The 144,179-nt window shown below is 44.9% G+C and overlaps 2 protein-coding genes across 5 annotated transcripts; one reads left to right on the top strand and one right to left on the bottom strand.

Moving 5' to 3' along the window:
- The first annotated feature begins 17,992 nt into the window (after nt 1–17,992).
- LOC142583162 (3-hydroxyisobutyrate dehydrogenase, mitochondrial) lies at nt 17,993–28,615 on the top strand. Its single transcript, XM_075693515.1, has 6 exons — nt 17,993–18,114; nt 19,811–20,072; nt 21,961–22,082; nt 24,735–24,945; nt 26,513–26,669; nt 28,315–28,615. Exons 1-6 carry the CDS (start codon nt 18,027–18,029, stop codon nt 28,477–28,479), a joined length of 1,005 nt encoding a protein of 334 aa, XP_075549630.1. The 5' UTR covers nt 17,993–18,026; the 3' UTR covers nt 28,480–28,615.
- Nucleotides 28,616–36,634: 8,019 nt separating this feature from the next.
- On the bottom strand, nt 36,635–118,116 carry Lnpk (zinc-ribbon metal-binding protein lunapark). Of its 4 annotated transcripts, none has more exons than XM_075693513.1 (10): nt 117,925–118,116; nt 94,582–94,623; nt 92,005–92,192; nt 82,277–82,463; nt 77,805–77,850; nt 73,277–73,453; nt 70,528–70,701; nt 59,769–59,942; nt 49,659–49,852; nt 38,208–38,346 (listed from the first exon to the last, which is right to left on the bottom strand). In XM_075693513.1, exons 1-9 carry the CDS (start codon nt 117,949–117,951, stop codon nt 49,671–49,673), a joined length of 1,197 nt encoding a protein of 398 aa, XP_075549628.1. In that variant the 5' UTR covers nt 117,952–118,116; the 3' UTR covers nt 38,208–38,346; nt 49,659–49,670. The 4 variants fall into 4 exon arrangements, with proteins under 4 accessions (XP_075549626.1, XP_075549629.1, XP_075549628.1 ...); XM_075693512.1 differs by having other exon boundaries at nt 38,210–38,346; nt 49,631–49,852; XM_075693511.1 differs by lacking the exon at nt 49,659–49,852 and having other exon boundaries at nt 36,635–38,346.
- Nucleotides 118,117–144,179: the final 26,063 nt, after the last annotated feature.

Below are 144,179 nucleotides of genomic sequence, written 5' to 3'. Positions count from 1 at the left end.
TTCTTTGGTGTCCGCTTAAATATGTGTTATGTTATTGCAAGAGCTTATTAACACACCTACATGTCTGGCCTATATAATCTTGGCCACAAGCCAACGGAATGGTGTAAACGACACCAGTCTTGCACTCGACGAAGCGTGTCACATGTTTAGTTGTACAGGCCCTTCTCTTTGTCCCCTCGTTTCCAATACTCGCGCACAGGCTAGCCAGTTTGCAAGACGCGGAAAATACAACGCTTACACCTTCCCTTTCAGACACCTTCTTAAACATGTTCCTATGGGTGGGCAGCGCAACCCGGACGAAGAACGAGAGGAAGTACACAATACGAGCGCAGACTAAGAACTGGTTTATTGTTTCAAGCAACGGACTATAATATACAGAAAATGTACACACGTGTAAAGTGACGTTTACAAGGGTGTTAGCCTATCTTGCCATTCAAAAAATCAGTTTCTTTATCCTGCAGAGTGATAGAAGTCTGGCTGACGCATGCGCCTGAGTTCACATGCATGAAGTAGGCCTCGACAATCTCGCGGTTAATTTGATGCATATTTTTATACATATTTTATACCTTCTTAAAGTTGTGGGAGATTTTACAAATGGTATGGCATTACTTCTAGTTCCTTCCTTCGCTCTGATGTCGGCGACTTCTGGCCTGCGAGACCCTCCAGTTTCCGTAGTCCGGCTTCAGCAACAACCCTCATGGCCGAGAGAGGGAAACCTGCTGCGAGCGACCTCTCAAACTGCTGTTTCACGCTAAACGCCATGCGGTGGCAGCAAATCTGCACTACGTCCAGAAGGCGTCCAACCGCTGACATTGGTTTACGGCTCTTGGGAGGAGTTGAAGATGCCCATGAGTCGTAGGTATGATGTGCGGCAATGTGAATTCAACTAGAGTACAGTTGAAAGTCCAGCGTCCGTCCATGTCTAACACCTTTTCCTTGTGCCCACGTGCTTTGGGTTCCGCTGGTAGCCCCTTGCTACTACGGTAACGTGGTACTGTTTTATCATGATGTTCCGCATATAGCCGACGGAACAGGGGTGCAGTGAAGTATTCTATTGCCGAGAGTTTTGCCAAGCGGAGAAAGTCCACGGTGCAGGACATATTAGGCATAGTTATTAGGCATAGAGTCCGGCAATGACGGCACAGGGCCCGCATAAACAGCTTCGCTGTAAAAAATTCCTGGGGGTTTTACATGAAAAAACTACCACATTGTCAGGTTGTAGTGGCGGTGAAGAACACGGCAGCAGAACCGTGAATTACGAAACTAACTTTTTATTGGGAGAACCACTGCCTACAAAGGCTAGTGGCACTCGAAGCACAGCGATATAGTGGCGAGAGCAGTCGGCGATCGTCGAAATCTTATCAGCAGATCAGACACGTCGGCTATATATACATGGCTCAATGAACCTTTAAGCGTAATCGCTAGTGTTCGCGTAAGTTCTATAATGTACACAGAATTTGATCTCACAACTATCGGCGACAACATGTGCAACATATAGAACCATCGGCAACGTTCGATAAACTTCCGATACAGAAAGGAAAGCGCGTCTTGCACTGAGCGATAACATTTAACATTTGTTAGCCGGTGAAATGTGATCACCAAATAAAGAAGCATGCGTGTCAATATGATTACGCGGCACACCGTAGCGAGGACTGAGATTTAGTTTTGACCATCTGCGGTTCTGTAACGTACACTCAATGCTCGATACACGAACGTCTTTTGCATTTCGCCCCCCCCCCCTCCCCATCGAAATGCGGCCCTCGCGGCCGGGGTTGCATCCCGCGCCTTCGGGCTTAGCAGTGCAACGCCAAAGCCAATACACGACCAGGACGGGTTGACTCATAATAAAACACGTGGTCATGGCCGGCGGGTAAAATGACGAACTAGTATGTCTCCTATTTGTGCAGCGTAATGAAGATGACACTCACTACGCGTTGTATAACTGTCTAGGGAGGCCAAATAAAGACCGTAAGCCTGTTCATCAAATCTGCGTACAGGGCACTCGAGGGTTACGGATGTGTATTTGAAACCGCATCCTGCTTTCTCCTTTAAAATGAATCGAGCGTGACCGCATTCTACCTCCTCGACTACTAACACCGCGTGACACACACAAAGTAGTTCTTTTGTTTGCGTAGGTTATTATGCAAAATTACTTTTAGGGCGCACTACGTCGCCAAATGAGCCACCCTTCAAACGTATACGTGTGCCATTCTTCATAAACGAACACTTCTTCGAAGCCTTATAACCTAGCTGACTGCAACAAGTTTACTGGCAACCACCGCTACGCTCTTCACTGTACAAATACCTTTGATTAGAGACAGAAACTACAGCTCCAGACTACGCGCTCTGATTACATAATAAATTATTGAGCATAATCCTGTCGTTATAACTGTACCAACAAAGGGGCTTTCCTCGCACCTGTCAAACTTTCGCACTCCTGAGAGACGTGAGTGTGTAGACGCCAACGTTCAACAGTATATAGTCGATCGAAAGGTATAGAAAGCCGAGCCGCATCTTAGTCGGGGCGGTCTCCTTGTCGAGACTTTGGCGCCAGCGACCATACACCTACCACTCTTAATCACCTCAAGTCTGCAGCTTCCCGCTGCGAACATCAGCCGACAGCGTGCACGATGGAACGCATATGTGCTTTCAACGCATCAAGACGTCCAGCCCTCTCCCTTTCACATATCACCGTACAATGTAACCCGCTCCAAATGTGATGATATCAAACGAAGTTAGCGAACTGCGCCCGCCGTCACCGACAGTGCGCGTACAAGTGAGCCAGCAGTTAAAACTGTCGCCAGCGAGGTTACTTTTTTTTTTTCGCGCTCGAGTATTGAGGCACTGTGTTTCAACGACATAAAAAAAAAGGAAAGAAAGAAAGAAATTAAGGATAAGATCGACGAACAGCCAGAAAGGGCGCTGACAAAAGTATCGGACTGCAGAAAGGATCTTACCTTCCTTTAGCGACGTATAGGCACGACATTGCACCGCGACGAATGGAGCGGGTCCGTATACGTCCCGAGTGTTCCCACATTTCGGATATGAAACTACTTGTACCTTCTTCTTCAGCTGGTGATTTCCAAGAAACGCACGGGCATTCTTGCCATCGATAACATGTTATAAGAGCTATGATGGAAAACGATTTTAAGATCGAACACAAAGCAAGCGAAAGGAGCTCGAATCACTGGCGGCTTGCTACCGCGAACTGCCCGACGGACAGGAAGTGACGTCAAAATGGTCTAAAGGGTGTCTGACTTGGCTTGCCGACTTAAAGGACGAAGCAAATGCGGTGAACCGGCGGCGGCAAGGAGACGCCGCTTGCTGTTTCAGCACGACACTAAACATTGCCGATGCCATGCGCGCTGGGGATTCGCCGAAAACAACACGACATAATAAACTGACGTGTCCCTCTAAATTAACACTTGCTCCAGCACGATGCAACAAGCCGGGCTCACGCAGTCCATGGAGATCCTCAAAGTTCATCGCAGCGTGCGCTTTCATGCTAATTAAAACAACGCTTCCGTCGCTTGAAACTGTTTTCTCGAGACATATATAAACCGTTCTAAATTAATTATTTAAATTCTGTGATTTCACGTGCCAAAACCATGAACCGATCATGAAGCGCGTCGTACTAGATGAATCCGGAATAATTTTGACCACGTGGAGATCTTTAACGTGCCCTCACTGCACGGGACACAGGAATTTTTGCATTTCGCCCCATAGATATGCGTCCGCCGCTATTGGGAATTGATCCCGCTACCTTGAGATTACTAAGCGCAACGCCCATGGCGAGTGGCACACCGTTCCGTCATGTGACTTTTATGAGAAAGATGTTGTCTCATTTGACCGTTTGTCTTCAATAGAATGTAATTCTGCAGGCTGCTTTTGTTTAGCCGCACAATAAAACTGAAACCTTACTTAGACGTCCTTGCCAGGCAGCACATGCTTCAACGAAACCACGTGAACCGCGTGAATATTTGACGGTTGTCTGTGTGCCGCCATCTTCACGCACTATAGATTTAGTTTTCGTTCTTTTTGAGGAAAACGTTTCTTACTTTATGCCTCATAAAACTTTATTTGCTGCATCTGGCAGTCACTTATATATATATATATATATATATATATATATATATATATATATATATATATATATATATATATATATATATATATATATATATATATATATATATATATATATATATATATATATATACGCAAAGTACGGAAACTATATCAGTAGTATGAAAATTGCATCAATCCCATGGATGGCTTTGATGATCCGTCTATTGATATTAGCTATTGCGAATGTACTGACATGGTGGAAAGCTTACCAGACGCGGATCTAAGAAAAAGTTCAATATCTCTTGAGCCTGGACATGCAGCCTGTATTTAAAATTTGCTACGTGTACTACTGTGCGTGACCAACATAGTGTTCTCCTGTTTTAATGGCTGCAAGCTAAAGCCGGGTCAACTTATTCGACTTCTCGCAGAACGCGCGTCCCGCAATCTTTTGACCTGGCCTGTATATTATAGTATACCGCTTGGATCAAGGTGGCTGCATGCAAAGCGGTGTGGACGGCTGTGTTAGTCATGATGTATAAAAAGCAAGTTATTTTTTTACCTTTTTATCTTTATTACCTCTAATAACAGAGCAAACATAATCATATACGAAATTTAGGCAGTTATAGTGTGGAGTATTGTGCGAAAAACCTTATGTCACGTGATATCACCCGTGAGTTTGTAGTTATTTAGGTCAAACTGCGCGATGTCTTGCAGTGCCCACTAATAACTGCAACACTCATATACGATAGAACGAACCATAATAGGGCACATCAGTGACTCTATTGTTATCGCTCCCGAAAGAGCGGGTAAAGGTGAGAAAGGGGTGCGAAAGTTTGACAGGTGCGAGGAAAGCCCCTTTGTTGGTACAGTTATAACGACAGGATTATGCTCAATAATTTATTATGAGCGAGTGACGGCGAAACAAGAAACCTGATGAGAGTGAAGATTAACGACGGGTTTAAAACGAAAAAGTAGGGAAACTGAAAGTGAGGTTGTCCGATAATCTCTGCCTGCAGCGAGCAAACAGATAAGACAAACCTCACAACAATTGTTTGGATCATCATCATCATCTTCTTCTTCTTCTTCTTCTTCTTCTTCGTCGTCGTCGTCGTAGTCATCACCATCATCATCATATTTCATGTCCACTGCAGGACGAAGGCCTCTCCCTGCGATCTCCAATTACCCCTGCCCTGCACCGACCGATTCCGACTAGCGCCTGCGAATTTCCTAATTTCATCGCCCCACCTAGTCTTCAGCAGTCCTCGACTGCACTTCCCTTATCTTGGCACCCGTTCTGTAACCTTAATAATCCACCGAAATAACAATTATTTTCAATGATAATGGTAAGCTTCCAGTCAGGAGCTGACAATGCCTTCCGCATGCGCTCCAACCCGTTTTTATTCTTCTGCAGATTTCCTTCTCATGATCAGGGTTCCCTGTGAGTAACTTACCTAGGTAAACGTACTCCTTGACAGACTCTAGAGGCTGACTGGCGACCCTGTACTCTTGTTCCCTCGCCCGGCTATTCATCATTGTCTTTGTCTTCTGCATATTATTCTTCAACCTCTCTCTTTTACTCTCTCTGTTAAGGTCCTCATTCATTTGTTGTAACTCGTCTCCAGTCTTGCTGAACAGGACAATGTCATCTGCAAACCGAAGGTTGCTGCAATATTCGCCGTTGATCCTTACTCCTAAGCCTTTCCATTTTAATAGCTTGAATACTTCCAAGCAAGCAGTGAATAGCATTGGAGAGATTGTTTCTCCTTGTCTTGCTTTGTTCTTTATAGGTATCTTCCTACTTTTCTTGTGGAGAATTAAGGTGGCTGTGGAATATCTGTAGAGATTTTCCAAGATATTTACTTAAGCGGTCTGTACTCCTTGATTGCGTAATGCCTCTATGACTGTTGGTATCTCAACTGAATCAAATGCCTTTTTGAAATCTATGAAAGCCATATAGAGAGGCTTATTGTACTCTGCGGATTTCTTGATTGCCTGATTAATGACATGGATGTGATCCGTCGTAGAGTATTCCTTCCTCAAACCTGCCTGTTCCCTTGATTAACTAAAGTCCAGTGTTGCCCTTAGTCTATAGAAGATTATCTTGGTGAATATCTTATAAAATACTCGCTGGCGCCTGTTCCCCTGGTTTACTAAAGTCCAGTGCTGCCTTTATTCTATTGGAGATTATTTTGGTGAATATTTTGTATAATACTGGGAGTAAGCTAATGGGCATATAATTTTTCAATTCTTTAACGTCTCCCTTTTGGTGGATTAGTATATTGCTTGCATTCTTCCAGTTTTCTGGGACCCTTGCAGTCAAGAGACACCTCGTATGAAGAGCCGCCAGTTTTCCAAGCATTATGTCTCCTCCATCTTAGATTAAATCGACTGTTATTCTATCTTCTCCTGCCGCTATTCCTCGTTTAATGTCTAGCAAGACCCTTCTGACCTCATCGCTAGTTATAGGAAGAGTTTCTGTATCCTGTTCATGACTGTTTCTAATGGAGCTATCTGGCTCCTCTGGGTACTTACTGTACAGGTCAGTATAGAATTCTTCCGCTGCTTTTACTATACCTTACAAATTGCTGATGATATTACCCTGCTTATCATTCAGTGTATATATATACATCTTGGTTTGTCCTACGCCAAGTTTCCTTCACACTGATTTCAGGCTGCGTCCATTTCTTACTGCTTCTTCAGTTGTTCTTACGGTACAGTTTCGAATATCACTTATCTTCGCCTTGTAGACCAGTTTTGACAGTTTCGTGAATTCTATGTTATCTCTTGAGTTGGACACTTCATTCTTTGTCGTTTCTTTATTAGGTCCTTTGTTACTTGAGAGAGCTTGCCTACTGGTTGCCTTGGTGCCTTACCTCCCACTTTCATTGCTGCCTCTGAAGACAGCCTAGTTACGGTTTCATTCATTACCTCTATGTAATCTTCATCTCTCTGTTCTAAGGCTGCATATTTGTTTGCAAGTAGTAGCCTGAATTGGTCTGCTTGTACCCTTACCGCGTCTAGGTTGACCCATTTCTTCTTGACCAATTTTGCTCTTCCTAGATCTGTTCAAATTGAGGTGAATCCTAGACCTCACCAACCTATGATCGCTGCACTTTACTCTACCTAACACTTCAACATCCTTCACTATGCTGGGATCGGCAGAAAGGATGAAATCTATTTCATTTCTTGTTTCACCATTAGGGCTTTTCCAGGTCCACTTTCTGGTGCTACGCTTCCTGAAGAAAGTGTTCATTATTCGCAGCTCATTCCTTTCCGGGAATTCTGCCAGCATTTCTCCTCTAGCGTATTATTATCCATGCCGTAGTTGCCAACTGCTCGTTCAGCAGCCTGCTTTTCCCCCACTTTCGCGTTGAAGTCACCCATAACTACAGTATAGTGCGTTTGCGCTTTTCTCATCGCTAATTCAACATCTTCATAAAGCTAATCTTTTCACCATCATCATGACTGGATGTTGGAGCGTAGGTTTGTACTACCTCTAATCTATACCTCTCATTAAGTTTGTTTTACAGGACATCTCTAGATAACACTTAGCAACATTCGTGCTTTTAATGCAACAGCGACGAACGTAGAATACAATGCTTTCTTCGACAACGAGAATGTGCATCAGCACGCGCGAAATTTTAAAGAAGCAGGCACATGGCTTTTGTAGCGTTTATGGGTTGCTTATCGCGAGCCACTCTGAAAGGACGCCGCTGTTTCATCCACCAACGGGCGAGCTCTTGCGTACGCGTGCCTGTTATCGCCAACCACATGTGAATGCAAGCACATAGTGCTTGCGCCGTTTCTCACCGAACCGAAGGTGTCAGGTGCCACGGATCGTATATAAGCGCGATGTTTCATTCAAACCACTCCAGGTTCCAGCACTGCGCATTTTCGCAGAGCTATTCTCCAAATGATGGTGAGTGATTTTACGTATGTGTTAAGGTAATAAATTTCAAAATCTATAATATTGATGAATAAACTAAAGCGAGGAAAGTTCAAAAGCGATTCAGTAGACAGTCACTAAAAGAAAGCATATATATTATAAATGAGGCAATAAAGGAGGAATGAAATCAATAATATAGTCAACAATGAAATCGGTTTGATTCAATAATGAATTTCTCTATGGCGATGCATACATTCCTGCGTGAGTGCCAAAGCATAGACGCTCTGATAGACAGCAGTACCGGAGTGTTCAATGGCAGGCCGAGCTGTCGCGCAGTAATTTCCGATGTCCTTTTTCTCAGGGAGGAGAAACGCCGGCCTTCCAGTAAATAGTGTTCAATCGTTTCTAATGAGTTGCAAAAATGGCATAAAGGGGAAATTGCCAGACCAGATCGGTGCATGTATAAATTTAGCGATGGGACTCGGCAACGCAGTCTCATTAATGACACATCCGTCTGTCTGGTTTGCAAAATTTCCTGCTCCAAGGGAATTGTAAGTGGTGTAGTTCCGAGGATGATGTTAGATTTGATTTTGATAAAAGGGTGTATCTTCTAAACCTGACAGACGTGATAAAACCTGTCGTTGGAATAATTAATGGTAAGCACAGGGTCACTGATAGAAGCCTTGGCCAAGCTGTCTGCCGCTTCATTCATAAATACGCTTTTGTGCCCAGGTACCTATATTAATCGTAAACTCCGCAACTGACTTGGAGCCATTGAATACAAAGTTTTTAATATATGCGACTCGCCAGGAGCAGTAAATGAAGTGCACAGCGATAAAGAGTATGTGGTTATTACCGCGGTTGTCCTGGAAGCTTGTAGCTTACGCAAAGCTATAGGACAACAGCTAGGAATTCCGCTAAGAATAGTAAAGTGAAGTGGTGAAGCCAAACAGAAAAGAACCAATCCAATGATGATGAAACGATTCCAACTCCGGCCTTTTCCACACTCTGCGAAGCATCTGTTGCTATAGTTACGTTTGCATAGAGCTGATTCAAGTGATCCTGGAGTAAGCCGTTAAGAATATGCGAAGGAAGCTGCTTTGCATTGTTTGGGCATATGTCATCATAAGTAATAACCAATGAATTTAAGATACTGTTTACCGTGACTACATCATCTATGTGTACATCTAACGGACTCAATAGCGATTGTGTTATAGTCACTTGTGGCGTATGAAACCGAGGCCATGGGGTTCCAGAAAATTGGGCTGGTTGATTGATAAAGATTTACTGGCACTTTCTTAGTGGGGATTCATAGAGCCTTATGAATGTTTGAACGGTGAATATTTTAAATCTTATTTCAAGGGAAGGTATTCGTGATTCCTTGTAGAGCACAGTGTTTGCTACAAGCTTTGTTAGCCCCAGACAAAAGTGAGGCGCTTTCCGTTCCAGCAAAACTAGTGGACGTAGTTTACAAAAAGAGGCACCAGAGAATAACACACAGCCGAACTCTAGTATAGGTCGGATATACACGCGGTGAATCATTATGAGTGTGTGTCTGCGCATGCCCCATCGATTATTGCTTATCCTTCTTAATATCCCCATTGCACGGGAAGCTTTTTTCAGTTATATGTTCAATATGATGACGCCAGTTAAGATTTCCATCACAAATAATTCAAAGGTACTTGACTTTTTCCACTTGTGGAATAGTAGAATAGCGGTATGAAAGAGATATAATAACTGGGTTTTGTAGAGGAAATACAAGAACGGCACTCTTATTTACAGTAAGGGACAAGTGGATACTGTACAGCCATGCTTCTAGCTCGCATAGGTATTCCTGTAAACACTCGTACAGTGACTGAATGTCACTTGCCGAAGCAAAAAATGGTATATCATCAGCGTAAACGTACGTGCTTGCATTCTGATGATAAGGAATGGAGCTGAGTAAGATGTTAAACAACAGCGGGGATAAAACTGCGCCTTGAGGAAACCAGCGCGTTAGTCTGAATTTTCCCGATGAAATTTCACTTTCACTCCCTGCCCTGCAAGAACTCAGCAGTCCATGTTACGAAGTAATCAGGTAATCTAATGCCCTGCACCTTCTTTATTAATATAGGGTATTCCACACTATCGTATGCTTTAGAAATGTCTAGTGTAATTAGAGCTGAACATGTTTTTGGTAACGAGCCAATTAAACTCGGCTCTCCAGGTCGACGTGGGCGCACCGAATTGACATCCTTGGTCTAAATCCAATCTGGCAGGGGATCGATAATTCTCGTGTGGTCCCAAACTTAATCATAAGTGCGTGTAATAATCTTTCTATTAATTTTACAACGTTTGATGTTAGAGAAATAGGCCGAAAATTGTCTAGAAAATGCCCTTTGGTTTGGTCTTTCAGTAGTGGAATCACCTTCGCGATTCTCCACGCAGGAGCGATTCATGCATATTGTATAGAGTAATTTACGGCATCTAATAAGCCGTTAGGCGTAACATCAAAGAGAAGTTTAATCATCTTAATAGCGAGTCCACCGGGACATCTGGTGCTGCAGCTAGTAAACATTAAACAGCTTGAGACAATTCTGACAGAAATCTCTTCGAAAGCTTCTGTTGTGCCCTGTCTCTGAGGAGAGGAGGGAAGAGAGGCAGCGAATCGGGTCTCCAAGCCTCTCGCAATTATATCTAGAGAGTCAGCTTTTTCACTGGCGGTTAAATCATTTTTTTATCTTAAAAGCCGTAGTAATGCACGCTTATTATTTAATTTCGAAAGAAATTTCAAATGGCGGACATCGTAATAATCTTTTGCCTTAGATACCATTCTTTTCATTGTTCCAGCAATAAATTTATAGTTGCTCTAGTTTTTCGGAGACTGGTTGTGGATGAGTTATTTCCGTGCAGCGTTACGTCGCTTGCAGTCCCGCGAGCAATCGTCATTCCATCAATTTGTAGAAGTAGTGTCTTTGCGTGTCTTTAACTGGAATTCTGACCTTTCGCGCTGAGTATCTATGATTGAGCAAATATCCTCAGCGTTCAATGGAGAATTTTCGATTGATTTTAAAGTGGCCTGCAAGCATTTTTCAAATGTACGGTAATCCACAAAAGAGTGGATTCGAGCCTCCACGGTGGATTGCAGACCTACCACTTGAAACACAACTGTAAAATGATCGCTGCTTGTCCCAACATTCACCGTTTCCCATGCGTATGTGGACAGACCTGGACCCGAAAGTGTAAGATCCAGCACACATCTAAACTGTCCGCGAAGAAATGTAACTGAACCCGAATTTTGACACGAAACGTTATTAGTTGTTGCCCAGTCCCATAGACGCTTTCCACACTGGTCTGATCTGGATCCCCATGATACATGATATGAGATTAAGTCACCAGCCAGTATTATCTCTTTACCGCATTTTGCCAAAACTGAGTCTAGTGGGCGTGTATCCTGCACACCCGAAGGAAAGTACGTACTGACCTACGAGAAAGGCCTACTGCCAGGGAGAATAATTTCTACTGCTACACTGCTACAATTTTACATTCTGAAGACATCAGCTGGAATGATATATTTGCCCTCTGGCAAAACTTGCTTGATACCATAATTAACAAGCCCCCCCCCCCTCCCCCCGCCCCCCCTACTAGACGGGCGATCTAGGTGAAAGGACCTAAGATTGCGCAAACAAAATAGTTTTTCAGGGGATAACCAAGTTTCTTGCAGTAAAATTACATGTGGAGAAATTGGAGCAGATGTAACATTTAAATCAGTAGAAGACAGCGAATATTGATCCGCATTTCCACTGCAGCACCCTTATCTACCTTACGGTGATGAGGGCACCGCATAGGCTTTGCAACAGCCTCCTCCAAAATATTACATTTGGGGTCGACTTCAGATAGGATTTTCTTATATTTACTAACTATAAGTGTGAAGTGGTAGCCTCCAGGGGACAACACCTCCTTTTCTGTGCCCTCAGGTCACTTTCCATTGTTTGAGGTATCCTGATAATCAGAGTTGTCTGGGCTAGTAGCGACCTTGTTTGAGGAACCTGGAACAGGCCTTACTTGCTTTATGGGAGTTGTGGACGCGACTCCCCCTTCTTCCTGAAGGTGCGGTGAACTAGCATTTATGTCAGAGTTTATTGGCTGAGCAGTAGCAGTAGGTAATAATTGTACTAACTGTCGATTAAAACCTATTGGGACGCTTTCTACAATACGCTACATAATTTTAGCCATAGACTTTTCAATAGCTTGTGCGATTATCTCTGACAGGCTTCCGTCAACGACAGCCTGGTGTCATGCTGTCAAACTCGCATAACCATGGGCTCTTTTCTTCACCGCCGCGATGGCATCTCGGCGTGAGCAACGCCTTTTGACCCTAACTTCCAGTATTTTGACTTCTCGAGTTCTAGCAGGGCAGTTTGAGCAATCAGCCTTGTGGGCTCCACCGCAGGGGCAGCACGAGTGCGACTGAGCCGAGCAATCACTTGCGGAATGGCTCCCGCCGCAGGCGCAACAACGAAGGCTTAATTTACAACCACCCATGCTATGACCATAGCGCCAACAATTGCGGCATTGTAATGGCCGCGAGGCAAGCGGGTCGGCCCTGAAGATTAGAGGCAGAACTTTTAGTTCAGCAGGGCAAGATGTACCTGCCAACGTGGCAATTAATGACTCAGTAGGGACACGTGTATTGCCCACCATTCTGCTGCACCGGTAAACAGCAATCACGTCAGCCGAGGAGAGCTTTTCTAGAGTGTCTGTCGGAATTAAATTGAAGTCCACATCACGAACTATTCCCTTAGTGCAGGCAAGATGCGGGGGGATGAGGGCACTCACTTGCATCGATCCAAATGATGAGCCCTTAAATAGGTCATACACGCACGCCTGGTCTGGCGAACGGCAAACAATCCCACCTCTGCCAAACTGTCGTACATCAGTGATGTGCAAAGAGCGATGCGTGGCCGCCTGAAGTTCCGCCTGCACTGCCTTCCGGTTGTTGAGCCGGATGCCTCCTACATGCAAAGGCACCCGCGCCACAGGAATGCTGCACACCCCACTACTAATGAAAGCTTCAAAAGGCATTTCGTCAGGTGCATAGTACGGAGGCCGACCAAGGCGGAAATCGCCCCGGACCGTCCCCTGGAGAATTTTTGGACATTTGCGGCACCATCTCCGTATCAACCAATTAACTTTCTCTCAAAACATTACTCGGCACCTACAAAACTGGGTTAAATCCGCCCGACACTTAGCCAAAACTCCGAGAGCTGACTGTTGTGACCCGAGCCACGATCCGAACCACACGGATAGTCTTCGTCGTCTTCAATCTGCCACCGAAATAACGAGGCGCGTCTGCTTCTTTACACTAGCTGGAATAGAAAGCTAAAGAGAAAAGGCGGTGTGCACAAGACCCCAGATGAATTACAGCACTGTGCACACCTTGAAGCATCATGGGGCCGGTGAGGAAGTCGAGGAGAGCACTCAGAAGTTGGCGAGCTGTGGACTCGTACGAACAACATGCTGGTTAAATAAGGTACAGTAAGGTGGGATAAACCTGAAATTAAAGGAAAATATATTTTAATTGAAGTCATCGTCATCATCATAATCGGCCTATTTATGTCCACATCAGGACGAAGGTTTCCTCCAGCAGTTTCCAGTTACCCCTGTATCAATGCAAGAGTTGGCACCGTCCTACACGTGCAAACTTAATTTCATCACGCCAACCAATTTCCTGCTGTCCTCAACTGCGCTTCCCTTCCCTTGGTACCCATTCTGCACCAATAAACCACCGGTTGATTAACTGCCCCACGTATTACATATGACCGGTTCAACTTCTATTATTCTTGATGCCACGCACGTTCGGCCTTTCGATACGAATCGTTCTATATAGCTGTTCGTAAATGCTGAAGGTTCGATAAATTGGCATAGCATGTACTTGCTTATAGATAACGCTAATTGAAAGTTAACTCTCTCGGCATGTGTTTGGGTGTGTACCTGTTATTTTGTGTTCTATGAATTAATGAGTTATCTTTCATCAGTATAGCTATTCGGCTGACATAGGTTCTGAGAAACATAACATTCAATAATTTTCATGGCTTAGTATGATCAAATATTCGGCGCCATACCGTTACCAAAGCGCTCCTGAAACGAGCAATTATGCATATAACGCTTACTGCAAGGTTCGCATGTGAAAGCAATTGCATTACTACTACTATAAACTTAAACTGCTGCTCATTTACGAGTGCACCTATAGCGCGTACACGAATTTGCACTCACTTTTATTGTATAGTACGTGCTTTGCAATATATATTACGCTATAATTTCATCTTTATTTCATGCCTTCTTTGCCCTATCATATTCCTACATAGAAAAAAAAATCCGTTATTCAAACAATACTCTGTCAAAAATGTTCTTTTCCCCCCAAATATTTGTATCCGACTAGAAAATGATAGTATTCCAACACACTTAACACTAACTTTATTTTTTCTGAGCAGGCAGTTAACGGAGCAGGCAATCGGATAGACCCAGTTTACTTCCATGTTACGTGGAGACACGTAACATGGAAGTAAACTGGGTCTATCCGATTGTCATTGAAGTGAAATTATGAGTTAATTGTCAATAATTTGTAACCATGGCAGTGATTGAACTCGAACATATGAAGTCGCATCGATTGATGTCGCTGGTGGTGGGCTAAGATGTCAACGCTATCCGTGGGAAAAAATAGGAGGGAAAAATGAATGTAGCAATGGCGGTGCGTGGTTCCATGGCGTCTTCGTGCTAACAAAAGAGAATGACCAAAGCAACATTGACAACTACAGCCTCCAAAATTCCAGCATCTACTGTTGCAAAAGCGCGGCAATAAAGTACCATTCAAAAGGTGCAGTGCGACTGGGGCGGAGAGAAATAAACATAAACCACATGACAAGCGCTCAATAACAACTGTTTTTATTCAAGTAGCACCGAAACCGGCCTATTTATGAGCAAAAGGCTTGCCATGTAACACCGCAGTTAACATAGATGTGGTCACACATGAACAACCAAAAACAAGATACCGCAAACGATTAAGAACATATTGCTAGATTCACAGAAACAGTAAGAACAAGATTTGTTCATTGAACATAGTTTCCTATCGCCACGTCTCAATGCTTAGGGCTAAGGCGATGTCACTATGCAGAAAAAGTAATAATGAAAAAAAGGAACATGGCGCACAGAACAATGTATCCGCACACTTGGCTTGAGCAGGCTTCTGTGACAAAAACAAGGAGAAAAAAAAGAAACCTTTACAAGGAGGTGAAACATTTAAGAGCTAAACAAAACCTTCAAGAAACTCGATCTCAGCGTCATTCAAGAATATGGGTGGCTTGCTCGCGCAGTTGTCCGCTGATATTTTAATAAAAAAAAATCTACGATTTCTCGCTTGGGTTTGTCTCTTGATTTCCTCAGACTCTTAGTGTCATGAAATCTTGGCTTGCAGCCGCATAGCTTGCAATGTTCAGCCAGAAAGCCACCTGCCTTATTACGTACATTACGATTATGCTACCTAGCCCGCTCGTTGAAACAACTCCCCGTTTGGCCTATATACCGGCGACCGCAACTCAAAGGAATTTAACAAACGACATCAGGTTCCGATTGTGTTTTCTGCGCCGAGTAAGTTGTCAAAAATTTGTTCAATGACAAAGAGAAGTTGCTGCAATGCACCACTCAGCTCAGAAATAAATTCACAGGCTATATGGCAAATCTAGTTGATGAAATTCCTTTGGGTTGCGGTCGCCGGTATATAGGCCAAACGAGGAGACGTTTCAACGAGCAGGACAGGCAGCATAATCTTAATGTATATAATAATATAGGTGGCTTTCTGGCTGCATGGTTGCAAGATATACGGCAGCAAGCCAAGATTTCACGACACAAAGGTTTTGAGAAAAGCAAGAGACAAGACCGAGCGAGGGATCGTAGAAGCCTTTTTGATTAAAATATTGGCGGACAACTGCGTGAGCAAGCCGTCCGTATTTTTGAATAACGCTGAGATTGAGTTTCTTGAAGGTCTTGTTTAGCTCTTAAATGTGTCACTTCCTTGTAAAGGTTTCTTTTTTTTTTCTCCCCGTTTTTGTCGCAGAAGCCTGCTCAAGGCAAGTGTGCGGATACTTTGTTCTGTGCGCCATGTACCTTTTTTTTTTCATTATTACTTTTTCTGCATAGTGACATCGCCTTAGCCCTAAGCATTAAGACATGTGGCGATAGTAAACTGTGTTCGATGAACATATATTGTTCTTAGCGTTTCTGTGGATCTAGCAATATGTTCTTAATCGTTCGCAGTATCTTGTTTTTGGTTGATCATGTGTGACCATATCTATGTTAAAGGGACGGACAACCACTCAGAACATGAATCGAGATAACCCCGCTGATGGAATGATTCGCTATCGTAGTGGCTAAAACGAGCCATGTTTTTCTCGCTAAACATGAATTTATATTTTTATTTCATCAGTAAAAGTCGCAAAAGATGACCTTTGGCGCCCCACGCGGCAAAAACATGAAGCTGAATAAGTGGTTCACCGCGTGACCTTCTACTATGTGCACGATCTGAGCGGCTGCTCAGATGGACAAATTCTGCTTACTAAATATCCACGCACTTCTGGAGGTAACCGATGCAGATGTAGACACTACCGAGGGTGAACTGTGCGTTGCGCCACACAAAAACTATAGTCAGGTACAACTTTAGAAAAAAGGGGCGTTTACTCCTCCAAGGCGGATGCACACGAGCCTCCAACAATGGGCGCGCACTCTAGACTGACGTCACGAGCCGGACGATCGGTGACTTCGCCGATGGAGAAGCTGGCCGCTCGCGCGCTTCGAACTGGGCCGAAACGCGTCAGTCGTGTGCGTCTTCCTCTCGTTAGAATGAATTCACAAATTGTTTGTGGTGGTCTACCATGCCGCAGATATTATTGCTAGCTTACAATGCACCATTTGTGCCGCGTGCGTTTATTCTAAGACGTGATTCAGCGACGAAAAATTGCAGCGAGCATCGCTGGCGCTACGCTACGCGAATTGGCGAGACTGCAGGCTTGCAAAGAAAAAAAAGAAAAAAAAAGTAAAGGAACGAAAAGAAAACCTGTGACATTCTTGCAAATAAGTTTGTGAGTAGTAAATGTGCCGTGTAAACCAGTAACCAGCGCAAAAGCCATGCAGAGCTGCTCTTTCTTCTTCATTCCGTTGCAATGAAGCTATAAAAGCAGACGACGCGCAGCATTGTAGAAGGCACGGGGTTATTTTTCTCTGGCGATCCGTTATGTGCTGTAGCATTCCAATGGCGAGAGCTTTACCAAACCAGTCATCAAAATACAAAAGTATTTATTTATACTGATGATTACGCGTTTTCTAAACATGGTTCTTTCAGCGGTACTATTTTAGACGCGGAGGCAATCGGCTGTCGCGCTTCGCTCATCTGGGCAGGGCCTCCCCCTTTTTTCTAAATTTATAATTCCTTAAAAATCTGTTGTCAGTCCCTTGTTACGTGGAAAGCTTTTTGCGCATAAATAGGCCGGTTTTGGTGCAAATAAAGCCAGTTGTTAGTCAGCGCTTGTGATGTGGTTTGTTTCTTTGTCTCCGTCTCAGTCGCGCCGCGCCTCTTGAATAGCTGTGAACCAACTCGCCCAAATCAAAGTTTTACTACAATAAATTACTGTCGAAATCGTGCGGCTTTACGTATGTATCGCACAGACCGCGCAGACACCACCTCTGATCTCACATGCAGGTGTTTCGACAGCTCGCAGCTTCTGCTACATTTATTTCTAATGGTTTTAGTCATAATTATGTGTCATAAGCTCACATTGTGCGAGAGAGCCGGAGGCCTCTTAATGCGTTTGAAACATTTCAACATCCGAGGTTGAAAACATTTTAAAAAAATGCCCAGCATGATTTTACCTCGTTAACTTCAAAACACTATTATGTTTACGGTGTGTTTCAAAAGGCTATGCGTTTAACGTATGCATAAGAGATGAAACTGACCTTCTTACCTGTTGGTTTCGTTTTCGTATTTCATGAACTTGGCTATGACCTGGCCATTGGATTTCGTCTTCTTTCGTCGACGCTGAAGATGGCGCCTTCCATGTTGTTTGCGTGTGGTCGTACATTCTCAAAAGTTTTAAACCATGGCCACCTTAACCTGGCAGCTTCATTGTCAAGTGAGCATTTTATTATATTTGCATAATACTTTTGTCACACGGCCACTTTCGATCGCGATTGAGCTCGATCCGGATTCAAATTCTCCACCGTGATTGGCTCCCTTCCGCAGATTGAGCAAGGCGGCCAATCATGACCGAGAAATTCAATCCGGATCGGGCTTGATCGCGATCAAAAGAGCGCCGTGTGACACCCGCATAAGCTTCGTGCTTCTGTACGACTATCTTATGGTCGGCGCTTCATTGGCATGTTTCGCTGTGCCGATATCTCTCTGCGCCTCTACATATCTGTCACTCTTCACAACTTTCGCCTTCCATAAAATAACGGGGTTAGACCGGCAAGGTGTGTGTTCGAGTAAAACTGGTATTACCCTAACTACTGGGTTATTATTCTTAATTTAAGCTTTCATCATAGCTAGAATTGCTGTCTAGCATCTTTAGGAACTTGCACTGTTTTGCTTGTTTTCATGCTTTATTATTCTTAATTTAAGCTCTCATCATAGCTAGAATTGCTGTCTAACATCTTTAGGAACTTGCACTGTTTTCCTTGTTTTCATGCTTGCCTAAGTGCGCCCGCTTGCGTGTCAATGTTTTTATGGACGCTAAGGACGCTAATTCGTCCGTCATGCGTTGGTTATGTTCCAATTTGGTTATGTGTCTTGCGCACTATAAATGAATGAAATAATGAACGTGGCAGAACAGGCACAAATATTATGCATTCCTCCCATATGGAGCTGCGAATTGCGTCGGGTGAAGTCTTTGTTAGGGTTGGTTCATGGATGTTTACGTGTCGAAGCTACACCTTGGTTATCCCCATTAAAGACGCTGTGGTGAGGGAGATGTCCATTGATTAGTACACAACAGAATGAAGCGGCTGGGGATCAGATCCGCGACGTCGTGCTCAGCAGCAGAACGCCGTAGACGCTGTGCCACCCCCTTCATATTTCTCACACACATGGTGCACACATAAAACATCCACTCCAATGAAATGAAGGATGTCTAGCCAAGATGCAGAGAGCTGTGCAACAAGCCTTGGTTTGGTAAACCCGTTGCAATGTTTACTGGCCGAAAACAGCAACGTTTCGTGAGCGCTCTTCAGTGACAATTTCATGAGTTTCTGTTGCGCATAATTAACATTTCGCGAACCTCAAAAGGAGCAGCCAGCCATAATGTGGCAGGGTGTCGCATTTATTGTGAAGTGTGCTCTTATGTGCTTTGATCTGCACAAGCCAAAACGCCTCTAGCAGTGAGTTCTATCACAGAGCAACTCGTCATGGATGCAGGTTCTGTGAGCCCAGATAAACCAGCAGGAAAATTTTGTAGTGCCTTTCTTTGAAGTCCTCTCTATATTAATTATGAATTTACAAAGCTTGCACGCCTGCAACAGTGACGCCGTGCTTTTAAGATGAGCTGTAAGTGGTGCTTGTAACCACCAACCGCAGTAGCTCGGTGGCTACGGTCTGTTGCTGTGCACGAGGTCGCGGCTTGGATCCCAGCCGCAGTAGTTGCATTACAATGGGGTTGAAATGCAAAGACGTTGATGTACCGTGCATTTGGCATGCGTTAAAAAAAACCAGTTGCTCAAGATTAATCCAGAGCCATCCACACAATGGCATCCCTCATGACCCAGTGTGCAGTTTTGGGACATTAAAACCCTGCAATTTAATTTACTACTGCTAACCATACACTCTCATTTCAGAACGGGCAGTATCACAAGTGCCACTAGGTTTTGTTGGTCTGGGCAACATGGGGAAGAACATGGCAAGTAACCTTCTCTCTAAGGGGCACCGGCTAGTCGTGTATGACGTGTACCCAGAAGCCATGGAAGCAATGGCAAGTCAAGGTGCCATTACTGCTCAGAGTCCAGCTGAACTGGGTGAACAGTGTGACCGCATCATCACTATGCTTCCATCGAGCCCTCATGTGAGAGAAGTGTATGCCGGCAAAAAGGGGATTCTTTCGTGAGTGTACCATTTCGTCTGAATTTTTCAAGACCACCTTGTATCAGTGCTGCACTAGCTTGCACAACTTTCTAATAAGAATAGCTTCGGTAAGGAGTCTGCACTCATGTGTCTCAGCCTTTTCTTTTATCCTCGTCGTGTGTGCAAGAAGCTGCATTCATGTCCTACCAACATGCCCAAACAGTCACCTTACTGTTCCGACTGTTCATTTACCCCTTCTAAAGGCACATGGCATGATTTTTGCAGCATGTAGCACTGAAGTGCAGAAAGAAAAGAAAAAGAACTAAGGGTTAGCAAAAGAAAGATGAACACGAGCGACGACTATCAGCTGGATTCATTGGTCAAGAACACACGAATATATACAAAAGGTGAAAAGTTATCAAACACTGTATCGGAGACATTACTCACATTGTTGGGTCGAAACGAGCAGTAAAAGTTCGTAAAAATTCATTGCGTGGCAAGAATTTTCGATAGATTAACAACCACTTCGTCCACATAGCTATTCTTATCCTCCTAAAAGCCCTTGCAATGTTTGTATGATGCCAAAAAATAGCTGAATCGCAGCGAGAATTGAGACTAACTATTCGGAACTTCACATTGCCTGCCTGCTTTGCAGAGCTATATTGCTTACGTAAAATCCTGCACTGCGCTGGCTCTCTTGGGCACCACACCGTTTGGCGCTGCTGCTTGCTTTAAGTCGCAAGGCCATACAGAAAGGGTGCCACTCTCTCATATGTAGCTAAAACAGACTAGTGTGAAGAGTCAGCAAAGCTGAGTTCTGTGAGAAAACCAAATGAAATTGTCCGGACTAAGTATGATTTGCTCTCATATTGAAATGCAATGTAATAATTTCTTTTTTATCAGTGGTTGACTACAATTTACAATTATAAGCAGGACTTGCTATGTCAAGGAACTTGGTAATGCACTTGCACTTTGATGGTGCCAATTCCCTGCTTCGTTTGCATCATTTTCTCGCTTGCAAAGCTCAGTTATTGATAAAATTGATGGTTTGAACACCTCAAAGCAGCAGTCACCCTGGCTTGACTTAATAGTTGTCTTTCTAAGCTCTCTGCTGTGGCTAAAATATGAAGAGCTCTTGTGGCGGTGTTATGATCTTAACTGCCAATTTTACACTCCACATTGGTCCTCTGCCAATCATATCCGTGTGCTATGGCGGTCAATGTGAGATGTGGATTTGTGAAGCATGATAAAATCTGGAAACACTGATCTTAGCTCTGTCTTAAGAGTTAAACTGTTTTCAAGTCATATCTTATGTAAACAGCGAGTAAAACAAGCTTAATCTGTGTTGCAGGATCCCTTTTTATGTCGTAATAAAGAAAAGGAGGCTCACTATATTATTGTGGACGAATGAAACCCAAGTGAAAACGTATAAAGTATAATGCCTCTTACGAGTATGAACTGAAGAGTGCTATTTCGAACTGTGTATTCGAGAGTTCGACAGACTGTCATCTGATCAGGTAAAATCATTGTTAAGAAGGAAGTAAGTCACTGACCATTTTCAAAGCAAATTGACTTTTCAAGAGATCTCAAAATGTCATTTTGTTTTGACTATGGCCAGTGTCCTGCTTCTAGCAATATTTTGCATTATACATTGATTGCCAAGAATGGTGCTGGCAGTAAACCAGGCATAAAGACCAGATCATGCCTACAATATAGAGTGTCAAAACAAGTAAAAGAAAGCATTTTAGCTCATCCTAACTAGTTTGTGTTTAATTTGCCAGCAGTAGTAAATATTCCTGCAATAGTGTGCTGTGTGTTTACTAGTCACCACTGACTGGTTTTATTGACGCAGGCTTACGCCAGCACTTGTCCCATATGTTGGGGCTTCTTATCAGTTCATCCTTTATCTTTTGTGTGTTGTTTTCAGGACAGTGAAGACTGGTTCTCTTCTAATAGATAGCAGCACCATTGATCCATCTGTCTCCCAAGAGATGGCGAAACTGGCTGAAGCAAAAGGAGCTTTGTTTATCGATGCTCCAGTGTCTGGAGGTGAGCATACTAATAATCTTGGCAGTTGAAATTTGTTTCTGGTCAAAATAAAAGAAAAGCACTAATGCAAAATACAGTAGAATGCTTGAACAAAAAAACCAGTCAAAAACACAAAGGAAAAGAGGAGAGGTTCACACCACAACGACTGGCAGTATAATGCATTGATAGGTATTATAGGAGGCCTTGAAAACACAGTGTATGATCCATGAAAACAATTGCAGCAGCTTTACTGATGAGACAAACAACTACTCTCACACAAAAAAAACAATATTAAGTTGAATGAGAAGCCAGTAAACTAAAGCCCACTCAGTAAAGCTCATTGGTATTTATGTGGTAGTTATGTTGAATGTTACATACTTTTTTGGAGTGGTCATAGCCATGAATCACAGTAAATGGAGCTTGTAAGTTCCACATAGTGCTTGGGTTGAATATTTGGTAATAACAGCCTCTTTCAGAACACTTGCAGCCTTTGTTAAGTTTCTGTGCTGCCCTGTATATTGAAGTAAACGCACAAGGTATTGGAAGCTCATGAGACTGCCTCTGCAAATGTGTGTGTGTGGCTACCCCTTGTGACTTCATCCACCTCCGCTTGACTTTCAACTTTGTGAGCTGTGTTAAGATCGGTAACAATCTGAACACGACGAGGACAATTCTCTTGCACTGAACGGTAGTTTCTGTGAAGTGACCATTTCCATCAACAAACAATGTTGTGCCAGTGATATGCTGTAATAGCTTTTGTACCTAACAACCAGAGGAAGAAATGTAACAAATGGAAAGCTAGTTAGTACCCATGACTGGAAACTAAATGGTTCCGGTGCTTCTATGCATAAGAGCTGGCACAACGCAACAAACAAAAATGTGTCAAGGAGCCTTTATTGTTTTAAATTGGGCTTGGTTTTTAGGACTCTGAGCCAGTGTTGGTACAACGGTGAAGTATGTTCGAAGCAACTTTCCTAACTTCGAAGTTGCTAAAATGCCACCAAATGTTGTCATACCCCTAAAAAAGAGTTGCTGGTCACTAAATAGAAATGTCTGTCGCTAAGCAGACAACAAAGTTGCTAAGTCTACCAACAAAATCGTTAAAGTTGCTACACTGTAGACAACATGTTTCATCAGTCACTGTTGCAGGATCTACATGAAATGGTCTTCTGTGCTTACATGTTATTTCATTCCGATATGCTGCACGGCAGCCCAGGTGAAGAAATAAATAAAACAAATCACTCTGGCCTTTTTGTTAATTGCAGCGAAGTAATAACTTGAATGCTAACTTATCATTTGTGAAAGGGTTCCCTTGTAGATCAATTGCCTCCTCACACTTCCTTTTGCACTCAAACCTCAGTACTAAAGGCCAGACCACGTGTATGCTTGCAGACATGTGCAATCTCATGTTTATGCACCTTGCACCTGCAGTGCCTCACAAGGAATGCTGGTTTGCCCTCTCAAAACGTGCACCCCCAGTTGCACGCCTACTTGGCTTACTTGTGCCACATTCTAGCATGTGCAGCTTGTGCCACACTGTCTGCACAGGCGCGGGCACACAAGTGCAAGCTTGTATGTGTCGGCATGTGTACGCACGGTCTGTGCTTAATGTCATCATTGTGTGGAATTACTTCATTGTCATTTCACATATTTTGCAGTGAAGCTTTCATTGTGGAGTTAGATGGGTTTTGATGCTGTGGTGGTGGTTGGATTGCGGAAATTAAGAGTGTGGGTAATGAGAAGGGAAAAGAGGGTGGTGCCTGGAGAAGGAAGGCATGCTGATTGGAATTAACACTTAGCTCTGCTTAGCTGGGTAGTGTTGCGTGGGATGGTAAAAGAACAAGTGCACCACAACACAACATAGATGCTATGCTCGTCTGTCTGCTGTTTCTCTGTGTTATGAACAGTGAACACCTTTACCAAACATGCACCAGCAAGCCTAAGAAGGTGTTGAACGATATGTTGAGATTATTGATGAAAAACATTCTTTGGCCCATCCCCGGTACTTTGCAGTAACTAGATAGGTTTTTGTCTTGCCTCGATAAAATGACAATTTAGGTGTTTTAACTGTTATACCACAATCACACCATTTCTTTCATGCCAACGCCCACTGAGCTCCAAGACAACTGGCGCCTGCATCACGCCGCATATCACAAGCGAGGGCACATGCGCACGCACCAGTTTCTTTTTTGGTCACAGACTTACCACTATCTTCCTTATGCGTAACAAGCGGGAGCATGCCAGTTTCTCCCAATCTTGCCTCATGGCAGCTAATGTATTAAGACGCTATGTTATACTGCACGCATTTGTGATCAGCCCACATTTCCCGGTCCTTTCCTTGTAGCAGATAACACTGTGAAGAAGCTGCGCACCATTGTACCACCTTCGGAATTGGCCTAGGTCACAACATAACGGGCTGTAATGTTTCTTTGGCAAAGTAAAAACAAAAACTGTCATCATGTCATTGCCGTCATACTATTGTTGTCACTGTCGCTGTGCTTTTTTATTACGTGCAGACTTATGTCGTGAGCACAATTGCTTGTTTACACAGTCGTGTTAGTCCATCAAAGAACCCTGTAGGACACTGGATAGCCAGGTACCTGCAAGATTCTTTGCATAACATTGATTGCCACAGTGCATGGGATATGCTTAATTATTTTCATTCTGTTATAGGGGTACCTGCAGCGAAGGCAGGAACACTAACATTTATGGTTGGAGGAAACGAGTCCGAAGTGAGTGCCGTACAAGAGATCCTGCTCTGCATGGGCAAGAATGTCATCTACTGTGGTGGAATTGGTTGTGGTGAGGCTGCAAAAATCTGCAACAACATGATGCTGGCCATATCAATGATCGGAACAGCTGAAACGATGATCCTTGGAAAGAAGTGAGGGTGCCCTCCTCTTGTTCTTATGAGGAGTTTGTTTCACTTTTGTAGTAGGAATGCTTAACGGCAACTTAATTCAGACCTGCCATGGTTGCTTAGTGGCTTTTGCATTCAACTGCTATGCATGTCTTAGCAGGATTGAATCCCGGCTGCCGTGGCAGTTCTTCAATGGGGGTGATATGCAAGAACGCCTGTGTACCATGCATTGGGTGCACACTAAAGAACCCTACGTGGTCGAAATTAATCTGGAGCCCCCCAGTATAGGCTTGCCTCATAATCAGATCGTGGTTTTGGCACATGAAATCCTAGAATTTAATTTGAATCTAATTCACTACAAGCTCTACCCGCAAAATGACACTGCAGCACATGACTTCTGCGAGGATGTCAACGGTTTGTCGTCTGCTGCAGTGTGCTTGGCTGTGGCGGCACTGCACCTCCTAACTTTGCATAGCGACCTGTTTGCTATCTCTTCTCCCCATTCAGTCACTTGCGATAGCGAAGCTTTAAGAAAGTGCATCATTCGCATCACGTTTTTTTTTTAACCCCTACCTAAACCAGTGAAGCCTCACACGTCATAACTGTGTGCTTCAATGTGCTCCAGCAGGTACAGTTTGTAAAATTACGATAGCTATTCTCTTTGAAAGGTTATGGGGCTTTCACATCGTGGCTCATAGCTGGGCTAGTTGGTGCGATTCCATAATGCGAACAAACAGCACTTGTCCATGTTTTTTGCACTGTTCATTCACATTATTGAACCCCCAGTGTAAAAACTAAGATAGTGCAATATTTTAAAACATTTATAAACTATTTCAGCATTGAAACTGAAATTCTGGCATCATTATTATTAGTTGCTAAAATCTGACCTTTTCTTTAGAATTGAACAAATTTCATTGAAATTGGTTCAGAAGATGTTCATCAAGAGCATTTCTGTGTTTCACATGTACTTGAATAAAGGAATCAGCGTCAGGGTCAAGTTAAACCTTCATCTTGGGCTTTTTCTTAACCCCTTAACTGCTGTGACAAATCCAGAAAAAAGTTCAGGAATGCAAAAAGAAACTGGTGAAAGTAATCGTGTATTATATTCTTGTCAAAATTACAAGAAACTGAACACATTCACATGTGCAACACTTTATGAGTTAACTCATCGTCGGCACCAGAGGACGCTCATTGCGATGGCAAGTTATCTCGTCATTGGCAGTTAAGGCATTAATCTTGCACGTATGACCTGCACTGCAGCATTAACATAGACATTGCTTGCAAATGCCCCTACTGCACAATTTCACAAACTGCTCATCTGCTAAATACAGCCAAGGACAGAAGATTAACATGTTGGAAGCGTTCGTGTTGCAATGACTGTGTGTCACCGACGAGAATTTCAAGTGCAGGGTTCAGACTAGTTGGCAAGAAGGCCAAAAGATAGCGCAAAGGGTCACAAAGGACCTGGTGAGAGCTGCAAGGGATGGGGCGGAGGGAACAATAGATAAACGAGTGTTAACAAGACATGCCATGGACATGCTTCCTTCCTCACTCTGTTTTTAACCAAATGGATACAACATTCTCATTCCAGGCTCGGGCTGGACCCCAAGGTGCTCAATCAGATTCTTAATGTGAGCTCTGGGAAAACGTGGCCCAGCGAAGTCTATAGCCCTGTTCCAGGATTAATGCCCAACGTTCCTTCTAGCAACGATTATGAAGGTGGATTTGGGGCTGCGCTGATGGCAAAGGCAAGTGACTTAATAAATGCTCAACACGTGCTCATGTTGTTCTGAAAGCTTGTTTAATTATTCACCTTATCAAACGTTTTAAGTTATTCTAATGTTTGGAAAAGATTGAAGCTAAGGATGCCCTCCTTGTACATTGCAGTTTTTATTAATGTTAGTCACATCACGCTTCCAACACAATACACCTGAAACCATGTTTGTTCATAAAACAAGACAGATTACGGCGAACACAGATAAATGATGTCCTGGCTTGAAGTAAATGTAATTACTTATTTTATTTATTTACCAACATGGCAGAAAGCTGTGCTGTCCAAGCAGATTTCGTAAAGTGCAACAACAAAGCATCTTCAATTGCAGATACATTAGGACATTCAAAACAACATCAGGTAGCCAATTTTATTGCTTAGATGTATTAGGAAAAAAAAATTTCGGAACTAGCTTTGTCTCAACAAGATACGGGTACACCTCAGTGTGCTTTATGCATGACATCCTTTTTGATAGAAGAAGCACATCCTTTTATGTGACAGATCAATTTTACCGTTGTAGAGCAGATAAAAAAATATGTTTGCCGTGAACTACGCTGCAATACTTGTCAAGCTTAACATGTGAAGAAGAACAGTTCTGTTTTCTTTGCAAGAATCAAATTTTCTTATATGCTTTTGTGCATGCATTATTATGGTGCAAGCTACAGTTTAGTTTATTATTGATTGTTAGACCCAGGTGTGCTTAACAGGAGAGGCCACCTGAATGCATCAGTCCCTAGCAGTATATGCAAAGAGCTGAGGATTTCGTGTCCTTTGCAATGTCACTCATGTAAATCAGGAACATTAACAACACCAACTCTGAGTCTTGTCAAACATCAGGTAAAGCTGTCATAATTTGCTAGACCTTACCCTTTCTATTTCATCATACTATTTATGGTTGTGTAGGTAAGCCTGTAGCCAATTAGTGAGTTTGTCAGGAAGCCCAGCATTTTCTAGGCTGTCTATTAATATGTTGCATGGAACACGGTTAAACACTTTGAACAGATAAAAAGAATTGCAGATATTTGTAGCTGCTTATCAATTGCTGATTCGAAATTGTCAATCACAGTTGCTAATTGTCACAGTAGACATTTCTGTGGAAGCCATGTTGCTAAGTAACAAAAAAGTTGTTTGTTTCGGGGAAGTTATGTGTGTGTGGCTGTTATTGTGTGTTAAAATACCTTACACCCTATACATGCTTACTAATGAAATGATTGTATAATTTGTGGCAATTAATTTATCACCGCATTTATGGATTGGTACTGTCTTAGCAGTTAACCAGTCTGAAGGTAATGAGCATTGATTAAAAGAAGCGATAAACAAAGCGAGAAGGTAGTGAGAGGCTAACTGGACAAACCGACAAAGAAAGGCATTGGGTACAGGTGTGCTGGCACTGAGGTTTCAGTACACAATTTTAAAGATCAAACTTTCACCTTCATTTTGTTTTCTGACAGTAAGCCTGCTACCACAAAATGGAAATGAAATCTTGAAAGGCTTTATCGGCCTAAACTGATTCAGTTTTTCTCTTTAGTGTCGCTTCAAATGAATACACAGTCATGATTTGCAGTGAAGTGGGTTTTGCCTGCAATAATTTTATGAAAATCTTTTTTTTTTTCCCTCTTCAGGACCTTGGTTTGGCTCAGAATGCTGCAACGCAGACTGGTTCCACAACTCCTTTGGGATCACTGGCCCATCAAATCTACAGACTACTACTCAACCACGGCCTTGGACATAAAGACTTTTCAATAGTATACAAGCTTCTACAAGGAAAAGTGACTAAGTCAAAGTAATTGTGTGCACAGACTGAAGAGCCAGAGCATGGCTGTCTTGAAAACGATGAGCATTCCAGTGCAGCAATTGCCTGCTACAAATGGCATGAGCACCGCAGTGGCTGCACGGCATTAAAATAAAATGTTTTGTTACCTATGTCAGCCTTACCATGTTAACTTTGTTGAAAAATGCGTGTGGTAGTAGAGGGAATTTGGTGCGAACAAAAACAGCGAAGTCCTGCTCACTGTTTTAAGATTTTGGCCAGCAATAGCTAAAAACCAAGGCCAGGCTCTCTAGTGCACTCAGTGCAAGTTTGAAAGAACGTGAAGTGAAAAGTGCCAATACACATTGTCAAAAGAATCGCAGTTATGTGATTTACTTTCCTCAGGTACATCTGTCAACTAAAACATACACAAGAGGAGCCTTGCAAGGCGTCTCCTTCTGCTATAATCTATCTACATGTCTATCACTGGGGCTCCACGGGCACACGACATATACCAACACCAATACGCGACCATGCTGTTCTGCTCTGCTTGAGGTTGTGGGTTTGATTCGCAACCATGGTGGCTGCATTCTGATGGAGGCAGAATGCAAAAAACGTTTGTGTAGTACACACTTTGATTTACAGGCAGGTTCAAAAAAAAAAAAAATCGAGCATCCATAATAGTCACTTGCTTTTGGTAAGTTAGGGAAACATGTGGCCCCGAGATCCATTTTTAACCCCTTAGTAAAGGTACTGACGAAATTTATAGAAAATATACACTTTAAGGTCCAATTTTCAAGTACGCTTTGTTTCTCAATGTCATATCCGGTGAGGTAAGGTGCTTCACACCAGGCCTAGGAGTGTCTTATAAAACAGGCTATACTGCTCTTCATAGATAACCTACTGAAAATTAGTGCACAGATTTAATTTCTTATAGCTTTATCAATTAAGGCATAAATTTTTAATCTCAACTATCATAATTTAAACATTGACAAGCGTCTCTCTAAAATTTACATGACTAAAATTCCTGTAAATTACAGCAAGGCCTAGATATCGACATTATACACATCCTCGTGCACGTAAAAGATGGCTGAGAGCAAGAATTTTAGAGCACAAGCAGTGAAAAGACCCTAAAAGAAAACAAAGAGAAAAACTATATTGAAAGTTGTGAAACATTATTGTTACTATGGGCAAAACGAGAACAAGGTAAAAGCATAAGCCAACATTTCAACAAGTGGGCTTGTCTTTTTCAAGGCGAAGTGTGCTTTCCTCGACACAGTATATATATGTAGGGTTCTTCTAAAGGGAAGAGGGGGTAAGGCGGGTGGGTGCGGCAACAAGCGAATGTGTGTTAGCGGCGAGGGTGTAGAATTAAGAAAAAAGGAGTGCTGTGCACAAGGCTAGTGACACGGCCGTGTCTCAGCGGGCCGTGTTTTTCGTTTAACGAGCCTGGACGATAGGGGGGATTAGCTGCTCCGTTGGACGTCAGTGAGCTATTATCTCTCTGAAAGCGAGAATGAAAGAAGCAGCAGAAAATAGTGGTCATGGAAAAGAAATGATTAAAATGGAATAAATATATAAATAAAAAATAATGAGCAGGAGAATAAAGAAATAAAAAAAAAACACTAATCAACCCAATAAAAAATAATCGAGTGCTGTTGCCTATAGCTTGAAATTTAGCACCGTGAATAGATTCTAAAGCTCCCTTTGAAACGTTTATGCCTATTTGGTCTTGAACTTATGGATGAGGTATGATTTTCTGTTGTGAGCAGAACAGAAATTTGACTGCAGGATGTTGAGTTTAAGTTCATCAAAGTTATGACCTGGTTGGTTGAAATTGCTGCATGACTGGCTGCTCGAGGCACTTTGTGTGTATTCGCGGGTGTCTTTCATGCTCGGAAAAACACTTATGTAGCATGTATCGAGAAATAGAAAGCCGTATCAGGAGTTTCTCATGTCGCTCTACAATTTCCTTATTGAAACTTTTCATCTAATTATAATATTTGAGAAGCTGATTAACACTAATTATCGAATTAGGCGGAATGAAAAAATAGTCTGAATATCTTCAAGTGATGGTAAACAGCATTTACCTTTGTTCGGTCCAGCTACGTGGCATTTGCATATCTTTAAACTCTGACTAAAGTTAGCTATGGAAAGAAGAATGATGGGTGTAACGTTTAGGGATAAGAGCAGATTGGGTGAGGGAACAAACGCGACTTAATGACATCTTAGTTAAAATCAAGAAAAAGAAATGGGCATGGGCCGGACATGTAATGAGGAGGGAAGATAACCGATGGTCATTAAGGGTTACGGACTGGATTCCAAGGGAAGGGAAGTGTAGCTGGGGGCGGCAGAAAGTTAGGCGGGCAGATGAAATTAAGAAGTTCGCTGGGACAACATGGCCACAATTAATACATGACCAGGGTAGTTGGAGAAGTATGGGAGAGGCCTTTGCCCTGCAGTAGGCGTAACCAGGCTGATGATGATGATTAAAGTTAGCTGGGACACCCGGTATATATATTAGCCTATTTATGTCCACTGCAGGACGAAGGCCTCTCCCTGCAATCTCAGCCGATTTCAACTTACGCCTGCAAACTTCCCACTTTCAACACCCCACCTAATTTCCTGCCGTCCTCGACTGCTTTCCTTCCCTTGGCACCCATTATGTAACTCTAACCGTCCATTCGTCATCTACCCTACGCATTAAATATGGCCTGCCCAGCTCCATTTTTTAGAGCGCAGCTCTTTGGCGTCCGTTCCTGGGTTTCGCGTCGTCGTCGGCGTCGTCGTCGGCGTCGGCCTCGTAACCAGCTCCGCCCCCCTTTCATCCCCCCAGCGCTAGCAGCGACCGACTGATACCGCTGGATGCCGCTGACGCCGCTAGAGAGTCAAGATAACGTGACTGCATAGAACACCGTCGCCGCCATGCAGAAAGAGTATCAGTCAAAGGCATCAGTCAGTCGCTGCTATCTCTTCCCTCCTCCCTTTATCGTGTTGTCCGCTTGCTGCGCGCGCTTCTGCCCCCATCGTTTGCCGCTGGGTGTACACGCCGCCCCCCTCCGCTTCCGCTTACTGCTGGTTGCTCTCGACGGCGGCGATGAGCCTCCGCTTCGGCGGCGCGAACTGCAGGGTCTTCTCGGCGGCGGCGATGAGCTTCTGCTTCAGCCTCGCTTACTGCTGGTTGCTCTCGACGGCGGCAATGAGCCTCCGCTTCGGCGGCGCGAACGGCAGGGTCTTCTCGGCGGCGGCGCTTAGCCTCTGCTTCCCCCACGGCTGTGACAACCTCGCGAGGCACTTGTATAGATCTCGTCTTTGAGAATCAAGCATTGGTGTACCAAGTCGAACATATATCAGTCTATTTCTCCGACCACAAAGCTTCCTTCATGACTGTCAAGAACTGTTAGTGGAGTCTTTGTTAAAGGAATACGTGTGAAAAATAAAAAAAAAAATTCTGTGATAGCGCATACATGTGTTGCTCGATTTCTTTGCCTCAATCTATCCAAAAGGTGAAACAGCTTATTTGCTGCGCTCAAATTTCGCATTAGGAAGTAACGTAATCGTCGGTAATTTTTTTGTGTTAGTGTCAACAAGAACATTGGCTAACCCTCTTTGCTCTCAGATTCACACCACTCTCTTAACATTACACATAACATTTTTTGTTCAATAGCTCTTTGCACGGTCTTTAACTTGTTCTGGAGCTTCACTGTTAACCTCCAAGTTCCTGCCCCATATGTTAGCACTGGTAGAATGCAATGATTGCTCACTTTTCTTTTCAACAACAGCGGTAAGCTGCCAGTCAGGATTTGTTAATGCCTGCCGTATGCACTCCAGCCCATTTTTTTTCTGTAAATTTCCTTCTCATGATCAGTGTCTCCTACGAGTAATTAATTGACCTAGGTACACATACTCCTGCAAACTATATATACCACTGTATTGAACGAGGCTCAGAAATGCGTCGTTGAGAGATCTGGTTATCAATCACACCTAATGGACCATTAGAGTCCTGTGTTGCCACAAGTTTGAGTGTGTCGCTGAAGTGAGACAAAAACTTCGCGAAAATTGTCACTAAGACTATCAACTGGATTTTAAATAGTGTAGGTGTTTTGGAACACTAGAGTATTAGTTAACGTGAAGTAAATAATTTATCTAGATGTTCTATGTTTGTCTAATGTCCGTGCAGGTACGGATGGTGAATTTGTCAGCAGAATGTAGAAGGCTTTTATTTTATCGATATATTATGCGAAGCATATTAACGTAGGTTTCGGGCCTTCGCGCGACGCCCGGCGGTGGCCACCATTGACCCTGAAGTGGGATCACGTGACATGACGTCACGTGATGACGTCACACAGGCTGCAGATGGGGCCTCATATCGCGCCGTCGGTCGCCTCCCGGCGGTGGCCACCATTGACCTTCAAGTGACGTTCAAGTAGGTCACGTGACATGACGTCACGGGATGACGTCACACCGGCTGCAGATGGGGCCTCATATCGCGCCATCGGTCGCCTCCCGGCGGTGGCCACCATTGACCCTGAAGTGAGATCACATGATGTGACGTCACGTGATGACGTCACACCGGCTGCAGATGGGGCCTCATATCGCGCCGTCGGACGTTGCCCGGCGGAGGCCTCCTCGCTTCGGTTTGCGCCGTCGCGCGCGACGCGGTGGCGGCGCCACCATCGCTGCATCACGTGATATGTGACATCACGCCAGGGATGAAGCGGCGCGCGCCCGCCGTCGCGTCAGTCTCTGTGCCCGCAACCGCGCCAGCGTCTTTGCGCCGGGCGTGTATGCGGTCAAGATGCCTCCAAACGCTAAGGATACGCTAAGGTTAAGCCCAGTGGATGCTTCACATCCACTGGGCTTAGCCTTGATAAGCCTCCAATTTTTTTACATAACTGATAATACAGCTTAAATTCTGCATTTACTTTCAGATTTTAAGGTTACAAACACGATTCAAAAGAACACAAATAATATACTTAGCATAAAAAGGTGCTTAGTCTACATTATTCCCCAATTTTGCTGGTTGTCGACGTTCGTAATAAAAGAACTAGATTCTGTGGAATGTACTTAGCAGCATGTTGTTAATACGGCGACAATTGCCAGAAGAGGTCGAATACAGGTCGAATACTCTGTTTCTGCCCTTGGTCTTCTTGAAACTTGCCGTGAGATATTGATTGGTCCAAAAGCCGTGAGAAACGGAAATAATGAGTTCATATTTGCCTCAACGAGCGTAGCTTCTTCAATATATATGCCTTTCTATACAGTTGGTCAGTCTTATTCACCTGCTGTGTTCAAGATCTGAACATGGAATTCATTTCTATTGGCTTTGGTGGATTAATTTACTGCTATGCTTGCAAACGTCCACAAGCCGAACCATTTAGTGATACCACAGAACCTTCAGCATATAAGCGCAATCAAATCGCCTTTCTTAATAAAATGAAAGTCAATTTTGTTAGCCCAATGATGGCCACTGTGCTGTGAAGCACAATCACGGTGTGAACACTATCAATATGATGCCAACCATTTCTTTATCATGGTCATGTCGGCTATGCGTCGTGGGTTTCTGGCACTTACATGTAACTTTTGAATAATAAACTGCATTCTAAAAGGTCATTTTTGGCGCAACTTTCCCAACTTCGACGTGGCTGGAATTTCACTAGTTATTCATTGAAGTCGCTAAAAAGTCCCTGGTTGCTAAATAGAAAACTTTGTTTCGAAGCGCACAAGAAGTCACTATAACGCAGCGAAAAAACGCTAAAGAGACTACATTGATTACAAACCAGTAAAGTTTTAAAAGCAAAGTCGATTGTGTGTTTTCAAGATGGTTAGGTTAGACGGCCCCGAAGCAGTGTAGGGTGAAACTTGTTTTGGACTTCTCGGTAATAGCCTCAAGGTGAGTGCAAGGCGCGTCACACAGATGGCCCGCACTGCAATGAACCATATACACTTAGCTGCTTCGTGAAGCCAGCCGAGTGTCGTCTGCTACAGTGCATGGCAGTGAGGACCAAAAGGCAATCCTACCTGCCAAAGCAAGATATATTCAACGAGAAAAGCATACTAATGCAGGCGCTATTATGAAAGAAAACTTGGCCTCAGCTGCTGTTTTGTTGGATTTACCAGTGTGCAGCCAATAGTGCCCTCCTACAGACGTGGGGGAGCAAATAGCCTAATTTGCCCTCCCATAGCTTCACGGATAGTCCTTGTCTTTGGATGAGTGTCCAAACCCACACTCTGTTGCCAGTTTCGTAGGTTACTGGTCTAGGGGGAGCATTGTAGCGGCCTGCATCATATTCTTGCTGTTGTGTTGCCATTTCCGTATGCGTGCAAGCTGTCTAGATTCCTTGGCGTATTGCATAAACACATCTGCATTCGTATCAGCGCCATTGCATGCATACGGGAGTATTGCATCCAACATCGTCCGCACTTCTCATCTGTGAACAAGGCTAAACGGAGTCACGGTGTTATTTTTTGCTTAGCGATGTTGTAAGCAAGTTATATAAGGCAGGACCTCATCCCAATTTTTGTGTCCGACATCCACATACATTAAAAGCATGTCATCAAACATTTTGTTTAGGTGCTCTGCGAGTCGGTTGGTTTGTGGATGGTAGGCTGTCGTTTTGCGGCAAGTCGTTCCACTGAGCTTCAGGACATTGTCTAAAAGCACTGCCGTGAATGCGGTTTCTGTCTGTGATTACTATGGTTGGTGCACCATGTCTCAGCACATTCTCTTATAAAAAAATCGTGCCACCTGTGCCTCTTGGGAGAGCCTTCGTTTCGGCGTAGCGAGTCAGATAACCAGGCGCAACAATAACCCGGCGATTTCCTGCACTAGACGCAGCAAGTTGGCCCAAAATGTTCGTTCTAATCTGGTCAAATGATGTCCGTGGGACCTGAACGGGTTGTAGCAGGCCAGCTGGTCTTGCTGGGGATGACTTGGGCCTCTGGCAATCGAGGCAAGTCTGTACGCGATATCTGACGGCCATGGCGAGTCTTGGCCAGTAGTACCTTTGTCATACTCTGTTCAGTATCACCATGTAGCCTAAGTGGTCATAAATGACCTTGTTGTGACATGCTTGGAGTACTTTACTTCGAAGAGGTGTAGGAACGACCAGCAAATAGCTGCATCTGATGGGTGAAAAGTTCCTTTTGTAGAGAACATTGTTGCATAAACAAAACAATGACAGTCCTCTGGAAAAAATTCTAGGTGCCTTGGGTGTTCTTATGTCTAAAAAATTAATAAGGGCAAGCCATTCAGGGACATCGCATTGTTGGTGTGCAATGGCAGCCGTATCAAGAACACCGAGGAGTGGCATTTCGTCTTCATGGGATGAAGCAGTCGACTGTATTGGTGACCGTGACAATATATATATGAAACGTGTAAGAAAACTGCTGTCCAATCCACGCTGTAGAAGTGGTTGGACAACGAAGCTGTAATCGACAAGTAGAATGACTACCAATTGCGACATAGCTTGAAATGAGTCACATGGCGACACTGACGTGCACTTTAGCTAGTCATTAGCTTAAGAAGTTTCAACGGCCTGTGCCGCTACTTCGTGCACCAGAGAAGAGTGGACCAGAGAGAAGAGATATGCACTAACCACACTTTTGCCACGCCTCATATACATGCTGTCCTCAAAGTGATCTGCTTTGAGGACAGAGTCTAGGTGGGCCGATGGCTCGGAGCTTTATGTGTGCTGTGTTCTCGTCGCTCAGTTTGCGTTGAAGAAATAGAAAGCACAAAGGTCATGCTTCCTCATGACAGCATTTTGACAGCGAGTGACCGCGGTCATTTGGGTGTGCTGTGTACTGAAATCATGCTTGTTTAGTCAGTAAGCGAGCATTTACAAGTTTATACGGCCAATGAAACTACTATCCTTACTTATTATGACTGTCTACTAATTTGCTATCACAATCGACGCTTCGCCTTTCGGGTGAAGCTGTGACTTTTTGTTGGTACGGCTCTTTGTCAATGTGTGGTGCAGCTTCAGGGTAATGCAGCGCACGATACAGCGAAATGACCTTGCAGGGTCGAAAAAGCCTGTAACTCGCATCCACACTTTTTACGCGCTTTGCAAATTACTGAAGCAGATGACACACCAAAAAATGCGGTATCTGTTTCGCTGCCTGTAAAACATGTCATTGCCGGTAAACATGTCAAACGTAATTCTGTTATGCGTGTTACAGCAAGCAAAATGTTTTCTGCACAGATTTATTCGATCCTAAAAAAGGCACATAAAACAGTCCAAACAATAATAATAAAAGAAAGACTCTCAAATAAGGCACACAGAACAGTCCAAGTGAAAAAAAAAAAAATCTAGAATGAGGAGGTTCTTTCTTTCTTTAAATAATGGACTAAAGAAGTGAGAGCCATGATCTAATAAACCAGCAGTTACAGAGCCACAATAGCCCACGTTTATTTTACAGTGCATGATATTTAAAGTTTATCATGTTTTTCTGCCACCAATAAAATAACATCCATAAAATTCAATTCATTGCAATTCGTTTTGCCATGCATGCATGAAACAGAGGACTTTGCATCAATTCAAACTCCTAGAGACAAGAAGAGTTTCGTTCAAATGCGCAAAAGTTCAATTTATTTGAAGTTCGATAAAATATGGCCCGAAACACAACCATGTGGGCATTGCATGTACAGCACATACAGGTCTTGTTTGAACAGATGTACGAGTGAAACAGGAGCATTGATTGATATTCGCATGATCCAGTTGAAATTGCAGAAACCAGTCAATGGCACCGTATTGTGACAGGTCAAGCTGCACAGCACCCTGAATATCAAACAAGAACACATTAGGCTGCTCATGCCGTATAGATGTGTCCTCTTGTCAGACAATTTTCACATATATTCCTCCGCTTTGGGAAGCCAGAAGGTCAATATTTACTGCAAGATTTAGGTTTGTTCAAAATGGTTGTAATTTTCCATTAAGTATTAGAGTTTGAATTGTAGCAAATCTACAGTAGCTGCACGTGTAGTCATGTATTGCAACACCCGACACAGTTATAAACGAACCATGGCACAGGTCGTGATCCGGGCAACAGTTAACGAAGGCCTCCTAAAATGCCAGTAGTGAATGCAAATTTTGCAGCACCTTAAAATTTTTCACTTGCAAGAAAAAAGAAAAGCATCTTAATGACCTGTGCAACAGCTGGCACAGTGACCAATGATTGCTGCGCATTGAATAGTTGTTAAGTGCAGAAGGCTATGTCGTGGGACTTTAGAGCAACAAACATGCAAACATTCGTTTTGAGCATAGAATGTAGATTAATTAAAAACAAAGAAGACATTCAATGAGACCCCTTAACTGTACAAGCCACAGAAAAGCAATAAAAGGAGGAGAAGCCTGACATAAAATGGGACATATAATTTACTATTCTAGTCATGATTATTGGACATTCAGTTTTAATGCTAACTGTACAGAGCCACAACAAAATTGGGAGATTGCTAGCGACAACACGTGCACAAACATATTACCCCCCTCCCCAAGAGCAACACTCATCCAACACAGGGGCTACAAATGTTCGGCATACTTCATTAATCTCTTACCAAGATTCATGGCAGCACGATTTTATCTCGGCGCTCCATACATACTACACAGCAACATGTCTCTGTCTTGGTTAGTAGTAGGAGCTATAAGAAAAAATTTTAAGGCACATCTAAGGTGACCGGTGATCTAGTCATCCTTCTTGCACTGCGGGTTCTTGGGCAGCGGAGCCACGACAGCCTGCTTTGGCTGGCGGGCTATCTCGTGGAGGCCCAAAATGTCGCCTGAGGCATCAACTGGCAAGATTTTCGCGGCAGGAAGGCTGTCATCCGGCGCGCCTTCGTCCTTCGCCACCTTGCTCTCGAAACCTTCGTCGCATGTTTCCATGTCTGTTTCATCTGCATCTTCTGTATTAGAGAGAGAGCAAGAAAGTACTTATAGTCATAATAAATGCAAAGTCCAGGTACAACCAAATTAGGAAGGCCAACTAAGCTTCAACAAGACACTGCTGCACCAGAAAAGGAATTGGCCTCCCTGGTGCAGTATTCGGCCACCCCCTCCCAAATGGTTCACTCAATTACCCAATGGCCCTCAGTCCCCAGCAGCTGCGGAGCACCTGACCAAGGTGAAGGTCAGACCTGTAAGGCAGCAGAGGTTGCTAAGAATCTCTGGGTCCGGACAGGCCGCCAATGGAAACTGACCCTTGCAACGTTTAACACTCGAACCCTCTTGAGTGATGCTAGCTTAGCAGGACTCTTTGAGGAACTATCAGACATTGTTTGGGATATCAGTGGCCTTAGTGAGTGAGATTAGAAGAACTGGTGAGGCTTATACATTGGTGAATAACGGACATGTCCTCTGCTATAGAGGTCTCCTAGATAAGAAGCAATATGGGGTAGGATACCTAATCCATAAGGACATAATGGGCAACATTGACGAATTCTACAGCATTAATGAGAGGGTACCTGTAGTCGTAATCAAACAATAAGAGGTATAGATTAAATGTAGTACAAGCCTACGCACCAACATCCAGTCACGATGCTGAGGAAGTAGATCAGTTTTATGAAGATGTTGAATTAGCGATGAGAAAAGTGCAAACTAAGTATACTGTAGTAATGGGCAACTTCAATGCAAAAGTGGGGAAAAAGCAGGCAGGTAAACAAGCGATTGGCAACTACGGTGTCGATTCTACGAACGCTAGAGGAGAGATGCTGGTAGAATTTGCAGAAAGGAATAAGCTTTGAATAATGAACACCTTTCTCACGAAGTGTAGCAACAGAAAGTGGACCTGGAAAAGCCTTAATGGTGAAACAAGAAATGAAAGTGACTTCATACTTTCTGCTGATCCCAGCATAGTGCAGGATGTAGAAGTGATAGGTACGGTGAAGTGCAGTGATCATAGCTTAAGGTTAGGTTCACCTCAATTTGAAGAGAGAAAGAGCTAAATTGGTCAAGAAGAAACAGGTCAACCTAGAGTCAGTAAGGGTAAAAGCACACGAATTCAGGCTGGTACTTGCAAACAAATATGAGCTTCAGAACAGAGAGATGATGATGACATAGAGCTAATGAATAAAACCGTTACAAGGTTGGCTTCAGAGGCAGCAATGGAAGTGGGAGGCAAGCTCTCCCAAGTAACAAAGGACGTAATAAAGAAACGAAAAAAAAAAAAAATGAAAGTGTCCAACTCAAGAGATAGAATTTGCAGAACTGTCAAAACTGATCAACAAGGCAAAAATAAGTGATATTCGAAACTACAATGTGAGAAAGACAGAAGAAGCTGTAAAAAATGGACACAGCCTGAAATCAGTGAGAAGGAAACTTGGCATAGGACAAACCTAGACGTATGCACTGAAAGATAAGCAGGGTAATATCATCAGCAATCTCGAAGGTATAGTAAAAGCAGCGGAAGAATTCTGTACTAGCCTGTACAGTACCCAGAGGAGTCAGGATACCTCCATTAGAAACAGTAATGAATAGGATACAGAAACTACTCCTATAACTAGCGATGAGGTCAGAACGGCCTTGCAAGACATGAAACGAGGAAGAGCGGCAGGAGAAGATGGAATAACAGTCGATTTAATCAAAGATGGAGGAGACATAATGCTTGGAAAACTGGCGGCTCTTTATATGAAGTGCCTATCGACTGCAAAGGTCCCAGAAAACTGGAAGAATGCAAACATTATACTAATCCACAAAAAAAGAAACAATTGAAAAATTATCAGCCCATTAGCTTACTCCCAGGATTATATAAAATATTTACCAAAATAATCTCCAATAGAATAAGGGCAACACTGGACTTTAGTCAACCAAGGGAACAGGCTGGCTTCAGGAAGGGATACTCTACAATGGATCACATCCATGTTATTAATCAGGTTATCGAGAAATCAGCAGAGTACAATAAGCCTCTCTATATGGCTTTCATAGATTATGAAAAGACGTTTGATTTAGTACAGATAACAACAGTCATAGTGGCATTACTTAATCAAGGAGTACAGAACGCTTACATAAATACCTTGGAAAATATCTACAGAGGTTCCACAGCTACCTTCATTCTACACAAGAAAGGCAGGAAGATACCTATAAAGAAAGGGGTCAGACAGGGAGACACAATCTCACCAATGCTATTCACTGTGTGCTTCGAAGAAGTATTCAAGCTATTAAACTGGGAAGGCTTAGGAGTAAAGATCGATGACGAATATCTCAGCAACCTTCGGTTTGCCGATGACATTGTACTATTCAGCAACAATGCAGACGAGTTACAACAGATGATTGAGGACCTTAACAGAGAGAGTGTAAGAGTGGGATTGAAGATTAATATGCAGAAGACAAAGATAATGATAAACAGCTGGGCAACGGAACAAGAGTTCAGGATCGCCAGTCGGCCTCTACAGTGTGTGAAGGAGTACATTTACCTAGGTCAATTAATCACAGGGAACCCTGATCATGAGAAAGAAATTCACAGAATAATAAAAATGGGTTGGATCGCATACGGCAGACATTGCCAGCTCGTGACTGGAAGCTTACCATTATCATTGCAAAGGAAGGTGTACAATCTGCATTTTACCAGTGCTGACATATGGGGCAGAGACTTGGAGACTGACAAAGAAGCTTGAATGAATGTGTAGTGTTTAGTAGCGCAAGGGCCAGGTATGGCCAAAGAGCGGCGAGCCAGTGTTGATGAGTCTGCGGTGGAGTTATGACTTCTACGAAGTTGATGTCACGTGGCAGTAAAGGGGCATTAAAAATGGTCGCTCTAAAGTGCATAAAGTCTATGTGTAATAAGATTATAGCAATGACAAACGACGTGTACTATAAGCACTAAGGTGCATTACGAAATAATGACACGATATACAAAATATGTAAGATGCTAAAATTGACTACAGCACCACTGCCTCCTTAGAGCCCTTGAGACACAAGGACCTGGAGGCATGCGCTTTACAAGACAACTATCGCAGTGGCATCCTCTGGAACAAGGATGCGCTATGAATTTAATGGGCGCATAACATGTAGGACAACGTCATTTGAGAAATTGAGGACTGCTTTGGTGTTTAAAAATGGCTCTTTACCAAGAAACATAGCCGGGTGAAGAGGGATGCAATAATGATGTGCAAGAGGAAAACGTTTCTTTCTCTCAGATTCGGCTTTCCGACACTCCAAGAGGACGTGGAGGATGGTCAGCCTCTCACCACATCGACCACAGGTTGGAGGTTCATTTCCAGTAAGCAGAAAATTGTGGGTACCAAATGTGTGCCTTATTCTGAGACGACAGAATAGGACATCTGTTCGCCGTGATTTTGTTGGGGAGGGCCAAAAACCTAACTGTGGCTTTGTAACATACAGTTTATTATTTATTTCTGCATTACACATGCATTGCCAATGTTTTCGCAGTTTATTTTGTAAGAAAGGCTTCAGGTCTGTGACAGGGACAGCAGCCGTAGGAATAATAGCTAGTGACATGAGTGATGTGGCCATTTTATTAGCTAGTACATTATCCTCGATACCTCTATGGCCAGGTACCCAGCATATTACTACATGTCTGTGATAGATAAATATTGCATTAGAGTGAGTAAAGTTCAATGAAAACAGGATTTGTATGCTTTTGTAAAGAAATTAACGCTTTTACAAGACTTAGCGAGTCTGTGAACACTATTGCTCTGTCGAGTTTTAATTTCTTTATATGTTTTACTGCAGACAGTACTGCATAGGCTTCTGCAGTGAGGATACCTGTTTGCGAATTCAATACGTCAGATTTAGAAAAAGAGGGACCAACACCAGTATAAGATACACCAGTATGTGATTTTGACGAATCTGTGTAGAATTCAGAACAGGAGTACTTCGATTGAAGTTCACGGAAATGCATAGCGATTTCGAGGTCAGGTGCTTGCTTTGTGACCTCTACAAAGGATATATCACAGTCTATCCCCTGCCACTCCCAGGGCGGTAATAGCTTAGAGGCATTAGTTGAGAACTGGGACATCCATTTCCTCGCTAAGTTTTCTTGCACGCAGTGACAAAGGAAGTCTCATGGAGGGTCTATTACAAAAGAGTGTTTCACATGTCAAGTCGTTAATGGTTGTGAAACACGGATGTTCCTAATTAGAGCGCACTTTGAGAAAATAGATGAAGCTCATGTATGTTCTCTGAAAATGGAGTGACCACTCATCTGACTCAACATATAGACTTTTGACAGGGCTTGTTCTAAATGCGCCAGTGGCCAGGCAGACACCCTGATGATGAACGAGGTCTAACACCTCTAGCGCGCTCGGTGCGGCAGAGTGATATACTATGGCACCATAGTCTAATCATGATCGAACTAGGCTCCTGTAAAGATTCAGTAAACAGTTCCTGTCGCTACCCCATATTGTGTGGGATAGGATTTTGAGTAAGTTCATTGTTTTTAGACATTTTGCTTTAATACATTTTATGTGCGAAATGAAAGTAAGCCTGGAGTCAAGTGTAACACCTAGAAATTTGTGCTTTCTGTTGGCAGGAATTTGTTGTCCACCCAGTTCTACACAAGGATTTCGAAACAGGCCTCTCTTTCTTGTAAAGAGAACACAATAACTTTTTTGGGGATTGATTTTAAATACATTTTGGTCAGCCCACTTGGACACCTTGTTTAAGCCCTGCTGTACCTTTCTCTCACACACTGTAAGATTGCAGGTTGCAGGATTTGAAACCTATTTGTATATTGTCTACGTAGACGGAATAAAAAATGGCCGGTGGTAGTGAAGCACGAAGTGTGGTCATCTTAAGACAAAGAAGCTTGAGAACACGTTAAGGACTGTGCAAAGAGCGATGGAACGAAGATTGCTAGGCATAATGTTGAGACAGAAAGAGAGCGGTTTGGATCAGAGAGCAAACGGGTGTAGACGATATTCTAATTGACATCAAGAAAAAAAAATGGACCTGAGCAGGTCATGTAATGTGCCGGCTAGATAACCGTTGGACCATTAGGGTTACAGAATGGGTACCAAAAGAAGGGAAACACAATCGAGGACGACAAAAGACCAGATGGAGCGATGAAATTAGGAAATTCGCGGATGCTAGTTGGAATCGGTTGGCACAGGACAGGGGTAATTGGAGATCGCAGGGTGAGGCCTTCGTCCTGCAGTGGACGTAAAACAGGCTGCTGCTGATGATGATGAATAGCTGAAAAACTATGGAATGAAATGATGATACAGTCGATGGCAACCTAAGAATTCAGCACAAGCTCCACCCACAAAACCAATTTGCCGTTCATAGATGCCTTGTTTATCACATGGCAACACTCCCATCGCTTGCCCCAGTTACCTCCACTTTCTTTTTTTACAATGGACAATGCCAGCACGTAGTGCTGTGTATCAAGCTACTATCTTGGTGGCTGTTGTCAAAAATGAATGAGTGATCCACATGAAGCTTTGGTCAAAGCTTTAGAGAACATTTAAGCATTGCATATCCATTCTTCCAAGCTCATTACACTTACACCTTGTCTAAATGGTGCGACCATTGCTGTGCAGTGTGTGTACCAGAAGGCAAGGCTGCACTCTTAAGCAAAATTACACCCTTTTGCCACATAACAATAAATCTGTCTTCTCCGCATTTCCTTTCTTTAACGCGGCGAGCCCAGTACTTTCCAGTAACGAAAGGCATGTGCATTATCAGCATGGCACAGCATTCCTAACAGGAAAGTAGCGGTCGCGGCGTTTTCAAGAAAGGAAATGCAAGCAAGGCAGATGACGATTATTGTTATGTGGCAGAGATACACCCCAAAGGGTGCAACTTTGCCTAAGAGTGTATAAACTATTCCAAGACAAAGTAATGCACACTTTTGGTGCTGAGTAGTCTTCTTTTACATTCAAGCGTAACTGGACAGCTCTTCAGAATGGCGGTGTTTGTCTGAGGCCGCGAAGCATTGTATGTGGCACTAAAGTTGCTCATACTTTGTCTTGCATTCTTTACAAAGTTATTTCATGGAATCTTGAGAATGACAGCCTGCAAACAAATGTCATGAAACAAATCTTCTCAAACTGAAATATTAAAAGCGAGAAACAATAAAAAAAGGCTGGCCCACGAAACAGGCCACATTTTTACAAGAAAGCGCGCCTTCGTGCGTAGTGTTTTCCTTAGACGGTGCGGTGCTTGTTGTGCATGTTTGCGGCATCTCTTCTTTGCATGTGAAGCAATAGCGTGTTCCCTGTGGCAAACCAGGCATTGCACCATCGAGATCAATGTAGCGACTGCGTTGCTGCTCACTGTGCACATTTGCAGCGTTTCTTTGCATGTCTAACTTTCCCTGTGGCACAACAGGCGTTGCACTGTCGAGATCAATGTAGAATCCACCACTGTGCTGGCACCCTTTCAGTTTGTGCTTTGACGCCGTGGCACTCGCTGTGAATGTGCACGGCGTTTCTTTGCATGTCTAGCATTTCTGCCTTCCCTGTGGCACAACAGGCATCGCACTGTCAAGATCAATGTAGAATCCACCACTGCGTTTGCACCCTTTCAGTTTGTGCTTTGACGCCGTGGCGCTTGCTGTAAATGTTCACGGCGTTTCTTTGCATGTCTAGCATTTCTGCCTTCCCTGTGGCACAACAGGCATTGCACTGTCGAGATCAATGTAGAATCCACCACTGCGTTTGCACCCTTTCAGTTCGTGCTTTGACGCCGTGGCACTTGCTGTAAATGTTCACGGCGTTTCTTTGCATGTCTAGCATCTCTGCCTTCCCTGTGGCACAACAGGTGTCGCGCTGTCAAGATCAATGTAGAATCCACCACTGCGTCTGCACCCTTTCAGTTTGTGCTTTGACGCCGTGGCGCTTGCTGTAAATTTTCACGGCGTTTCCTTGCATGTCTAGCATTTCTGCCTTCCCTGTGGCACAACAGGCATCGCGCTGTCGAGATCAATGTAGAATCCACCACTGCGTTTGCACCCTTTCAGTTTGTGCTTTGACGCCGTGGCGCTCGCTGTGATTGTTCACGGCGTTTCTTTGCATGTCTAGCATCTCTGCCTTCCCTGTGGCACAACAGGCGTCGCACTGTCAAGATCAATGTAGAATCCACCACTGCGTCTGCACCCTTTCAGTTTGTGCTTTGACGCCGTGGCGCTTGCTGTAAATGTTCACGGCGTTTCTTTGCATGTCTAGCATTTCTGCCTTCCCTGTGGCACAACAGGCATCGCGCTGTCGAGATCAATGTAGAATCCACCACTGCGTTTGCACCCTTTCAGTTTGTGCTTTGACGCCGTGGCGCTCGCTGTGATTGTTCACGGCGTTTCTTTGCATGTCTAGCATCTCTGCCTTCCCTGTGGCACAACAGGCGTTGCACTGTCAAGATCAATGTAGAATCCACCACTGCGTCTGCACCCTTTCAGTTTGTGCTTTGACGCCGTGGCGCTTGCTGTAAATGTTCACGGCGTTTCTTTGCATGTCTAGCATCTCTGCCTTCCCTGTGGCACAACAGGTGTCGCGCTGTCAAGATCAATGTAGAATCCACCACTGCGTCTGCACCCTTTCAGTTTGTGCTTTGACGCCGTGGCGCTTGCTGTAAATGTTCACGGCGTTTCCTTGCATGTCTAGCATTTCTGCCTTCCCTGTGGCACAACAGGCATCGCGCTGTCGAGATAAATGTAGAATCCACCACTGCGTCTGCACCCTTTCAGTTTGTGCTTTGACGCCGTGGCGCTTGCTGTAAATGTTCACGGCGTTTCTTTGCATGTCTAGCATCTCTGCCTTCCCTGTGGCACAACAGGCGTCGCACTGTCAAGATCAATGTAGAATCCACCACTGCGTCTGCACCCTTTCAGTTTGTGCTTTGACGCCGTGGCGCTTGCTGTAAATGTTCACGGCGTTTCTTTGCATGTCTAGCATTTCTGCCTTCCCTGTGGCACAACAGGCATCGCGCTGTCGAGATCAATGTAGAATCCATCACTGCGTTTGCACCCTTTCAGTTTGTGCTTTGACGCCGTGGCGCTCGCTGTGAATGTTCACAGCGTTTCCTTGCATGTCTAGCATCTCTGCCTTCCCTGTGGCACAACAGGCGTTGCACTGTCAAGATCAATGTAGAATCCACCACTGCGTCTGCACCCTTTCAGTTTGTGCTTTGACGCCGCGGCGCTTGCTGTAAATGTTCACGGCGTTTCTTTGCATGTCTAGCATTTCCGCCTTCCCTGTGGCACAACAGGCATCGCGTTGTCAAGATCAATGTAGAAATTCCCAATGCGTTTGCACACTTTCAGTTTGTGCTTTGACGCCATGGCGCTCGCTGTGAATGGTCACAGCGTTTCCTTGCATGTCTAGCATTTCTGCCTTCCCTGTGGCACAACAGGCATCACGCTGTCGAGATCAATGTAGAATCCACCACTGTGTTTGCACCCTTTCAGTTTGTGCTTTGACGCCGTGATGCTCGTTGTGCATGTTCACGGCATCCATAAGCTTGTGCATAACCTGCATTCACTAAGTGAAATGTCACTACTTTTTTTCTTTACTTGCCCACTACCTTGAACCAAAGTTTCAAATGTTTTTGGTTAAGTAACATTTTTCGGCACAATGTCACCAGATGACTTATTTCTTACCTAATTGCTTGAGAGCGTGCCTAGTTGCAGTAGATTTGTCTTTGCTGAGCTCCAGACTAAGAACGTAGATGTTTTGAAGTTTTGTAGTAGCTCGTAGAGAACATGCAACTTATTTACATTGTGGTTCATGACAAAACGTTCAGCTTTGAACATTTATACTTAAAGAAGTACTCACAAAATATTTAAATCTGGCTTTTTCTGCTTTAATAAGTAGCTAATAACCCAGTAATCATGGCATGAAACCTCATTTACTTCAGAGTACGACAGGTAATTATTTGGAGTCTTGTTTGTAGTGACCAGTTCAAGTTTCGGTTTCAGAAAGCAACCAGATGAGCCAGAGGAGGACTGTAAACACAGCTGGGCACGTGATCGCAAAGACGTCTTACGAATGCTTCAACGCTCACGCCAGCGCACATGCACGCACATGAACTTCGTATTGATAGTTAGTCTGCTATGCCTTCAAATACTTTGCGATGTCCTCGCCACCATTGTCGTCATTTTTGTTGTCCAGCGGCGACGATTTCCTGCTGGCGGGAGTTGCCACCGTATTAGTGACGCAGTGTTTTTTCGGCTGTTTACAATCCTTCTTTGATGTCGATGTCGAGTCCCTAATTATAATAAGTGAGCAATTAACCGGGTGCATGAGTTCAATTGAGAGGGTGGTTGGACCTTGGTGAATACCAGAAAAAAAAATTACTAGCTGAAGTGAATGCCCACTAATTTTGCCGTGCAATCTGAAGCTTTGGTATTGATGAAAAACGATGTCATTCGCAAAAATGTTCTGCTACAGCAAAGCTTTATTTTTATAGGTGGTTGTTCAATATTTTATTCTGACGTTTTAGTGCAAGGAAACAAGGGCAAAGAACATGTAACAGCACAGAAGCTACCGTTAAGCAGAGGCAATGCCATTCTGGAGTAGCACATCTTTATTAAATGATTCTCCTTTGTCCTCACGAAACACTGCAAAGTGATCAGCTTTTAATTGAAAGATCCCTGTGAGTCTTTCACAGCTGTGAGACTGCTAACCAGGACGAAGCCTTATACCCCTGTCAAGCGGGCAAGTTAAGTGAACTTACGGAGAGTGTCACTCAATTTAAGCATACTTTGCCAAATCTAAATGTCACAAGTGGAGTGTCACATGCAGAAGAGACCACTTCGGTCGGAGTGCATTAAAGGAACACACTTTGCTGGTAGACTGCGTAGCCTCACCGGCGAGCCAGCGGTTTCAAAGGTATGAAATGTAAAGTATAAAAAAAAGGGACACAGAAGTTCACTTTAGTTGCTGAACAGCTTTTAAGAAAATAATCGTAACAGAAGTCGCTCATACTCTGTTCTAGCAGAATCAAGTGCCGCCTCGTCGCATGCCGCCATGTTGTTCTCGATTGGCTAGGCATTCGTCTTGGCTGGCACTGACTTGCAACACTCTTATAATAAAGAACATACTGTTTTTTGTTGAGAAAAGATCAATTAGGTTGTGTTTATTTATAATACAATGTAAAACAATCACTTCTTGAAGTATTTTTCTTTTTAATCTACACCTTCAAAAAATGCGCTTTTAGTCTGTCACCAATTTACTTTTTATATGGCGAGTGCACTCTGTTTGCTTGTTTAGCACCGCATAGCTTAAAGTGTCACTCAAGGTCCCGACTGCACTCCCCGTAAGTGCACTTAACTTGCCCACTTGACAGGGGTATTACTCAAGCAAGTATGCAAGTATTTAATATGTTACATTTAGCACATTTATGTATGATCACTGCATTTAGGTCAGTATTAAGGATTTGAACGAGGGCTGCTACCTAGAAGAGTTCTCTGTGCTGAACCAAAGTAATAATTCTACATGTGTGTTTCAGTAGTCTATTATAATGCCTTGTCCTGAAAGGTAAAGATTGACTGGATTAGATGGACACGATTATAACAGACACTGCTACTTTAATCTGCAATTGTTCTGCTTACGTCATTGTCGAATGCGTGCACAGATTCGGTTAGATGGAGTGGGTATGTAACTGTGTTCACCTTACACAGTTGTAACTGGCTTTAGAGACTTGGCTTGATGTAACTAACAGGGACATAACATATTATATGATAGAGAACATTCTAATGAGAAACCAGATCTCAATTATAAAGATTGAAGCAACCAATCTTGAACAGCAGTCATGTGGGTGTGGCACTCTGTGTCAGTGTATGGATGGTTTCACAGCACACACTGTTTTGAGGCAGGTACTCACGCCAACCAAATTACGGGATTTAATCTTCCAAAGCACCACACCGGCTATGAAAGAACACCGTAATGTGGGGGCCTCTGGATTTATTTTGACCACATGGTGTTCTTCGACATGCACCTAAATCTTTGTACAGAAACATTTTTGCATTCCACCCCTATCGGAACGCAATTGCCACAAATCGCCACACAGACAAGGCGACGGGTCTCAAGCTAAGAAATGGCTAAGTGCGCTGGAAGCGCCATATCGTTTTTAGTGAGCCAACTAATCTAAAAAGTTTCCCCAGCTGTCACCTACCACACTTTATGGCAATGGTGGTATCAAGCTGCCTCGAGTAAGCTCTTGAACACTTGCTGCCCGCATCGTTATTTGATGGGACCACACCTATTCCTATAAAAGCACGAAATGGCAACACTGAACCTTAGCACTTCACAGTCCAGAGGCTCACTTCGAAGGTTCCTTAGCAGGGGCCTGCAGTGTTAGTCCTAGCTGCGGCGGCGGCGGCGGCAGCAGCAGCAGCAGCAGTAATTGCCGTGCTTCCCAGTTTCATGCCCACAGAACCCATTGTGGCGCAGGACTTCTGCGTCCACGATGTAAGCCCGATTACGCAGGAAAGCTCAGCTTGAGGCATGGCTGGTTTTCCTACAAGACAGGTGCAGGCATGACTAGCATCAGCATTTGATGTACTTACAGTGCCTCTGTAACCTCTGTGCTACACTTATGAACAAGAATGAATGCATGAGATCCTTAAATCGTTCAATGCTTTCATATCTCACGAGGCATGCACCCACCTTAGTGGCTATGGCTATGGCTTAGTGGCTTTGGTGTTGCGCTGCTAAGTATGAGGTTGCGGGATCAAATCCCAGCTGCCACTGCTGCATTTCATTAGGGGTGAAATGCAAGAACGCCCATGTCCTGTACATTAGGAGGAGGTTAAAGATGCCCCGGTGGTCAAAATTAATCCCGAATCCCTCACTATGGTGTGCCTCATAATCAAATGGTGGCTTTGGCATGTAAAACCCCAGAATTAATTTTTATGAGGCATGCTTAGGCTGTTCATGCTTGTACCTTTTTACTGAGCAAGACTTGTAAAGATACGGTACCTTTTCTGATACACACAAGTGCAAGGGTCTTGCACAGGATGTACACGTAAAGTTTTGCAGCAGAAGGGGCAAACAGAATGTGATATGAGTATCATCTGTCTGGTCAACTTTTATGGCTAATGAACAATGACTGGTGCTTAAACTTAAGTAATGGACACGTGAGGCAAGCTTTTGCATGTAATTTGCAATCCATGCATACTGGCCCAATCCAGTTACCATAGACTATTACACTGCATCCATTTCTATGCTTCCTAGCATAAAAATGCGACAGATATTTCAACACAATTGACAGCCCTGACTTTCGGGGCTATGGCATGGCATTCGTTATACTGAAGACCACTTCGTCGAGCACAGTAATATTTCGGCACTTGTACGCACAAAAAGCTATACACAAACACCAACAGGAAATGTTTCACTAACGTCCCCACCACGGAGCCAGTGGCTACAGTGCCGGCAGATTCTATGCGTTCAACCACAGTGTATTACACCATCATTGCTCACACTCAGAATAACAGTGCTCTACAAATTCTTTCACATGCAACACTAACACAATGCATTTATCTGCACTCCTCACTATGTGGTATGCAGAATCCCTTTTTCAAACGTCACTGCAATGGAACCACTTTCTACTGAACATTGTTTAAATCGGGGATAATTCATAATTTCATCATGCTTTAGCCGATACTACTTACTACGGTGCTGTTGTACCTCCACCTATATTCTTGCATATTTTTTTTATTTCCTTGTATACCTCTATGATATGCACTGCAACCTACCCCTCTCTTTAACCCTTTGAGTTACTGCATATGCAATAGTGTGCGATAACGTTATGCATCAACAGCCAAGGCGCTGATGAAAGTAATAATATTTAAAATGTGTCGCAAACATCTTCAAACACTTCTGATTAGAAGTGTTCTGCAAGCTTGAATAAAATGCGCAAAATGCTTTAGTAAAACGAGTAGGAAAGTAGACAATTGGGTATTTTTGCTCGGTGTGAGTACGTCGTATGCGCGGGTTCACTTTTTTCTTTGTTCTTTACGATTTGTTGCACCAGGCATGATTTTCAAGTGGCTGCATAGGTGCTTTTCAAGCTTGCTAGACATGAGAAATAGTTGATGCTCCTGTAATGAGATTTCACTTGGGCTCCACACTCTGTAAAATTGACAAAATTCACTATAGAATTAAAAATTCTCATTAGAGTATCTATGGTTTTCATGATTCTGAAAATGTAAGAAATGAGGCATTTTAAATCAATAGAATTAAATGGCACCCATAAGGCTTAAGGGGCCTTGAACCACCTTTCTTTGAAGCCTAAAAGATGCCTTGGAACGAGTGAAGTGCTTCAAAGAAATATGTTGCCAAAATAATTTTTTTTAACATCTAGTATGAGTAGATATATTATGAGCACAATGTTTACTTTTCCCATTCACCCTCAACATTTTCCATTTTGAAGGAGCAGTGTGGCGCCAATAGTGGCACCCCGCCTGAAGGGTTATGTTTAAGTTTTACATGGGCAGCCGTGGCCTACCCTGAAACAGCAACATTCACTTTCTCCTGGAAGTGCGCAACACTTATCAGAATTCAAAATGCAGATTTTCGTTTACTGCAGCCTATTTATGTAAATGCATCAATTAATACAGTTGAACAAACTTATAACAATACCAGTTTTAACACTATATTGGTTATTATAACAATGAAAAGCTGCTGCACCGTCAACTTTTGTATGTTTTCCATGGTGAAATAACTCGCTTACTAGAATGTCCCGATGCCACATTATCGGTTAAAGTGATGAAGTCTGGCTGCTGGGCATCCGAGTTGAAATGTAGTGAAATGCGAAATTTTCGAAAAGAGAGAGAAAAAAAGAAAGGCGGGAAATTTGAGCAACTGTACAATGGGCCAGTGCTTCAACAGCCGCCGCACGCTCATTTTCCAGCCATCTCCGCGTGCCTCTCTCCCATCGCCCTTTCACCCCTCCGAACACGAATGGGCTGTGCCCATACCTCTACGCCGTCCCACCCTCCGAGACACGAATGGACTGCGCCAACTGCGCTGCTCGCAGATTGCTCACATGTTGCTCACTGGCTACTCATTCAGCGCAGCTCTGCAAACAGCTTAATCGCTTGTGGTTTTCTTTATTGGTTGTGTCGAAATCATTCCTGGCCATGTGGTTTCTCAGCCTCGTTTGATTCGCCACCAAAACGGAAGATGGCTGACACGCCCCACTGGTCATCGGCAATGTACGACGTTGCCGGTGAGAGAGGAAAGCACACGGCTACAGATTTGGAAACTAAGTGCTTCTAACCAATGAGGCGATCGTCACGAACATGCAGCGATGGTGACTACGGCTGTGATGCAGCCGTTGTTAATGGGGTGTTTTCCTCACAGGAGGCCCAGCAGATCATTCACTCCCTCCGGGGCTTTGTTTTCGTGAGGAACCTTGCGCTGCACTACGTGGCGCACCTTGATGCTTTGGAGAAGGATGTCAGCAAGTTTTGCACGAAGCATGCAAGGCTGACAGATATAGGGTTTTCTCGTGCAATCTAGTGAGAAGCATGTGGCGAAATGCTTGTGGCGATCTTGCCTCGGCATTTCTTCTGGATTTCTCAAGCTGAGAGGCTGCCGCGGCAGCCTTCTCGCACTTTTTAAAAGGCTCCTTTTGGGCCACCAATGCAATGCTTCGGTGGTGCTTACATATGCCACCCATGACCCCTCTTTGCAGTTGTTACAGTAGTGTCATTCTTTAACACCGACAGCTGCAGCTTGTTATACACGATCGGAGCACTCAGGAAGCAGTTAAACGAGTGAACACAATCAGCAGCCGGACGGAGGAAGGTGGTGGGGAAGAGCACTGGCCTCCCCGCCATCATAGTTTTCTCACATCAGCTCTGCCATCCCCCTATTTTGACTTTTTCATGCAACCTGGTTATAACAATTATCAGTTATAACAATGGGACTTTCGCGGCACTTGAATAGTGTTATAAGTAGGTTCGACTGTATACACAATAACCGAAGCAAGAAGCACACTGATCCAAACATCTTGCTTGCGTCACGTCAACTATCGGCCAATGGTACCCCTCTATGGGAATCTGCTCTATGATAACACGACAGCCACCGGCTCTGCCAACAGGCTTGAAATGGGCGAGGAGCAGGCCTCCGTTTGAAAAGAAGGTGCTTGGAGAGAGGTCAATCTTGCGCTACACTTGAGCTCCACATGCTTGCGCACGACTCCAAATTTGGCCGAAATGTTCGCAGCAGTGTCTACTACCCCCGAATGTGTTTTCTCACCAAGCCTGAGAGGTGGTCCAGGGCCCCTATGCCTTAAATATGGCCCTTAGAGATGGAAAGCAAACGAGAAGAAAGGGGGTTAACCGAGGGCCCCGATTTTATTAGTCATATCATGAGAAGCCAACAAACACTGACACCAAGGACCACACAGGGGAAATTACTTGTGCTTAATGAATGAAAATAAAGAAATGATAAATTAATGGAAATTAAAGTGGACAAAAAAACCCACAACCCACAACCTTCGCGAAATGCAAAGGTTGTGGGTTCAGTTCCCACCTGCGGCAAGTTGTTTTTTCATCCACTTGTTTTCACCCACTGCGCAGGTCTCTCGAGACCTGCGCAGTGGTTGCATTGCGATTCCGGACACCGTCTCATTTGACAGTTTTACAGGTGCTGACACTGCTGTACTGACATGCGCAGAACTCGACGACGGCGAGATCATTCGTCAGGTTTCTGCTGCCCCGCCGTACGATGACTCTTGAGTTGGAAGATGACGCACCATGTGCTATGCTGCCGTCGTATGCGGAGTGTGTACAAGCAGTGACTGTGCTTTCAGCCGCCTATAGTGACCGTACGACCCTCTCCGAGATTCAGGCTTATCTTATTGCGCATAAACGGAACAGTGTGCAATGGCGCATTTATGATTTCTTCAAGCCTACTGCCGAGCTCGAATAAGTGCATGGAAATAAGTATAAACCCCATGCAAGCGATTTTTTGCGCGACAGCGACAAGCGACGCGATGAAGATGGCTGTCGCGTTCGCTCGTCACCCAGAAGTCAAACTCCAAGCGAGCGACCGCTTCGCGTGACAGCTCTCCAGTGTTTCCGGTATTAGGGCATCGAGTTAACACCAAACCTGGTGTGGCACTTGCTATAATTATTTAAGTTGATTTGTTTGGCTGTACAAAGCAACGTAAAGTATTTCTGAAGGTCTTGCAATAGGTTTATTTTGTTTACATATCAAAATTTGGTAGTTTGCTCGTTCCGTTTGTATACTGAGAAGCGCACACGTGCGCAAACCGGTAGTATGTCCCCAATGTAAATATCCCTTTCCGGCTGCCTACTACTGGCTAGTCGCTCATAGCACTTCCGGGCGATGAGCGACGAATTCTAGACTTGCAGAACTGAGCGATCGCGCGACAAGACCGAGCGATCCGTTCAAGTGATGGCCCGATCCGCTGCTCGAAGCCATTGCTCGTCGCTGTCGCGCACAAAATCGCGCTCATGATTTTTAGCCTATAAAAGGATTTCGTTCTTTTTTTCTTAATCTGCTTTTTCGGACACCTGTTTATTCGGACATTTCCGCAGTCCCCATGAGGTCCGAATAAACGGTCGGCGACTGTATAGGTGCACTCCGCACTTTTCCTACAAAGCATGTGGTTTTTGTTCAACTTTGCGGTCCTCAAAGCACATTTTGCAGTTCCGCCTTTTTGGCATCTTCTGAGGATGGTCCGATGATAAGTCCAAGGAGTGTACTTCACCAGTTCGTTTTGAGTCATGCACCTCTTCCAAGACCGATCACTCTCAGCGTAGCTGGGCAGCTACAAGATTATGCATCCAAGCATACCTGTTTTCATTTTTGCAGATTGTCTTTATCGCCTCTGCAGAGAAGAAGAGTAGAAAGAAATCCCACGCCATTGTAAATTGACTTGTGCTGATCCATAGTGCTGGGCTGCGATGTGCTACGGGCGGCCTTCTTGGCGCGAACAGAAGTTTCTTTCCTGCCGATGGCAGCACATCATAACCAAACGAAGTATGCACCCTGAAGGTAATCAGTAGAGCTCTCAGGAAGCAAAACGATCGGCAGATAAGTGAGCACAAGGAAGGAGACCGCTCAAGGCTGTAAACTCGCCAGTGAACAGCTCTGGATATCCCATGCAGACTCAAAACATTGTCGCCGTCATAGCTTGAATCTGTTTTGTTGTCATGTTCGGAACCGTAACTCGAGTCCTCATCACTAAATTTAAGCGCGGATGCAGCATAGTTTCGAGCATGACACTATTCTTGTGACACAGCAGCATGGGACGACGCCATGGGAGCGACTTTCGATAACTGCAGTGACACCAGCAGCGTCACCTTGTGCGATTTTACAGAAGCGAAACCGCAACTCTTGAAAACTGGTTGAAAATGCCAGGTCCACATGCTGGACATGCGGCGGACCTTCAGAAATACACTTTGGTGGAGTTAAACGACTCGGGCTCCAAACCAAAGCTCACTAGTGAACAGCTGGCGTCATCTTCGGTTAATTATCACCGCTCAGAACTGTCGGACGGCAAAGCCAACAATATAGTTTAATTCTGGACTTGCTGGGAGTCATTTGATTACAAAATTTTGATGCTAGTGCAGCATAACTGTGAGAGGCAGACTTTCTTTCTAGAGCGCAGCAGAAGGTGACAGCCACACCTCTTTTCGCTACAACATATGCACATTAGTTCACAAAAAGGTCTCAAAAATCACAACATTGCCGGAACGCGAAAATATAAACTGATTTGGAAAGTGCAGTGCCTGTACTATCTACTCGATGGCCTTAAGTGGGTAAGAAACGGCTCTATGTCGAAATCGGCGATCTAGAGCATTGATCACCGGTGATTGATCTGAATAGGCGTGGCAATGAAAGAGTTAAAGGGGCCTTGAACCGCCCCTCAGGCCTGGTGAAAAAACGCAGTCTGCGGATAGCATGTGCTGCTGTGAACATGTCAGCCAAATTTTGTAGTCGTGTGCGGTGCGTGGATTTCGCAAGCGGAGCGGGTAGTCACCTTTCTCTCAAACGCTATCTTTTCAACAGAAGCCTGCGCCTCACTCTTTTCTGGATGCCTTATTTCGTAATATAGCAGATCCTCATACGCGGCTGCTATTCGCCTAGTCGATCTGGTAGTTGACGATGAGAATTCGGTGCATGCATTGGCAGTACTTTCGTAAATCTGTATATCTATCTAGACTGCAACAATTTCAATATACGTGGGGCAACCACATAGCAATGCCTTTTACAGGATTATATGCTGCTCTTATCCACCGTACATGGCCTGCTGCCCCTGCTCATAACATGTCTGGAGCATTGCTCCGACCACTGAGAAAGTGTGAAAAGTGAGAAAAAGAATTGCATGAAAAACATTGTTAGAAAATCACGGTGACGGAATATCTGGGCCAAAGGCAAACGTGTTGTTACGTTCGACCTGCGGGGGCTGGCAATTTTCGGGGAAGCAACCGTCGAACTCTGCCCGGCCCGCTGCAATCACTCACTTTGTGAAAACAAGAATGCGCCTCGTCAGCAACCCTTTGGCGCTGGCATGTCTGCTGCGGCGACTCGCTTTGTAAGGACGACAATACGCCGCGTCCCCAAGCGAGCGGCGCCGGGATGTCTAGACGCAGTCGGCGGACCAAGTATTGTTAGTGGATTCACCATCACCGTTTGTTTGGAGCGGGGGAACTCCTGGAAGGAGGTGTTTTGCGGCGCCGTCTCATGGGTCTTAGAAGTCGTCAGTCAATGGACAGACACGGCGGCCACTGTCTGCGGGGTCAACTCTGGGACCAAGAGGTGCCTGCTCAGGGCAAGACCCCTGTCTGCGAAAACCCTCACTTTGGTGTGGTCAGTGAAACCTGTGCGGAAGTGAGTGTTATGGTAAACCCTCCTCCTCAAAGGCGGGTTGGCTACAATGACTTTGGACGCTCCGAATTGGTTGACGGTTGAATGGCCGTTTTCCCTCACCTAGGGATCTAGGGAGGACAGTGTTTATAAGCAACCGTGGTGCGGCTGCTGAGTGTGCATTCTCTTTCAGTCATGCTAGACGGATAAACTGTACCGTTCTCATGTAGATACTGTAAATAAATCCCATATTCCTCATTCTCAATGAGAACAAGTCTCTCCCTTCAACGACGTCCTCAGTGTGGATGAGTTGGACGACAGCATGGGCCAGCTACCATCTATTTCATGCCCGACCCCAACCATTACAGTATGTGCACACAACAAAGCTCTGACAAACTTGCGGTCATATTCTTGGATGATAACTTTTGAGGATACTTTCATGTTCACATTATTTCTCGGGACTAGTACCGTACGTGTTGTCGGGCGGCAGCGTTTCCGCACTCTCACAACATAGCATGCTTGGCATTGCGCCAAGAATGCAAACGCTCGTAGACACTGACACGTCTTCTGCTAGTCATGCGAAACTGAAGGTATCCCTGAAAGTGACGATCCCAGAATGCAGCACAACCTCCTTAACCACATGTGGTATAAAGTCACTTTTTTTTCCAGAGCGAATCCGGCATTTTGAACACCCGATTGTACCAACTTTTTGGTACTGATGAAGAAAAGCACAACAAACAAAGGACAAGATAGAAACATGACACTCCCCCTCTCATCCCTTGTTTATCTTGCTATTGGTAGTATGGAACACCAACTCACCCAGCATTCAGTACTAAATTACTTTTTAATTACTTTTTCATGGCCCCCATCGAGTCCCAATTATCAGTCGGCAACTGTAATTCATTTCACCATCATCTAACACCTTCACTGACATAAGCAGTATATTTTGGAAGCATTGCTAGCATGTCCATTTGACTTCTGCGGTCTGCAGGACCTATCATCTCAGCTCACTTTGATAATCATCATTGGCGCTTTGTGCAGCAATATTATGTGCTGCTCTTGTTTTAATATTTTATTTTGTAGTGTAAGTCAATGTTTACTGCAGAAAAATGAGGAGTATGTTAAGCTGAATGACCAAAATCACAGGGTATGAAACTATAAGTGAAACGGGTAAAGCCCTTGTGCAAGCGTAAAGAACCAAACTGAATTTTCGCAACAAGGCAAGCTATTGGCCTGTGATGCGGAAATGACAAGTGTATTTCATGACAATGCATGGCGCACATCAGAATAAAGCAAAAACACTGAATTGGACGCTCCCTAATGTGAAAAACCAGATAATTTGAATTCTCTGTCTGGTTTTGGCACACAACACAAGCATTACTCTATGGCACCAAAGGTTCACTAATTCAGAGGTATTCAGTGGTAGTACTTCAGTTCATTTGGACAAGCCGTGAGGTGTGGTGAGGGTGGAGTGCCGCACACCGAAGATGCAAAAGTGGTGCCAGCAAACAGCCGAAATGGAGGAAATCGCAGACAATCACTGTCGAAGGTAATGGTAAAGTCGTTGACGCACTTTGACAGCAACATGCTAGCATTATACTTCTACTAAATGACGTGACTACTACATCATGATAAGTCTATCAGTTGCCGACTAGTTCATCGGCAAAGAAATAATCGCACGATATGCGAGGTAGTGAGAGGCAAGTTAGATGCAGGCTAGAAGAAAAGGCATGCAAGCAACATAACAGAGGCTAAGCTCTTGCCACGCATAGCTGTTCAGGGATATATACTTGCATGTTTGTGATAACACAAAGTACTAAAAAGTGCAAACGTTTGTTAATCTTGCTCTAATGTTGAATTCCAATGGCAGATCCAGATCAAGTTTTTCTGCTCTGTATGGAGCAATCCTATTCCAATCGCAGAATGGGAGCGTGAGCTCTGTGTTCCAATGGCAGATTGGGACCAGCCGATGATCCCGGATTGCTCCGTGGAGCAAAAATATTTGCTCCGCCGAAATCAGCAGATTTGACTGGAAGTCCTCGTGACGTATTTCCTTCACCCGCCTCTGCTTCCTGTCACGGTCGCCTGTTTCCGGTCGCGGGCAGCTATGGACGACATGGGAAACGTGGACACCGCTTCGCGCTCCTAGACAGCTCCGACTCAGACAGTACGATTTCCAAGTCGAGTGATGATTCTTCTGACAGGGGCAGTGAAATGGGGTGGTGGGTTGTGCTTCCAAGCGCTTGTGCCTCTCTCTATCCTAGCGCCCTCTCACTTGATTTTCCTGTACTAAGTGCCCCCGCGGGAGCGCACGCATTCCCTTCGCAGATATGGTGTGAGCAGATGAGAGCGATCTAAGTCAGAGCGATGCGCTCCGTTCGTGATCTGGCCGAGCGCTAACGATCTACCATTGGAATTCAACATAAGTCTATCTCAAAGCTTTTTCAATCAAACGTTGAAGCACTGAGCTCCTCGCTTATCTGCCTAAACAGAGCCACACAATGAGACACCTTGGCAAGGGACTGACAGGTACATTTGCAACCCTGACTCCCACAACGACTGTAGTGGTAGTGTTCGAAAACACTTACTCTCACTGCTGGGGTTGTTCACGGTGATGGACGACTCTTCAGCAGGGACAGTTGCAGCTGGAGGTGGGGATGGAAGAGCGAGCATGCCCGCTGGCGGCATCTCGAGCACCCTTGGCAATTCGGGGCGTTGCTTTTTAGCTTGGTTCCAGTGGAAACAGTAGCAACACCGGAATGCTGGAATTAAGTGAGAAGTGAGAATGAAGTGCTGGAAGGGGGTAAGCCCACATGTAGACACTGTGAAGGCAGTACAAAAGGCTATTCAATTAGTCATTAAAAACATGGTGTGCCTCATGGACTCATTCTGGTACTGGGAGAACACTCGACCTTCATGCACTCCGTGGCATTTCTTTTTGGCTAAGGGCTTGTTGGTACGGCACGTCTTATTTTGTTAAGTTGTCCTTCTGCGACTGACCAGTCGGTCGCAGAAGGACTCAGAGTAGGTGCATGGTACAAGCACTGACATAAACAAAAGAAAGATTGTTGTCAACCCCTACATACACGGGTTCTCCCATAGATTAAAGAGGATTGCTGGAAGGAGCGGCATCAACGTTGTATTTTCAGCACCTAATCAATTGGTCAGCCTGTGTAGAAACACAAGGCCAGAAAGAATCGCACATACCGCATGCGAAAAGGAGCATAAAGATAAATTCACTGACTGCATCGCGGGTGAGGTATACCACATTCTTCTTGGGTGTGGACAGCCCTACATTGGTCAAACAGCTAGATGCATAAATGACTGGCTACGAGAACAAAATAACAAAGTAAACAACTTGGCCGCTGACGGCTTTCTTGCCATCCAATGCCAGAGATGCAAATGCAAACCTAGATCTAAAGAAATAGTCATCGTGAGTAGAAGCAGGTGTGAGATGACGCACTTGACAATAGAAGCTAGACCCATATCAACATTTGGTGACGCATGCATCAGTAAACCTTCCATTTCATTATCCTCAAAAGAGCTCAATTATCTTTGTTCACGCTGAATGTGTACATGTCTGTGAATATGCGAGTAAAAAAAAAACTGCCTACATGTGGTTCCGTTTATTTTCGTGTTCATTTTTACCGAAATTCTACACATGTTGTATGACGTTTTGAGGGTTTATATATAGCGACGAGAACGGGAAATAAATCTGTTGTTGAAAGTTGGTGCTGTGTGTATCAGATGTGCCTTTCTGTTGTCCTTCTTCAGCTTGCGCTACAACAAAATAAGACCTACCATCTAAACCTATGAGCAGAATAAAGTTATGCGTCTCTCTCTCTCTTGTGCAGCCTTTGCATCTCCCGACTTTCCCCTTCCCAGGATCATTTTTGAATCCAGGCGGGAATCATGATTGTTGCAGTGATGCGGCCATGAGGAGAGATGGCGAGAGTGCTAAGCTACCAGTGCCACCTGATGGCATGGGTGGTACGGGCACACGAAGAACATGCTTGCCCTCTTTAGCTAGCTACAAGGCGCCGACATAAACAGACCGACCATGCTCTAAACAGTCAGCATTGCTCGACTATTCCATGGATGTTTTTTTACTCATCACATAAGCTTGGAATTAGTAAGGCTGAATGCGATCGCACACATGAACTTTGGTTTCGAGGAGACAACTCTTCAACTCTTTGTTACAGCAAGGTTTAACTGTAATTGGATCAAACTATGATTAATGGCCCAGAGCGACACACAGGGCATGAATACTGCAAGTGGACTCCGGATTCATTTGAACTCCCTGGGGTTCCTTAACATGCACCTAAAGCACACGAGTGTTTTTTGCCTTTGCCCTTGAAAATGGCCCTTTGAAAAATGGCCATGGCAGCTGGGAATGGCAGCTGGGAATGGCCATGGCAGCTCTTGCTTGACAGCAGAACGCCATAGCCACTTAGCCACTATGGCAGGTAACAGTAAATAATGCATTTACTAGATGTACTCCCGTAATGAATGCAATCACATAATAAACGCACCCCTAACATTGGTCGCGTGCAGCCCAGCAACCTAATGGCCCTGCTGTAGTTTTTCGGGGAGACTAGAATCTTACTTTCGCACACATGTTTAGAGCAAATGCACTTACCATATTTACTCGATTCTAACGCGCCCTCAATTGTAATGCGCAGCCGTTTTTCGCAACCAGAAAAATTAAGAAAAAATGCTCTTGATTGTAACGCACACCCGCTTGCCATGACCTAAAAAACAAAAAGTCCTTTACAGTACCACGCACCTCATTCTTTCATACAGAGATACAACTTTCTCTCATTTGGAAAGAACAATGATTTACTCCAAATGCACTAAAGTTGCAATAAATAAGAAATGTCACAGTTTCACCCAAAAGGCGAAGCATCGATTACGATAGCAGATTAGTAGACAGCTATATGAAAAGTAAGGATAGTACCGTAAAAACCGGAATATAGGTCGAACATTTTTTTCAAAAAGCCATTGCGAAAAGTCGACCCTCGTCTTATATGCCAGACATTGGCGGAAAAACTACGGAAGTCTTGCAACAATGGGCGGATGAAGTAAACAGCCCACTTCGCCAACAGCAAAGCCCATGACAACCTGGCGGCACAGCGCCAATTTGTAGTATCCGAAAAGAGCATTCGGAAATGGCGGAGGCAAAAGCAACATATTACAACTTGCAGCAACCAAAAGAATACGTTATTTCGTGGGCGGATCGCAGCGGACCGCAGAACTGGAAGACAAGGTTGCGGAGTTCGTCTGGGAGCTGCGTGTAAGGTCGCTGCCTGTGACTGCTGAATGCATCCGTTTGAAAGCGGTAGAGATCGTGCGCACCTATGGACTTGGCAGCGAGAAGCACTTGTCATCCAACTCTAGTTTGGACGACTCTGATCAAAGGCGCTGCTCTGATTCGGAGTAGTGCTTGCGCACTTCGTGCCCTTATGTGTACTGTACACCCGGCCAATTTTTAACAGTATCACGCGTGTTTGTCAGCCCCTTATCATCACGGCACAGAGTTGTGAAATAGCGAAAGTAAGCGCATGTGTACACATGCGCATATCTCATTTGTTTCGCGGCTCAGCGCCGTTAATAAGGTGCTGAGAATCACGCAGGTCGACGGTCGCGCAATACTGTTAAAAACTTGGCTAGGTGCACGTGCGAGCAGCGTTTAAATACGTACTGCCACCATTGTGCAACCGGCTGATTCACATTTGTTTAAGGTAAAGGTGTCTTTTGGTACTTTTGCCATTGAAAAAGATCTTTTTTTTTCATTTTTAGAATTTGTTAGTTGGGGGATCGACCTATATTCCAGTCCGACCTATAGTCCAGTTTTTATGGTAGTTTTATCGGCTATATAAGCTTTTAAACATTCGCTTACTAGCTAAATTAACAAGCATGGTGTCAAGCGCGCACAAGCAAACACGAACACGTCTCACTCAATGACCGAGGAAACTCCTTATCAAAACGCTGGAGCAAGGAAGTGCAGTAGCAAGAGAGCGGGAATTGGCCTTTGTGCGGCCTCTCGCTTCAACGCGAAGTAAGTGACGGGAACACAGCGCGGTACGCTTAGTTGCGTAGACTCTTGTCTCTGTGGCAGATCGCTTTCAGGATAAGGGCTGGGCAGCCGCGCCGTACGTAGCAGCCGACGGTGTAGAACGCCTCTCCTGTTTGCGCCAGTTCCGCACGCAAGTATTGGGAACTCCGAACGCCCATGATGCGGCCTGATTTCCGTCCATCTCCACACACGTGATCGCTTTCCTTTTAATTGCGGCATCGTGATGAACTCGGCATGTCTTTGCAGTTGGCGCTTCCATGCTGATAGAGCAAACGCAGGAAACAGGAAGATGGACGGTGCACTAACCTAAACCAAAGGAAGCACTGCCTAAGCACACATACCTGGAAGAAGCTACTGCAGCTAGGCCGAAGCATGTACAAGGCGGCCATTTTTAAATGCTGATGGCGATATGGTAATGCAGACTTAGGGTCGTACTCGATTCTAACGTGCACACAATTTTTGGATTCATTTTATCTGGAAAAAAAAGCTCGTTCAATTAGAGTGAATACTGTAATCTTGATGCCCATTGCTGTGTCAGCACATCCCAAGTAGAGGCTATGGGTTTGATGTTGTGGAGTTCTCCTCCCGTACTCTTCGGACAAAGGAACGACAACACAGTAGTGCAAACAATCACAAGGGCATTTATTGCACCTTTCATAGATCAATGCCTGCTAGCCGAGTTGCTATCCACAAAACATGCCGATGGGCGCGCGACAAATCTAGAAGTCCGACTCACCGCGACCGGTTTGCGAGCGAATATGTTCGCCCCATGCTGGATCCCAACGCCTGGTCATTCGCGTGTACAATCACGCGGACGGTGGCGCATTCCAAGGCGGCCACGCGAGGCGGTCTCGCAGAAGCATGGGTCGGCAGCGCGCGGGACGTCCACGCTGTTTGCCGACCCGCCGGGAAAGAGCAAGCGCCTTGTCTCCTGGCGCCCAAGTAATCTCATCTCGCCTGTCGGCCGCGTTAGCAGCGCAACACTCGCGCCATCTCTCGCACCGTGCTTGTACCACTCTGACCGCCGCGGGCGCCAGGCCACGCGAGCCGTGCGGGAAAACAGCATATCAGGGGATGCGTGAGAGTCGCGCATCCCCACAATGTTTGATGATGGAGCAGCTGATGGCGAAGCCATGAGGAAGGAACACTGGCGGCAAGAATGAGGTAAGAACAGGCTGAGCGTTATCCCCCAGAGCTCAATCGTCATGGCTTTCTCTTCAGCTGCTCTACCCCATAGTCCCTGGGTGTGTGAGCAGTGCCAACACATAACGTCAGGCCGGACCAGTGCCTGACAGGAACGAAGGATTTTCTTCCTCCAAGCTGACGGGCATAGAGATTAAATGCGCTTGATTTAAGTGCGTGCTTCAGGGCAAACTATTTTAGTTACATAACAAAATGACCAGGTTGGCTGCTAACACACACATACACACACAAAGAAAAAAAAAAAAACTCGATAAGATGGCGGTGACACCTAGCGGTCCTGAATATGCCACGATAAACCAGTCGCACATGTCGGAGAGCTAGAGTGCCTGTGCGAAGGCACCTCGCAGACTTGGGAGAGTGCAAGATGCATAACTGCTCTCCGCAACAGATACTTGATGTACAGTGGACTCTCTTTAAGAGGAACCTCAAGAGACCAGGGAAATTGGTTCCATTTATCGAGAGTTCCTTTTACTGGGAGACAAAGCTGAATACAATTGGATGAATACAAAACCAACCAATCATGACGATGGCGTTCCATCTAAGAGGCAGTTCAGTTTAAGCAATTTCTGTTTATCGAGATTCCATGGCAATAGAATAGTGTGCTACGCACGGCCAAGAGCGGCATCGGCCAGCGCTCGGTTGGCATGGCATAAGTTACCGCTACAGTGCTAAATTTGCGTGTTTGTTGCTTGCTGTTCTGCCTTTCTTGTATTTTGCAGAGTGCGAGGGGGGATCATTGCAGTTAAACCATCTACTTTAAGTAAAAGGCCATGGAGTATGTGCTGGAGTATGTGAATCATGCTGCTGGAAGGCATTTCGATGTTGACTAAGTCTGTGTGCCCTACTGGCAGAAGTAGCACTACAAGTCGCTTGCCCCAAATCAGACTTCTTGTGCCTTTTGAGGGCAGAAGAATGACAACTTTCCTCGTATGGAAGAAGTCCTTGAATATGTCAGGAGTCTGCGAAAGGAAGGCAGTGTTTTGCAAGAAATCACCTCCACGGGTTTTAAATGGAGCAAAGGGTGGATCATATGGTTGATGTGATGTAAAGGACTGTGTTTGAGAAGACGCACGTTGCTTTGTTAACGACTGCCTCCTTGTTCCGAGGAAAAGATCCTTGCTTTTCACAAATTTGCAGAGGTCTGTGAATATCCGACATTTTGAATATGAATCAAATAGACCATGCCGTTTGATTCATATTCAATTAAACAATTGACTATTTGAAGTTGTTAAATATTCTTTCTATTCGGATACAGAAACGAAAAACAACAGTTCTTGGAGTGTACCGTGAAAAAGACTGATGCAAATGGAGACTTCTATGAATGATTCTGGTTCAGGAGATATGTGGTTGTTGTGCATACGGTAGTTCCAAAAGAAAAACATCGACATCACTTATGCACAATACTAGTTACCAGACTTTCAGTAGGCAGGTCTCACCTTGGGCAGCCTGCGATTTCACTGCCTCTTTTCAAGAAAGCAAGTTATCATTTGGAAAATCTCACCATGTTAGTATTCCTTGAAAACTTGTGCAGTGCTGTAGTATTGGACTTAGGTCCTTCAATGACCACTAAACTGCTGTATTTAAAAAAAATATATTTATATTACTACCAACGTGACCGTGCACCAGGTGTGACTGTAAATGTCACTATGCACCAGATATGACTGTACTTTCCTTTGTTTCTCATATACAATCTCCTCAGTTGACCTGACATGTGGCTGTTGAAGGTATTCAAAATATTAAAACATAAGCCTTTTGTTGTGGAACAGACTCTGTGAAACCTTTCATTTCACATTTTAGAAATTGGGGATATTCGATATTCAGGGGTGGGATTGCCCAAAGTCATGTTGGAGCAAGTAAAAGTGCATTTTCGAGCAGTTTGCAGCAGATAAACTTTTGTTTTCAAGCAGTTTGAAGCAGGCCAATTTGAATTTTGGTGGAATAATGGAATATGGCAGTGCACTTCAAAATCACGACGAAACACAGGATAAACCAACAAGAAGCATGTAGCAGAAGCTCGCTTTGTAGCTTGCAGCATACTAGAATATGGGAAAGTGGGTCCAGCAGCGGCACGGTGCAGGCTTTCCTGTAAAGCCACAAACATCTGTATATAAACTACTGTATTTACTCGAATCTAGGCCGACCCTGATTCTAAGCCGACCACCTAAAGTCCGAAGCCAACAAAAAATATATATATATATTACCTTGAATGTAGGCCGAACAAGAAAAGCGAGGACAGTGTTCACAAAACGCAAACAGCATTTATTGAATCTGAACGTGCAGAGCTCATTCAACGTCGTCGTCACTGCTAGACTCGTTGCTGTGTTCCTTGTCACTGTCACCTTCAAACAGTGCACTATCTTTGGTACCGCCAAGCGCATTAGATATGCTGCACTTTTTAAAGGCACGTACGATCAAAGTACCTGGGATGTCATCCCACACTGCAGCTACCCAGCCCGCCAGCTGCGATAGCGATGCACGTTTGATGCGGCCCGTTGCCGTTAACATGTGGTCTTCGTCAGTCAACCAGTCCGTGTAACATTTCCGCAGACGATACTTGAAAGGTTTGTTGATGCAGACATCAAGTGGCTGCAATTGGCCTGTCATGCCGCCCGGTATGACAGCGAGGTCCGTGTTCGCTTGGGCGAGCGCAGCCTTCACGTTGTCTGTCAAGTGCCCACGGTAAGAGTCGATGACAAGGAGCAAGTTCTTTGTCAAAACTGCTCCTGGACGCCGTCGCCACACAATCTTAACCCACTCTTCCACCATCGCACCCATCACCCACCCGTTCTCATTTGCCCGCACAATGACATTTATTGGGAAAGTTTCTTCAGCAGGCAGCGTCTTCCTTTTAAATATCATATAAGGAGGGAGTTTATGTCCATCAGCTGCGTAGCACAGCATCACAGTTGCGCGCTGCTTCTCGTAGCCCGCAGAGTGCCCCTTCACCTCCTTGGCACCCTTTTCATTCATGGTGTACGCCGCTGGCATATCGAAATACACAGCCATCTGGTCGGCGTTGCCGATTTGCCCAAGCAGGGTGTCTACCAAGTTGACATTGCCAAATTCCCCGAGTTTTCCAGGTTTTCCCTGAGTACCTTTGCAAAATTCCCTGAGTGATGCAGAACTATGTTTTATGTCAAGACGGGCTGGAACCATGTCGCCAGATGCTGTCACTCTCTAGTAAGCATATGAAAAAGTAAAAAAAAAGACGACTTAATCCAGTTTTAATACTAAGGAGTTGTGGTTATGTTATTCAAAAAGAGAATAGAAGTGAGGGGTTAGTAAAATGCACAGCAGGTAAAATATCTCCGAATAAAATTGCAAATGGAGTCGGACATTCTCAAATATGAATAAAAGGGAGATGCATAAAGAAGCAAATATTTTCGAACATGAGCTATTTTTATCAACTGATAGCAAGCTCAGTGGTATGAGGCCCGAACTTTGTCACAATTGAGATTCTCTCTCAACAGCTCGTAAGTGAACCTCAACTGTCATATTCAAGACAGTTTAAAGCGTTTCACTGCTTTAAAGAGTTGATTTTGGTTTGGATGAGGGACACCTGCATCTCGGCGTCAGCCAACACTTCATTTTTTGAGCTCAAGCTCCTTCAAAACGGTGGCAGCACGCTTCTTTTCCCATTCATTCCTCAATGCGTCGTTGTCCCCTCCAACGACGGACGTTTTTCTTGTTGACGCCGAAGTCTCACCCGGCTTGAAGATTCTATGTCGACTCTGTGGCTATCACAAATTTTTTCTTGAAAGTGGCACTGTAGTGGCATCTCCTGCTTGGTGCCATCGTGATAACACCACGCCGCACACCGATACGGCCGACACGACACAGGTCAAAATGGTGACCTCGCTTGTGTACGGTTGGCTACTGGTACAGCTAGTAGCGGCTGCGATACTGACTTTTCTAGATGGCGCTAGCTATGCAACATATTTAGCAGTTTCAATGAAAAATTGGCGCGTTTTTTAAAATCCTCGAATCTAAGCCGACCCTAGAGTTTGGAATATGATTATTTGAAAAGAACTATCAGCCTAGATTCGAATAAATACGGTATATATTCCTGCACTGGACACTCATGACGATAGTGGAAAATGTTCAGAAGTTATGTGGTCCAATCGATGTGGTGACATAATTTCTGCGTGACCATGTGCCACCGCAGACCCAGAGAGCCGCAATGAACCCTGGGCTGGTATAACACAAAACTATTCCAATCTGTTTTTATTGTGATGGCAATTATATGGACACTCCAGACGCATTTCTGCCGTCGCTGTCATGTTCCGTTTAAAGTACAGGGGCGATAACATCGTCGCCTCACGCTGTACTCTGTATGCGCGAGTGAAAGCGGGCGAGGGAGAGCTGACGGCGGCAGCTCAATTTCACGCGTGCAAGGCAGGAAAGCGGGAGGGATCAACCACCGAGAAGAGCAACCACCAAAGCATAGCGGTGTCAGCTTCTATATGAACACCAAATGCGATGATTCCATCATGCCCCATGTGCTTCATGCTTTGGCTGCGAATGAAAGGAAAGCGTGTGAGGGTGAGGTGAAAAGGATGGGGGTTTGATGAGCGCCATCTTCCAACGCGTCACCCCATGCATGCAAGGAAAAACAACAGGGAGGGGGGGGGGGGGGCATTAGCATGCTTCTCTCTTTCTAGTGCATATGCAGTCCGCATGCCCTGTTTTAGAGGTAACCTGCCGCGCCGCATATGTGTGCAAACAGTGGCCATGCCCTGTTCCCGTGCCTTGTTTTCCTGCGCGTTTAGTACTGGAAGTTACACATTCTTAAGTTTTGGAGACAAGTTGAAGTGAGAGGCACACAAAGCATTGCCAGTGCTTTTCATGATAGCGTCGCCCCACTACAGGTGGCACCATTAGCCGAGGCGGGGGGGGGGGGGGGCAGAGTGGACGTGAAAGCAAAGCTGGTTTCGCTCCGTATCCCCAATGTGAAGATATCGTCGACACAGCACGAAACCATATCTTTCGTTGCCGACTCTCAAATTCAACAAGATTAAATTTTTCTAATTCAAATTTGCTTTTTCTGATTGCCCGATAATTTTGCGACCCTTTCCCTGTAAGAAAAATGCATCGGCGACTGCACTTGTTTGCATAAAAGCTTGAATTTCAATGCAATGAAATTTCGATATTATGAAGCAAATTTCCAGTTTTACCAACTTCATTATATCAAGGCTCTGTATTCAAATTTGATTCAATTGGAAAATTTTGCTATTCGAACACCCCTACAATTTTGTGATATGCCTGAACGGGACAGAGATTTTATCCTCTCACAAATCTGAAACATTGATCAGAGGCTGATAACTTAAACATGCTGATGAGAAGGATGGTCGAGAAAAGAGGTGCACAGGGCAGGCTTGTCAAAAACAACAATGGGTAGCAAAAAGATACGCTTCACTGTGATGCTTGCGATAATGGCAGACTGCCAGGTGCTGCTGTCGCAAGTTGTCTTCAAGAGGAAGACTATATAGGTAAGAGGCCAACTTCCCAAGATGCATACAGGTGAGCACCCAAGAAAAAGATGGGATGATTGTTGATTTAATTGTTTGCTGTTTTCAAAAAGTTCCACTGAAATTTACCCAGCAAACACGTTCCCGAACTTTGCTTCAATTTTTCAGGAAGAAAAGTGCATCCATTATGCGAGTATATGCAGTAATACGATCATGTGGAGGATGAGGGTTCGGCTCCCACTGGGGGCAAGGCATTATTTCGCCGACTTTCATTTCCCTTTTATCATTTCTATATTTAAAATAAAATGACAAGTAATTTCCCCTGTGCGTCTTTTGGCTTCATATGGTCGTGACTAACAAAAACTGGTCTCCTCAGTTCGCCCTCTTCACAAATATGTTTTTTTATTTCTAATGTTAGAAGAGACACACAAAATGAAAGGCTTATGTGTAGCAGAAATGTTTAGCATGTGTTTGAGTCCTGCAGCTCTGCCTTTATAGCAAGAAAAAAAGCTGCCTGCGAAACACAGAGAAGGAAGGAGGCATTGGTCTAGTGTACCAAAGATCGGGAACAGAGAAGCAACAATGGCTGTCAGTACTCACACAGGTACTCGTATTCTTCCTTGAGCGCCATTCCGTTATGTGAGCAGCAGCGGGTACAGATGAGCGCGTACCGGTTGCTGGGGCCCTCTCCCACGAGAAAGTCGATGACTCTGTCGAAAGCCGTCCTCTCTCGAGGCAGGATTGGCCGGGGCAGGGTGGGCACCGGCAACGGACCTGGTTTGTGCACGGTTGCGCCAGCTTTAACTCGCAACAAAAGCAGACAGGATGCTCAACATATACAGGCGACAGGGCCAGTGGAATTACAACATTCGGAATAGTAGTTAGCAAACTAGAGCAAGAATGGTTTAACCCTCGTTAAGCCTTTCAGTGTCGGGTTTATCAGAGCTAACGCATCCCCTGCGGCAGGCATTTCTTCTCAGTTAACGTGATAGCGTTAAGGAGCCCGTGTCGCAGAAAATCCGGTGTTGGCATCCCGCACCGGCGTCCAGCGTTGGACGTCGCCTCGGCAAAAAGAATTTGAACCAAATTCCGAGCTACGCATAGCCAAACACTTCTCTACCACCAAAGTTGCTTATACCTTGTCTTTCATTCTTTACAAAGTTATTTCTCGGAATTTTGAGAACGGCAGCCTAAAAACAAATGTAATGGAAAAAAAAAAGCACCGGCCGCGCATGTTTTTTATGTTAGCTCTTCTCATACTGAAATATTAAATGTGCGAAACAATGACAGGAGACCGACCCATGCAAGAGGCCGCTTTTCTACCACAAAGCTCGCCTTCGTGCACACTGCTCGCAGCCAGCGTTTCCTGGTAAACGTTAAGGTTACATAAGCTGCAGTTGCCAAGAAGCATGAAAAGCAGTAAGGGGTCTTTGAACGCTATGGTGTTCCAAGCTTAAGCATCCTTCAAATTTTTTGTATAAAATGAACATTCATTTTTGATTGTGCAGAGAAAAAATATTACACGGATACTGGCAAATGCTTTGTTGGAGTGGTTTCCACATTTGTATCTGAGAAAAGGAATGTCAAAAGAAACATGGCTGGAAAGAAATGCAGAAACGTACCGGTATGACAGCAACGCTGAAAGGTGTAACGGCGAAATCAGTTCATTCAGACTTGCTCCCTGCCCTTCACCTATTGATTTCAAAGATCATAACCTACCAACTTGGCCAGCTTGGCGTTTTGATTCCCTCTCTGGTCCTGGCAAACATGCACATTGCGCTATGGCACTGGAACCAGTGCGAAGAGTGCAAAATGCCGTCAATTCATAACGTACGAGTGGTGCCAGCCTCAAATGAATACACGTGACTAAGCATGCATCGTCCTAATGATTTCATTAATAAGAGAGGCGAAAGTGGCCAAGAATGGCATGAACTATCAGGGGACCTTTGCACATTCATTCTATTTTTTTTTTTTTTTACATTTAGTAGTGCCACATTGGCCACTTGCCAGTGGGACTGCTTGGTTACAATGGCAGCTACGCAGGCATGGAAACATGATGAGGCTGACTTTGGGGGCTCCTCCTACTTCATTTAAGACCGATGGTAAAGGAGAACACAGGCTCCTCTGCTTGCTTCAGTTCAGTCTCGGCTTCCCACGTCTTTTTTCCTCGTCACTTTTAAGGCACGCGACATTACAGTAGCTGTTGATGCATCGAACCTTCACATTTGGCTCAGATTTGTCCGAAAAGCAGTGCATGGGAGTGAGAGATATTGTTTGAAAAATCTCTTTCGTGGTTTTTGGAGTTCGAATTTGGGGGAGTTTTTCTTTATTCAAATACATGACTTTGAAGGGACCAACAAAGCAGTTTGACTTACCAGTCAATTTGAATTAAGAGATTTCGAATTATCAGGATTTTACTGTAATACATAGCTAGTAGCACGGGTGTATTATCGCTAGTCACTCCTTTACTCTGTGGACTGTCATAAAATGTGCAGTTTCACATTCATCTGCTGTCGGTGTAATGGCCATCTCCCATACTTTGATGCCAGGATTCAAAAATGAATCCATTCGCTTATTCTTGATACCTGAATGACAGAATGCACGCAAGTTTCTGTGCTAGTTGGGGGTGGATGTGTGCAGATAACATGTAGAAAGCTTACCTATGCCAGGAAGCGGTGCTACCCTCTTGGTCATTGTGTAACGAGCGGTACTCACACCTGCCGACATTTCGGGGTTGAAGTCCTTTGTTTGGAGGTTAGTGACACAGCATTGGTGGATGAGTGAATATCTTTATCCTAGAGAAAATGCATGCATGTTGAAGGGCTGGCAAAAGAGGCAGACCTTGTTTAGAAGCTGTCCGTGAACTTGGCCAAACAGATTCGTTCCATTCCTTAACTATGGCAGTCATGATATTTGCAGAAAAATACTGCAAATGTCTTCCCTCTACCATCTCACATTTTGAATTTTTGAGCTCAGTGCGTTAGCTATCGCCAAGTAGCATTTCCTACAGCCAGTCGCACAGCAGGAATGTAGAAGTGGCAACGGTTTTGCGTTCCCTTGAGGCAACATGCGGCGTGCCGACGGAAGCGCCATATCATCCCTCTAGAGCAAACTACTCTACGAAAAGGGTCTATATGTAAGTAACTGCAGGATTAGGTTTGCAGGCTTTGCGTGCTTTCTCGTTAGACTCTGCATCATCAGATGTTGCTACCAGCACTGTTCCTGCTGTACTACCTCTCTGGTAAACCCGGCATTCCGCAAACAGCACTACACTTACGGGCATGCTAACGCTCTCGCAACTCATCAAGGTCATGGTGCCCCCTCTTTGTAGGCGATGCAGTCTCCTCACCGTGTGCTTGCTGCCCGTTCCTCGACATGCCTGGGGCAACCACCATCATGCGGCGCTCCTCAAAGGGAGCGTTCGGCAATGAGGAGGAAGGCATCTTGAGGTTCGAATGAGGTAGCCGGGCTCCTGGGCGCATGGGGGTGCCCTTGATGGATTGGGGGATCATGCGCCGGCGCAAATCTACGCATGCCAAACACACCTCTTTTTAGACACACACACACAGGCAGAAAATCCTTATATCTATTATACATTCTATTATGTACATATACATTAGTATTCCTTTGGGTGTTATGCATCATTAGAGAAGTTTGATAAAAGCGTAAGGTTGTAGGAAGCACCCAGTGCACAACGAGGCTGCAAGACCGCAATGTGTAGAGTTTCACGGAAAAAAGTCACAGGCCTGCGCGGCACATAAACTGGAGAAGCGGCACCAAGCACTACAGGCCTTTGTGGCGAAGTCTCTTCACATCGTTTTCACAAACCAGTCTGCACTGTCCGCCCAGGGTCAATGACAAGCAATGCTAATGAAAATCATAATGATGATGATGATGACTTATTGGAATCCCCCTTGAAACAACACGGTGACAAACCGTCACCGAGCCTGCCAATGACGAGGATGATAATTGTTATTTATTGGCATCCCCTTCAAAATGCGGCCGTAACATAGCTGCCTGGCCAGCTTGATTCAATCAGGTGCACAATATACATTTTTCCTAGCATTTTCATACACATCTCCTTAAATTTCCTTTTCTTCCTCAAACCTTATCTAACTACTTTCTACCGCTACCTGTGCATATGCTACATGGTGTGCCACCTGGTGCAATAATATGCAAATGTTAAGTGTGCATGTATCGACGCTACACGGAGTGCATCACACATTGCACGTCTCCTTACATACTAGGGCGTGTTTATAGGGTATTTTCCCGCTGCAAGCTAACAAGCGTTGGCGTGGTTCACTGGTAAAGTAGCCGACTACAGCGCAACAGACCCAGGTTCAATCTCGCCGGGAAATGGGCATTTCTTCTTTATTCCTAGTGACAGCTGCTACAGACACCGGACACCCCCGGCGGTGGCGGTGGCAGACACCAAACCGAAACGGCCATTGGAATGAGCCCATAACAGCTTACACTGCAAAATTACTAGATGGGAAATCTGGTGCCAGTTTATGATAGTGGAACTTTGTAAACACTGGGATTTCAGGAGCATGACTAAAGAAGCGTGAGCAAGAGGCTTACATAAAAACATCCATAAAACGCAGATAAAAGGCACCTGTGTGTGTGCCTTTTTATTTTCATGTCAAGTTCACACTTCTTCAGTCATCCTTCTGGTGCCGGTGTCTATGGCAGCTGCATGGGAGTTCAGCCAAGCACGGGAATTGTGGAAAGTAGATGGATCTGCCTCAGCTTCATCTTTCTGGCTTAAAATGGCCTTGCAAATTGATCCCATTCAACATTATATTGCAATATAAGTGCAACAATTCGAATTGGTTATGCAGGTGCGCAGTCTTATTGTCTTTATGCGTAAAAAATATCACTATTAAAAAAAAAGTTTGGCAGCATGCTACACTCCTGTATGTAACATGTGAAAGCGAAAGCCTGCTCCACACTTGGTATTGCATTAAGTTATGTGATCGAAGAGGTGAGACTCCTTTCAAGACATAACAAGCTGCAGCGTGAAGCACACGTGTGGCAAGTCATTGTCTGTGAGCCTTGGCTTCCTCTCTACGTTGCCGTCTCGCATTATCGCGTGGCTGCTTTCGCAGTTCAGCTTTTTCAGCTTGTTTTTGACGCTTAGCTGCAGCTTCATGTGCTCGTATAGCGGGGTCATACTTGTGTCAATGATGTTTCTTTTCGACTTTACGTTGCATCCTCTCAACAGGGGAAAGCAGCACTCACGGTCGAACGCCTAGCTCCCGCTGCTTCATACGCCGCACCTCGTTTCTCGCTTGGCGAGCATTCTCGAACGTAGCGTACTTCCGAGGGGGGTATGCAATGCTTTACTGTTTATTGTGGATACTCGTTTTGAGCTTCTTCTTTATTGATACGTATGCTGTTCTGTGTGTTGTGTGGGTGAAGTCAATGAATGTATGAGCCATTGCTGCTGATGACAATTTTTGTACCATTTGACTAGATGATGCATTAAGGGTGTATGAGCCATTGCAACGAGCCACTTAATGCTTTCGCCTTAATGACAGCAGAACCCATCTCACCATGACTGTCGACGTTCATTCGATTAGCATTCAAGCCATGTAGTCGTATTGCTGAAGACACCTTTATTTACAATCTGCAGTGGTCAGCCCGCGATTTATATTGCTTTGGCTATATGCGATACAGTAAAAGCTCGTTAATTCGAACTTCAGTAATTCGAATTTCGGGATAATTCGAACCGTACTACTTGGTCCGGCCTAGCTCCATAGAAGTCCATGTATAAAAAAGCCCGTTAATTCGAACGTGAGTTGGTTCTGCCACGGTTAATTCGAACTACGCGCCGCCGCGCCTGGGCGGCGTGCCGCCTGGCACATGGCCAGAGCAGGCCTTGTCGCGAGGCTGCAGCGGCTGAGTTGCCTCCAAAATGGGGAGAGAAGGAAAAAGCGGGTAAAACCGGTGCCAGCACCCGGCGCAGAGGCTGGAGGGCAAGGGGTGACTCTACCTCCGAGAACTGCGGTTTCCGGTTTTGAGCCGCCGATCTCAGAGGCCTAAGAATCTTGTCGTATAGCTGCAGTTGTTAACCGATGGATGGCGCAACCAGCACAAAAAATACAGCGAATCCAGTACATCGCAGCGCCGCTAGCGCTCGAGAATTGAACGAATAGGAGGAGCCTTCGTCAACGTCTTTGTCCTGAACTCGCGGTGGTCTCGGCCGCTTTCGGCAGCCTCGAGTTTTCTAGTTTTCGGCGCGCTTACGACCTTTGTTGTGCGGATCGCTTGAAAAGTTAGGCCTCGGTGGTGTGCTTCGCCGTGCTGACGTGCGGTTTCAGAATGGCGTGCGCCCGCGGTAAATACTACTGCGCCAAAACACTGAAGGATAAATGCGACATCTTACGGGAAGTGGACGCCGGAGTCTTGTCGAAACAAGAAATCGCCAAGAAGCACGGCACCTGCGCACGGAGACTGCGTCACTAGCGTCACCGCTCCCATGTCGGACGTTCTGAAAGACGTTTCCTTTGCCGACTACGTAGACGTGGAAGCGAGCGCAGTTGTCTGTGGTGTGACCACAGACGAGGACATCATTTCCCAAGTTAAAAACATAGAGCCTGTCGCTGCCAGTGACGACGACGAGGAAGACGACGAGGCACCGGTGCGGCCCTCCGCTGCGGAAGTCATGGCCGGACTTAATGCCGCCCGCCTGTTCTTCAGTTTTGAAGAAAGCGAAGAGGAAGCCTTCCGCAACATTCGCTCTTTAGAGCAGAAAGTGCGTGCTGTTGCCTTCAAAGAAAAAAAGCAGACCACAATTACGGATTTTTTCAAACATTAAATTGAACTGGCGCCATGCCCTGCTGCTTCCTGGTCGCGGTGTCCTGTTTTTCTTCATTGCTTTCGTTAGTTCGAACTTCGTTTAATTCGAACTGAGATGGCGTCCCCTTGCGGTTCGAATTAACGAGCTTTTACTGTATACACTGTCTCTGGGATCTGCCCGCTTTGCTATGACACTCTCGCTTGCCAGGGTCACCAATGACCATGACGGCATGACAATGACTGTGTAACGATGGCACAGTGACGACGTTGGAATGACAAAGGAATGATGATGATAGTTTAAAGACATTTACGACAACATTTAAAATCCCAATGTGACTGATAGTGTCCCCTGTTTTACAATATACTTGAGAGTGCATGCATTAGGGTTGACACTAAAAGGGAGAATCAGACAAGATTTTCATTTCAAACTCCTATACAGGCAGAACTCAAATATCTTCTTAAAGGATTTCTTTCTTGACTACTATCACACCTACAATACTGTGTCATCTGTCACAAAACCTCATTCTGTAGCTGCATATGCTTCAAATCGCTTTGATCACAGTTATAAGGTAGAAATTGATTCACCTCACTGCATCTCTTAATGTTCATTGGTCTAACAAACAATCTTTAACTTAACTTTCCCATACAGAAGACAGAAGCAATAGCACAGGCCATAGCCTCAAGAAAGACATGCAGACATTGCTGCTTCCTTCTGTCCAATAAGCCACAGAATTCCAGCTCATAACATTACTTCTTGCTTCTTCTAAGCATCAAATATTAGTTCTAGAAATGTTATTAACACATTCAACAACAAAGTGCCTAGAAAATTCCCATTTGCCTCCTTTGCTAGAGATTTGGTTATTCAAAGTATGCATTCTTTGAAGCCTGATTATTTCGTAAGCATGCTTTCGTCCAAAACTATGCACAAATACTCTTCAGGGAATATGGTTAGCGTCGCTATAACATCTGCACTGCAACTTGTAAGTACACGTGCAAAATGCAGCACTGTTTCTCTTGAAAAAGCAGGTTACTAGGCTCTTTTTGAAAGACGTAATTAAGCCACAAATAGGGCTCACCTGGATCCGTGCCAAGCAACGGCTTGACAGTCTTCTCTTCCAATTTCTGAAAAAGAAAAAAAATATCAGACAGTAGGTTCAAGAACCACAAAGGGGCTTTTCTCTTTTTGATTTAATCCTTACGTTAAAAGGCATTCATTTTATAATGTGTGATGACTAGACTGCAATAGGTGATATGCGAAACCTGCCCGTCCATTTCTACGCAAACCTAATATGACCTAACCCAAGATAGCAGAAGTCAGACTAGAGTCGTAATTCATGTCAACATGCGGGCTGGTGACTGTATTTCGACCATCCTCTATTTCCCGCCTTGTCCAAGCTTTCAAAACACATGTAACAGCTTTAATGGTGCTACTAGCGAGAACACGGCCACCTTGGTTATGGCAGGTTAAATGTGTGGGAAAGCCAGCTTACAGAATTTCCCATATCATCCCTTCTGCTGAGATGTTCCACATGGTTATCAATGATTTGCGCAGGGTGCTCATTTCAGTCATGATGACTGCAGTGTTTATTAAAGAGTTGAAAAAAATTACGTTCTTCGGGCGAAAAAAAAAAAAAAGAGAAAAAACTGTTCGAAAGGTAAAGAGTCACCTCGAACCATTATCAGCTATTCGCATACGTAAACAAAGCGTCGCTGAACTGTGATCTGCTGATAATGGAGCAGTAACTGCCGATTCTTTGCAACGTTGTGTGGCATCAGCACATGGTGCAGCATTTTCGCCGACTTAGGCCGTGCGAATATGACAGGAACACTTGAGTGGCTGTTGTTCCCACGATGGAAAAACATAGATGGCCGTCCCAAATCGTTGAACTAAGTGCAACGCACATGGTGCCGCACTGACGATTGCTCAAGAACAAGAGTGCTGGCATCGTGGCATCTGATATCCCACCAGCAGACACATCAGTGCACACCCAGCGCCATGCTGTTTATGCTGTGCACCTCCTCCCTATGCAATGAAAGCGAGTAGAGCTTGTTACTTTTGCTGCTTCAGAAATCAATGCGCTGTGGCCACTTGTTCATCTCGAAGGCCCTATCATCGCCACAGTTGGACTGGAGTGATGCTTGCGCTGCTGTGCACCCAGTTTGGTCATGCTTCCGCGTTTTCGTACTTCACGAACGCCCTCTTTTCACCATGACTGAGTTAGAAGCATTCGTAGTAACAGTGCAGCAATTTAAAATGCATTCATTATATCTGGAAGCCATTTCAATAGTCGCAGTAGGAAAATCGTGAATGTACTGAAATGTGGTCATTATAACCGATGGTTAGAATGACAGAAAGCTGAGCTAGTTGGTAAGGATTCATTATGCAAAAAAGAGGTGAGGCGTGCAGACAGGACACAAGAGTAGAGAAGTGGACCCTAGTTGTCCACTTCTCTACTCTTGTGTCCTGTCTGCCCGCCCCACCTCTTTTTTGCATAATAACCAATGGATTGTTATATCTGGGATTGTTTTAAGTACGCTTGATTGTAAACAAACAAATTCTTTCTTGAAATAAACTAATTTTTGTTCAACTGCAAAGCTTTCTTTCCGAGAAAGCCACATAGACTTCCTTTGTAGCTTGATGCTATTCTTGGGTGGATAACAACCTTTACTTTCATGAAATTTCACTATCTTGCATATTTCTGGAGAACTCATTTGCTATATACCTGTGGACATTTAGAACATGTTCTGTGAGAAATATTCCAAAGTTTACGGTGATTTGATTACTTTTGTATGCAATGTAGTTTTTAATAAATTAGTAAAAAGTTATTTATACCCTAGAAGACACCACCAAAACTTAGTGATGAGCATGTGCGACTTCAAAAAGATGTTGCTATGAATAATTCGTTACCATATCCAGTCTGGCTTCTGAAGCCTCAAACCATGATGAGACTGATCTATTTGATAAGGGCTGTGAACCAGTCAAGCTATCTTAAAACAGCTTCTTTTTTTTCAACAGTCCTTCAATCTCTATCTCTACAGAATTAAAAGAAACTTCAATTTGGTTACTGAAGTCAAATCTATAAGTCTTTGAGTTAGTTATCTCCTTATTGTGCTCTTAGAGGCCAACTGCAATGCAATTTCAGTCAGTGTAATAAGCCTAATTTCAAACATTGCATACATAAAATCGCCACAATGCAAAATTTTCCAATTGTGAAGTACGAGTGTATGCATTTTGAAAAGCTTACAAAATAGACATTTTTGACACCAAAATTAGATAAAAATTATGGCATCTCACGGGACTGTCGATGCTAAGGTGAATAGCAATCGAGCAATGTAGCGACAACCATATTCAAGAATGAACATTTTTCATATGTGTAGTGGCCGTTCTGAGACTTTGGTTGCTTCGGCTATATGCCACATACTCCGATGTCATCCCACAAGATATGATGTTGATGATGATGATGTATGGCGTTTTGTGGCGCAAGGGCCAGGTATGGCCACAGAGCGCCATGTCTGTGCTAAGATATGATGTTGATGAATCGACGAAGGTGGTATAACGATGACGGCATGACAAAGATGGCATGACGACGATGGCATAACAAAACTGAAGTTGTGAAACAACAGTGTGACAACATTGGCATGACGACAACGGTACGATGACGATGGAATGAAGAGATACGGATGTTGAAGTTAAAATAATGACCACAGAACAACTGCGACAGCACCCCAGCAACGGTACGACAATGAATGCATGACAACGGCATGAGGACAATGGAATGCCGATGAGTGTATGATGATAATGGTACGACCATGATTGTATCATGAAAGCTGTACGATGATGATGGCATGATGAAAGTTGGGTGACGAAGCTGGAGTGATGATGATGGCTAGGCCATGACAGCATTATGACGACGGTCTGACAATGTAGGAAGGATAGCGACTGCCTGGCAATGATGGCATGACAAGAGTGGCATAATCCCAATTAAGCAATGACAATATGATTAGAATACAATGACGAAGAAATGCTAATGTTGACTCAACGATGATGACAGCATGACGATGACAGCACGACGACAAGACGACATCACTGAAGTGATAGTGATAAAAAGACAGACAGTGTGACGATGACGACATGACGAGAGTTGGGTCACACAGCTGGAATGATGATGATGCAATGGCCATGACAGCCTAATGACGCCAAGCACATACCTTGTGGCCCAGGCTATTAGACGACTTGGACCACTGGGTTGGAGTAGAAGGTGTGACGACGACAGCATGACGGGAGTCAGGTCGCGAAGCTGGAATGATGACTGAACGACTATGATGGCATCACTATGGCGATGTGACAACGAAGGCATTGCGACCACGACCCCATATCTAGTGGCCCAAGCTATTAGACAACATGGGCCACTGGGTCAAGGTAGAAGGTGCGATGACGACGCATGACGAAAAGAAAATGATGATGAACGGCCCTGACGGCATCAAAACCTAGTTGCCCAAGTGGGTAGACAACTTGGGCATAAAACTTGGTTTGGCGTAAAAGGAGGGACCGAACGGAAGGACGGACGGACAGACAGACAGATACATAGATAGGCTCAGAACAGCTAGGTAAACAATGCTATTCACATTGAAATGCTGCCATTACTGCTCGCCAGAAGTGACACAAAACCCAGAACATTAAGGAACAGCATGGCTGCTCAGCATGACCTCCAAGAATAGGCGGCACCTACGGCATAACGACAATTTTTACAAAGTTGTGGTCTAAAATTTGCATCACATCCGCTAAGAACAAGATGCTATGTTGTCTGCTGAGGTGCTACTAAAGGCTGTTAACAAGAAAATTAGACAACTACCAGCACAGCAGCTTTGCCAATACTATTGTTAAAGTAGACCACTGTTAACTCGACCTCAGTTAATTAGACCTTTTTACTTAATTCGAAGGCACTGGAAAACTGCAGCAAAAAGCCATACATTGTTATCGAAGAAAAACTTGTTTATTTGAACTCAAAAGCAATTCAACCCCCAATGGTGTCCCCTCATGCACGCAGCTTTTATTAAAAGCTTGAAAGCAATAAATTCAGCAGACAGTCCTGCTGCTTCCCTAGGTGTGAAAATGTTGCAATTAATTTTGCTATGTTTTAGTGGCCAATGCTCCTCCTGCCCAGGAAGCTATGTGTCATGCTGAGGCAGCTTTTAAATACGTCGGCTCTCTTCGCCTCATGTTGGTTAGGTTGCTCTTCAAGAGCAACAAACAAAAATGCATTACAGACTACATCAAGCAATAAAAGGAAGTTCATATTGCTGACGTTTCTTAATTCAACTTTTCGGATGAATCGACTAAATGTTGTAGCCTTGCAAGAGTTGAATTAACAAAAGTCAACTGTACTGAACATTTATAACTAATTTAGTCAAAGTGAAATTACAATGATGTTGGCCTATAAATTAAAGGTTAGTTTTTCCAGGAACATGCATCACATAATTGTTTAGGAATGAAACTGTACATTGCAACAGGCCTTCCCCTATTACCGACAGAAATTTTTGTACTTACAACACTTTTCCTGAGTGTTTCTGGATCATACTTCTCCAGAATTTCCTTGGCAACCTTGTAGGTCTCAGTTTCCATGACATTGTCAAGCACTGAGCGCTTCTGTTTTATCAGATCTGTAAGCTCCTCATTTTTTCTTTCAATTTTTCTCCTGAAGTACCACTGTAGTAGCTTTTTGGTAAGCACTATTCTGTGAAAGAAAACAATAAAACGTGGAGGACGCCAGGTGTGAGGAACAGAACAAACAGCATCACTGCATGGGACGGTGCAGATTTCAGCAAGCTGGCATTTGTTATCCACTGAGAACGCTTAATGAAGCACACACATTTTTCTTATGTTGTCCTTGGTGTCTGTTTGTTGGCCTTCTTATGATATAACTAATAAAAATCGAGCCCCTCGATTAACCCCCTTTCTTTTCGTTTATTGCATGATGAGGGTTTCGAATCTGGCAACATTGATGCCTTCAGGTAGCATGTGCGGGTTTATTGACCGGTTGCTTTCACCCAAAAAGATCACGTTCTCGTGAGGCCTGCAGCACAAAGGATGTTCTACGTCCGCCGCCAAGGTTTGTGAGTGGTGGCGCTGGCTAACACTCCCAGGGTTCTACTAGGAAACATAAGTAGCCAAGAAAGTGGATGGGGAAACGGCACCACGGTAGCTCAATTGGTAGAGCATCGCACGTGTAATGCAAAGGTTGTGGGATCATTCCCCACCTGGGGCAAGTTGTTTTTTCATCCACTTTCATTTCCATTAATTTGTCGTTTATTTAATTTATTAAGCACAAGTAATTTCCCCTATGTTGTCCTTGGTGTCAGTGCTTGTTGGCTTCTTATGAAGTGACCCACAGTAGTGGCTTTCAACAAATCATTATATGCGTGCACGCACGCACACACACACACACACACACACACACACACACACACACACACACACACACACACACACACACACACACACACACACACACACACACACACACACACACACACACACACACACACACGCGCGCGCGCGCGTGCGCTTTAGAGTAACATGAAAGTGAAATATGTATTCTAAGAAGCAGTGGCATCTTTGCTGCACATTTATAAATCATCATCATTTTATTTTTATGTCCACAGCAGGACGAAGGCCTTTTCCAGCTGTTTCCAGTTACCCCTGCCTAGCACTAGCCGATTCCAACTTGCACCTGCCAATTTCTCAATTTCATGATCCCACCTAATTTTCTGCCGTTCCTGACTGCACTTCCCTTCCCTTAGCACCCATTCTGTAACTTTAATGGTCTACCGGTTATCTACCCTATGCGTTAAATGGCCTGCTCAGCTCCCTTTTTTTCTTCTAATGGCAAACAGAATGTGAGCTATCCCTGTTCGCTCTCCGATCCACACCGCTTTCTTTCTGTCTCTTAACATTAACCCTAACATTTTTCGTTCCATCGCTCTTTGCACGGTCCCAAACTCATTCCCTACTGCACCTATTGGGCATCGTTAGCCCGCTATCAATGGTTTGAAATGCCCCTTTCGAGACCTTTTGTGTCACTCACGGACACACTGTGCTATCAGACGCAAAGGAGGAGAACAACATTTTTGTTTTCTAAGCAGTTAGCTTTTTTACCGTCAGGCGTTAATCTTTTAATGTGCTCCGATATTTAGAAATTTTTCAGAGCATGAAGCAAAAATGGCCGCCTCTGGGAGCGGCAGGCGCACTTTGCAAAATTACAGATCTCGCGATTCCACTGCGTCTGATTTTATCGATGGATCGAGCAGCAGCACGGCTGAAGATGCTGCTTTTTCGTCGGACTTGGACTCTGAGGGCGACGACGATGCAAACCAGCCCGGAACATCGGCAGCTGCAGCCTGACATGCCCAACTGTAGTGCTTGCAGTTAAACTTTTGTAGTGGAATATACCTGTTCCATGAAAAATCTTGCTTCATTCAGAAATAGTGCCTATTAGATGGCAACACATTTCGTATACCTCATAATTTTTGTTGCATTCTTCTTTTAGATAGACGCGTGTCTTTACAAACTTTGTTCAACTTTATCCCACAATCTTCATTCTGGTAATTTATATCTTTTTTTGTAACATATATTGCATTAATAAAGCTTTTATGCATGAAAAGTGCATTCAGGCTGCTTTTTATTTATGTATTACATCAAATATTGAGTGCAGTAGTTCTTTCCAAAATAAAGATCTGGTACAACATACACAAAACGCCTATTTTCCGCATGGTATGGAAAGAGTTGAAGGGCCCCTTAAACGGTTAGGATAAATTTTGTAGACGCGTGGTGTACAGCCGCAGTAAATCATTCGCGCCACAAATTAAGCGAAGTGCCTCATACTGAAAGAGCTACAAACGACTGCACAGAGTGATCCTCCTGATTGGCTAAGTGCTTTGGACAAAGTGACTAGCCTACATCGTTCTTATCACACCACACTGATCCGGCATTGACTAGTTGTTTTTTATGGCCATGTAATATTCACATTGCATTTTCTTTTGCCAAGCCGGTAATAATAAAAAAAAAAAACGACTACAAGCTACCCTCCTCCCTTTACATGCTGTTTCTCTTCAATTCGTTTGCTGAGTGATCACGGCTAAGCTCCGCCTTCACTGGCTCTGTGTCATCTTGTGACTTCGTGTCGTCTGCTTCCTGTTGTCTTGGAGCCAATGCGCAAAGCCTCTCCAACCTCCCTGCTAGCCCCCTGGCGGTCGATCCCCAGTGAGAGCTATCCAAGCAGCGTGCATTGCAAGAATTCTGTCGCGGCGCTGAGCGTGTCCAGCATTCCGGTAACCCAAGTGAGCTGGGCATTTTGACGGATGCGTGGAGGCGTAAACTGAAGCCCCTCTATACCACTACTGCAGTGATGAAGGAGCTTTGGGGTAGACGAACATGAGCGGCCTGATCGGTCTGCACGGTCCAGCTGCCTGGTGGCACAGAACTTAGCCAGTCATAATAATAATAATAATAAGTTTATTCGCATCAAACACATACAGAGCTAATATTGGCGAAACCAACCTAACCATTTCAAACACTTAGAAAAACAGCATGTTCCTGATTATTCTCTTGCCAACAATTTACACCAGCAGCAAAGTAGAATGCACTTAGTTACTGTTTTACTAGCTTTGTGTTTGACTGAGCTCTGCGCCACCAGGTGGCTGACGAGTGCAGGCCATTCCCGTTTGCGGTTCCGCTTACACCATAAAATGGCCAGTCCACTTGCGCTTGAGTTTATTCTAATACTAGACATGCTAAACTCTATTTAGGTAGTACAGCGGAAATCTCGTTGATACGATTATGCTTAATACGTTTTTCAGAATACATATTTTTTTTAATGGCCAAATGTCCCACAGGAGCAAGGTATCTTCATATGGTTATCGCAATCACGTTGTTGCCGACATTGGATAACATGACTGCAGAAGTAGGCTTTACTGGTAGTATTTCTGAGCTTCATAGCTTTATATTAAAGTTTTACATTATATTATTATTAGATTATTATTATATTATATTTTATATTAAAGTTTAAAGCTTTATATTATATTAAACTGGAGGAAAAATGCACACGGCCAACCGCAGGCGGTAAATGCTGCTGTGGCAGAGCGTGGCAGAGCGGCCACACTGACAAGCGGTGTGCCGTTGCTCAGTTGAGTATGGAAACAGCACGACTTCATTTCTAACTTCCAGAATAACTTTTTTACGGACATTAAAAAGAACGCTCAGTGCAACCTGACTAGCTAGCCATTTCAACGCTGCTGAATAAAAGTGTGTTAACTGTGGTTCGCGTGGCGTCAAGCATAACTTATTATGCGGAGCAGTGTAACTCGACGCCACACGAACCTTTGCTATCGAGTTTGTCGCCAAGTACACCTATTTTCGTACACTGTGGCGCTTGCTTTAGATAACACGCTTTTTGAATGACACGTTTTATTTTCCGGTTCCCATGAAGATCACATCAAAGAGATTCCACTGTAATCCTTCGGCGTGAAGCGACGGCCACAAGCGCATATAGATGCTGGTGCCGATCAGATACAGACTGCGCAAGCGATGTGTTGCAGCCCCTCCCCTTGTCTGCTGCCTTGCAGAAGGACACAATGTCGCAGCGTGACATATCGCCGATCCCAACATTTGCAGCCCACAGTGCAGCAAGAGCAAACCATAGTGCTTGCGAAAAGAAACATTGAGACCATTACTGACCGCGCACATCGCGTTAACACAGAACACGTTGCAACACAAGCCGACGACACTTGCTGTGTGCTGCAAGTACTTGAGTGTAGTGATAGACTGTCGTCGTGTATTCTCTTTCTGTAGTTTTTTTTTCACGGAAACAAATTAACCAACATTCCCAACTATTACGAACATTTGTCCACCATAAAGATGGAAAAACTATTGATCGCATGACCTGGGTAGCCAATCGGACAGCTCACCCTCCTGATGCCAGATGGACAACATGCATCACTTGGTCTGGGACAGCTCAAAACTCAGGGGAGCAGTGCCCCTGCAATTGGTAGTGATATACATTTTTAAACCATTATAATAAATTACACACTATACACGGAGTGCTCAATTGCGTCAATTAACGATTAGAAGGACCAGTCCTAACAGCTCAGTATGTTTGTAAAAAATTGCTAAAATCATTTCAGGGGCCCTTTAACTTGTTCTCGAGCTTCTTTACTCACCTCCAAGTTTCTGCCCCATATGTTAGCACCAGTAGAATGCAATGATTGTACACTTTTCGATGACAGTGGTAAGCTCCCAATCAGGATTTGGTAATGCCTGCCGTATGCACTCCCAATCCATTTTTATTCCTCCGCAAATTTCCTTCCGATGGTCAGGGTCCCCTGCGAGTAATTGGCCTACTAAACGTACTCCTGTACAGACTCTAGAGGCTGACTGGCAATCGTGAATTCTTGTTTCCTTGGCAGGCTATTGTACATTACCTTTGTCTTCTGCATATTAATCTTCAACTCTACTCTTCCAGTTTCTCAGTTAATATCCTCAATCATTTGTAATTTGTCCCCAGTGTTGCTGAACGAGACAATGTGATCTGCAAACCGAAGGTTGCTGAGGTATTTGCCATTGATCCTAACTTCTAATCCTTCCCAGTCTTATAGCTTGAATACTTCTTGCCTGACACCTTTCTTGATAGGTAACTTTCTACTTTCCTTGCGGAGAAACAAGGTAGCTGTGGAATGTTTGTATATATTACCTAAGATATTCACTTATGCATCCTGTACTCCTTGATTTTACAATGCCTCTATAAGGGCTAGTATCTCTACTGAATCAAATGCCTTTTCATTATATATAAAAGCCATGTAGAAAGGTTGAATGTACTCTACAGATTTCTCAATCACCTGACTGATAACAGGGGTGTGATCCATTGTAGAATATCCCTTCCTAAATCCAGTCTGTTCTCTTGGTTGACTAAAGTCCAGTGTTGCCCTTATTGGAGGTTATGTCGGTGAATGTTCTTTACAATATTGAAAGCAAGCTAAAGAGTCTTGCTCTTCATCTCCCTTATGTATTAGTACAATGTTGGCATTTTTCCAGCTCTCTAGTACACTTGAAGTCATGAGGCACGGCATATAAAGGACCACAAGCTTTTCAAGCATGACATCTCCATCATCTTAGATTAAATTGACTGTTATTCCATCTTCTCCTGCCACTTTCCCCTGGTAATGTCTTGCAAGGCCCTCCTAACTTCATCGCTAGTTACAGAGGGAGCCTCTGTGCGCTGTTCATCACTACTTCGAATGAAGGTAGAGGGGCTGCTCGGGATACTAAACAGGTCAGTATAAAATTCCGCCGATATTACTATATCATCAAAATTGCTTATGACATTAGCCTGCTTATCTTTCAATGCATACATCTTTTCTTGTCTTATGTCAAGGTTCTTTCTCACCGATTTCATGCTGCGGCCATTTTTTACTGCTTCCTCAATGTTTACGTTATAATTTCGAATATCCCTCACTCTCTTTTTGATCACTTCTGACAGTTCAGCGAATTCTATCTGTTCTCTTGCGTTCTACACATTCTGCTCTAAAGCTGCACATATGTTTGCGAGTACCAGCCTCAATTCATCCACTTTTACTTTTATCGCGTCTAGGTTGGCCAGTTTCTTCTTGACACATTTTATTCTCTTCTTCAAATAGAGAGAAATCCCCAGACCACTCTAACGTATGGTCGCTGCACTTCACCCTACCTAACATTTATACATCCTCCACTACGCTGGGATTGGCAGAGAGTACGAAAGCTATTTCATTTATTGTTTCTACATTAGGGCTTTTCCAGATACCTTTTCTGTTACTGCGCTTCCTGAAGGAGGTATTCCTTATTCGGAGTCTACTCCTTTCCGAGAATTCTACCCACATCTCTCGTAATGTGATCCTAGAATTGGGGCCGTAGTTGCCAATTGCTTATTACCGAGGATGCTTTTCGCTCACTTTTGCATTGAAGTTACCCATGACTACAGTATACTGAGTCTGCACCTTTCTCATTGCTAATCCAACATCTTGCTGAAACTGTGCTATTTCTTCATCATGTAGCTGGAGGTCGGAGCGTAGGCTTATACAGCCTTTAATCTATATCTCCTATTTAGCTTTATTAAGAAGGCTGCTACCCTCTCATTATAGCTGTGGAATTAATCAATGTTGCCCGCTATGTCCTTATGGATTAGAAATCTCATCCTGTATTCTCTCTTATCTGGAAAACCTCTGTAGAAGAGTATGTCACTGTTAGTCAGCATTGTATAAGCCTCACCAGTTCTTCTAACCTCACTAAGGCCAATAACATCCCAGGTATCTTGGAGAGCCCTGCTAAGCTAGCCTCAATCTAGAAGGTCCGCATGTTAAACATTGCCAGGTTCAATTTACAAGTCCTATACAAGCCCATAAACAGGCAGTCGTTTATTAATTACAGATTCGCTTGAAGGGTGAAGCAACAACAGCAATAGCAAGCACCTGAGGCTTGCATTGATGCGCAATGTGAACAGCACACTGAAGGCTACCAGGTGTCATAGGCATATCCAATATGACAGAGAGTGCACGTGTGGTGACACTGCATCCTCAGAGCTCTGGTGACATCACGTGTGTGCGCTGATATGCATGTTCAAATACACATGCACGGCCGAGCGGTGACGGTTGCTAGAGATTGGCTTAGAAAAAGCAAAAGGAACATGCGCCAGGTACACCGTCCATCGCTCATACACGCTGATCGAGTTAACCTGCAAAAGACACTTATAAACACTAGCATCTTTACTACCCTTATAGGTAACCATGCTGCCAGCCTCGTTTTCTATGGATTTATTCAGTGATAACAAACTACACCTAATGTCCCCATCGCAACAAATATACATCATCAAGAGCAAAATTGCTTTATTAAAACAAACCTCTCTAACCTTTCTATGCCTGCCTGCTTCCCTAACCATCAGGTAAGCACAAAATGACAAAGTATCACTATCAACAATGCAAGGAAATCTACATGATAATGAAAAATAAAGAGGGGGGGGGGAGGGGCTGAGGTGCAGGTCTCATTTTAGTGCAAAGTCAAACCCACTTATAACGATACTGGTTTTAACAATACTACTATATTGGATATAACAATGAGCCGCTGATGCACCGCGGTATGTGTTATATGGTCAAATGAACCGCATACGACAATGCTCTCATGCCCCGTTATTGGTCATAACCATTGAATCTAGCTACCGAGTGTACGCCGAAAGAAAAAAACTAAATGCGAAATCCTTAAAAAAAAATAAGATATATCGCACCACAGAATTTGCTTGTGGGGCCACACACTTTAACCACTCCTGTCTTCGTGCTGCGCACCCCGCATGGCACGCCTTCATCGCAATGCCCTAACACATCGCCAGCCTCGCATGTCTCTCTCCCATCTCCCTTCCAACCCTGACATCGGTACAGTTGAATCGTGTATCAGAGGCGAAGGGGAGGGAGAGCCCACGAGGCTGGCGATGCATAGGGTGATGCGTGCTGTGCGGGGTCAATAAATGTCACAAGTGAATGCCGCGGTGTTACCCGTTATGGGGCACTCCACAACCTGCCCCATGCATTTCCACGTGTTCGATGCCATCAGCAGTCGTAAGGAAAGCCACGTTCTGAAACGTGTGCATTGAATAGTTCTTCAAAAGTTCAAATGTTGACAAAGGAGCGAAAGTGCGGCGAAGCTGGCATGGTTTCAGTGTGCATGAGGGATCCTAGAGCCAGCCGTTGAGCATCCTGAAAGAAAGGTGCCTGCGACATGCAAATGTCAACAGACGTGTATGCTGACAGAATCCGGTTTCCAAGTGCGTTGTTTCAGGAATGTGAATTGAGAAGACTGTTGGTTTATTGTTGCTGTTGAGATACGCGATCCCATAAACAGCCAATTTCAATATGTACCAGTACGTGCACGAACGAACTAGAGCACGGTTGTGACACCTCACATGCAGTTCTGTCGGTCTGATGAATGTTTATATCACACGAATAAACTTGTGAGCATGCATCAGAAATACCATTTCACGTCAGTATGTGACTCACACTGGCTGGTTGCAAAGAAAAACTTATGAATGTAAAAAAAAAGATATGTGTGCGGGCACACATTTCACTGAATTGGTAGTGTGTATTTGGCCACGACATTAACCCTTTAGTTGGGTTTTTTAGGGTGGCTTTCTTCTTCCTTCTTCATGAAGTGCACCCTGCAAGCATCTCATGATAACACTCAGTTGTTAGAAACATGACAGAAATAGCAAACACCATAAGCATAAATGGCACACGCAGAGGTAAGCAAGGCAAAGGTCAAGTGAACGTTTGGTTAAGATGAGAGCTAGAAGGTGGAAGTGCAGTCTGAAAAAATTTAACTGCTGGGATGCAAATTAAACTAAGTGCAACAAGAAAAGCTGTGATCAAGTTAGAAGCATGTGCATGTAAGCGCTACAATGTCAACAAATGTGCACACTTCACGTGGCGCACACTGAGTATCCACCCCTCTAGCGTGTCACAGAGGTGTGGCTACGTGACGAGCTTGACCATGCCTTGGAGGCACGGACGTTTTATTACACATTTAAAATACATATTCGAGCAACTAACAATGTAACAGCTCGTCGGCGACGTCACAAAGGTGCGACATAAGCCTGCGCAGTGCTTCACTATGTGTTGGCTACAACAATGTTCACGGCAGATACTTTCTTTACGCCAGGCACCACAGCGCACAGTTCCCGTACCCAGAAGGCCACAATTTTTTTTTCTCATGTTCAAGGTGAAGGGGAAGGCTCCGGGTTAATTTTGAATCCCTGGGGCTTTTTCATATGCTCTCAAAGTGTAATATGCGAGTATTTTTGCATTTCGCCCCCATCGGAATGTAGCCATGGCGGCCTGGTATAGAACCCGTAACCTTACGATATGCAGAACAATGCCATAGCCACTACCTTGTGTCCAGTACTAGGTTCAGAGCAAGCAATGCAGAAGGGCTCCCACTGGATCTGAACCATCCACTGTGAACTTAAACCTACACCAGTGTTCCTATAGGAAGGCATTTCTTGGAACTACATCCCACAGACACCGGTTAAGATGAAGTTCTTAAATAAATGTTAACTCTAAACCAGTGTTCCTATAGGAAGGCATTTCTTGGAACTACATCCCACAGACACCGGTTAAGATGAAGTTCTTAAATAAATGTTAACTCTAAACAAAACTCAAGTGACAAGCCAGCTCCACTGTTTTGTAAAAGTGTAACAGCATACTTACACGGCAGGAAACAGCACCAATGGCACAATGCACAAGATTTGGCCCTGAAGTGTCCTCGGGAAGTACCACACATATGTTATGACCATACACAAGATGTAGAATAAACACGAGTAGAATATCAGAGCTCCCACAAGCCTCTTCTGCTGTCGCTCTGTGTTCAGTTTGTACTCATTTATATTTCTTACTTTCTGCAAGAGGAGGACAGAAATGAATACAACTAAGTAACAATGCATGACAAAGAGCCAGAAGCAATGATAATAATGGCAGGTTGTTGTATCAGACATTTTGAACATATCCCATTCACTTGTGGCATCAACATGATCAAATGGCACCACTGCTAGAGTCGAATGTCATTTGCGGTCCATGAAACCATTGTTGTCATAACTGAGATAATCCTTTAGACCTGGGAGAGTGCTTCATCAGCAAAGCCTAGTCATGCAAATGCTATTGCTGCACAATACAGTAAAGAAGCCTCTTTGTGTTGAAACGTCACCCACGATGATATTACAAATACACAGGTTCTTTTGGCTCTAGTTTTCTTTAGGTACATGAAGGGGAGAAAGTTTGATACTTCTCAGGGTCAATGACGCAAATATACCACGCCGTGAACAAGTCCAAAATGGTTGATGCCGTATATTTACGGCGCAGCCTGTACATTTAAAAAGTGCGCCAATTTCCTACCTTTTTGTTTACTGGCATGTGCTGCCACTATGCGAGAATTCAGGCAATTTTTTTTCTCGCACCTCCCTCTCATAGTTTTCGTTGCATGGTTTGTTTGTTCTGGCGCGTCTATATAATACCGCTCGTGCATTGGTGTGCGTGCAGGTGGGCAGCGGTTAGTTTGGGTTTTGTTCCGCTGGCGGTTTCAGCTTCTTGCGCTCACAAAACGAATGGCTATCTCGCTACTAATCGTTCAAAGGGCGACCGCCTGTTACTCGGTCATTTATTGCTCACAGGGCTGCAAATACGAAGGATGCCACTGTGCATGCGTTTCCTTTCCTTTCCTTTTTCTTTTTTTGGTGTCTCGTGAAAACTAATTGCCCCTGGTTGGCGATAAGATGAAAATTAGCGGAAGTTTGTCACACATTTTGCTTTTTTGACGGGCACACAACCACACAGTTTTCTTGAGTGCACTCACCTACGCAGTTCGACGACGCTATGCAAGTAAATATTAGCGTAAGAGCATGAACATTTGAGACTTCCGAGATATTCTCGTGTACACATTTTCTAAGCCTTGAACTATGTGTATAACAATGCATCAAATTTTTAATTCTTATGAGTTTCCTGTTTTATTGTTATTCACGAATAAGCAGTACACGTATACGAATGCAAAATATTTTATTCTCACTTTATGGTCACCTTAGGAAAATTACGTTAAATTTTTTTCGAAATAGGTCCTTCTGAAGAATTTAAATCTGCAATAAAAAAAAAATCGACCCTGGGCGGTCGCATATGGCGAAAAAAATAGACCCTGAAAGGGTTAAAACATGAAACTGCTGTACATATGTCGCCCCTGAAATTAACTTTCAACATAGCCTTACAACACCTGTATTATATTTACAGCACATCTTATTGTTAACATACACGCATTGTCATTGGTAAACAAGAGGTTGACTCATATTCAATGTGATTATGACTACACCTTGCTTACTTGGGGCTTGAAATACAAGAGTGGTGTCATCTTCCTGTCAGTTGGAATACAGGTGTTCCTATGCCATTTGCGGAGAGTATACCATTTCGATGCAATGCATTCTTTCACACTACTCTGGCAGTAATGGCCTCAAAAGTGAAATTTAGCTGCAGTGACGTCATCTTCTACAGGACACAAGGTACATTTCTTGCGCATATGTAGCACAAGGAGATAAGCACAGATTTGCCAGCATCCTTGAGGCAGTGATAAGAGTACAGCTCCGGCAGGTTACAGCAGGGCGTTTTTCTCACACTAAATGGAGGGACTGCTCCACCAATCTCCACTAGAACATCAGAAACAGGAGATAGACACCTTTTCTTTCACATGTATATTTGTCGTTATATTGTTTTTATGTTTTTTTTTTGTAGTTTTCCTACTTGCTAACTTCCTCGATGCTGTCCAACAGGATCTTTAGAGCCCAGCTTTTCTAGTTAAACACATGCTAGAGCTGCAGAGACGGTCTACAACTGGGCCAGAATTGCACCATTGTTTTCAAGATTCGTCTGCATCTACTATTTTCACGCTTTTTACTTTTTATAGGCAAACAAATTGTGCATAAATATACTGCTGAAGAAATACTGGTACACTGCTGTGCTGATTGTATTGCATACTTCGGCACACAGGGAACCAATGAGGTCACTCAGCCAAGTGACATCATCCACAAATTGGCAGAGGGGTCTGAAAACGTTTTTAGGGGTGCCTCTGATCAATCGACTGACCGATTATACATTACCCAGTTAATGTAAAGTGCTTGATTGTTCCATAATTTTCACACTGACTTCCCCTGCCAAATCAATGTGTTCCTGCATGGCTGTCAAAATTGTATCAGAGTTTCCTTAAACAAAGGAAAACAAATAACTTTTTTTAAAATGATTTGGCAGCCATACCTTTTCAATGTCATCTAGTAACTCCTTTGTTCCAGGCTTATTCTGCAAGGAAGATGTAAAACATCATTTAAACATGGTTCCATTGTTTATCTCCACAATGAAAGCAACTGCAACAATATCAAAATTTTACAAGAGAATTTCCATGGATACGATACAAATAACAGACACCCGATGCGACTTCTTTCCAGGTTCCCTAAATGATCAACACTCTAGAACAGACTTCAGTACTCCTTCTTGCCTTAACTCCACAAAGCCTAAACACTTGTTTGCTTAGCTATCCGCAAATGAAAAACAGTACTGTGGGTTTCGTGTCAAGTTTCCTATGCTTAAAAAAATTTTTCTATAAATCAATTTGAGCACAGAAAAAATGACACTCGGGCTTTATGGGGCTAAAGATGCATTGCAAAACTTTTTGAACATGGCAAGAAAATGTTCCTGATCTGTATGACTGCCAGGAACATGCAATTTAAATATTGATTCACTGTGCGCAGTGTGGAACTACAATCTTACACAATAGATCTCTGGCTCTCAACCCCATCAATGTTTCAAAATGTTACCTAAACATTTGATTTTGAAATTTAGGAAATTTGTATGGAAATGTGTTTATTGAAAGCCATTGCCCTCATCCCTGCGTGTTGCTCAGGTTTCAAAAAAAGGCATTTCAGAGTCCATTTGTCACAGAAATAGATTTCTTCAGTGCACTCTCTAAGTGCACTGTAATGTTTTACTACCGCCCATTGACCACTATTTAAACACTACAAGCATGACATCCGACATGATCGAAAGCTGGTAATAGTTTCACAGTGCCAGCACAAACCTGCCTTTGTTTGTGTCACGTCCTTGTTACTAAACAGGCCCTACAAAATGCAATAAATTTTTTTCCCTCTAGTTAAGCCGTTTAGTTTCATGCAGACAGTGCTGAAATCCGCGACATCACGATGAGCTGGTGCAAGAACTTCGATGTGGCATCTTCTGTTTTTCAGTATTTCCTCGCGTGCCAAACCTTTACACTCTGCAAGACTGTTCTTTTGACATTTCAGAAGCATAATTTAATAGTCAAGGTTATCTTAAATGATAACTGCAAGTTACCCTCCTGCAAGTTACCCTTCTGTAAGCTGTAAGTTACCCATCTGCAATATAAAAAGAAAACAAAAAAATAACTGCTCTTAGAATGAGAGGAGGGTTGATAACCTAGAAAAGATGCAAAAACAAAACATCGATGATGCCACAACTTTGAAGTTTGGACCACAGCTCACAGTGTAGTCGTGGATTTTGACTGGCTGCTAAGACCAAGCTAATTTTTTATCGGTAAAGAGTGAGTGCATTTCATTGTGAAAGAACCAGAGACTGAACTTTGGAATATTCAAAAACTGTAATGCAAGCGAGTGCAAGCACGAAGAAAAAAAAAACTTTAATATTTGTTATGACACAATGATGTATTGGCACTGGCGTGTTGGCAGGAAATAAATAAAATGGAACTTTAACGTTCATTTTCTTTTATAATAATCAACCTATTACAGTTAAACTAACGCAGATTCAGTTCTGAAAGAATACTTAATCAGTTTACACCGATTTAGTGCTGCTGCTGGAAGCAAATTCTTGATTTCAGGGTGGCAATTTTTCAATGAAAGGTTGTTGATAATGATAAATTTTCAGAAGACAGAACTATGAAGCTTACAACTCTAACTTAGCAATTAAAAACAATATCACAATTCCGTAGACTGCACCTAATAGTACATCTAAAGCAGACAAAAATCATGTAGTATACATGACTCTGAGATACGCCACTAATATGTACAAGGGCTCTTGCAAAACCATTGCAAATATTGTAACAAAATTAAGCAACGTAAAAATTCAAACATCAAATTTGTCCGCTCTGGAGGTTTAACGGATGCAGATGACAGAACTGTGATTTCTCTTTTGGTGCAGGGTTATGGACTTCTAAACTTAAAGGGCCCCTCACCAGGTCTGGCCAATTTGAGCTGACAAGCTGACAAGCGCTAACGATCCTGTTTGCAAAGAATTACATTTCTATGCGCCGCGGAAAGGCATGAAATTTCAGCCCGAACGGTGACATAGTCGTGTCCCTGCGCCTATGTACTCGTGTCCGCAGTGTGACGTCGCTCGTGGTAACACGTGACTTCGAGAATTACTCAAGGCAACATCAGTTATTTGTGTGATCTGTTGCTTGAATTGACGAATTGAAGTTTGGAGAAATAATAAAACACACAAACGGAATGTCTGCGTGCTTTTTGTTTTACTTCGCACCGAAGCAAGAGAGATGTACTTCCGCTTTGTCTGCTTGTTCCCATGGTTGTGCAGTCCCGTGTGGAGGTACCGAAACTATGCCATTTTCTACTATGTTCCAGTGCGTCATCATGCTCTGCGATCCACTTGTTCTGCCTCAGTATTCGTGTAGCACTGAATTATAACCGCTAGTCTTGTGTCCTCATGCACAGCGTGCAAAATCGTGTGCTGCGTGAAACGAGACCATCGGAACAGCTCGCAGGCGAGGCTGTCAGCAGAAGTGCGCCGTGCTGTAAAAAAGCGAGAAGAAAAAAAAATAAAGAAAGAAGACAGGGCCTATGACATATGCGTCGTGCGATCCTCAAGGTCCGGTATGGGAGAACGCAGGGAGGCAATTTCACTTGCGAGGCTAGACGGGGAGCGTGGAGAGAGTGCCTCGCTACGCAGTGGAGCCTGCCTTCTGAAATCATGGGTTCGCGGCACTGGAATATTTCTATCTCTGCTATTAATGAGCCAATCTCAAAAATTCTTTCGGCAGAACGCTCCCTAGAGGACAAGTAACAACTTCCAGCATATAACGAAAATTTGCGATGGGGCCAGGTAAGGGGCCCCTTAAGTGTTTCTATTTTTTCGAAACTTAGCAATTCCTGGCAATCTTTCTAAAATATTCAGGCATTAAATAAATATTCCACTTCGAACAGTAACCACAATGTACCTTTCTCTCTTAAAGGATGCAAATTTCTTTAAACATGGTACAAGGATTACCTAAAAAGAAAAGCATTCCTGCATTTTGAAAACACCTGAATAAGTGACATCAGAGTTGGGCCTAAGCTAAAGCTTTCTCCTAAGTGTCTCTGAATCAAAAACATAAGAAACAACAGTTATTACGCCATAAAAAAAATTTATAAGAAAGGTGAAAAATTGATTAAATAAAAACTAAAGTCCAGATGTGTTGAGGCTTGCAGAGTTCCTTTTCTCCATAATGGGGGAAAAAGCAAGAGGTTTCTGCACATTTGCTTTTTGATAACTTACAAACTTCGCTTGGATAGTCAGCTGTCCCTTTCTCACAGCTACACAGATGCACTTTCAAACGAATAGCTATTTACAGGAAATTTGTTGCAGCATCCTTTGCCACATATACAATAAAGAAAAAAATAAGGACCAATGAATTGGGGCTGATGGTAAAACAAAAGTGCAACAAAATATTTTATCGTAACTATATCACAATCTGGTCCCAAATAGAACAGAGAAAATTCGGTCTCTAAAGGCAAATGCTAAGAGAAATAGTGCCTCGAGACACTGCAATGCCCATTGTGGCGTTCAAAGGCAAGCATAACACAGCAGTGGGGACAAAGAAGCCAAGTGAAAGCAAAAAAAAAAATAAAAATAAAATAAAAGCATGAAAAGCAAGAGGAGGCACAAGTGGTGTTTCTGCAAGGCAGGATAGCCGCATCATCTCACAGCTGTGGGCGAGAGTGCAGCAAAGGGAAGCGCTGCTGTGGAAGAGCACAACACGACAAATCTGAAGAACCAAGTAATGGCGCAAATAACGGGATGTGAAGACTGAGACAGAAGAAGTGCGACTATCAACCAATATTTTACTGCGCAAACAGCAGCATATACAGGAGCTTGAATAGGCAGGAAGGACAGGAGACATACCAAAGTAGGACTACATCGTGAGGAAGATAGCCATGATGATGAACATAAAGAGAGAACACAACTAAATGGTTGCCATAATCTACGTGCAAGATATGCAGTTTCCTTGGTGAGGAGCGATATCAACAGCTACCATGACTGTTGCTTAAACATATCCCCTTCACCTTTCAGGCACACATCATGATGGATGTCAATAGATCTGCCAAACTTGCACAGTTTTATCTCAATGTGCTGGACACCCCAATGCAATAAAACAAGGTGATAGGGTGTTCATGTACTTTCCCACAAGTCCTCATTATTACACCATGACCAAACATTATTTATTGTGCAGTTAGTTTATGGATAAAATAAACTGAGTCATCAGCCTGAAATACAGGCACTAGTTAATTAGCACCTGAAAGTGTTACAAGAAAGGAAAATTACTCTTTTGACATAGCTGCTGTACATGGCCCATGAAATGAGGCATCAGACATGGCAGTCTCTTCAGCAAAGCAGTCACCTACAGCAACACGGAGCACACTGAAGTGCTATGGAGACACACCGAGCACGCAGGAGATTCAATTCACCTGAAAGTCAATTTCTGTGGTTTTATGCTTTGCCACCATGGCCTGTCCCTAGTCAGCCGCCGTTCTCCTGATCTTCCTCGATGACGATGCTGCTACAGTTTCAAACTTTAGGCGAGCGCTTGCTTTGTTTCAACCATGTATTACCCTCACCTGATGAGTTCCTGTCAAACATGGGACTAAATAGATACACTGCGCATGAGGGAAATGTGTACCTGCCACATCGTGCAGTTGTGAACAGGATGTGCTAACCACTGCACCATCATGCAGCACTGGTGCTCGGTAATCTGGGTTTTTGTACCTTATACAGACTAGGACTGGTGGCATCAGTTTATTTACTTTGGAGGTCACAGAAGATGAAGACAACAATGCGTGCATTGCAAAGACAGTTGTTCTTCGGATGATGGTGTCTGCTGCTAGAGGCTGCTGCTGTCATGGTAATCGAGTTTATAGCTGCAGGAATTGCTGAAGTCTGCACATATTTTTTTTTGGTGCTTTGCTAGCTCGCGACTCCACATGCGACTCCATATAGCCAAGCAGAGCTCTGTGGTACAACCATTTCTTTATTTATTTTTGTTTTCCTGGTACTTGTTGTTTGAACAGCACTCCATTTCTGCAAAGAGCCTCGAAGTCAGTGTTGGGCTCTCATTACAAGCAGAAGTGCAGTGCTTGCCTTTTATTGAGCTAGGAATTGTATGGACACTTCAAGTGAATTTTTGCCATCATTGTGACTACGATGTTCGGGATATATACATATATAGAAATAAATTAATTAATTAATATGTCCGCCGGCTGGATTTCGATATGGTTATCTCCAGCACAGAAGCTCGGTACTCTAACCAATAGGCCACAGATGCATGTCTCAAGAGGGGGAATACAACAAGCTTAAAGATTTTCTGCGTGCAAGCCAGCTCGTTGACGCGCTTGGCCCATTTCCCAAACACTGACTGTTTCCCATAAGCCTCATCTCATGCGCCATTGATGTGCAATTCCTGCAACACCACTGGCAGTTCTCTTCATCACACCAGCATTGCGAGACGTTTTGTAGCTTTTAGAGCACCATTCCTTCTACCCAGCAGGAATTGCCTTGCATACTATGTCACACCAAGATGTCACACCCATGTGTACTTCGAAAACTGTCCGAGGGGTCCAAGTGCAATGCTAGTCCTTGCTGTTGCCGTCAATGCTTCGGACTTCTGGTGAAGCTGCCAGCCTATTTGTGAGGATGACAAGGACAAATACAATGACGAAGAAACCCGACAACCCTTCGATCATACCTGGAGCGTTGACATCCGACAGGTTTAAGAGGAAGCTTTAGCTTGGGCCCAGCTCCGATGCTGCCTATTCAAACACATGTAGAATGCAGAAACACTTTTCTGAGATAACCACTGGACCAATTTTAATTAAACTTCCTGCATTTGAGAAAGAAAGTTAAATTCTAGTGAATGTTAGAAACCGAATTTTGATTTCGAGCCTGAATATTCTAAAAGGAATTTTTAAAAACTGGTAAGCTGGAAAAATATAGAAGCATGAAGTATACAAATTCGTAGCTCTGTACCTGGAACAGATATCACACCATAAACTGCATACATAGGAGCAATCAAAAAGCACAAATTTGTTATGCCCATTTATGTCTTGTGTGAATTTGCTACTTTGTCTACAAGGAATTTGCAAAAGTCCTACTCACATATTAGTGATAAATTTAACAGCCATGTGTGATACATCAATTTTTGTCCGCTTTAGCTGTACTATTAATGAAATTTACAGAACATTTTTAATATTTTTCATTGCTGAGTTACAGAGTTGTAAACTTTATAGTTTTGTTTTCTGAAAATTTGTGATTTTTAACAATATTTATTAAAACATTCATGGCGTAGATCAAGAATTCGCTAACAACAGACACTGAATTTTAACTTCTTCATGCAGCAAACCTCGATCAAATTTGGTGCAGTGGTTGCCGAGAAAAATGATTTCTCCTTTCCCATGTATTTAGGTAAGAGGCACCGAGTTAAAGCTTCCTCTTAAGCTGCATCGCCTTGGTCAAGCAGCTCATGCAGGCGAAAGGTTTAACCTGCAATGTTGAAAGCCTAAGAGAGTTGACGCCCACAATCATTGGTTTCGCAATACATGCAAGAATTCTGCCAATAAAGTGCCATGCATGTCATTTCTGAGAATAAGGCATCACTTCTAAACTTTGTTAAACTTATCATAAATGACTTCGAGGGCATGTGTAACTTTAATCAAGTTCTGACACAGCAAACAGTTTTTGTGCAACGAATGAGTTTGCTGTAGCTGGACTTGACTGAGCAAGTAAATTAGCACAATAACAGACACAAGAAAGGGAGACGATGTCTTTGTCTCCTTTCTTGTGCCTGCATCCATTTTTGTGCTAATTTACATGTTCAGCTATGCAAGTCTAATTAGTGCAACAATCCTTCTGGACTTGACTGTATTGTGCGATGTGATCAAGCACTCTGGTTCTGCATGTTTAGTAAAGCTTGTCACTGTTCTCTATCATAGATATCTTTTTTACCGAAAACCTACCTCGAATATAAGCCTACGACCAAACATAAATAAATTATATTTTAGCCAAGATTATATTACGCAATATGCAGGGTATACAGTTGGTTGATAAAACTCCGTAAGACCAGTAATCTCCACAAAAGGCTCTTGCCCATCGAAGCACTTAAATCAGGCCAGGTTTGCCTGCTCCTGACAATAGCTTGAGTGACACAGGCAAGGAAGTCACAGTAGCATACTATAAGGGCTCATTCCCCCCGGTGACTTGCAGTGGATGCTTGGCCAAGCTGGTCACAAGGCAATCAGTCACAAATGGTTACATTGGTCAAAAAGTGACTGCTAGATTGTTCAGCCACACGAATACGGTCTCAAACCTACTGAACCAATCAGCGGCGCAGGAGCGAAACGCCTGCATACTGTTAAGAACGGCCAGCTGCAGTGCAAGTTTTGCCAACCAGTTGCGACTGTGGAGGCAACATTCTGGGAACGTCGCCACACACCTCTAGCTACGGTGTGACCAAGTCGACTGTGTGTGAACAATACATGCGTCCTCAACTCTCCGTCGCTGGAGCCGAGTTTGACGAAGTTGCCATTGTAACTAAACGGGCTCGGTGGACCAACTATTGTTACTGACCCGCGGGAACGTCTACTGACAACCCTTCCCACGCGCCGACCAAGACGCCAGACAATGGGCGGCCGGCGGGTGCGCTGCAGTTCAGGGAATAAATGCTCCTGTGGTGCCGGGTCGTCTCCCCTACAGTGCCTCGTCAACTCCCCTATGGTGCTTGGATGGCCGTTTCCGTCACCTGGGTATCAGGAGAGGACCGAGTGTTTAAAAACCGCTGTTGTGCGACTGCTCAGGACACTCTCTCTCAAGCAGTCATGTTAGACTGATATAAATACTGTAAATAAACCTATATTCCTTGTTCTCGATGAGAAGCAGTCCTTCCCTTCATCAACGTTCTCAGTGGGGATAAGTTGGACGACGGCATGGGCCAGCTACCTTCTAATTTATGCCATACTCCAATCTTGACAACGGATCACGAGCGATGGAAATGAACCCCCAATCATAACAACTGGCTGACAGCGGTGAGATGGACTTTGCGACGTGGTGCTGTGTCTGCTGCGAGTCCTTGGTTTTTGCTTTGACTCTCTAGGCTTCATTTTGTGGTTGTTCTGTTTAGAACAGTAGGGAAGCTAGATTGTTGAGTGTTAGCTAGGTTGTGCTTACCTAGCTAGATTTAGAGAGCAGGATCAAGGCAGTAAAGCAGCAATCATGGAGTTAAGGACACTGCTGAGAGACGAGTTGTTGATTGTTGGTGAGGAACTGGGCCTAGATGTACACAAGGAAATGCTAAAATCGGAATTATTGGAGCTAATTTCCGATCAGGCCAGGGAGGAAGAAATTGAAATGGGGTTTGAACTTCTGAAAAAAAGAGAAGAACGTGAGAGAAAAGAACAAAAGAGAGAGGAACGCGATAAAGATAGCGAGTTGAGAAAAATGCAACTTGAACTTGAAAGCAAACGTTTGGAGTTGTCTCAAGGAAGTGAAGGCACTATGGGTAGATCAAGTGAGGCAGAGTCGTACCGCATGGACAGGCTATTAAAGCCATTTGAAGTCGGGACCGACATAGGCTGGTTCCTAAGCAATTTTGAAAGGACTTGTGAAAAGATGAACTTCGGCCCGAGTACATGGCCACAGTGGTTGCTGTCTATGTTGCTGTGTGAGGCGGCGGAAGTGATCGCCAGACTGAGTGCACAGGATGCATATGATTATGCAAAAGTGAAGGCTAGTCTCCTGAAGAAATACCGCCTTTCAGCCGAAGCTTTTCGGCAAAGGTTTAGAAGCATAGGCAAGAAAGATAGCGAGGGGTATCCAGAGTTTGCATACAGCTTAAAGGCCAACCTAGCCGAGTGGCTGAAAAGCGCGGAAGCGTACGACAGCAGAGACATGATCATAGAATGCATGTGTCTAGAGCAGTTTTACAAAACCATCCCCCAAGCTGTGAAACTGTGGGTGCAAGACAGAGGGAATGTAAACACTGTGGAAAGGGCGGCTGAATTAGCTGAAGAGTACACAACCCATAGAAAGTTGAACGCCGAGGACGGAAACTGGGACGGTCGAAATGGACCGCGGAAACCATTTCCGTTCAAAAGGGGTTCGCAGACTAGACGATCGGAGCCTGTAGACATGGAGGAAAAACCCGCAGAAAAGAGCGAGGAGAAACTTAACGGAGAAACCGCACAAAAAGAACAGAAAAGAAAATTCTAATCTTTTAGGCCGATCCGCTGTTATAAATGCCACAAACAGGGACATATAGCTGTAAACTGCGGGAAGCCTAGCGTAGTTTTTTCCTACGTAGAGGAAAAAGATGAGAACATGGAACTTTTAAGCCCCTATCTTCCCGACCTGCAAGTTAATGGCAAACCATGCCGAGTGCTAAGAGACAGTGCCGCCACGATGGACATTGTCCATCCGTCTTACGTGACGGTAGATGATTTCACCGGAGAAGTAGCATGGATCAAACAGGTTGTAGAAGAACACAGTGTGTGTCTGCCCATGGCCAAAGTCAAAATCAGTGGAACATTCGGGGAGCTAGAGACTGAGGCTGCAGTTTCCAAATTTTTGTCACTGCAGTACCCTTACATCTTTTCGAATCGTTCGAATCAGTTACTGCGTGACAAAGGGCTTAAACTGGGAGAGGGAATAGTACAGGCAATGATCCGAGGCATAGCTCATAAAATCGCGTCGCTTTCGGCTGAAAATGCACAAGCTGCTCCAGCGGAAGCAGAAAAGGGGATAACTTCAATACCCGAATCCGAGCTAGGCTTGAGGGATGAAATATCAGTCGAGGAGAGCCTGCCAGCTGACCAGCTCAATGAGAGCGTATCACTAGAGTGCCAAAGTTCAAGCCTGCAGGAAGAGCAAGCTGACGCAAACGCAAGAAAGACAGGATCGTTATTATCACCGGCCTCAAAGAACTTTGATCAGCTCTTACGTGTGGATAGAGAGTCACTGGAAGCCGAGCAAAAGAATGATGAGAGCTTAGCTAAATTACATCACACAGCTAAAGAAGGCATTGCTAGGCGCAACGTGACGATACATGAGAGAGGAGGATTGTTGTATCGGCACTACAGAGATCGAAAGGGTAGGATTTTAGATCAGTTAGTCGTACCTACTAAGTATAGGGAGGACCTTTTGAGTCTCTGTCATGGAAATGGGTGGTCCGGCCACCTAGGCATAAAAAAATCAAAGGAAAGATTGCTTATGGAATACTACTGGCCTGGCTGTTTCAAAGATTTAGAAAACTTTGTAAGATCATGCGATGCCTGCCAGCGTTCTGGTAAACCAGGAGAGACATGGAAAACTCCCCTGAAGGTAGTGCCCGTAATAACAGAGCCTTTCAGACGACCTGTAATAGACACGGTAGGGCCTCTTCCAAAAACAAAATAGGTCTCCAGGTACTTGTTTACCATGCTGTGTCCGGCTACAACGTTTCCAGAAGCAATCCCTCTAAAACAGCTCAGCTCCACCGAAGTAGTAGATGCGCTTTTGACAGTGTTTGCACGAGTTGGGTTTCCAGCCGAAATTCATGCAGATCAAGGGTCAGTATTCACGAGCGCACTGACTTCCACATTCTTGAAAAAGTGCAGGGGAAAGTTAATACACAGTTCTGTCTATCACCCTCAGTCGAACACTGTAGAGAGGTGGCATTCAGTGCTTAAGCGAGTTTTGCGTGCGCTCTGTTACGAGCGCAAGGAGGACTGGGAGAACTGTCTGCCGGAAACTTTGTTTGCTTTGCGAACGGTTCCACATGAAGCGACAGGGTTCTCGCCAGCAGAACTAGTGTATGAGAGGACACTCCGTTCTCCACTGAGAATGTTAAGACAGATGTGGGAGGAAAAAGGGGAGAGTCCAACAGTGGTTGAATACGTGCTAAATCTGCTGGAACGGCTAAGCGCAACCCAAGAACTAGTCGAAAAGAACATGGGAGTAGCTCAAAAGAACGCCAAATTCTATTACGACAAGAACGCGAGGCTTCGTACGTTTAACGCCGGAGACCAGGTCATCATCATCATCAGCCTAATAACGCCCACTGCAGGGCAAAGGCCTCTCCCATACTTCTCCAACTATCCCGGTCATGTACTAATTGTGGCCATGTTGTCCCTGCAAACATCTTAATTTCATCCGCCCACCTAACTTTCTGCCGCCCCCTGCTACGCTTCCCTTCCCTTGGAATCCAGTCCGTAACCCTTAATGACCATCGGTTATCTTCCCTCCTCATTACATGTCCTGCCCATGCCCATTTCTTTTTCTTGATTTCAACTAAGATGTCGTTTACCCGCGTTTGTTGCCTCACCCAATCTGCTCTTTTCTTATCCCTTAACGTTACACCCATCATTCTTCTTTCCATAGCTCGTTGCGTCGTCCTCAATTTCAGCAGAACCCTTTTCGTAAGCCTCCAGGTTTCTGCCCCATATGTGAGTACTGGTAACACACAGCTGTTATACACTTTCCTTTTGAGGGATAGTGGCAACCTGCTGTTCATGATTTGAGAATGCCTGCCAAACGCACCCCAGCCCATTCTTATTCTTCTGGTTATTTCAGTCTCATGATCCAGATCCGTGGTCACTACCTGCCCTAAGTAGATGTATTCCCTTACCACTTCCAGTGCTTCGCTACCTATCGTAAACTGCTGTTCTCTTCCGAGACTGTTAAACAATACTTTAGTTTTCTGCAAATTAATTTTCAGACCCACCCTTCTGCTTTGCCTCTCCAGGTCAGTGAGCATGCATTGCAATTGGTCTCCTGAGTTACTAAGCAAGGCAATATCATCAGCGAATCGCAAGTTGCTAAGGTATTCTCCATCAACTTTTATCCCCAATTCTTCCCACTCCAGGCCTCTGAATACCTCCTGTAAACATGCTGTGAATAGCATTGGAGATATCGTATCTCCCTGTCTGACGCCTTTCTTTATAGGGATTTTGTTACTTTCTTTGTGGAGGACTACGGTGGCTGTGGAGCCGCTATAGATATCTTCCAGTATGTTTACATATGGCTCATCTACACCCTGATTCCGTAATGCCTCCATGACTGCCGAGGTTTCGACTGAATCGAACGCTTTCTCGTAATCAATGAAAGCTATATATAAGGGTTGGTTATATTCTGCACATTTCTCTATCACTTGATTGACAGTGTGAATATGGTCTATTGTTGAGTAGCCTTTACGGAATCCTGCCTGGTCCTTTGGTTGACAGAAGTCTAAGGTGTTCCTGATTCTATTTGCGATTACCTTAGTAAATACTTTGTAGGCAACGGACAGTAAGCTGATCGGTCTATAATTTTTCAAGTCTTTGGCGTCCCCTTTCTTATGGATTAGGATTATGTTAGCGTTCTTCCAAGATTCCGGTACGCTCGAGGTTATGAGGCATTGCGTATACAGGGTGGCCAGTTTCTCTAGAACAATCTGACCACCATCCTTCAACAAATCTGCTGTTACCTGATCCTCCCCAGCCGCCTTCCCCCTTTGCATAGCTCCTAAGGCTTTCTTTACTTCGTCTGGCGTTACCTGTGGGATTTCGAATTCCTCTAGGCTATTCTCTCTTCCACTATCGTCGTGGGTACCACTGGTACTGTATAAATCTCTATAGAACTCCTCAGCCACTTGAACTATCTCATCCATATTGGTAACGATATTGCCGGCTTTGTCTCTTAACGCACACGTCTGATTCTTGCCTATTCCTAGTTTCTTCTTCACTGTTTTTAGGCTTCCTCCGTTCCTGAGAGCCTGTTCAATTCTATCCATATTATAGTTTCTGATGTCCGCTGTCTTACGCTTGTTGATTAACTTAGAAAGTTCTGCCAGTTCTATTCTAGCTGTAGGGTTAGAGGCTTTCATACATTGGCGTTTCTTGATCAGATCTTTCGTCTCCTGCGATAGCTTACTGGTTTCCTGTATAACGGCGTTACCACAGACTTCTATTGCGCACTCCTTAATGATGCCCATGAGATTGTCGTGCATTGCTGCAACACTAAGGTCCTCTTCCTGAGTTAAAGCCGAGTGCCTGTTCTGTAGCTTGATCCGGAATTCCTCTAGTTTCCCTCTTACCGCTAACTCATTGATTGGCTTCTTGTGTACCAGTTTCTTCCGTTCCCTCCTCAAGTCTAGGCTAATTCGAGTTCTTACCATTCTATGGTCACTGCAGCGTACCTTGCCGAGCACGTCTACATCTTGTATGATGCCAGGGTTCGCGCAGAGTATGAAGTCGATTTCATTTCTAGTCTCACCATTCGGGCTCCTCCACGTCCACTTTCGACTAACCCGCTTGCGGAAAAAGGTGTTCATTATCCGCATATTATTCTGTTCTGCAAACTCTACTAATAATTCTCCTCTGCTATTCCTAGAGCCTATGCCATATTCCCCCACTGACTTGTCTCCAGCCTGCTTCTTGCCTACCCTGGCATTGAAGTCGCCCATCAGTATAGTGTATTTTGTTTTGACTTTACCCATCGCCGATTCCACGTCTTCATAAAAGCTTTCGACTTCATGGTCATCATGACTGCATGTAGGGGCATAGACTTGTACCAGCTTCAATTTGTACCTCTTATTAAGCTTCACAACAAGACCTGCCACCCTCCCGTTAATGCTATAGAATTCCTGTATGTTACCAGCTATTTCCTTATTAATCAGGAATCCGACTCCTAGTTCTCGTCTCTCTGCTAAGCCCCGGTAACACAGTACATGCCCGCTTTTTAGCACTGTATATGCTTCTTTTGTCCTCCTAACCTCACTGAGCCCTATTATATCCCATTTACTACCCTCTAATTCCTCCAATAACACTGCTAGACTCGCCTCGCTAGATAGCGTTCTAACGTTAAACGTTGCCAGGTTCAGATTCCAATGGCGGCCTGTCCGGAGCCAGGTATTCTTAGCACCCTCTGCAGCGTCACAGATCTGACCGCCGCCGTGGTCAGTTGCTTCGCGGCTGCTGGGGACTGAGGGCCGGGGTTTGATTGTTGTATTCATATAGGAGGTTGTGGCCCAGTACTGCACCAGGGTGGCCAATCCTGCTCTGGTGAGAGAGTGCGTTACCGGTTCTGGTCACCGGGATCAGGCCGCACTCCAGGCCTGTTTGCGCAATTTTCTCAACACACGTTTTTTTTTTTATTTTCCGGTGGAGAATTGCGCTGCACCGGGATTTGAATCACGGTCCTTTTGCACTGGAGACGGATACTCTACCGTCCCCGCAGGAGTTAAATTAAAAATTGGAGAATGGGGTTTTGCGTGACAAAACCACTTTCTGATTATGCACGCCTTAGTGGAGGACTCCGAAAATTTCGACCACCTGGGGTTCTTTAACGTGCACCAAATTCTAAGTACACCGGTGTTTTCGCATTTCGCCCCCATCGAAATGCGGCCGCCGTGGCCGGGGTCCGATCCCGCGACCTCGTGCTCAGCAGTCTAACACCACGACCACTGAGCAACCACGGCGGGTCCCGCAGGAGTTGTACGCCTCATTTAACCTACAGTGGTGCCCAATTTGATCAGTCAAGGTGGGCCAATCTGAGCTCGGTTATACCGCATGGATGGCACTCGGCTAGAGAACCTGGTATTTATGACCTGCACATGTGTGGCCACACATAATTGAGAATATATAATTTTCTTTTAGGAGGGTTTCCGTACAGTGATAAAATGAAGGAAAAGACATTAAAAAAAAAAGAAAAAAAAAGGGGGGAAAAAAAAGGAACATAACTTGTGATTTGAACTCGTGATCCTTCAATGTTGCCCGGAAAGGTAGCTCAGTCGGTTGGTTCGTCAAGCCAGCGGTTACTTTCAAGCGCCATAGCTCCTGCTCCGAGCCTCATACTTATGTGGAAAGGGGCTGGTGTTGTCCGCGACAGTCGATTTTTGGAAGGTCGATTTTTGGAAGTGGTTGGAAGGCATAATTTCTTGGAAAAATGGCCGCCAGAGGAGCAGCGTGAACTCGAGCGGCTTTAGAGACTAGGAAAACTGCCTTAAAATATTTAGACTTGAGGGAAAGCTTCGTTAACAAACTATAACACGGCATTCAGCACTCGAATATAATTATAGCCCTAATAATAATTGTAAATATTCATCTCATCTATAGGATCTAAAGCGCGCGCTGTTTCTTGCCTCTGCGTGTAGTAGTTAAGAGAGCCAGTTTAAGGGCGGAGAAGAGGGAAGGAAAAGAAAGCAAACTTGCAGCGCCGTGGTTTTAAGGTGCAACCGTGGTAGAGAAACGGAAAGGCGATATAAGCATGCGTGGCCATGATACGCACACGACAAACTGCCTTACAATATTTAGACTTGAGGGGAAGCTTCGTTAACAAACTATAACACGGCAATGAGCACTCGAATACGGAAAGGCGATATAAGCATGCGTGGCCATGATACGCACACGACAAACTGCCTTACAATATTTAGACTTGAGGGGAAGCTTCGTTAACAAACTATAACACGGCAATGAGCACTCGAATACGACGAGAGAAATAATTGAGACGTGGAAAATTCCCTTGAAATAAATCTGGTTTGCGAGACAAATGCTTGTATGTATTGAATCTCTTAAAAGATGAGGGGGGAAATATGCGCTCACCGAGAGGGCGTCGTCAGCACGAGACCACCACCAGGCTCCTTACGGGGATGTGGAGAGCTTCGCGGCCGGAACGAAGCCTCCCCTCTCCGCCGGCCAGGCGTGGAAAACGCGCTTTCCGATCGCTCAAGGTTGCGCAGGGATAGTGTAGCTCTAGCGTCTAGGAAAAGCTTTAACAGGTGCTAGGACGGCACGCATAGCGTGGGAAGCTAGCCGCCGGAATAGCTATCTTCGAGAGCTATTCTATATTATATTATATTATACTTCGAGAGCTATGACTGATGCTTTTCTATATATATGTATTCATCTCATCTATGCGATCGCATGCGCGTGCTGTTTCTTTGTCTCTGCGTGTAGTAGTTAAGAGAGTCAGTTTAAGGGCGGAGAAGAGGGAAGGAAAGGAAAGCAAACTTGCAGCGCCGTGGTTTTAAAGCGCAACCGTGGTAGAGAAACGGAAAGGCGATATAAGCATGCGTGGCCATGATACGCACACGACAAACTGCCTTAAAATATTTAGACTTGAGGGGAAGCTTCGTTAACAAACTATAACACGGCATTCAGCACTCGAATATAATTATAACCCTAATAATAATTGTAAATATTCATCTCATCTATAGGACCTAAAGCGCGCGCTGTTTCTTGCCTCTGCGTGTAGTAGTTAAGAGAGCCAGTTTAAGGGCGGAGAAGAGGGAAGGAAAAGAAAGCAAACTTGCAGCGCCGTGGTTTTAAGGCGCAACCGTGGTAGAGAAACGGAAAGGCGATATAAGCATGCGTGGCCATGATACGCACACGACAAACTGCCTTACAATATTTAGACTTGAGGGGAAGCTTCGTTAACAAACTATAACACGGCAATGAGCACTTGAATACGGAAAGGCGATATAAGCATGCGTGGCCATGATACGCACACGACAAACTGCCTTACAATATTTAGACTTGAGGGGAAGCTTCGTTAACAAACTATAACACGGCAATGAGCACTCGAATACGACGAGAGAAATAATTGAGACGTGGAAAATTCCCTTGAAATAAATCTGGTTTGCGAGACAAATGCTTGTATGTATTGAATCTCTTAAAAGATGAGGGGGGAAATATGCGCTCACCGAGAGGGCGTCGTCAGCACGAGACCACCACCAGGCTCCTTACGGGGATGTGGAGAGCTTCGCGGCCGGAACGAAGCCTCCCCTCTCCGCCGGCCAGGCGTGGAAAACGCGCTTTCCGATCGCTCAAGGTTGCGCAGGGATAGTGTAGCTCTAGCGTCTAGGAAAAGCTTTAACAGGTGCGAGGACGGCACGCATAGCGTGGGAAGCTAGCCGCCGGAATAGCTATCTTCGAGAGCTATTCTAAATTATATTATATTATACTTCGAGAGCTATGACTGATGCTTTTCTATATATATGTATTCATCTCATCTATGCGATCGCATGCGCGTGCTGTTTCTTTGTCTCTGCGTGTAGTAGTTAAGAGAGTCAGTTTAAGGGCGGAGAAGAGGGAAGGAAAGGAAAGCAAACTTGCAGCGCCGTGGTTTTAAAGCGCAACCGTGGTAGAGAAACGGAAAGGCGATATAAGCATGCGTGGCCATGATACGCACACGACAAACTGCCTTAAAATATTTAGACTTGAGGGGAAGCTTCGTTAACAAACTATAACACGGCATTCAGCACTCGAATATAATTATAACCCTAATAATAATTGTAAATATTCATCTCATCTATGGGATCTAAAGCGCGCGCTGTTTCTTGCCTCTGCGTGTAGTAGTTAAGAGAGCCAGTTTAAGGGCGGAGAAGAGGGAAGGAAAAGAAAGCAAACTTGCAGCGCCGTGGTTTTAAGGCGCAACCGTGGTAGGGAAACGGAAAGGCGATATAAGCATGCGTGGCCATGATACGCACACGACAAACTGCCTTACAATATTTAGACTTGAGGGGAAGCTTCGTTAACAAACTATAACACGGCAATGAGCACTCGAATACGGAAAGGCGATATAAGCATGCGTGGCCATGATACGCACACGACAAACTGCCTTACAATATTTAGACTTGAGGGGAAGCTTCGTTAACAAACTATAACACGGCAATGAGCACTCGAATACGACGAGAGAAATAATTGAGACGTGGAAAATTCCCTTGAAATAAATCTGGTTTGCGAGACAAATGCTTGTATGTATTGAATCTCTTAAAAGATGAGGGGGGAAATATGCGTTTACCGAGAGGGCGTCGTCAGCACGAGACCACCACCAGGCTCCTTACGGGGATGTGGAGAGCTTCGCGGCCGGAACGAAGCCTCCCCTCTCCGCCGGCCAGGCGTGGAAAACACGCTTTCCGATCGCTCAAGGTTGCGCAGGGATAGTGTAGCTCTAGCGTCTAGGAAAAGCTTTAACAGGTGCGAGGACGGCACGCATAGCGTGGGAAGCTAGCCGCCGTAGTAGTAGAATACTCGGTAAGCTTGCACACTCTTAAGACCCGAGCAGCTAGATGAGCTAAAAGGGGTGTTAGGGGAATATATCGACAGGCACAGCGATTGGCTGGGTAGAACCGAACTAATAACGCATGAAATAGAGCTGACATCAACCGAACCAGTAAGATCAAAGCCTTACAGGGTGTCTCCAAGACAGAGAGAGATTATGGAGGCAGAGATACAGCGCATGCTAGAGTTGGGAGTTATTCAGCCCGCTGAGAGTGACTACACGTCATCGCTAATACTGGTAGAAACCCCTAACAAGGACCCTCGTCCGTGTGTTGACTACAGGAAGTTAAATGCCATCACTAGGGATCAGCTGTACCCGATACCCAACATTGAGGAATGAATTGAAAGAGTTAGCGCTGCTAAATACATTTCAACTATAGATCTCGTGCGGGGGTACTGGGAAGTTCCCCTTTCAGAAAGTGCCAGCCGCTATGCCGCATTCATCTCACCTGTAGGCACAATTCGCCCTCTCGCACTCAGCTTCGGGCTGAAGAACGCCCCGTTTAGCTTCTCTAAGTTAATGGATATTTTCCTAAAATACTTGCAGGAGTTTGCCTTGCCATATCTGGATGATGTAGCAATTTTCTCAGACAGCTAGGAACAACACGTATCGCACCTCAAACAGGTGTTCTCACGGTTGAGGGAAGCCGGCTTAATGATGAAAGCAGAAAAGTGTAGATTTGGTTGTTCACAGGTTACTTATCTGGGCCATGTTGTTGGCCAAGGCACGAGACAACTGGCCGAGCTGAAAATAGCTACAATTGGACAACTTTCTCAGCTGCACACGAAAACAGACCTTCGTTCATTTTTGGGACTTGTGGGGTACTATCAACGGTACATTCCGAATTACTCGCAAATGGCAAGTCCATTAACGGATGCCCTTCGAAAGGGAGCACCGAGTAGCGTACACTGGGTAAAGACAAAGAGAACGCTCTCCAAAGTTTGAAAACGCTATTGGTTTCTCGTCCTGTGCTTCACGCGCTAGACTACACAAAGGAATTCATAGTTCAATGCGACGCAAGCGACAGAGGTATGGGCGTGGTACTTAGTCAGGTCGGCGACGATAACGAGGAACATCCTATCCTCTATGCCAGTCGTAAACTAAATGTAAGAGAGGAAGCCTACAGCGCTTCAGAGAAGGAATGCGCTTGTTTAGTTTGGGCCGCCCAGAAGTTGTCGTGTTATTTGTTTGGAGCGAAGTTCATCTTCGAGACTGATCACTGTCCTCTGACGTGGCTCAATCAAATGTCACACAAAAATGGCCGCTTGCTCCGATGGAGTCTCACTCTCCAAGAGTACAACTTCTCCGTTAGATATAAGAAGGGAAAGTTGCATAGCGATGTGGATGGTTTGAGCAGACTAATTTGAATTCTGCGTTTGAGGGTCCCGCCTGAATTTTAGGGTTACTAGTGTTAATTTTATTAAGCCAAAAAGATCCCCTCTCATTTAGCAGGATTCCCTCCATGAGTGCTGAATTTGTCAGCACGAAATTGCTTCAGAAATCGGCATAGCGAAATGCAGCATTTTTTGTTTCTGCACTTAGGTTTTTATTATTTTTTTTTTGAAGCCTAGCGGGTCTAAAGTGAGAGCCAAAGTATGTCGTCTCGGCGCAGAGCCATGGTGTGGGGTTCATATTGCAGTTGCCTGTCCTTGTTGGATGTTTTGGGGCGGTGACATCATTACACAAGTGGTCGCTGCGAGCCAAGGCATCGCCCCCTGGCCACCAGCTGTTCTCTTCCTGCCCAGCGGTTGTCAGCGCTAGACAGTCGAGATTTTCCGGGCCATGGAGGCGCTGTTAAGAACGGCCAGCTGCAGTGCAAGTTTTGCCAACCAGTTGCGACTGTGGAGGCAACATTCCGAGAGCGTCGCCGCAACACCTATAACCACGGCGTGACTAAGTCAGCTGTGTGTGAACAATACGTGCGTCCTCGACTCTCCGTCGCTGGAGCCGAGTTTGACGAAGTCGCCATTGTAACTAAACGGGCTCGGCGGACCAACTATTGTTACTGAGCCGCGGGAACGTCTACCGACACCCCTTCCCACGCGCCGACCAAGATGCCAGACAATGGGCGGCCGGCGGGCGCGCTGCAGTTCGGGGAATAAATGCCCTTACGGTGCCTCATCAACTCCCCTACGGTGCTTGGACGGCTGTTTCCGTCACCTGGGTATCGGGAGAGGACCGAGTGTTTAAAAACCGCTGTTGTGTGGCTGCTCAGGACACTCTCTCTCAAGCAGTCATGTTAGACTGATATAAATACTGTAAATAAACCCATATTCCTCGTTCTCAATGAGAAGCAGTCCTTCCCTTCATCAACGTCCTCAGCGTGGATAAGTTGGATGACGGCATGGGCCAGCTACCTTCTAATTCATGCCCGACTCCAATCTTGACAACGGATCACGAGCGATGGGATTGAACCCCCAATCATAACAATACGCCGATGGTTATTTTACATAATGATGGCAGTGTAAGCTGACACGAACCGCACCAATCACATGACATTTTGATGTGGCAACGGGCAGGCTGTGCTTGCCGGTGTGAACATTGGTCGCTGTGATCTGCTCCTTGGTTGTCAGTAACGCGATCTTTGCGACTCACTGGTGTGAATGCATCCTAAAAGGTACATTAGCTTGGGCAGATGCTTTCAAAGACATGTTTGAGAGAGCTACAGTCATTTATGGCTGCCGACTTACATTTCCTGGAAGCCTCGTACACACTGCAAACATACAATTGAGCCTCGTATAACAAACATGGTTACAACAATAACTGCATATAATGAAGCAAACCTTAAATGTTCCTTGGTGATATCAACATTTAATAAATATATGCTTATAGTTAATATTAGATATAATGAAGGTATTTCATGTCATATGCGTCTCAAATATAATAAGTTTTGACTGTACTATGGTCATGTACATTCATTGCCTGTTTTCTCTACACATAGATTTTTGTGCCCACATTGTGAACAGTGATTAGCTGCCCGTTGGAAGTACAGTGCCAAACCTAAATCCCTAGAACAAATAAATATGATGACAATTTTTACTGATTAAAGAAAGCAAATGCATTTTTTGTTCCAGCCATATGTCCGTCTGTGACCATTTCACATTTCCAGTATTTTTTTCATTCTGGTGCCTTTTAACGTTTCCTCAACCCAACCATGCTGCCAATGAAATAGTTCATGCCCCATCATTCTGCTCAGTCATTCAAATTTAAAACAACAGAATTGGGCGACCAACCAGTATGCACTGTCAATGTCAGCAACTCTTCCAACATTTTTTCAAGGTCATAGGCACCCCCAGTGCACGTATTGAGAAATTCATTTTCACTGTTCTATTATTCGTAGCTCACATGACATCTGCATGTACGTCCACGATCCATGTTAACCCTTTAAGGACAGAAGGCCATCTGAGCTCGTCAAGCATGACAAACAACGAAACCAGCTCATCCAGTGCATTTTTGTTTTTCATGCAGACCGGAAGATGATTCGTGCTCCTATGTTGCTCCGCGCTTCTTTTAGATGGTGCACATTTATTTTGCGCTTGTTGTAAATAACATCAGACGGTGCAAGGAGCTGTTGAAGAGTGAAATTGGGAGTATAGACTCACTTGTGTGTAGTAAAACCCACCTTTGCTACAATGTAAGCATTTTTCTTGGTAAACTTTATCAAAGAAGTACTTTGCATGGCCTTGCCTTTATATGATCATGAAAATTGTCTAACCACATTCTGCATATAAAAGCCTCAGTAGAGGCATTTAAGTAGAAGCTCCCATTTGCTACAGCGATTTCACTGCCTAATGGCGTACTGCTGGGTGTAATACCGTGCAGATTCACTCGGTCCACTTACTGCCACACCCATATTATTGTTCTTTCTACTATAAATTGGTTTCATCTCCCTTGCGTTGTGATGTTAATTATAATATTTTTAAATTCTGGGCTTTTATGTGACAAAAACACAATTCAATTAGGAGGCACACCATAGTGGAGGGCTACAAATTAATCTTGGTTACCTGCAGATCTTTAATGTGTACCCGTGATGTTTGTGTGTTGTGTGAACAATGTTTGTCCTGTCCCTTTTGGTTAATCTTATGGCAGTACTTTTTTATAGTTTTTTGACGATACTGTAATTACTGTATATGTGTATTTTCTGCTGCTGATGCTAACTGTACACCACTCGTCTGCCTGATGTTTACACATCACTCAACTACTTACAGCAGGTTCCCATGGCATTTCTACAACATGACAGTTTTTTAAAGCAAATGAAACCAGAAGGCATAGAAATTAGAAGGTACGAATTCAAAGACAAGAAAGCACAATTCATAGTTCTAAACTCGCCAGACATTATGGTGCCAGCTAGAAGCGAAACTAGCCAATTTCATTGCATAGTTCAATATCTTGAAAACAAAACATGCAAAGGGCAGTAATGTAGGTCATGTGAGAAGCCTGGCATATAAGCGCTGCTGTTAGATCAACTGGAATGAAACTATTAGTAAATGAAAAATATAAACAAGAACTTGCAAAAGGACACACTGGTTCGACACATCCGCAGATAAAAATAACAAGCAAGCAAAACATTGGCATTATTCAGTCCCCGCATGTCAATACTGTAATAGGAAACACAATAGACGAGCAAACCAAAAATAAGCGACGGAGGACACTGACCACTCCGGCGCCCGCTGACCACGCATACCTGTCGGGCAAGTCGCCGCGGCAACGTGTCACTGAAAAGTTCAGCTTAAATTACACTCCTTGCGAGGTCCGATTACGACTTGTAGCAGCGGTTCGACTGGTTTGAACTCAGCACTTGACACGACCCGCTTTCTTTTTTTTTCTTTTGCCGGTGATCAATGTGCCGGTTTGTAGGGCATTTCACTGCAGGCATTTCGTTAATCGCCGAGGCACAGCTCACAAACAGCGCAGACGGCAAACAGTGATGCTAAACTCTGTTCGCGTGCAAACGAGTGTCAACAGAGAGGATGCTTGCTTGGCTTATCTACGGAAACCGGCGTAGCAGATCCGCTTCTTCTCAGGTACGGCCCCAAAAGCCAACAAAAAAGCTGGCCGAGGACGTTGCTCTACAAGGAAAGCATCGCAGCGGTGACATTCAAGTCGCGAGCCTTCATGTACTCAGATGTGACAATACTTCTTGTCAAATAGCATCGAGAGAATGGTTAAATGAAGCAATCAATACATGGTCCCCACAGGCAGAAACGCGTGTAAATGCTTTCAGGAGCCGTTTACAAGAGACTCGTCAGTGGTCACTCGAAGCGACCGGCCATACTTCACCTTGAATCTTGACCAGAGGATCCCCATTTTGTTTTTCTGTGTTGTGGACCCTTCCGAGAAGCTTCAACTTAGGAGTGACATCGGTGACCACCACAGGATTTTGTTTTAAAGACCCTAGAATCACTAGAGTCTCCTCGACGTTTGCCGTTTCGAATACATTTCAGCTAAAGATTTTGCGGAAACACCATATGACGTAAACGGAAAACTGCTGCTGCCATCTGTGAAAATAAAATCGAAAGCGAAACTACTGCAAGCATTTGCAATTCAATAATATATTAATAAAAAGAGCATTTATTTCTTAATATATTTTATATATAATATAGATATATTATTTCAAATAGGTGGAGTCTAAATCCACGCCCATCTACGTTGCAGCGACAACGACTTCTCATTAACAAGTACGGATCTCAGAGGCTATACTTTTGCTCGTAGTATAAGACGGAAGCGATTGAGAGAACCGCAATATGTCATTTACGTCAGGCTTTTGAGGTGTACAATGAGAATTTATTCGAAGGAATTTAAAGGGACACTAAAGGTTACCAGAAACTCAAGTTAAAGTGGTAGAGCAATGTTCTAGAACGTCTAAGGCGTCAATATAATCGCGAACAGAGCTTTAGTAACCGAGAAATTGAGGTAAATGCATGACACGATTTGAGACCCCCCAGCGACATTCCGGTACTAGCCCGATGACGAAAGGACTCCTCATAATTTGTGTTACTAATACTCAACTACTCGTATTAAAAATATCGTTTCATTCGATTATAAGACGGAAAAAAATGCTACTTCTCTACGTCTATTCGATTCTAAGAAAAAATAACATTTTGACGTTACCCTTCAGTAATATGGGTGTTCGAAAGGTTTCGTTTTCGCTCGACTCTGCGCGCTCGACTCTGCGCCGCGCACGCTTTGGAGTTTCAGTAGTTTCGTTATCGCGTCGCGCTGTGAGGGTTCTGCTGGCTCGCGAAACTTTCATTTGGAAGAAGCAGCGAGAATGCCACGTCCATGTGATGTCGTGGGAAACCCTCGTTGCTTTCCCGCTCCGGAGAGCCGGTGTCGAGGCCGCCGTCGTAGTACGCAACGACGCCGGCAGTGCGAGCCCTCAGCAGCAGGTCGCGCTCGTCGGTGCTCAAATCGCTGAAGTTGAACCCACCATCGCGAGCCAATCTGTCGGTGTCAGGGTCCATTGCGACGAGCGTCGAAGTTAGCGTCATAGAATGAAGTACCAGCTTATGGGCGTCTTGCGCTGGAGTTTGAGGTATAGTAGCGGCGCCTGGTGGCGGTGCGGGAAACGACATCTGGGTCGTGCCAGCTTGGGTCGTATTGAGCCCTGGCTGTGGCGAAGCACGTTTCTAGGCCGAGTTTTGCGTCGATTCGCACATTTTTATGCCCTGTTGCGAGTGCGAAAAGGCTCGTCGCTTCTCATAGAACACGCCGACCACGCTGCGAGCTCGCCGCAGCCTATAGTTTAACGAAAACGGACTCTCCGTGTGCCGTGGGACGTAATGTGGGACGTAATTCGTTTCTCCTTCCGCTAGCCACCATACTCCCGCTTTCGCTCTGCTGTCGGCTCTGTCTTGGCTCTGTTTCTGGCCGCGCGTTCGCGTTTTGCGCAGAAAAGCCGTAGCGCCGTCTGCGGACGCCGTTCTACTCACCGATGGCGCAACGTCACTATGAGACCATGATGTCAGTACTCCTCGATCGGAGGGCGGGCGATTTTAACTGCGCTAGAGGTACGCGGACGCTTCAGAACGCATTTTCTCTTAAAATAAGTCTCTCCTTGGCACGAAACAAGCGTTTCGAGGTTTCTGTGATGGTATTTCAACAGTCCACGTTGACTTAATAGTAACCTTTAGTGTCCCTTTAAGGCAGTCACACACGCTACACTCTTAGGCGAAGTTACACCCTTTGGAGTGCCCCATCTGCCAGACAACGATAATCGTTATCTGCCTTGATGCGTTTCCTTACTTTCCTGTTGGGACTGCTATGTCATGCTGATAACGCGCATGCCGTTCGTTACTGGAAAGTACCGGGCTCGCCGCGTTAAAGAAATGAAATGCGGGCAAGACAGATGACGATTATCGTTGTGTGGCAAATATGCACCCCAAAGGGTGCAACTGTTTTAGAGTGCACTCTTAGAAAAATTTATACTCTTTGGGGTGTATATTTGCCACAAAACAATAATCGTCATCTGCTTTTGCTTGCGTTTCCTTTCTTGAAAACGCCGCGCCCGCTACTTTCCTGTCGAGAATGCTCTGTCACGCTGATAAAGTGCATGCCGTTCGTGACTTGGAAGTGCCGGGCTGTGGACAAGACAGATGACGATTATTGTTGTGTGGCAAGATACGATTAAAAGGGTGCAATTTTGTTTAAGAGTGTCCACTGCCAGACAGGTCGGCCTGAGCTATCGTGTTCTAGCCTGCTACTGTGCACAGGGGGATGGAGGAACTGGCACGTAAAGGCTGGATGAGGGGTGATGATGACATAAAAGAATAGGATATGATAGATCAACTTTATTGAACTAATAATCAGAATAATCGTTAATGGTCGGAGCTCCTAGTCCAGGGCTGCGCTCGCTCTTGCCATCTTCTCAGCTCTCTGGATCAGCTTTAGCTCCCTCGTGGTGTTCGTGTCGTGTTTTTTTTGTTGTTGCTGTTGTTGTGCAGCGTGCACTACCACGTAATGTGGTATAGGGTTGGCGTGGCCTCTTACCACGGGCATTCGTCCCTGTAGGCTGTGGGGTGTATGCGATGTAATATGCGTAGGTTCGTGTAAGTGCCTATCTGGAGCCTACGCCAGGCAGCGGCACCCTCTGTCTTTAGATTTCGACAGGGGAGGGGGGGTGAATATCGAAAGCGACTGCCTCTGTAGTAGTTCACGATGGCTGAATACTCGAGGTTGACAGCGTCCGGACCTTCTGCAGCCTGCGTGTGATGAGTGCTCGGTTATGCACGAATCCTCGAGCTACTCTGTCGGCGTGCAGGTTACCCGTGATGCCCAGTGTGGCCCGATATCTAGATGATGGTTTGGGTTGTGATGCCCTCAGTGTCCTCCTTGAGTATTTGGGCTAGGACTTGTGCAACGGGCCTTCCGATTCTTCCCTGTAGGAAGTTGCGTCAGGCCTGCTGGGAATTCGTGATGATCGTCAGTGGTTTGTTTGCCTGTACACCTTCGCGGATGGCTAACGCAATGGACAGCTCATGCAGGGATGATCATGGATGATCATGGATGAATGTATGATCATGCAGGGGCGGGTTGATGCAAAAGAGGTAACGTGGCCTCGGCGGTCGCAGACCGCTGCCAGGGCACCCTTGTTCTTCGTCCCATACATGGTGGCGTCCGTAAAACGGGCAGTGGTATGGAACCTGAATGTTTTCTCTATGTACTGGGCGCTTGCTCTCCTCCTGCCGGAGTGTACATTAGGGTCCATGTTGCGTGGTATCGGGCCAACGTGATACCTGTCCTGGACGTGACGAGGTATTGAGCAAGTTTCTTGGGTTCGTGTTGTTGTAGCTTGGAAGCCCAAGGTTTGTAGGACCTGCCGGCCTGCGCAAGTCTGCGCAAGTCTCTGTTGTTGCGAGAAGGGCTTCTGTCAGTTCGCTGAGGGTGTTGTGTAACCCTAGCGCCAACAATTTGGCAGTCGTGATGTTCTCATCGGCAGGTGGAGGGCGGTCTCGAAAGCCATCCTCAAGAGCGTGTCGGCCTGTTTCGCCTCGGACTGTACGTGTGAGATGGTAGTAGGGCAGGTTATATGTGATTCTGCTCACCGCCAGGCTTCTGACCACGCAGTCGGAGGGTGTATCCTTCCTTAATGCCTGTGTTCTTGGATGTTACGCCAGAGATCATGCGCGATGTCGTCTTGGTACTGGTTTTCAGGAGGGTAAGGGTGTAGGTGGCCCCCTAGTTAGACTGCAGATACATGCCCAGCACCCTGAGCAATGGCTTCTCTGTTATGAGGCCCCCGCTGAGGTGTACCTCGAGTCTTCGTGTTGGGTCTGTGGGGACCATGTGGTTACCCCGACCTCACCAGACTCGTAGAGTTCAGATTTCTCGGGTGAGAATTGTAGTCCCCGTTGGCTGACGTATTCTTGGATGAGGTGAGCTGCAGTTTGCAGTCGTTCTTCTTTTTCCATGAGGGACCCTGTTGTGGTTCAGAGTGTTATGTCGTCTTCCGTAGATGGCGTGGCGAAAACCTTCTCCATCCTGCAGTTTTCTTGCGAGGCCTATCATGGCGACGTTGAAGAGCGTGGGTGACATGACCGCTCCTTGTGGTGTGCCCTTGTTGGGAAAGTGGTACGCTGGAGTCTGGACCGCTCCATCTTCAGCTCCGCCGTGCGGTGGCTCAGGAAGCTCTGAACGTACTTGCGCGTTCGCTCGTCGCAGTTGGTGTTGGCGAGCTCTTCCAGGATTCCTTAGTGGCTAACGTTGTAGACGGCATAGCAGGATACACAATAATGAAGGCAAGTACAGATCTCGGCACAAGCGACCGTTGCCTTTCAATGACAAAAACAAATCTATAGAGTAGTGCTTTTGCTGGCTGTATGCACAGAAAGCGATTTGGGAAACGAAAACACGTCATAAACGGCATGTGTCAGCCACGGGTCGAAATCCACGCCCTAGTGAGGGCTCCCACCCAGCAATAAAAACCGATGTCCAAGGCTTATATAGCTTCTTCTATTTGCACAGGACAGAAGCAAGCGCAGAACCAGAAACGCGTCATAAGGTGGAGTTTAAAACATGAAGCATATGGTTTATTTCTGGCTCTTTAATCACTTACAGCGCATACCGCCAACAACATTTCGAGTTTTATTTCCGTTAACCAGAAAGTGCTGTCGCTCGAGTGTGGATTTGTGCACCACCTCTTTATGTCAACGACAAAAGAATTTTGTAATATTTAATCATGCTTACAAAATTGCAAACATTCAATTAGATAAGTATTTAATCATACTGATAAATTACAAACATTGTATTAGGTTAGTATTTTATGGCATCCTCGGTAAATCACACCTGGATGCCCTGCTGGGCCAATGATGATTGCAATAAACGGACCACCGCTACATCGATGCCACGGTACATTGTACTGCAGTGGGTATAGCGTACGCTATAGCAGTGGGCTTACTCAGCCGCTCCTCTGAAGCTGTTAGCGTCGCATCCAAGAGGTGGGGCCACAGACAGCTTTGCTTGCAGAGTGACCATAGCGGAAGCTTTCATTTTCCTGGCACTGCTGTTGATTTCAATTCGAAGCAGCTCACACTCTTATTTGTTTTTTTTAATTTCTTCCCACTTGAGATTCTTTACATATATTTAGCAAGCACTTTATTTGTTTTGGACTGCACCATACTTATAGACCGGCTTTAGGGCAATTCAACGTCGCAGTTCCACGTAAATATACGCGGAACGTTTACTCGATCTTGTGAGTTATTTTCTGTTCGCCCTGTGAGTTAGATTAAGTTAGTTACTTTATTCCGAGACAGAGAGAAGGGGTGAAGCGGGAGACTCGTGCCAAACTAGTACAGTCTTAGAGGAAAGCGAGCCAGGCAAGCCAGCTGAATTAATCGGCTCTTTGTTGTTTGTGTTTCTCTGTGCTCCCAATCGTTTGTACTTGACTAGGCTGCCTTGTCCAATATGCTGCAAGAGCTAGGTGTTTCAAAAGTTCATATGATTATTAACTATTTGAATATATGCGCCCAATATATGCGCCCACTCGATAGCTCCACCCTCTCCCCCTTTATTTTATTATGTTCTCTTCGGGTGCCCGATAAATAAAATGGGGGAAAGTTAGGCGAATAAAAGAATGTTTGAAAGCCACCACCTTGTCTCAACGTAACATCAAAAAAAAATTTGGATAATGTCGAATGCAAGAAAAAGATATAACCAATGCTCATTCACAACTTCGCATGGGTTTCACTAGATAAGGATTTATTCGCAATACCATTATGAACACTACGCTGCTCTATCGCAAGATTACACTAAGCCGCATCAGCTGACACGCAGACATCTTACATAGAATAAGAACGGCAATGCTTACATTAGCGCATTAACCATTTTATTGAAATCACCCATACAACACACAGAACAGCATACGTTGCAACCCCCTACTGAGAGGATACAACGTAAAGTCGAAAAGAAACGTCGTTGGTGCGAGTCGGACCACGCTATACGAGTGCGCGAAGCCGCAGTTGCGAGCGAAGAAACCGAATGGGTCGAACTGTGAAAGCAGCAGCGCGACGATGCGAGACAGCGCATTGCCAAGTGTGCAGCTGGCTTTCGCCTTCACGTGTTACATGAGTGTAACATGCTGCCGATCTTTTTTTTCTTGCCTGTGCGCGCACGTGAACCGCAGGAATTATATTCGGCGTGTCTTCTTATAATGAAGTAGCCGCAAGTACACCGTCCGTCCGTGTATGTCTTCTCAATGTGAAAGTAGATCTTGCGATGTGAGCTCTAAATTGAATAGGATGGTTGCGCAATCTCAGTACGAGCAAGCGTGCGCGATCATGGGAACACCCCTGCACGTCGCCTGTGAGAAAAACCATTTAATAATCGTCAACTACTCACGCGTGCGTGGCAGCCCAATTCAAAGCAAATAAAAAAGCTAAAAAAACCGCAATGTGGACTAGCTAGTGCTCATCACCCGCAATACCGCGGGTATACAAGCCATTAATTTTTTTTCAGAGCTTGCATTCATAGTATCCAAGTTACCGACGCACACGGTCGAAGTAAGCTGGAGAAAAAGCTGCTCTAGAAGCCGCTATTTCGATTTTCTGTAAAATTAGAAGCGGATCTTAACAATCACCAAAAGTGCGATCGCGAGGCCGTATCTTCGCACAGGATTGTTTACAACGGAAAGCAGAACCTATGGTGCTGCATTTCCGACTGAATAACAGTTGACGACGTGTGAGGTGATGGAGTCCCAGCAGAATATTCAGCGTACTGAGGACAACCCCATTTTTATGCAACGTACAAACTGTCGCAGCAAAAACGCCGAGGAGCAGGTCGGAAGAATAAAAAATATGCAGCATTAGGGGATGCTTTGATGCGAGCTATAAGAGAGGTGCCTTACCTCGCAAACAAAATTGTTCTTTGTCGGAACAAAGTTATTTCGGCCAATGTTGTGCACCCAGTGCTTCTTCCGCAAGCCGTCACGCTTTCCTTGTGGTGTAAAAAAGTGCGTAGCCATCTTCAGTCTTCTTGCTGCACTTATATGTGCTAAAACATGTCATAGGGCCAGCACAACACCGAATGGAACACAGCGTGAAACGTCCGCTGCGCCGAGTCAGAAGGTAAGGAGAAAAATGGCGCCAACCAAAAAGAACACTAGCAGGACACAAAATCAGCGTATCTCCAAGGGCAACGGCAGAGAGACCAATCGTCGTGCAGAAAAACGGGCGCAAGACCGGTTCCCGCCGAGGGGACGTGCAAGGGGCGAGGAGGTTGTGCGGCGGCGGCAAAGTTTAAATAGTGGCGATTCTTTCAAATTATTAAGGGACTATATTTCGCCGTACGGCGAAAGAGCTCGTCGCGACACCCCGTGGCGGACACTGTAGACTACGCTACGCAGCGTGCCGTTGCTATCTCGGAGGCGACGCGAAGCAGCAGACGCAGCTACGCGCACTGCAGGGATGAAATGATTTCCCTGTCTTTTTTTGAGATCGCAAGCATATTTATTTTTCATTTATTTAACTCAAGATCACCAATGACGTATTATTCAGAATGCTATTGCGATCACGAAATCGGCTAATAGCGTTGACGGGTCAGATACTTTCGATGACGCTGCATTACGAAATTACAGACCCGAGAGCAAGCGGGTTTTTTGCTGCGTTTGACAGTAGATTGTAAATGCCCTGCTGCACGCCGTGCATTAACATTTGGTTCACACGCATCATCCCATCAGCTTCTACGACAGATCGGTAACGTTTTCTTACTATGTTCAAAAAGTGTTTCAGGGTTCCTTTAACGTCAGAATAAGCCCATATCTAGAGTGGGAGAGCAGGCGCATTCTCGAGAATACAGGTTATGCTACTAAGCTGTAACATGATTTTATTGCTTACCCACGTAATTTACATCTTTTTCTAATGGCTTGGTTATTTCAGACAACGCTTTGTCGTATCTGTAGACTAGATTCCCATAACCGCGTCGTGGCTCAAGTTTTCAAACATCACGCAAAAGCTTAAAAAAAAAAAACGTCGATGCCGAGTTACCATTGGTGCAGCCAGAATTTTTTTTCGGGGGACACATGCCCGGTGTACCATCCCTTGGCTACGCCACTGCGACATAGGTCCAGTTGGCCTCAGTGGAAAGATATTTGTGCGGCTGCTTCAGCTAAAGGTTAACTGCTGTTTTCTTCCGAAGTCACAGCAGCTCAAGCGCGTCTCTTATGACAAGGAATAAAAAGGGACAGAATGCTTTTAACATTAACCTTGGAGTCGAAGCAAAAGCGCCATATTACGCACGAGCCTTTCCTCGTCGCCCGCTAGAAAGTTTTTCCTTCCGCAATCAAGAAAGCTGGCGCCTTCCAATTAAAGGGTGCCTATAATACACTGCATGGAGAAGAGTGTATACCGAGACACAAAACGCCCTCAATGCACAGTGCAACTATACTACACTCTAAAAACTGTTGCACCCTTTGGGGTGTATATTTGTCCCACAACAATAATCGTCATCTGTCTTGCCCGCGTTTCCTTTCTTTTACGCTGCGAGCCCGGTACTTCCCGGTCACGAACGGCATGCGCGTTATCAGTGTGACGCAGCATTCTCGACAGGAAAGTAGCGAGCGCCGAGTTTTCAAGGAAGGAAACGCAAGCAAGGCCGATGACGATTATTGTTGTGGGACAAATGTACACCCCAAAGGGTGCAAGATGTTTTTAGAGTGTAGTAAAAATTTTTGCACCCTTTGGGGCGCATCTTGTTTCACAACAATAATCGTCATCTGTCGTGCTCGCACTTCTTACCTTTAACACTGCGAGCTCGCTACTTCCAAGTCACGAACGGCTTGCGTGTTATCAGCGTGACGCAGCATCCTCGACAGGAAAGCAGCGAGGGCAGCGCTATAAAAAAAAAAAAAAAAGAAGCGCGAGCGAGGTAGATGGCGAATATCGTTGTGGGACACTTATACACCCCGAAGGGTGCAACTGTTTTAAGAGTGTATGAGAAAAACAACCATGACACACCTCTATACTCTTATAGGATGCATGAAGGGCATATTTTATCATGATTATCATGATTTATCATGATTTTATCATGATTTGCGAAGCCAGGGCGTTTCATTTTGGTAACGCAGTACCACTGAGAGTTTCAACTTGATATTGCAGAAACGCCTCATACTGTCATACACCGTATGTATGCATGATACATTTTTCAGCAGCAGTAAGAACTGTCGGTCAGCCTCGCAGGAAAAGTTGGCATAACAATGCGAGTGTCAATTCAAAATATGTGCAATGATGACTGTCCATCATTTCTACCAACACATCTGTCAGCCGATTATGCTAAATTAGCACGGTTACATGGTTCTCGACAGGCAGAGTCGGTAACTTTTTTCTTGGAAAAATTAACCAGGTCGCGGCTGAAAACACTCCATTGAGGACTGTACAGAATAGAGCCCAAGTCCCTTTTGGATTATGATTATGATGGCGATGACCATCTGCTCGGAGTTTTATATTTTATATGTTTTACTTGTCTTCATTTTTCCTAGACGACGCTGCCTTATTATTTTCAAACTGTAGTTCTAAATTATTCCTCCGCTTACGAGTCATGACCTTCGGGATGTCAAAAGGCAACGCCGGGAAAACAGAGTCGAAGTTTAAAGCGAAGACGGCCGCCTTCCTCAGCTCCTTGTGCGCTCGCCGAAAATCTCGCGATTTAGTTGCGTCTACAGTTGACTTTTTTTCGGTGGTCCGAGAAGCAGTAGTACGACGATGCCGTCGCAAGTGTTAATTGACCAGAGAAAAGTCAGTGTAAGAGTCGCCAAGACTCTGAAAAGTCAAACTGTTGTTCAGGCGACCAAACGCTTGCGAAATTCAGCGACTTTCTCGCTAAGTTAGCAACGCTGTTGCCAGGGCAAGTAGATGCGCACAATATTGCAAGTGCCCCACGCAAGAGAAGCAGAAGCACCGCTGCGACCTCCGTCACCGTGACGCCCCTTTTTAACCCGGCACCTCTGTGGTGCTTCTGTCACTATCCCGTAAAGCTGGCCTTTGTGAAAAACCACTCTCCTGTTGCACAGGCCCATATCGCGTGCTCCGCCAAGTGACCGATGTCACCTATGAAATCGTTCTAGAGCCACGCCCACTACGTCCTCCGCTGTGACAACCAGCGACGTTGTCCATCCATGCCACCAGACTCCCCTACAACTTTCCATACGCCTTAGATATTTCGTAGGTGTGCGTTGGTGACCTTGTCTTTATGGAAATCACACCGAGTCCAAACGACAGTTCTCACAAGATATCACGATAATTCCAGGTGCACTTGCACCAGTCCTATGATCACTAAAGAGAAAAAAAAACGAATATGGTATGAACTGAGAGCGCTTGAAGGCGGTTGTGCCTAATATTGCACTACTTGTCGTCTTCCCTATATTGTTTGTTGATGTGCGTCACACTCGAAATTAAAGGCGTAATCCCGTTTATCCGGGATTGTGAAGTGGTGATAGTTCTGATGATATAACGTTCCCACAGTGGTCAACGCAAATATGTCTGCAAAATATTTTGTATCCATCTTTTAGATTGTTTAAGAAATATTGAGAAGGAAGCTTAACTTTTTTTATCCTTTCTGATCTAGCTACGGATCTTAAAGTGCAAATATTTATTTATTTTGGATCTGAGAAAAACCAAACAAAAACAAATTGCAGGAGGGAAGTAAGGGAGCGATTTCGAGTGAAGTTTTCTGGCACAACCAAAGCAATGTTTTATTCAACACGTTTCAATTCTTCTAGAATCTTTCTGGATTCTTCTGGGACCTCAGATTTCCAAGCTCCGAATCATAATTATAGGTGGAGGCTATATGCAAGCTGATTTTAGGAGGCAGGCTTCAACGATGAGTCGTACAGGGCTATATCTTTTACGTCCTGTAACCCGCGTAATCTTGAGGTGAACGAATGATGTGCATCACCAAGTTTATGCAACATACGCAATGAGTCTGATAACGAGACTACCGAGGCGTTTGAAAGGGTAGTGACAGAGGAATTTAGCAGAAAATTGCGTGTAAACGGTGCCAGTATCGAAAGGATACACAGACTAGGCCGAAAGATCGAAAATGAAACGCGTCCTGTTACTTTTAAAATTCCTGGACTGCCGCGACAAAGCATACATACTGAATGTCTGTAGCAAACTAAAGGGCAGTAGATATTCTGTGTCAGGACTTTTCTATTAAGGTGCGTGAAATACGCAAACAGTTATGGAAAAAACAAACGGTGCGAAAGTTAAACTACTGTATGATAAGTAAAGCATTGACGGCGGAATGTATGGATTGAGCAAAAGCGTTTTCGTTATCGTCTCAACAGAAAAAAAAACGAAATTGACAGCGCAGTACAAAGCGTCGCTCGCTTACAATTCTCAATGTTAACTGTAGGAGCATCGTAAACAATCCTACTGAGTTTGAGGGACTCCTACTGGTACATAATCCAGATATTGCTATTCTAACGGAAACGTGGTGGACCAACACAATATACGACAGTAAATTTGTCCCACCGGGTTTTAATGTGCTTCGGAAAGATACTAGCACTAAAGGTGGTGGTTGTGTGTATTGAATTCAATACACCTTTAAATGTGCAAAAATGCCTAATGTACCTAATATAGAATGCATCTTTGGCAAGGTTTATTGTGCTAATGTTGGATATGTTTTGGGAGCAGTGTACAGACCTCCTGCGTCTATCATAACCATTATAGAGGAATTACGGGAATACACGAACACATATGTTAAATCCGGTGATCGAATTATTTTCTCAGGAGATTTTAATTTGCCTAATCTGAACTGGTCCTCCATGTCGTACAGTAAACGCAACGATACCACGGCTGATACACTCGTGGATATCGCCTTTGATTTTGATCTTTCGCAGGTAGTTGAAGAGCACACGAGGGTGCAAGGTATGTCTAAATCAATTCTAGATCTTTTTTTTTGTTGTTGTTGTCAATGGAGACATTGTACCCTAAAGCCCACTGTGCAGTAGATCTTGGCATTTCTGACCACCGTGATGCATTACTTCATGTATCTTCTGCCTCTACAAATGAAATACGAAGGTCTTCTACGTTTCCGAACTTTTCTAAAGCAGATGACGTGTCGATAATCAATGTCTTTTTTTTTCATTTTGATGACTTTGTCAACAGTACTGATAACATACACATTCCTTGGCACCGGTTTAACCATATTGTGAACAGCTGTATGCGTTTTGTGTCAAACATTGTTAAGAAAACAAGAGGTAAGAGCCCGTGGATATCTAGGATGATACTGAAATTACGGAGGCGGCTAAAGAGGCTTAAGAAGGGAGAATCTTGCTCCATATTGTGATAATCTAATTTCAGATTTGCCTCTGAAATTAACAATCAGCTGTCCATAGACAAAGCACGTTACTATGGGGAATCGCTACCTAGCTTTATTTCAGCATCAGCGGAAAAGTTTTGGAGAACTATTTTGCCTAAATCCTTGGACTGCGATACCTTCGAAATTAACGGGGAATGGGTAACTGATTTTGAATTACTATCCAATTCATTTAACGACCCCTTCCAATCTGTTTTTACTAAAGATGATGATACCCTACTTTCTTTTATCTCTCCTTGCCACGTATGCGAGACCTTATAATCTCAGAATAAGGTATCTTCAACATGCTGTTAAAACTGAATATGAAGAAATACCGGGCCAGACAACATGCCAAATTCGTTTCTTCAAACATATATGCTGAGTGGGTGTCTAAGTATTTGCACGTTTTGTTTCATAAATCATTACGCGACGGTGAACTACCGAATGACTGGGTGACAGCCAGAATCAAACCGCTGCATAAAAGTGGACACAGAAACAACATTGAGAACTATCGCCCGATTTCATTAACATCCACAACTTGCAAGTTACTCGAACACATTATACATAATCAAATGCTAAGTTTTCTTGATAACCATAATTTTTTAACCAAATGTCAACACGGTTTTAGGAAAGCATTCTCGACGTGATTCAAATGGTAGAAACAACGCATGATTTTTCAACATCAATTAGCAATCGTACACAAATTGACGCTATATTTATGGATTTTTCAAAGGCATTTGACAAAGCTCCTCACAAAAAACTACTCTATAAATTGCACAATATTTCCAAAAATAACCAGTTAACTAAGTGGACCGCTGCGTACCTAACCCACAGAAAACAGTTTGTTTCCTTCCTTAACAGCATATTTGCATCAGTAACGGTGGGTTCTGGAGTACCCCAGGGTTCGGTGTTAGGGTCAGTTTTGTTTTTCCTATATATTAATAGTATTGTACGAGATATTCCAGTTCATATTAAACTTTTGGACGACAATTGTGTGGTGTACTACGAAATTAATACCAAATCGGATCAATTATTGCTTAACAGTGCACTTGAGAAGGTTGCTTTTTGGTGTCGTGAATGGCACATGGTGATCAACGTTGGAAAAACAGTTTTCATGAGAATAACACATAAAAGGAAACCTATTGCACTTTGATTACGGTATTAATAACACTTTCCTCTCGGTAGTTAGTAACTGTAAATATTTAGGGCTGTGGATTTCGAACGATCTCAATTGGAATACTAATTAATTATGTCACTGCAAATGCGAACCGTAAACTCTTTTTTGTCCAGCGAGAACATAAGCTTTCCTCCCCTTCTGTTCGCCTCTTGGCTTACAAATCCGTTGTGATGCCCATATTGGATTACGCTGAAGAGATATGGCACCATTTTACAAAAACTTACATCGCCAAACTAGAACAGGTACAAAGAAGAACCGTGCGTTTTATTTATAACACATTTACGAAAACGTTAGTTACAGAGCTTTTAAAAAGGGCTAATTGTTCTTCTCTGGCACAAAGAAATCGTTGTTCGCGATTGAAATTCTTGTATCAACTAATAAAGGGGCATTACAAGATTGAAATAGCGGATATCATATTCTTCTCGTCTGGATACGCTACTCAGCAAAGACAGAATTTCACTAGAACTCCCTTTTGCCTCCCGTAGCAACTCTTTCAAGTATTCATTCTTCCCGCGTACAATAGTGCCTGGAATCAGCTAAAAAATAACGTCGTCTCTGCGCCAACATTAAAGTCTTTCTTATCATGTTTACCGCGAAGTTATTTAGTTTGTATCATGTTTCCAGTGAGACTGTTTTAGTTCTTTGGTGAAACCTCGTGTGTGCCCAACCTGGCGCTTCTTATTTTTTTATATAACAGTTTTTTTATTATTATTAACCTGTGCATTTTTTCTGTACATACGGTTGTATAAATTAAGTTTGTACCACCCTGCTGAAATCGCCACATGGTGATTGCAGTATTTAAAAAAATTGGCAGTGGCTTAGCTCGGCTATATGCCAGGATATACGTAGCGAAAACTATAGGCATAGCATGGTTAGCCTTGGTTAATCTTGATTGCAAGTCAAGGATAGTCTGGTTGTTTAGCTATGTTGCGGCGTTTAGCCAGTCGTTCGGCGCGCTGTTCGTCTATTTCCTGGGCGATTCGTTTCCTCTTCATCTCGTTCCAATGTCGATTCCAGGCCTCCTCCTGCTCATCAGAATTGTCGCCGTCCATACTGCCGCCTCAACTGTGGTTGTGGCGCCCGCGAGCTCTCCTTTTCAGTCCTCCGACATGTTATCAGGCATGCGACGCAACTAGCGAAGCGAGTGGAGGCGAACGCAATGACGCGGAACGCGGTGTGACGAGGAACGCGGTGTGACGTCATATGCCTCCTCTGAGCACGGCCACGGCGAAATCGCAAGTTCGCGGCCAGTAAAGCTTCCGCTTAAATAAAATAAATAGTACATTTGCTAAAACCGTGAGTTCTCACGTTAGTTGCAAATTTTATATTTTTTTATGTTTCAGATATTTGCAGAAAGACATGGTGGTTCCTATACAGGGGTAACAAGACCAGAAGGGTTTAAAGGCGCGTTTCACTTGTGCAGCAAGGGCGTAATTGCGCTGTCAAACATCCCAGAACTTGATGTTGCCATGGGTGTAAAGTTATAAATTATACCTTTATTGAAGTATGATTATATTGTAGGCGTGTATTGAGGATATCTGGGGCCATATAACGTAAAACTATTCCAATATATTTTTATTCCAGTCTCCTGACAACAAATTTGCGTAACCGCCGACGCAAGCATTGGGCGGTGACCCGCATGGTTGTCTGAACAGACCAATCAAACGCTCTCCTTGTTTATAGGAGGTAACTTTTGTTTGCTTTAAAAACGAATAACATTGCCTACAGCTAGCAGCTTGTCTTATCTAATTGGCTGACAAGAGGCGAGGACCACGCTCAAGCGGAGAGGGAATCGATGGTGCCGAGCCGGTGCACTAAAAATTGATAACCGGATGAAGAAGGTGCACATGGTGCCGGCGTCTGCGGAAAGTTAAGAATGCCGCTAAAATGAATCCTTAGCAAAGAACAGTTGGCACAACGAGGTCGTAAACGTGCCGAAAGGGATTGAAAACGTTACATGGCCGCGCAAAAAGTTTTATTACACGCAAATAAACTCATGCTATCCGGCAGGTGCGAGTAGCCAGTGCCTGAGCGATCGGCGGCAGCCATCTTTTATTCCTTTCGGAACGGGGCAGCCTGCGCCAATTCACTCTTCACTCTTGCGTGCACTAATGCTAACACCTGCAAATCCCTTTGGGGCTCCCCTATTCTAAAACTCTCTAATGGCTCCAAGCACTCACGGTCCATAGGCGCACGAAAACTTAACCAATTCAAGCCGTCGTCCATTCAAGCCATCGTCCGCCAAAGGATTGCAAATATGGACTTTAAGCCAACCGTTGGCCAGCGCTCCGTCCTTGCCGCGTCTGTCATTACTACTACTTTGCACCCAGGCCAAATTCAACCCAACCTTACAGGAACCTGTAACCCAACTAACATTGCTGTTTCGTGTTATATTGTTTCATTTCTTGAATTTCATATTTTTGCAATTCTGCCTTTTATACATGTACTTTTATTTGTTACCATGCCCCTCCTGCTTGGGCCACACGGCCTGCAGTATGCTGTAAATAAATAAATAAATAAATAAATAAATAAATAAATAAATAAATAAATAAATAAATAAATAAATAAACCCAGTGGAGTGGCCAAGACCGGACGACAGGCCTACTTGTTTCGTGTGTTCTCGGGTCATCCACACCTCTCCCCACTGCCGCAGCCGCTGGTCCTCTTGACCCCGACCATACGCTGACCGCCACTTCGACCGTGAACTTCGTCCGCTGCCCCCTCTCACTGAGCCCTACAATGCCGACCTTACCAGACGGAGGAATACTACCAGCCGTTTGCCGTCACCGCAACGCCGCCAGTCCCGTTCGCCTCCATCTCGATGGTGCCCATCCCTACCTTATTCTGGCCGCTTCTTAGAAAACTAAACAATGCAACTCCCGAGGGTGAGGCTGCATTGACGACCCGGACTGCAAAACCTCTGTTGAGCCTTGCTCCCCGACCAAACTTAATCGAAGTTTTTGTTGACAGGGCGCTTGTTTGTGCTCTCAGTAATGCGCTCAGATCTTCGCAGTCGTCTCCGGAAAGTTCTGACACTTGCCGAGTTTCCTGCCATCCGAGTAGATAACGACAGCACCACAGCCATGATGGGAATGTGTATAGCCCGCGTAACCACTGCCGATCACCCAAGATCCGTTCTCTTCACTGTGCTCGCCGAGTGCCCTCACAAACTGATTCTTGGAGTAGACTTCCTGACAGTCCACTCTGCGTTAACTGATTGTTCAACCGGTGTTCTCCGTCTCGAGCTGCCCAAGTACTTTACCGACGCTGCCGCAGACAAATCCCGACTTCGGTGCGTTGAATTTGTCCGGCTGCAAGCCGATGCTGTGACCTACGTTCCCATGTCTCCTTTTCCACCTTATCGCGATGGCCAATACGTGGTATCCCCGCTCTATGATTTTCTCCTGACATGAAAAATATCACTTTCTAGCGCTGTTGTCACAATTACCAGCAATCGTGCGTGGCTCCCCTTCCTGAACTTTGGGTCGTCTCCGCATGTTCTTGCTCAAGGTGTCACAGTCGCCGTGCTGTACCCATAGAATGGCTTCGCGGTTTCTGCGTTAGCACCTGATTACCGCCTGACTCTGCTGAATCTTTGGCGCTACCCAGCTCTGGTCAAAACCAATATGCCAAACTGATAGTCCCTGCTAAAATGATCCCTACCTGCGTCTTGCCTACGCCGCCACACTCCGGCGCGTCTTGATGTCCTATACATCGATCTGTTTGATTTAGGCAATCGTCCGCTATGTCGAACCAACATTGTCACCTATTCGATCCACACATGCAACTCTCCTCCTATATATAGACGATATTATCGCGTGTCTACAGCTGATCACCAGGTTATACAAGCAGATTTGGATAAAATGCACTCCAAAGACGTCATAGAGCCCTCCTGCAGTCCACGGGTATCACCCGTAGTCGTGGTCAAAAAGAAGGAGAATACCTGAAGGTTCTGCGTCGATTTCCGCCATCGGAACAAAATTATGACAAAGGACGTGTATCCTCTTCAGCGTATCGATGACACACTGGATTGCTTTCACAGTGCCAGTTATTTCTCCTCGATCGATTTAAGTTCGGGCTACTGCCAAATTGTTGTCCATTAAAATGATCGCGAAAACACCGCTTTTGCCACTCCAGACGGCCTCTACCAACTTAAACTTATGCATTTCGGACAATGTAATGCCCCAGCTACGTTTGAACGCATGATTGACTCTCTTCTAGGTGGTTTTAAATTGTCCATATGCATCTGTTACCATGGCGACGTAATTGTTTTTTCCCCGACCTTCGACACTCATCTCTATCGGCTCTCGGCCATTCTTGACGTCTTCTGACGGGCCGACCTACAGATCAATTCTGCCAAACGCCATTTCGGCTGTCGTCAAATACGATTACTCCGAAACTTGTTCCAGGCTACCGGTATACAGCCTGACCATGACAAAACACGTGCTGTCAGCAAATTGCCATCTCGTTGGCCTTCCGCTGATGTCCGAAGTTTCCTTGGGCTGTGTTCAGACTTACGGCGCTTCATTAAGAACTTTGCCTACATTGCTCGTCCTCTCACCGATCTCCTCAAAAAGGATATTAGTTTCTATTGGGGACGTGAACAAGCTGAGGCATTTTCAGTGCTTACTGCTGGCCTCATAAATCCACCCATTTTGGGTCATTTTGATCCACCTTCCTACACTGAAGTTCGCACTGGTGTAAGTGGCCACGGCATCGGCGCTATCTTGTCACACCATCAACGAGATGCAAATCGCGTAACCACTTGCGCTAGCCGCCTTCCCTGAGCCTAAGTGCGGAACTATTCAATTCCGTACGCGAGTGCCTCGCTCTCATCTGAGTAATTGCTAATTTCCTCCCTTACCTGTTCGGCAGACCCTTTTTCTGGCATCACAGATCACCACGCTTTATGTTGGCTGTCCTCACTCAAATACCCCACAGGCCGTCTTGGACGGTGGGCTTTACGTTTACAAGAGTGCGTCTCGTTTGTATACTATAAATCTGGGCGGCTGCATCAGAATGCCGACTGCCTCTCCCGCTATCCATTCGATCCACCCGGCGCCATAGAACTTGAATCCGATGCTTGCGTTTTGTCGATTACTCATCGTCCTCAACGACACCATCGAACAGCGTCGTGACGCGTCCTTACGAACCCTTATCGAGCTCCTGACCTCAGAAAAGCACGACCGTTCCCTCCGCGTGTTCATATTACAAAATGACACCTTGTACCGGTGCAACATCCAACCCGATGGTGCTGAACTGCTGCTTGTTGTTACTCAGCATCTACGCTCTATTGTTCTCGCACCCACTGCTGGCCATTTGGGTGTCTCCCGCACTTACGATCGCGCTCACAGACGCTTCTTCTGGCCTGGGCTAAACCACTCAATTTGACGCTACGTCGCGGCTTGCGAGCTCTGCCAAAACCGCAAGAAGCCTCCTTTTCTTCCTGCTGGGTACTTTCAGCCGATAGACATCCCAAGTGAACATTCTTTCCGCGTCAGCTTGGACCTCCTTGACCCTTTTCCAACGCTATCCTTGGGTAACAAGGGGGTCGCCGTCACAGGAGCGCTACCAACTGTGCAACTGATGTCGCCGATTTCCTTCGTCACAAAGTGATCCTGCACCATGGCGCTTCTCGTCAGCTATTCACGGATCGGAGCTCTTGCTTTCTTTCAAAAGTTGCCAACGACCTTTTCCGCTCTTGCTCTACGTCTCACAAATTCCCCACATCTTACCATGCCCAGACAAACGGACTTACCGAGCGCCCCAACTGCACGCCTCCGAACTGCACGCCTCCGAATGTATGTACGCCTCCGATCACCACATGGATTGCGATAGTACTTTGGCGTTTGTTACATTTGCCTGCAATTGGTAATATTTTGTCCTCACGCTTGCCAGTATCAGCGCCACTTCTATGCAAAGCAAGCGTAATTTAGTCTGCCATTCCATTCTAGCCTGCATCCACAGGTTAGAATATGGTACGACCACGTGTGCTTCTACAGCGACCCGGCGACGGACCATCCGACGCATGTGCACCAATCGGGTAGCAAGCATGCAAGCCTTCCTCGCAGCTTCTCGTCCCCTCATGAAGCTACGCGATCAGCCCGCCACTCACAAACAGGAATTCCCCAGCGTGAGGGAATAAAAAAAAATTATAGGGTTTTACGTGCCAAAACCACTTCCTGATTATGAGGCACGCCCTAGGGGAGGACTCCGGAGATTTCGACCACCTGGTGTTCTTCAACGTGCACCTAAATCTAACTACACGGGTGTTTTCGCATTTCGCCCCCATCGAAATGCGGCCGCCGTGGCCGGGACTCGATCCCTCGACCTCGTGCTCAGCAGCCCAACACCATAGCCACTGAGCAACCACGGCGGGTGAGAGTGAATTAGCACACATACACAAAAATGCGTCCGGCTCCCAAAGAAAGCTTCACCTTAAAATGATTATTTAATAATACTACTAAAGGACTGTGTAAACTATGGAGGACGAATAGCAACGACAGAGAACGATAAAGGTAGCAAAGCACACTTCCCAAAGACCAAATTACATGGATGCAAGGTTGTCGCAGGCATGAAATAGAGGATGGTCAGTACCAGAGACCTGCGGGTTCTTTAGCTGCAGCTAAAGTTCTCCCGCCCTCAACCACAACGAATTTCCCGAGCAGGCCGTCCGTGGCTATCGGGTCGGAGTGCACGTCGTCCCCAGTCACCTACATCTGAGGGTAATCTCACTACCCTGAAAGGTCCTCCTACTCTCAATCTCCCCGAATCTATGGTAGAGGCGTGCGTGCGGCTCTGAGTGCGCAGCGTCGCCAGCCAACGGCACCTGGAGTAGTTCCGCTACACCTGAGATGCTCCTGCGCTGTGCCGCCCCGTATGCATTTCATACAAGGCGCGCATGCAGAATGCCGTGATTCACCGACAACTAAAGTATAATTTAATACACCCTTGCCATCCCGTATGCTAAAGAAAAAGAATCTCTCGCTGAGGCGCGCGTGGCTGTTGGCTCGGAGTGCGCGGTGTCGCCAGTCACCGACACCTCGGGGTAATGGTGGTTACCCGTGAGGTGCTCCTGCGCTCTGCCGCCCCGAATCGAATCTCTCGCTGTGGCGTGCGTGACTGCTGGCTCGGAGTGCGCGGTGTCGCCAGTCACCGACACCTCGGGGTAATGGTCGTTACCCGTGAGGTGCTCCTGCGCAATGTAGTCCTGAATCGTGGAGGCGTCCGTGGTTGTTTGCGTAGATTCCTACGTAGTTTTCTTGCAGGCGCATGACAGAACCCCTGCGATGCCAACCTGGTCCAATCTCCTCTCACCAGTAGCGGGTTTTTAAGGCGTCTGACGTACGAGTCATTTCAATAGTTCATCTACAACTACAGCTGCTTGTGATTTGTTAGAGCAGCCATTTATCGATAATGCTAATCAGGTGCAATGCCAGACACTTCGTGTCAGCCAAGCCCAGAAATAGACTATATCGCGAACGGCACCTCTTCAATTTTCACAGTTCCTAAATACTGGTCTTCCCGAGAACCCTTCCTGAGAATGATCCACCCTTCGAACTGTGCGGGGAGACACGAGCTGCATCCTGCACTTTATTCTAAAGTATCGCATAGGAAGAGACCATCCGCGTCCTCGACCCCCGCAGAACTCCAGTCAGCGATCTCAGGTACCGGTCAGCGAGAGGCTCGATATCAAGCTGATCCACTAGTAGGCTGTAATCAAAAGGCTCAATAATCAATAAGTGTTTTCACCACCACTACTACCAGGTACCGCATTCCACCAGCGCGCGTACTGCAGCGTCATACCCAGCGCAAGGAGATCGCTCGGGTGCAATTTCGTTGCCTTTGACCATCGTGCCGAGCTCGGGGAGGCCACTACGTGAACCAGCGACTCTCTATAGTTGGGAAGGCGACCTCTATACGCGAAGTCCACTTCTCGTTAGAGAAATAGACTCGGCGGCATCGATGTCGAAGTTCGCCGGCGTGATCTGGGCGAGGAAGTGGGTGTCCTCGCAGCCGTTAGCCTTGCAACTCATTTCTTTCGAACAAGAGAAGATATTAGAGAGAGTATGGTGCCTTTCAATAAATTTATTCCCTAAGGAAGTTTTGAAAAGGTTCTAATAATTCACATTATGAACTAGTAATAATGTTTTTAACAAGATGGCGTAATAACAGCGCCGATGTAAAGTTTAGTCTTTACTCTTCCCAGTGTTTACTCTCCCTATTTTTCCCTTAACACGTTTCTTCATAGTTTGTGTGGCACTGATAGTAATGCACTTTCTCATTTCAGATATTTAATGCGTTTAGCGTTCTTTGGGAGGTTCATCCAGTCTGCGGTATTAATCCGAATAATATTGTTACGTAAGGAAGGGCAATGTCCCAGTCGTGGTGGTCCTTGGAAACGTGCTTGGACAGCATATCGGTAAGAATACGGTTTAACCGCTCTGTCAGGCCATTGGTTTGAGGATGGTATGAGGTAGTCAGCTTGTGTTGAATGGAGCAGGAACGCACAATGTCGGCGATAACTTTCGAGAGGAAGTTTCGACCACGGTCAGTAAGCAGCTGTCGCGGGGCGCCATGAAGCAAGATAATGTCACGCAAGAGAAAGTCCGCGACGTCAGTGGCGCAACTGGTAGGGAGAGCCCGAGTGATAGCGCATTGGGTAGCGTAACCAGTTGCGACCGCTACCCATTTGTTCCCAGAGGATGACGTGGGAAAGGGACCGAGGAGGTCTAATCCAACACGAAAGAACGGTTCCACAGGGACGGTGATCGGCTGGAGATGACCGGCAGGTAGCACCTGAGGTGTTTTCCGACGCTGGCAGGGATCACAGGCAGCAACATAGCGTCGGACGGAGCGAGCGAGACGAAGCCAATAGAATTGGCGGCGGACACGGTCGTACGTGCGGGTTACCCCAAGATGTCCTGCAGTTGGTGCGTCATGCATCTCAAAGAGCACAGTCTGTCGTAGATGTTTTGGCACGACAAGAAAAAGATCAGAGCCATCAGAGAGGAAGTTTCTTCGATACAGAATGCCGCCCTGGAGGACATATCGGCGAACGGATGCGTCGGTAGGTGCAGAGCGCAGACGCTCGATGAGTGCTCGCAGCGATAGGTCTCGGTACTGCTCATCGGCGATGTTAGGGAAGGCAGACACAGAGAAAATGCCGTTGGCGCTACTACTGTCGGCGTCTTCAGGCTCGTCTACCGGCTAGCGAGACAGACAGTCAGCGTCCTTCTGTAGTCGGCCAGATTTATAGGTGACAGTATACGAATATCCTTGGAGGCGTAAGGCCCAGCGACCAAGTATTCCTGTAGGATCTTTCAATAAGCATAACCAGCAAAGCGCGTGATGGTCTGTGACAACGGAAAAGGGTCGGCCATATAAGTATGGGCGGAATTTTGCAACTGCCCAAACTAGGGCCAGACACTCACGCTCAGTAATGGAATAGTTGCGCTCCGTGGGGGAGAGGAGCCTGCTGGCGTGAGCGATGACACGGTCGTGGCCGCGCTGGCGTTGTGCCAGTACTGCGCCAATTCCGTTACCGTTGGCATCAGTGCGGACTTCGCTAGGCCCAGAAGGATCGAAATGGGCCTGAATGGGAGGCGTTGTGAGAAGGTCAATTAGATGCGAGAATGCAGAGGCCTCGTTATCGCTCCCCTGGAAAGGGGCGCACTTTTTCAAAAGCTCGGTTAGTGGTCGTGGTATGTCGGCGAAATTTTTCACGAGACGGCGGAAGTACGAACAAAGGCCGATGAAGCTGCGCACATCCTTGACGCATTTCGGAACAGGGAAGTGCGTAACCGCATGGATCTTGCCTGCGTCCGGTTGCACTCCGTTCGCGTCAACGAGATGTCCAAGGACGGTAATCTGGCGACGGCCGAATTGGCACTTCGATGCGTTGAGTTGCAGACCGGCTCGACGAAAAACGTCCAGGACTGCTGAGAGGCGCTCGAGGTGCGTAGCGAACGTTGGGGAGAATACTATAACGTCGTCCAAGTAGCACAGGCACGTGGACCGTTTGAAACCTGAAAGAAGGGAGTCCATCATGCGTTCAAAAGTGGCAGGGGCGTTACATAGACCGAACGGAATCACTTTGAATTCAAACCACTTTGTCCGCTCGACGCCACGTCTGTTTACCTCTCAGTGTCCAAACAAACAGTCGATCTAAATAATAACAATCACAACCAGGCCAAGAGGCAACAGCCCGCGCTAGCCTCTCTAATGTCCCACCTAGATTTAAAAAAAAGAAAAAGAAAACGCCATGAACTCCCACAATCAAATTTGCCGATCCCATATTGCGAACTTCGATTGTGTACGTCTGCGTTTTTTGTCGTTTCCCTATTTTTCTTCCACCAATCTTCCAATCGTCTCTTAGTAATCTCTATTGTGGACATGTTTACTTTTCCACTGCTCTCGCTGAACCCAAGAGCTTCGAGGAGGCCGGTGGTGCCTAAATCGACTGCTGGGCAGACATTTTCACATTCTAATGAAACATGCTCCATCGTTTCCCTGCTCTACCGCAGCCAAGCACACGCTTCTTCATCCTTCTTATATCTCGCTTTAAAGGTGCATGTTCTAAGGCATCCCGATCTAGGCATCCCTTCCCTAAGAACAGTCAGCTCCATCTAGCGGAGCGGCCGCGAAAGCTGCGCATGGCATCCGAAATTGCATGACGCGCGCCCGTGCGTGCAAACGCTGAGAAACGCGTCACGCCTGCTTCTCATGCTGCGACTGGAGCTTAAAAAGATCGATGGAGTCTGACGCGTCGCAATGCGATATTTAATGGGCTCATTTCCCAAAATTGAGATTTCAACAATGTGGCTGGTACGACGCGCCCAGGGTTGCTTGCTGCCAAATTTTGTGGCATACGCCGCATAATTTTTAAAGTGTAATGAAAAAAAAAAAAACCTGCGCGCTACGATATTATCGACTAGTCTTTAAAAGGAGAAAATAACACGCGTGTTTTCTAATTTAAAAGCAGTTGGACGTTTAAATTTGTTTTGCAGTGCGCAACAGCGATTCTTGAAATTCAGTGTGAGCAGACACGACGCACGTAAAAAAGCTATACGCAGCTGGTCGTTCAGCGCTGTGGGCGGTCACGTGTGCCTTCTGTGTCCGTGTCGTTCTGCCTGCGCTACAACAAATTACAAGAGCACCTATCAACAAGCCCATATACCTACCCTCACCGCACATGTAGTATTCGGAATTCGGCTGTAACGAAGCCGTCCTGTCAGCTCAGAGCGACCTTCGCGCTACACGTAAAAAAATGGTGTGTGCATATTGCTCGTAACTGCTCATAAGCAGTTCCTGCTCCTAGTCATATTCTTTCACCAGACTTAGCAGCAAGCACCAACCCGAAAGCTCAGGTCTGCCCCTGAAGGAAGCCGCAAATCATGTGTGATTACTGAACGTGTAAGGGAATTTGTGTTGGGAACTTCAATCTTTGCGCTAGCCTGGTTCTTCCGTCGCGGCGCGTGTGCTGTAATTACGCATAGAAGTTCTCTCTGAATATTCCGGAAGGCGTAACAGCCGGTACCACAATTTTTTTTAGCAGCTGTAGTCACTTGTGTGCGCAGCACGACGTCATTCTAGCAGACATGGGCATCGTCTACTATCTCGTCCTGTGTCTCGCACTGTTGGTATACTGTGAATCTATATGAAGAAGCTTAAATCAATATGTTGCAGTGCGTAGAGCGGCGGCGAAACCCCACGGTAAAGATTGAATAAGTTGTTAGGACTGCGTCTTTTTGTGTTATAACAAAATAGAGCTCTAGAATTTTGTATTCGTAGTAGCAAGCGTAATGTAGGAAGCTATCGTAACTATTCGCCAATCTCGTTCACATGCGTGTAGTTCTACTTTCTTCAGCACATTATCTTAAAGTGGAGCTGAAAACTTCAGATTACCAAAAACTTATGCAACTGGAGCAGATGTTATGGTTCCTTCACTGGAAATTAAAGCAAGGATATCTTAAGTAAGTTATGTACTTGACCTACATTAGACCAATCTTAGAGCCTGCTAATAGCAGCCATTTCAAGCTAGATTTTGTGGGGATGCGCGACTCTCGCGCGTCCCCTGATGTTTTTCCCGCATAGCGCGCCTCCTGTAGTGCGGCTTCGCCGCGTGGCCTGCGTGATGCCCGCGGCGGTCGATGTGGTTGGGGCGCAGTGCGAGAGATGGCGCGAGTGTTGCGCTGCTAACGCCGCCGACAGGCGAGGTTACTTGGGCGCCGAAAGGAAGGCGCTTGCTCTCTTTGGGTTCGGGAAGCAAGCGGGACGGACATGCCGTGCTGCGCCGACCCATGCTTCTGCGAGACCGTCTCGCGTGGCCGCCTTGGACACCGTTGGCGTGACAGTACGCGCGAACGACCAGGCGTTGGGATCCAGCATGAGGCGAACATATTCGCTCGCTATATGCGGTCGCGGTAAGTCGGTCTTCTAGATTTGTCGCGCGCCCATCGGCATGTTTTGTGGATAGCAACTCGGCTAGCAGGCATTGATCTATGAAAGGTGCAATAAACGCCCTTGTGATTGTTTGCACTACTGTGTTGTCGTTCCTTTGTCCCAAGAG

Source organism: Dermacentor variabilis, chromosome 5, assembly GCF_050947875.1.
Source record: "Dermacentor variabilis isolate Ectoservices chromosome 5, ASM5094787v1, whole genome shotgun sequence".
NCBI lineage: Eukaryota > Metazoa > Arthropoda > Arachnida > Ixodida > Ixodidae > Dermacentor > Dermacentor variabilis.
This window is presented reverse-complemented; position numbering and strand designations above follow the sequence as displayed.

Bases quoted from the DNA above. Each gene is read 5' to 3' on its own strand.
- LOC142583162 (XM_075693515.1), top strand. From the start codon at position 18,027: ATGGCGCCTTCCATGTTGTTTGCGTGTGGTCGTACATTCTCAAAAGTT. The intron at 22,083-24,734 runs GTGAGCATACTA...ATTCTGTTATAG, and splicing joins CGATGCTCCAGTGTCTGGAG to GGGTACCTGCAGCGAAGGCA. The intron at 24,946-26,512 runs GTGAGGGTGCCC...TTCTCATTCCAG, and splicing joins ACGATGATCCTTGGAAAGAA to GCTCGGGCTGGACCCCAAGG.
- Lnpk (XM_075693511.1), bottom strand. From the start codon at position 117,951: ATGGGGATCCTCTGGTCAAGATTCAAG. The intron at 73,454-77,804 runs GTGAGCCCTATT...TGGCATGCGTAG, and splicing joins GTTGCTTGGCACGGATCCAG to ATTTGCGCCGGCGCATGATC. The intron at 70,702-73,276 runs GTGAGGAGACTG...TGCACAAACCAG, and splicing joins GAACGGGCAGCAAGCACACG to GTCCGTTGCCGGTGCCCACC.